A 144,179-nucleotide genomic window follows, 5' to 3' on the forward strand; every position below is an offset into this window, starting at 1 on the left:
TTATAATTTATAGACTAAAGAGATCCATTCATTTAATTAACATACTATAAAACCTGACCAAATGGGTTAAATTACTGTGAATACTAGTAATTAGGTGCCTGTGCACATTTTAAATGGTTACAAAAAGTGTTTCATTAAGAGTTTTTCCACGTGCTAATCGTATGTGGTCACAATACCGTAAAGTGGTCTAGTTACGGTCCATCAACATACTAGTCCTATATGGTAACAAAACCGTAAAATGTTACGTTGTGGTATCTTTACGGTTTTTTTGACGTACTAGTGGAATATGGTTACAAATCCGTAAAATGTTGTATTTACGGTTTTTCTCCGTATTTTTTGAATATGGTTACAAAACCGTAAATTGTGGTTTTTACGGTTTTTCACCGTACTAGCTGTATACGGTAGAAACCGTAAAATTACATGTTTACGGTTTTTTAACCATTTTAGTTGAAAATGGTTTTGAACCCGTAAATGTGAAGTATCAACCCTAACCGTAAACTTTACGGTTAATCAGACGGACACACTGCTGCCGGTTATTTCACCGTAATTTTACGATGAAATTTCTAACAGTGTATTTCACTTTGCGGTAGTTTTGCATTAACGCTTTACGATTGGTAATAGCTTGTCACATGAATTATTGCCATTGAAAAGGAACAAATAGTTTCCGGAAATTAAATCCTTGGAAGAAAAATAAAATCCACATATTAGTAATAAAGATTATTTACTACCGCAAGTTAAATTGTTCTCTTTTAGAAGTTATTTCGTTTTTCTATTCTAAAATTTTAATGGGATTGGACAGTCCTTGAATTGGTAATTTAAATTGAAACTCTGAGATACGTTAATTGCGAAATATTCTTTGAATCCTTTCTAACTACCGAACTTCTTATAAGAAAGACATTGAAAGTAATTTATTTAGAATGGCTTTTCATCTCAATTTTGTCTAATTTAAAATCAAGTTTTAAGAATTAAAAATTTTGTATCCATCTTTCTTGTCTTACATTGAGGGCATTTCTCTCTGCGTTCACGTTTTTTTTATTACAGCATGTGTTATGGGCTTTTAAGATATTAAGATTTGTTCTGCAGTGGGCGCCAAAACAGCAGTAACTGCAAGTTTTTAATTTGTTATTTTTTACATTTTTTCATGTATTGCACTTGAGTTTGATGTACTAGCATGCTCATTTGGTTGCCTCTATAGAAAAAAAAATCCAAAACTGTCATTTCCATATTGTTAGCACTAAATCTGAAACGCGTTTCTTCAAATGTCTTGAAATCTGAACAGATACTGCCGTTTATCCACCCACGACAGTATTATCAGCTAGCAAGCAAGAGGCAAATTACTCTCTTTTTTTCTCTTTTTGCGTTTTTGTCATTTGAGACAGTGAGAAGCAAAGGGATGTAAGTGGCAGAATTAAAAATTTGGATATAACCAGTACACATCTTACATCCCTTTTCTTCTGCTTCATTGGTTTGTAGAAGTGTAAAATTTTTGAGCAACGGGAATAACCCCAGTAATTTTGAGGAATCAACCCAGAACTTAGGGCAATTTTGGGTGTAACTAAATTTTTTGTATTTCACGTTGATTCAAGGCTTAAAACACGATTATTTAAGATTTTTTCGATGATATCATTGTTAAAGAATATGTTCTAAGTATTGGACATGCTATTTAAAATTGAAATCCAATTGAAACTAAGGATGCGGTTTTCGAACAAGTTTTTTTAAAGAAAATAAAATTTTTGGCTTATGTCCAAAATGACGACAGCGCAATTCCATGAAAAAATGGACATGAGTGTTGAAATTGAAAATTTGTTTTATTGTTACAAGTAATACATCGAATTAAAGCTATTAACACGAGGTTTATGAAATTATAAAGGGAATTTTCATAAAAGTAAACTTACTATTAATTTTTTGAGCAAACTTGTAGTTTGGAAAAACATAGTACTTTCATTTGCCCAAAATTACTATTTAAAGCAGGAGAATTTCGTTTGGGTGTGTATATGTTACAGTAAATGTGATAATTTGGTGATTGTATATAAGTTACCGGTGATTATTTACAATCACCAATAAACTTGGTAAGTGTGATCAATTATTCAATATTTATTATATTTACCGGTTTATTTATACAATTCCCGACTCGTGATGGGAATGTAATTTGAATAACTAGGGGGCTATCGCCCCCTGCTCGCCAACCCCCGGAACTGCTTACGCAGTTCCTTCGAATCGCTTCGCGATCCGAGCTCGTTACGCTCGCTCACCGGTCACTAAATATTAGTCTAGCTTTGTCTGTATTAAAAAACGGGTAATGTTTTTTTTAATATGAATATCATAACACTTATGATTTTCATACATTTAAAAGGGACAATTACTTTGACATGCAACTCGTGCATTGGATTATTATAAAGCAAAAGTTTGCAATTCCATTATCTTTTGAGAAAAGTATGCAAAGGAACATTTTTGTACTAAAATTACAAACATAATATAATCTTTGTTTCCTACATTTACTTAATGCAAAAGAAATTGCAGTGAAAAAAACCTACAATGTTAACACACTTAAAAACATTTCATGGTCATTAACTATACTATGTTCAGTGTCAAAATATGTGTGTATATATGTTTTAAAATGCCTAACAGTTACAAAGAGCAAGCAACTTCTGACATTCTCTGAAAGCAGCAATTTAGTAAAAAAAATGTTAAAATGAGTGTTTTAAGAGTCAAGAAACCAAATCCAGTGGCACGACAGCTTATGAGGGCAAAGGCCTTCTGTTCCTATCTCACTCCTGACCAAGGGCTCTGGGGTGCTAGGCAGATGTTCCAGTTAAGAGGTCAGCCTAACACAGAATCCCCAGGGTTTAGTTCCCAAGCATACTTGGTACTTATTTTATCGACCCACAGAAGGAATGAACAGCAGAATCAATCATGCCCAACCCGGAGATCGAACACGGACCTGCAGCGTGGAAGGGCTACCACTGAGCCTCTGGGCCTCAGAGCACTTGAATATAATTTACGAAGAAGAGAGCAGTGGGCTACGGAGTCTTTAGATGAAAGATCTGAACGTAGATTGGTCAGAAATGCTGCCGATACGCTAAGGTGCACAAATGCACACCGTCTTTAAATCAAGAAAATTCTGCAAATGTTTCCGAACACATTTACGGATTAATCATGCACCTTACTGGAGAAAAAGGGTTGACCTAAGACTGATAATTATAAAACTGGAGAAAAATATTATTGTAGCAAAAAAAAAACTATTGATTACTATATAACTGTGATATTTGTCATACCTCGGATACCATTTATTTCATCCGATAGCAACGTGCCTTTTAAATTAAAACGTAAACAATTTCCTGTTAGATTAGCCTTCCTAATGACTATAAATAAAACAGAGGATCAAAATGATTTTGTGAAAACATATTAGCAGTAAAATCAGGTTTCACGATTCAATTTGTTGCTTTACTTTGTCACTGTGGTTCAGTTCTTAACATCAATGCCATTGTAAAAGTATGTGAAATGTTTCGCTCTTCAGGTTTTCATGATTCAATTTGTTGCTTTACTTTGTCATTGTTGTTCAGTTCTTAACTTCAATGCATTGCAAAACTAAGTGACATGTTTTGCAATGCGAATTGTCCAATAAATTCATTTAGTCTATGCGGAATAACATAATACAGTGATGCATGGTTTATACGTTTCTCTTCTATTTGTTTTTATCAATTATACGTTTTTTAAATTGTCACTGGTGGGTCTAATATACATTAATCTTTACCAATTATACATTTTTTCATTTGTACGCTTGTTTCATTGTCCCTTCAAAAACGTATAAGCGGCGCTTCAACTGTTGATACAAAAATGTGGTTGGAAAAAAAAAACTTCAGTATTTACAGGTTGCAGTTAGTAAAGCTTGACCACGAAAAGAAGGCCGATGACCTCGAAGGGAAACATCAATTGCATCATTTGTAATAGGTAGAATCTTCCAGAAAGCACCAATTGGTAAGAGGCATGGTCTCGCTAATCCTATCTATTCCAAAATAATAACAAACAACCTATTACAAATGATTTTTTTGCATTAAGGTCATCCACCTTCTTTTGGTGGTGAGCTATAGCAGGGCTGTGGAGTCGGACTGGATTTATGGTAAAGGAGTCGTAGGTTTAAAATTTCAAGAGACGGAGTCGGTAATTTTCTCTCAAAATTCGCAGCTCTGCCAATATTTGCGGAGTCAGACTAATTTTGGGTAAAGGAGTCGGAGTCTCTAAAAAACCTGTAGTCAGAGCAAGACATTGTTCCTCCGACTCTGCAGCCCTGGTAAATAGGGAACTTTGTTTTTTGTAAGCACTATGGTTAAGGGAAAAACTTTTCGACATCAACATTAACTTTGCAAAGGATTAAAAAAAGAAGAAAATCATAATACTTCTCTGCATACACGATAGAAAATTGTATCAGAGACATAATCAAATGATATGACTCTTGAATGCCTTACATATGACATGTCTATGACTGAAAAGTGGTTTTGTCAAATCTAAACAAATTTTATCAAAAGTTTGACCCTGTGCGTTATTTATAGTCATTAGGGAATCTAACAGGAAATTGTTCGCGTTTGAATTTAAAAGGCACGTTATTATGGGATAAAATAAGTGGTATTCGAGGATAAGTATCAGTGTGATTATTAGCATTTTTTTAAATATAAAATAAAAATTTTCTCCAGTTTTATTACTATCACTGTTAGTTCAACTCTTTTCTCCAGTAAAGTGCATGATTATACCGGAAATAAGTTTGAAAACACTTACAGAACTCACTCGATTTGCAATTCGCGGTTCACGGCGTGCGTTTGCCTGCCTAATCCTATCGGCAGCATTTCTTACCGATCAGCGTTTAAATCTTTCATCTAAAGACTCCCTAGCACACTGCTCTTTTCTTTGTAAATTATATTCAAATGATCGAAAACACTCATTCAAAAATCAAAATTCTAACGCTAGACATCTAACGCTAGAAGCGAGTAGGCAGCACTTGTAAACAACCTATCGTACGTAAACAAAGCGGATCGTTGCCAACGGAGGGAAAGAAATAAAGGCTCGTTTTGCGTCACGCATAAGCGTTTTATATATATATATATATATATATATATATATATATATATATATATATATATATATATATATATATATATATATATATATATATATATATATATATATATATATATATATATATATATATAGATTCTGTAGAGTAACGAAAGTTTAATTCCAAAAAATATTTTGAACACTAAAAAATTGCTTTTGCAATTGAAACAAGGTTTGATATCAATCAAAGCTCACAAAAATCTTTAAATAAAATTAATAAAACTGGTTTTGCTTTATTTTAAATATCTTTGAACAGACAGATTATATATCATAAATAATGTAATCGGAAGCATCACTACGGGAGGGGAAGGAGGGAGCGGTCAACTCCAGATTGCACCTTTCTGGGGGGGGGGGAGGTGAAACTCTAGTCAGTTTATAAGAAAATGCAAATATTGCAATTCTGATAAATTTCCCCCAAAAATCTTATATTGCTTAATTTATCGAATTTTAAAGAAAATTGATTATAATATTGCGTGGGGCAATTTTATAAAACGCGCTCATAATTCAAAGTATGATCATTGATAACGTATGTTGCGCGCGCGGAGGGGGAGCACAAGATTGAGAATTCCCCTGCTGTATTGAACAGGTTGGTAGAATCTTTCTACTTCGCTAAGTTTGCCTGCTGATACCAGTCTTTCCACAGATTATTAGTTGCTCTCTTATACGTCTAGAATTTTATCAAATGATTTTTATACCAAGAATTTTCTTTCCAGAAATTGAGTTAGTAAGTGAATTGATATAGTCAATCAATCCTCGGATCTGTAGAACATCACTCTACGGCAGCGGTTCCCAAACTTTTCTGCCTTGCGAACCCCTTCCAAAATCTGCACGAGTTTGGCAAACCCCATGGGCAAGATGTAATAAATGCCAAGCAACCCCCCCCTCTCTCTCTCTCTTTCTTACACACATATACACAGTAAAATTTGGAAGACTTTTTTTTTAGTTTGAGAATCAAAAACTAATAATTGCAAAATATAGAAGTGAATTGCTACTGTTCGTCTCTGAGAAGTTGAGCTATGGCCTTGATCAGGTCCATTTCTTTCAAGGGAGAGCAATAAGTAAGAAGAGGAGCCTTTTGAACTTCAGCTGTTTTTTCTCATCCCTATTTCAACAAATGAAATCGTTTAATCGGCCGGCCACCGGAGCTCACCTTGGCAGAGGTGGACAGTACAAGCTAAACTGAGAGCTAAAAAACTACTACAAAACAAATTCCACTGAGCACACCTTGTGATAATTCTCTGAATTTTAGCCCACAGTGAAAAAAATCTTAATGGAGTGATGCAGAACAAAGAATTTCAAAGGTTGGCTCGAATGTCTTGTCTTACAGTTTAATTTTACATTAAGTTCAGCATCGAATTTCCTTCTCCATTTATCTCTATGTGCTGAAATTCCTTTTTCTACGGAAACTTCGTCCAGAATGGGTAATAAAATTTAAAATATATCTTTCTGCCACAACACTACATTCATTAGTGTTGTGTGGAACGCTAAATCAGTCAATTAAAACATGATTTTTGATGAACCTTTTGCTTCCAGTAAAGTTAGAAAGGTCTCAAAATTTACATCTTCTTGCAAAGGGACTGCAAATCCATTTCTTTGATGAGGATATACGGGTCATTCTCTATAAAGTGTAACTTTTTGAGCGAAAATATTTTTCAATTTCGAAACCTTTTGTTTTCTTTCTTTTTTCTTATTTACATGAAAGTGTTACCTACTAGAAGTAGCCATAAACAATGGCATAAATAAGTTCCAATTATCTTACCCATAAGTAAAAAAAATAAATAAAAATAAACGAGCTGATGTGTGCATCACATGACTTCCTTTTACTCCAATTTAATGTCATTTCCCCATTATTGGCAATTTTAATGGGATTCAATTGTTTACTCTCTAAATATCACCAACAGTGGCTAAATTGAAACCAAATTTAAAAAAAACGCCAAAGTTGTCGCCAAGTTGGCGACAAAACTTGACGACCAAAATACCGGCGATGAATCGCCAAGCGTCCGACAAATCATAACATCACTTGAGTTTACATCGAAATTAACAATGATTTCCCCCAAAAAGGCGCAAAAGACCCCCTTAAGAACATCCGAATGCAACCAAAAGGGAAGGTGCTTATCTAGGCCCCACTAGGAGTCTACGTACTAAATTTCAGCTTTCTAGGACATGCCGTTTTTGAGTTATGCGAGATACATACACACATACGCACATACATACGGACGTCACGAGAAAATTCGTTGTAATTAACTCGGGGACTGTCAAAATTTATATTTCGGGTGTCTGTTGTTTCCTAGGCATATATCAACGTGTGGTCAGGTCGAGAAAAAATTTAACATTCATTCGGGGGTGAGAAAAGGGAAATTAAGGCCAATTTTTTGACTTAAAATTTTTTCGCGAATACAATACTTCCTTTTTTGTAAAAGGAAGTAAAAATGCCTTGTTCAGGAAAAGAAAAAACTTTTAGTGTTTAAAAATCGAGTAAAATTTAATATCAAAGTAGTCATTTAGTGAATTGTGCAAAAAATGAGCTATTTTAATTATTAGTGGGAATCTAATTTTAATCTCTCTTAATTAAATACGGTATAATTAATAACTATGATTTTAGTTCAAAAATGTGTAAAAAAATAGTATTTAATGAATTTGAAAACATACTGGCAATTTAAAATTTTCGGTAGAATGCCAAATATTGATGTATATCATTTATTTTCACCTCAGAAATAATAACATTGATAAGGGGTCTGTCACGGAGGTGAGGAATTTTCCATTAATATAGGCCTTACTAATGGATACTTTTTCAGGGAAATATTTTTTTTTTCGTTGCTACAATCTGCACATGTTAAGCACACAAAAACATTCACTTCTTTTTTTACATTAATTTACATCCCTTAAGTTTAAGTTCACGGGCGGGAGAAGTTTTTTCTCTAATTTTAATGACATATTAGATTTTGAATGCTATAAACAAGAACGTTCCTTACTTTTACTCCAAATTTTACAATCCACAAAGCTTTCAGGGAGAACGTAAAGAGTAACACAAGGTGTATGACATGCCACGGAGGTGAGAATTCATATTTTGTGAACCAAAAATATACGAAAATAAAAATTATTAAAAAATTGTTGGCAGGTTTAAATAGATATAGTTTTGATGAAATTAAAAAGCATTGTTAAATGTATTGTTCCTTAAAGTTTTCACTGTAAAAGGCGTGTGACAGAAAAGTTACATTTTTTGAAGAGTGACCCATACCAGTGTTGTTGCTACGGGGGGGGGGGGGGGGTGGCGGAGATCCGCTCCGGGTTTCACCCGTCTAGGGGTTGCCATCTAAAGTGGAATTTAAGGTTTTGTAAAAATATAAAGTTAAAATGCATTTTTAATATTACAAGTTTTAAAATGTGGGGGAGGGGGGGGTCTAGCCCTTAGACCTTCTCACCACTTTCCCACGTTATGTGGTGAATATTATACAGTAGACTCTCGTTTGACGCGGGGGTTACGTTCCACGGACATGCCGCGTAAATTGAGACCTAATACCAGTGTTAAAATAGGGGTTTGGTTCCGTAGATAACAAAATACTTCATTCTACTGATGACTAATTGTATAAGTTTAATGTGCATACTTATATCGATTTTTATGCACAAAAAACACAAGGGAAACAAATTAATTTCGTGTTCAGTTTATAAAGAGGAGCTTTTGGTAGTCATTAGGAATTTTTCTCTGTCATTCTTCGCAGAGCAATAACGCATCCATGAACACTTGCGTCATTTAATTGATAGAATCTTCCTTCACCAACAAATCAGAAAATTCTTTTTCTACTGTCTTGTAATGGACCAAAATTTTCAATGTGAACGTTTACGGTTGTGCGTCGCGGACGTCGGTATCCTTGTTGGTTTTAGCACCCTTTGTCACTTCTAAAAGCTCTTCTTCCAGTGAATTCTGAACTGCGTGAGTATAATTACTTTACTTCTGGAAAGAGCTCTGGAACCAATCGCATAAAATGTCTCCAGTGGCCTTAGTTCAATTACACTGTGCGGCAAAAGAAACCTCTTCAATATGCTTCTCACATTTCGTCGGCTGATTCTTATGTAAAATGATCCCTTGAATCCGAATATGACCTCAATTTTCCCCCTATACGTAGTAATTTTTTTAAAGCCCCCCCCCACCCCAGGTTTTTCAATTTTCTTAAGTTTCAGAGCTTTTTTTTTGGGAGGTGAAAGGAGCTTTATATTAACTGCTGTTCAAAGTCCAAGATCATGGACATCGATCGCAAAAAGGAGGACTTGAGTTGGGTAAACCTCCCAAAATATCTGAAAAATCACGAAAAACGATCTTTTTATTCTGCTTTAAAAAAAAATGTTAAAAAAAATTTTCGGTGCAGAATGGGAGTTTAAGACTCGCTTTTATAACTCCTATGTTCAAAAAAATTTTCGCGATGCAAAAAAAAAACTATCATGTGAATGTCACACGTTGCATACGAGTTGAATCGCAGGTCTTCATTTAAAAAGACATTCTTCTGGCTGATTCTTATGTAAAATTGACCCCTTGTTTCCAAATATGACCACCTATCCCTCCATTACACCCCTTTTTAGAACCTCCCCCCATTTCTCTGATTCAGAGCCATTTTTAGAGGGCTTTTAGGGAAAAGAGCAATTTAATAACCTTAAACATTATTCTGAATGACTAGAGATGTGCAAAACTCAATCTTGTGCATATGTAGCAAAAAGGAAAACATAGGGGGTACACCCCAAACACACTGGGCAGCAAAAAGAACTCTCAAATCTTCTGAGGCTAATCTGATTGCTTCTTCTGCAAATTGACCGCCTGAATCCGAATATGATTTCCGTTTTTCTTCTATACGTACCGATTTTTGTAGACGAACACCCCTCCCCCCATTTTAAATTTGGGGGGGGGAGTTTTATTTTTTGCTAAATATGCACAAGATTTGAGCTTTGCACATCTCTAGTCATTCAGAATAATGTTTACGGTTATTGTAATGCTCTTTTCCCCCTCCAAATTAAAAAAAAAATGACTCTGAATCAGAGGAGGGGGGGGGGATAAGTTCTAAAAAGGGGGCATAATGGGGGGAAAAGGTGATCGTATTTGGAAACAAGGGGTCTTTTTATAAAAGAATCAGTCAGAAGAATGTCTTTTTGAAAGAAGACCTGCGATTCAACTCGTAGGCAACGTGCGACAATATGCTGTTCTAATATTTGAATTCTTTCGATAGAGGATAAAATTAAAATCTAAACATTGTTAAATAAAACGACAGTCAAATATAATTTTAGATTTAAAAAGTCTAAGTTATCGGTGTACTAAAATTAGCAAAACGTGGCGATTTGCTTTGGCAAATCACAATAGGTGAACCATGAGACAGCGAAATGGTCAACAATATATGGATGAATTTACGGTAAATGACTCTTATGTTCCCAAAGAAGCAATGGGCTATAGGTCGGTAACTTACTGAAAATACCATTCCTGCCTTGAATCTTCGAGTTGAACCGAACCATTGCTTCGGTCACTCGTCTGATCAGTGCTATTTGTATAGCTACCGGTGTGTTTGCCACTTTTGGCTTTTTTAAGAGGTTTTCCTATTCCAGCTCAGCCAATTCCTATTCCGGACTGATGAGTGCTAATAAGCACGAAACTGAAGTCCTCGAGTGAAATGACTGAGTTGACGGTTTATTTTATGTATTTTCTCTTTACTTTAGAATTAATTATTTTACTAGTTGTCGTTATTTCTGTATTTGCGAAGATGAAGGCCAGATGTTTGAAATCTGAGTTCTCTAGGTAGCAGGGAAAAGTACGCATTTAGGGGGTTACACTATTGGTTTTAAAACTGTCAGAGAAGTGACAAATTCGTACATAACCTATTAAAAAACATCAGGCGTTCTTTTTACCAGAACAATCCGTGATGACTACACACAATAAACATTGCATTGTGCAAACATACATTTAGCTAACGTAAAAATTGCAAGATATGCACTTACCAGGGGAAATACTGAAGCGACTGGCACAAGCACGCTTTTTAGTAAGTCAAAGAGAATTGTTGCAATATTTGAATTTTGCACAACTCTCACCTTGTTTTTAACTATAGTCCGAATTACGCTGGTTATTCGTGGTTGAGGACATCTTTTAGTCTTTTAATTTCGCCAGGTGAGGGTAACATTCTTATTGTGCCAAATCAAAATGAATCATTTTTTGTATGTAAATGTTTTTTACTATGTTTTTGGATAAAATGTTTTGATGTTTATTTAGGCGTATGGTTATGGTAAAAAACATCGTGCCAGGTTATCTAAAAATAGTTATCCTGTTTGTATGGAAAGTAGAAAAAGAACAAACCAGAGGGAACATAGAGTCATAACTATTTTCAGCTATTAATGCTAAAATGAAAGTTACCGAGAAATGTCTGTGGGCCGAATAAGACAATATTCTTCATTAATTAAGCATACGATGCAATTGTTTTACCTAAACATTTTCTACGCACCATCCGAAGTCAAATAACGTATATTCACCTATATAAATGAACTTTTCAACCGTATGACTTTGCTTCATTTGCTTATTTTTATAACAGTCAACTTCTTTTGATAGTCTGCACTGCATTTTTGGATTGAACTTCTGCAGTTTTCGCGCGACTCTGTGTTCTTTAAAGAATTCAGCATTATGCCGACTCTTGTCCGAAAATTGTCTGAGACGTTTTTTGTGATTATTTTCGTATTTCCCTTAACGTTTTGTACTTGAGTTACAAATTATACAAATTGAATGGCATTTTTTTTTTACATGTAGAGGAAGGTATGTTTATTCTGCCCAGGGGAAATCTTACCTACCCAAATACCTGCAATCGGTACCCCCCAATAGCTAACAATCTTGTAATAAGAGTCCAGTAAGGATTTAGCCATTGTCAAAAGTAAAATGGTTTGTGAATACACATTAGTTTTCCATTGTCTATTCTAGGGGTTTCCATAACTTTTCTCATCTTTCGGCAGAATCTTTAAAGCCGTTTTGTTTTATAACTGCATTTGATTTGTTTATCATTTTAGATTCTTTCGAAGCATTAAAAATCGGGGAGCATGTTTACAAATGTTTTTATAAATAATGTGTGGAAACCCTTTTTACTCGTGTTTAAGGCGGGAAAAGGGGTATAATATAGCCAGTGCAACCAATACCAAAAACGGTCGAATTTAAAAGATAAGTTAAGCCTTATGTCATTACTATTAGATAAATCAGAAATCATATGCCTATATTCATGGCCAGATTTACAAATTTTAGAACTGTAAGCAAAATAAACTTGTGGGCCCCCTTGTGTTGCTCAACCGAATAACGGGCTCAACCGCGCACCTTTTTTTGTTATTGCAGAGGTTCCCCCCCCCCCTCAAGAGCAATGGCGTACCCTCCAAAAAAAAAAAAAAACGATACCCCCGTGACACCCTTCGCATTTTCAACTCTATAGACTGCCATGCATAGTTATTCAGTATTAAAAGGAAGGTCAAAAGTTACTTGATTTCTGTATCAATGTATTTGTAATTTAAGTAAACAGTTACAAAAAAGTCAAACATCTTGAAACATTGTGAATTAAGAGAAACAGAATAGAGGTCATTAGCACTAATAGTGATAGCTAGGTACTAATATGGAGTGACATGTTAGCTACGTTACACTAGGTGTCACTCCTGATAATTGTCTCACTCCATGGGAGAACTAGTTTTCCACTCAACTTTGTTGAAACACAGTCGGCACACAATGTCAAAAGTTTTTAAACTTCCACTTCAATAAACGATTTTCAGAAAAACGTGACAGTTCAAAACAATTGAGCATTTGTACATATAAAAAATAAGTTTGTAATTTTTGGGTCCCCACAAGCTAAAGGGCACCTAAGCCGGTTTCAAGGACTTTTACAGGCAGAGCCTGTAAATATTTTTAATTATATATTTTTAATTAAAAATATTTAACTAAAAAAATATTTTTAATTAAATATTTTTTGTGAGTGTTGTAGGAGAAAAACTGATAACCATTTTTTTTTGTTTCATAATCTGTTTTCTCATTTTCCGTTTCCTGTGATGTATTGTTTAACTGTTTCATACTTTTTACCCTTTCTTTAATTTTCAAGTTTTCCCATATGATATCAATATTATAATCACCTTTGTTTTTATACCACGTTTATAATGAATATTTTCTTTGACTGCAAATCTTGATTAAGAATACATTGTTAGTTACATACGAGCAAGCTTGATGCTGCTACTAAAAGACACCTGCATTTCAGAAGTTGACGATAATGTTTATGGGAAAATATTGAAACTGCGTAACTTCAATTCAGGGTTGGCAAGGTTTTGGACACTACGGTAAAAATCGCGGTAAAAACCCTGGTTTTTAATCTCCTGTCCAAATCCCATGTGTGTCAAACTGTCCGAAAGTGTCCGAAACTATAATTTTAGAGAAATTGTATTTTGTGAAAAAACATCAAAAACAGAAAATGTATCAAAGTAATCTTTTACATTGAACATTTATTCAATGGGAACCATCAACTTATTTATGCAACTGATTTTAATCTAGCTACATAAAAGTTGAAATTCTTGACTAAAATTTCAATTTGTATGCATAAGTTTTTATGTTTTATTTGATAATAGTAACCAAATTTCCCCATGTTTATGCATGTGTGCAAATGAAAACAGGGTTGGTAAGGTTTTTACAACTCCCTATGGATTTTTAAGGCGTTTGTCATAAACTGTCCTAAGGTTTTAAAGCTTTTTTGAAAAACCATATTTTGTGGAAAAAATATCAAAAACAGAACAAAATGTGTCAGTCTTTTTTTTTTTTTTTCTTTTTTGACTGTTTAACCCATTTTCGGCCAAAGGTGCGTATAGGCACCATTTCAGTAAAGAATTTTTAATTAACGCTGTTTCGTATATTTTTTACAAATTTAATTTTATGCTATTTTAAAAGGTTTTGAAGGCATCTATAAAATAATAGTAATTCATTCGGAGCAAGCACTTTCTTTAGAGAAAATTTCAAAATATGCTTGCTACCTTGAAACATCGACTGTAAAATTCGACATTTTGAAATTGTATAAATAATCCACTTGAGATTACTCACACGTTCTTATAATGGGTTAAAGTTGTATATTCTATAGATAAAATAAAAATAAAAATAATGTCATAAAAAATCTTACAAATCATTTTTCAAATTTAATGGTGCGTAAACGCACCATTGGCCGAATGCATAAACAATAAGCAAAATTTGAAAACCTCGATATTATGCAAGGAATTATACGGTTTTTTTTCTTTTTTCTTTTTTTGCAAATTGTTGTTATTTCATTTAAATTTGTCTAATATATGTGTCTAATAGATCTGTCCTAATAGATTTCTCTATTTTTTTTTTCCAAAAAATATACTAATGACAATAATAGTCACGATTTCCAATTTTCCGCAACCGACTTGAAAATATTTTTAGGCATACTAATTCTTTCTGGATACCATTCTCTTCCCCAAGTAGATATGTACTGGTCTTTAGATGAAGATAAAGGACTGTCAGTAATTCGGAAAAGCACGAGTCGAATCAGATTTAAAAACATAAAACAAAATATCAATTTATCCGATAACTGTTGCCTGGATAAAACAGACAAGCTTACTAAATTACGTCCATTTTTCCTGCATATAAAAAAAGTATCTACAATTTGTAATCTTTTCTCAAAATTTGTCAATTGACAAAGAGATGGTGCCTTATTTTAGAAGGTATTCATCAAAAATGTTCATAAAGGGACAGCCAGTGAGGTTTGGATTCAAACTTTGGTGTTTGTGCTCATCAGACGATACCTTTTCCAATTCATTCCGTATATAGGTGCTGAGACTAGCAGTAATCAACAAAAAAATGCCATTAGGAACAAGTGTTATGAAATTACTTAACGTTGTTCCAAAACCTGAAATACACAAAATATATTTTGATAACTTTTTTCTTCCTACAGTTTATTCGAAATTTTGAAAGAAAAGGTTTTTTTTGCACCTGGAACAGTCGGCGAAAATCGCATTGCTGAATGTGTATTGGATGACTACAAAAATATTTAAAAAAACCTCCGGGTTCCTATGATTTTGCATTCAACAAGGATGCGAAGACATTGGCTATCAAATAGAACGACAATGCTGTAGCAACGATTGTTACCAATAATGGGATCGTTTTGCCAATTATAAATGCCAAACGTATAGCCGCAGTGAACGAAAGGAAATTTCTATTTCACAACCGAACTTTATTTTGGACTACAGTAAGTATATGGGAGGCGTTGACCTGCATGACAATGCTACAGCAAATTACCAGATCAGAATTCAAAGCAAAAAATGGTGGTGGCCATTATTTACAAATATTATTGATAGTGTGATAGTTAATTCATGGAAGCTACATAGAATTGCTAATAACACAAAAATGCCACTTACAGACTTTAGATCATACATAGCGATGTCTTATTAAAAGCTGAATTGAAGGACACTCTATTTGGTGAAAATACGGTAGAAATAACACATCCAAACAAGGGTCGTCCATCATCCACAACTCTACCGAAAGAAATATGGACTTATAGAATCGTATATACCATAAATGAACACGAAAAAAAGCCCGCAGACGATGTAAAGTGCGCAAAAACCACACGATTTATTTGTGCCCCAAATGCACAGTCCATTTACATCCAAAATGCTTCGAAAATTTTCATTTAAAAATGTAAAAATTCAACTAAGAATAGTATTGTTAAACTGAAGTATTTGTTCATTGATTTGGCCAATGCACATGGGAGTATTTGGCCAGTAAAACCGGACGAAAACCAAAATCCAAAAGTTTGACGAAAGTTGTTTTAAACCTGCTTTACTACAAGTCAGATTTCCGTTGGTGTACGCTAAGCGGAACTTGGACATTGTTGGAACCTCTCGCTTTTGCTTTCGACGCTTTTCGTGCTGTCTCCGTTTTATTGTAACTGTATTTGAATGCGATGGAATTTAGTAAAACAAACTTTTGAGTATGTAAAAGGGAGGTATATAGCTCCATCTAAAATCCTGCTTCGTTGAATTATTTTATCATTTGTCAATTTCTTACTCTGTGAAATTAAATCAAAATTGGGTGTTTATTTTTCACTAAAATTTTTAGAAATTAAAGTTTTTGTTTACTTTCCGGGCCGAGTCGGGCTGTACTTTTGTTATGGACATAAAATATAGATTGCCTGCTATGATATTCTGTAAAAACATCTTCCGCCCATTTCCGCCATTTTGTTTTTTAGGAGTTCAAAGTTGGTGAGTAAAAAAAGCTTAACTGTTTCACGTTCGGAAATTTTTCTTATTTCTTTATAAATTCTTCTGAAACTGTTAAATCTTTTAACAGAATAGGATTACATGATATCATGAAAGAATTCAAAGCCATGATACTGGGTAAAAAGTTTACATTGTTGGAAGGAAAACTTGAGGAATTAGGGAAATAGGCAGATCATATTGAGTCGTGTTTTGAAGTACTTTTTAAACCGAGTTCAATTGTAAAGAGGCTTCTGAATGCTATATTGATGATCGTTTCCTGAAAAATAAAGAACAATGACTAAGATATTTCATTACTGGTATACAAAATCTGCGCAATTAGCAGAAACCATCAAAGTCATTTCAAGAACTAAATTGTAAAACCAAAGAACTACAAAATCAGGTACCCGTTGAAGAGATGACAAATGTAGTTGGTATAAGTCAGTGCGCTATAAAAACAGTGATAAATCCAAAATCATAAAATAACTAAATTCTTTACAAACCGGATCAACCAAATTTCGAAAAAAACTATTAATTCCTCTATAATAGTCTAACTGTTATTATGAAACAGACACCTCAAGAGGCTCTCGCAATGTTTGCAGACAGACTTCCCTAGAAGGCAGTGGGAAGAAATTAAAATGATAACAAAAGCAATTACCCCTAGAATGTTCCATTGCAGAAAGTGTTTAGAAAGAATGTTACCCGGGTGAGGCCCCAGTACGAGTTACAGATACCGTCTCTGAAATTCAACTTCACGTACTGCTTGACCACGATAGGTTACGACTGTATAAATATAATAGTACAGGGGGGGGGAGAAAGGTCTTCAGAAGGAAAAAAGCAAAATATGGTGCTGATACAAAAATAGGGCTATGATGAAAACCAGCACACAGTATAAATAAAAATTTTAAAACATTACGAAAACGATGCAAATATTAAACAGAGTTCACACTACTAGTTGTAATTATTGATGGTGAAGGAAACAAAATTTCAAAATATTATTCCTTCTTCCGTTAGATTTTGTCGACCTATGCGAGTAAGGTGCCTAAAATTATATATAAATAATCCTATATGTAAGTTTATATAGGATATATAATTTTATATATTATCCTATATATTAATAATCCTATGGCTACAATTATATATAAATTTTGATAGGTGCTGAAGTTTACCTCTCCAAGCAATCCAACCAATTGCTTAGTTTTCAGAGAAGACAGCTGTAACCCGAAATAAGCGCATCACCGAGTACATTTTTCACGAGTGGATTGTAACAGATGCAGACTAAACAGACACTTAGGAAATTCTAACCCCTACTAAAGAAGTGGTAATAGACATAGGCAGCTCTAAAGAACAAAGTCGTTTTCCATAGGAGAAGTAAATATGATGATCGCAAGACGAAGCACGCTGTAGTAATTGCTAGATGAGTAACCGTTTAATTGCAGTAAGTGTATAGAAGAGGAAGAAAAGTTAATAATTTTCTAAGAAATATCTTTTTTTCCTTTAAATAAACACCTTATTTTGATCGAGTAGCAAGTTTCAAAGCATTATGACAAAAAATCGCATCAAATAATTTTGTCCGGTTTTTGATACAAATACTCCTATGTGCAATGGTGCGTTTACGCACCATTTTATTTTTTAAATTAAATATTATTTTTTATGCAAGAAACTTTTTTTGTGTCTTAATGAATGCATTTTCAACCCAATTTTAAGAAAATATTACCACATTTTATCAAATTTCCATGCTCGGCCTGAAATAGGTTAATATATTGATTCAATGAGAACATTCAAGTATAAATATATATGTAACTTATTCATACAGGTAATTTTAATCTAATTACGTAGAAATTAAATTCGTTATTAAAGACCTCAATATGTATCCATGAGTTTTTCCCCATAAACCAAATTTTTCGACATTTATGCATGTGTGCATAAGAAAGTGTTCAAAATATAATGCAATAAATTGCAATTTTTTGCAGTTACATAAATGTATTACATTCAAAGTATGAACAAAAACGAATAGCACAAGTTTTAAAATAAGTGTTAAATCATCAATTTCTTAAAAAAATAATTTTCGTTGACACATCATGCAAAACTTATTTGCACAAATCATTGAAAAAAATGGCCTTTTTTTGCAACTAAATACTGCACATTTAATAACATTTCTTTGGGTTATAAATTGAACTGAAATTAGTGGTCTTGGTAGTTTTGTGAATTTCCTTTCATTTTCTTTATGTAGTAGTTATTAGCAGTTTTTAACGATATTTTTCATGGACATTTTACAGAAAAATATAATCAAATACTCGTTAATTAAACATCATCAATATCATAATTTATGCATTATGAATGCTGCAGTAAAAACGAATTGATTAGATTACACCCATTTAGCTTTAGCATACTTTTGGACAGTTTAAGACACTTCCGGACACTATTGAACGGTAAAAACCACCTGTCCTAAACCAGTTCAGGTCAGTCCAAAACTCAACCCTGCTTCAATTCCTTTCTCGAGATTCACATATTAGTCGTTATTCGTTAAATAATTTATTTTGTCATGGCAGAATGGAGTTTATAGTGCTTTTATTTCGAAAAATAATCGGTTCTCTAAAAGCTTCTAAAGATGGCCTGCAAACACAGAATAAGACTTCAATTTCGAAAATTTCCGGAAGTGATCCCCGAACGCCTTCGACACCACATTTTTTAGACCAAATGTGGTCAAGAACTCGTTTTTTAGACTATTAATTCGCAAAATTCTGGGGATGAGCCCCGAAGCCTCTTTTTCCCAGTAACATTGCGAAAGTTTGTTTAAAACTGTCTAAAACTACAAGTTTGAAACATCGTTTGAAACTTCCATCGATCCTCCCCTTGTTCCTCCCCTTCGACGTCCCTGACCATAAATGGCACAGCTATGCAGTATTTTTCTGAGTAATTAGTGTTTTCTGCGGTAACGTAGTTGCTTTGTGTGAGAAAAGTTATGTATCAAGTTTTGCTGCCAGACTGATTTTTTATCAAATATTAAGCTTGTTAAGTTTGACCATTTAATTTTCATATCTTGAAATTTAAAATAGTCATGCAATGAAATCGTTTAGTTAGTTTATACATATTTTTAATGACTCCCCCTCCACCCCAAGTCATCCCCTTTTCCTAACTGAAAGCGTAAATAATTTACACTACCTATGCATTCTTTTGCTGTCAAAAAAAATCGATCATTTTTTCAATTTTCCAGTTTTTAATACGGAGGTAAAATGTGCTTTTTTCGAAATTTGAGAACCGCTTAACTGGTTTTTGAAATATACAGTTCAATTGTTTGTTGAAATTTTCGCTTTTACCGTTACGTTGCTAGTGTTCTAAACTTTCATCCACACGATGTCATTAAACAGTTTCTTTTTTTAATCACAAGTGTAGTCTTAAAAACATTTACATTTGTTTTTAAGATGTTTATTCAAATGATCTCTATTTTAATAAGTCCTTTCCCCCCCCTTTCTCTAGACGACTATGTAAAAAAGGAATTTCTTAAAGAGTGCCTTGAAATTGTAGAAAAAGAGTTCAAAGGCGATGTTAAGAAGCTTGGTGAGTCATTTTATAAATATTAATACATTAGCAAACAGACCCTGCGTTGCCTGGGTCAGTAATATTATTGAGAAACAATTCTTAATTTCATTATTTCCTTTTAGCTGTGTCCTGCGGTTTCACCGGCGTTAATAAGATAACAATATTTTTAAAAAAACTATGTTAAGTACATCACGCTTAGATGTATGTATAGTAAAAAATTACGCACACTTATCCACATCCATGTTTTCCGATAAATAAAAATAATCGAAAAAAACAAAGTAATTGAATTCCATCGATTTATAAATTGATAATTTTTTAAATTAGTCCGGTAAAAAATGCAGCAAATCCTTCCTCTCGCAGCTGGGTTCGAACCCAAGACTCTATTGTTGCTGGCCCAGCGATTTACAGACTGAACAATTCGAAAAACGCATCATGATTACTATCGATTTAATTTGAATTTATTGCTGCTCCACTCCTATTAGTTATACATCGTGATGTTATACAGGGTGCATCAGTACACAGCGTTTAGACTTTCAAGGCAGATAGAGTACATCTATACGATGGGAAATCACACAGCAGTGCATGGTCGGAAACGCTTTCCTGGCGTGATAGTGACGACACAGAGCACGAGAAAGACAGGACACGTATAAGAGGAGAAAATATGTTTATTACCTTTAGTACAACAAAAAACTAAGAAAAAAGAACATGAAGGAGCCAACGATCGTCATCAATGTGAGTGCTCGAAATGACGACTAAAAACGAAAATTTTTTTTAGTTACCCGGTCTGGCATTACCGTGTAGACTAGACTCTATAGCATTTTATCTTGTGGAGATGTTGCAGCCAATTTTCGATTTTGCTGTCTTTTTTTTACGTTTTACTTTTTTTTAAGTTATAATCAACGCCTCTTTTTAAAGCTGAAACATATTTTACTTTTAGGGTACTGTGAGAATTTGTCCTGTTATCCATCCAAAACTCCCCAGTTCCACTAATTTAATGCAAATATATTTTAGAATAGTGGTGACCAACCTGCGGGGCGCACCCGGCTCGCAAAGCTGTTTTGCCCAACGTTACAAATCGAAAAACACGATTAGTGACTATATCACTAATTCGGAGCCAAGTATTCTATTACTGGTGTCTGCGAAACATGCATTGAATACAACTAGGGTTCGCCCATCTGTTAAAATTCCGCCATATTCATTACTGAATATTTGAGAAAACGTATATGAATTTCCCTGCTTCTAACATTTTATGTTTTATTCTTATGCATTGGTTTAGTGTACATCTGGGAACATATTTTTACATGTACTCACAATACCAAACAGTAATGATTAAAGTGAAAAACCGACGTTAATAAAGCACAAATTTTGAAGAAAATTTTTTCTTCAAAAAGTGCTTCATTTACATTGGTTTTTCTCTTTCGTCATATTGTAGCACAAAGTTTGATTTTTTTATTCATCAAACAGTAATAAGTTATTCCAATTTTGTTTTCTATATGTTGCGTAACATAGTCTTATTGTGTGTTTATCTGAAGATAAATGAATGAAAGAGGATATTTCGATTGTTGGAAAACTGGCGGCTATTGTGCCTCGCCTTCCTCTTTGCCATTTAAAACTTGCAGTAAATATTATACATCTATAGGATGCACTGAAAAACATGCATCTAATACAAAAAGAGCCTATGTTTTCCTACCAGATACAATTTGTATCTGGTAGGTGAGAAAAAACTGTTATTCGTGCATTTCAGAAATCAGCAATTTTTCTCGCTTCATACTTTTTAATAAATTATGAAAGGATAATGATTGGATGCAGTCTGTCACGTGAATATGAATGCATGCCGACGGAGATACTTACGTCGAATAAATCTCAAACGTTAATGTAGATTCGCTTCAAACACACTTTGTTGGAAAAAGCTCTTGATGGAGAAACAGTATCGAAAAGTTTATACTTTCGGTATTTTTTTGAATAGTTCAAAAATTTTTTAACATGAAAGACAACACTAAAAACTAATGTTCGGCACTAAAAATTTGAAACAGTTGTGCAGATTATGAATACATTCTCAATTTTTGATTTCACGAAATAGAAAAAAAATATATATTGGTAAAAATTGAAGAACCATACAGCCATAGTCGGATAAATGGCAGTATCTGTAGTGATGAGTTTTAATTTCAATACTATTAATAAAGAAATGTTAAATGTTTCTTTTCACTCTTTAATTTTCAGCAGAGTCCAAATAAGCAGTTTTTACAAATAAAGCTGACGTACAATAGATGATAAAAGAAAGATAAATGAAAATATTTGCAGTTACTGCAGCCCTTTTCCTGCCCACAGAACCCCATCAAGAAAAGTGACAATACGCAATTTGGGGGAACGTGTTAGCCATTGATTTGAAGTGTAAATTTAACGCTCTTGCCTCAAAACTCCCACTAAGTTATCTTAAATAACTGGTGAGTAGTGGCGTAAAAAGAATATAGCCAAGAGTGACATATTATAAAAAATTCATAATTTAAAAGAATCTTAGAGCTTTAAAGCGTGCATTAGTAATTTAGACAACAAAAACTCGCAAGTAAACATCCCATCAGTTTTCTGCTCGCACTGTAATATTTCAGACTAAATCCCTTACAATTAATGTTGCTTAAAATCTAGATTTTCTCCAACGCCTTTTTTTTTTTTCTTTTTTTTGAGCTGTGTCACTTTCCTTGCCGCGGTGCGAAATTGTCGTTGACTTATGACGCAAGAAAGAGAAATATGACTGAATCAAAATAAAACGAATTCAAAGCTAAAATGTTTTAACAAAGCTGCGGAGTCACAAGGAAAAACTAAGAATTTTGAAGTCTCCGATTCCCCGCTCCTTTGGCCCAAATCAGTCAAATTCCGTTGGAACAGTCCGGGTTTTTCAGGGCCGAGGGGGGGGGGGGGGTGTCAAAATCTTACGTGCTCAAACTCGCATAAATTCCAAAACGAATAAACTGCCATATGAAATTGAAACTCGCAAAATTTTGTGCTTCCAGTGTAATAAAATTTTCTGAAACCTTGATCACAACATGGCAGTTCTTCTCACAAAGATGATCCGCCATTTTGGAGATTCTCAGGATTCTGATCTCGGAGGCTGAAAATTTGCATAAGTTAGTGTCAAAGGTATCTCTGCAATTCTATAAAATTTCATCCCATTCGGGAATAATCGAACAGGGACGGATTTAAAAATTTAGGTCAGTTGAGGTGGAGTCACTCTGATGTAACATTGTGACAATTCACATGCATCTTTCGGTATTTTTGACTTTATAATGATCATAAATCAATGCTATATTTAAGGAAGAGGATTACAATTGGATAAGAGATTGAGTTTATAATTACAGTAGAATTTGCATATACACTACTTGGTAATAAACTTTTATAAATAAACAAATTTTTTAAATTTAGCTCAAAAGGAAAAAATACGAAGTCAAAGAAAAAAAAAACGCAGGCTTGTAAGACAATAACAAAAGATGTGGGTGAAATGTGCATAATATTTATATCTGGGTGATTTCAAGTCAATTGACCTGATTTTTCAAACTGGCCAAGCTCGATCATGCTCGAATAGGAAGAAATTTTATAGAGGCGTAGAGATCTCTTTGAAACAAGCCTGATGCTTATTTTATGCTTCCGAATCCTGAGGATCTAGGATCTCCAAAATATAGTGCTCCAAAATGGCGGATAAGCTATGTGAAAAAAATTGCCATGTTGTGGTCAAGGTTACAGAAAATTTTATTACACTGGAAGCATAAAATTTTGGGAGTTTCAAGTACATTTGGCAGTTGATTCGTTCTAGTATTTATGTGAGGTTGAGTTCGTAAGATTTTGAGTAGCACGAATATAAACTCGTGAAAAACACTGTTTTATACTGAAATCATCATTTTTGAGACCATTTAAGTAATATTAGATCTCATGGTTTTTTGACATGAGTCTAAAACTACAACACGTGACTCAATCGTTATGGAGTAATTGACCTAAAACTTTGATTCTTGTTGTTTCAAATTATCAACTTTGAGACCGCGTAATTAAAGTTGATTAGCTGCCATGGGTTTCTAACCTGGACCTTAAACCACACAACTCGGACTATAACTACAGCTGTGTCCCAAAGTTGTTGACCCGTCGCGATCAAAATTATTGACCTAAACTTGGCCATTAAAAAAAAAAATCTGACTTTGAGACCATTTAACTACTAAAGCCAAGGGAAACGAAAGCTATTTTATGTTTTTCTAAGTACTATATTGTGTAGAGTAGTTAATCATATACTCATTTCCGAGGGTTACTCAAGGCTTTAGCAGGTATCCGGGTCAAAACAAGGCAAAAAAGTTTAAAAAATTGCATTTTCAATTGACCTGTACCCTCAAAGACATGAGTGAGCCAACAAAATATTTATACTAGAATGTACCTAGTATCAAGTAGTGTCCTTATTTAAAAGGATTTGCTGGGTTACTCATTGCTTTTAAAGCAAACATTTAGCTCTTTTTTTTCTCACGACCCTAAACTTTGACCTCCACTCGAGGGCCAACAAGTAAATTAGAGCGGAAAGAAAATTCACTTTTTCTTATCACATCACTTTTTCTTTGAATTTTCTTGTCATTCTTATAGTAAAATATCCGGAATGTTTCAGAAAATTGAAGGTGTCAACTATCAGGCCCCCATTCACTTTGTCCAACTTTAAAAAGAATGACTCTTAATATTTTGCGAAGCTGAATTTTATCTTTATTTTTTACTTGTTTGAAAGGGAGTCAATGTTTTTAATGGGAAAAATATATATTTGCTGCGTTGTTTAAAAATGCCAGTACAGTACTTGTTCGTTTATTCATTTTTTAGGTATGTATATCATGGGAGAGGCATATTTTGGGCTTAGAAATTAACTTAAGATGTTAACAAGGTGTGTTTTTTATAATTGGCAGTGTTAGCTGTTCAGAAAATACTGACATTCTAGAATATTTTCTAAAATGTCGATGTTGGGATGCACACTTCACAGATAAAGCAGAAAATAAAAAGAAAGGGAAAAATGCTTTATTGATCATACTTTCAATTATTTATAATATATTACACTAGCAAAAATACCCGGCGTTGCCTGGGTCAGTAATAATTATGAGAAACAATCGTTACTTGCCCTTGTTTTCTGTTTTAAGCGAAAGAATTTATAACAAACCTTTTTGACGTGATTAAAAATCGAGCTTCTTCCTTACTCATTAAACTAACAAGAAGTTCTGTCTAGAACTAGACGAGCCTACTTTACCGTATACCCATACTACTTTCTAGTACCTGAACAATATTCTCAAAAATAGCTAAAGTCGCAAATTTTTTCAAACATATTTTTAAAATACTTTAAGCTGATTTCTAGGAATAAAATATTCCTCACTCATCTAAAAAAATTAGATGCGTAAAAAAAAAAACAAACAAATAAAATAGCAGCCACTTTTAAACAAAGCAGCTAATACACTTTTTTCCATTAAAAAAAATCTTTAACAGCTTTCAAAACGAAAAAATAATAATTAAAATTAATAAGCTCATTAAAATAAATACATCATATTAAAAAAAATCGTCTTTTCCCCCTGTTGCCAAAAACATTTTTTTTTAATGAATTAATGCACTTACCAAAACAAAACAAAAACAATAAAATGTCAACTTAAAGAATTAATTTTCATTGTCAAAAAAAAAAAATCGTCTGCGCATATCTTTATGTAGAAACATAAATGACTTCGAGTTTATTCGCCAAAAACTGAGTACCTAAATTGAAACTTTAGCGTAAAAATAAAAGCAAGTCATATCAACAATAATTATTTCACAGTTAAAACCATAGCTGCGGAGTTGGAGTCGAAGTCAATCTCATTTTGAGATAAAGGAGTCGGAGTCGAATATTTAAGAATCGGAGTCAGTCATTTGTCCTCCGTGTATAAATTTTTGCCAAAGCTACGAAGTCAGACTCGAAGTCGGGGAGTCGGACTCCGATTAACTGTCGGGCACAGGAGTCGGAGTCGGAGTCAAGTGCCCCTAAATTCTCGGAGTCGAACTCTGGAGTTTGGCGTCAAGAGTTATTTCCAACAAAATTTGTTTGAAGTAAATCCGCCTTCAAGTACAGAATCTACATTGACTTTCAGTTTCCCCGTAGGCGCTATTGTTAAGGGATTTGAACTGTTCAAAATTGAACGGAAAATTGTTCAAATCAAAAAGATATTTTACATATAAGTTTTTCATCAAAAGCTTTTTCCTACAAAGTTTGTTTGAAGCAAATTCGCCTCACAGTTCGGAATTGCCTTGAATTTCCCCGTAGACGCTAATGTTAAGTTTTTTTGAACTGTTCAAAATTGAACAAAAAATAGTTCAAATCAAAAAGTAAAATATGGGAATGAGCTGTCCTCGCCGAGATCTTTCGAACAAAAAAAAGTTTTTTCGAATTGGACTATTCATTAAAAAGTTATTAGGGGGGGGGGGGACAGACAGACAGACCGACGGACCGACAGACAGACCGACAGACATTTTTCCCCATCTCAATACCCTACTTTCCAATTTTTAATTTTTCGATATTTATTTAATTATTTTAATTATTTTTGACATTTTTTTGTTTTTCGCGATATTTTTAAGGTGCATTCAGCCTTCTTTCATGCTTTTTTCTTCTTTTTCTGACTTTTACTGGGAAAGTAGGCTAAAAAGCAATAAGTATAAAGAACAAAATAGTACTCAATTAGAAACGAAACACGACATTTAAGCATATACAAATTTGAAGAATTTCCGAAATATGAAATTAAACTTTACATGTTTAAAAAGATTTATCTGTTAGTACTTTTTTTTTAATCAAAAACCTTCTCTGTATGTCTCTTGATGTACGAACTGTTTTAAAAAATGTAGCCGCCCGTGTTCCCCTTACACTTGCTTTAGTTATTTTGGGAAATTTCAATTTTTGTGAACACTTGGTGCGGTTTAAAATCTTACCAAATTCGCGAGAATCATTTTGGGACACTTTCGATAATACTCCCCCTCCTTACTAATTTTTATTATAGAAATATTGTTGCCAGATGCTGAGATACTTTTGGTCAAAATAAAATGGCGCTAAACGGTTTCATCCGAAATGTTTCCAAAATAAGTAGTAAAATTTGGCGATTGTTTGGAATCGTGCAAAAAGAAAAATTAATGGAAGTTTTTGTGCGGTTTATGGATTTGCCTAATTTACTTGTTGAATTATTTTACACAGTATTTTTTTTTTTTTTTTTAAGTATCTTTGATTGGCGATATTTTGTTTATATGGTGAAAGCTGAGAAACATTATTACGTAGTCTTTGGGCTCAAAAACAGCGACAGTGGAAAAAACTGCCAAATGCATCAGCAACTGAAATCTTTCTGAAAAAATTCTGGCGATATTTCTGCTGGTTGGTTGGATATAGTGAGCAAGTGTCAAATCAGCATAAACAATAATAATAAACCATTAATTACATAAGTTCCGTTTGAAAGTAAAATGATCAGCCAAATCCATTTATTTTTAGCCAATCTTGTGAAAAACGTTACTTTAAGATTTGACTTGAGAAAAGCCTCGAACAATCACACGAATCGCAAAAATATTGAACAGTACAACAATTCTAGCTATCAACTGAGAGTTGAGATGATACACTAAATAATGAATTGGGTTGAGGAGAGCCTTCGAACATGGAACAAAAAAAGCTCATATCTCGTTTTTCATACAACTTAGAACTTTCTAACAGATGCCATCTTCAGCAGAAAAATAAGCGCTTTCGATGGACACATAATTTTAATATGTGCATGTATTTTTTCACCGTCATATTGGGATATTTATGCGAAAATTTGGACATATTAGAATAAAAAAGGAACTAACAATCGGATTTTTTTCGAACTGGTCTACAAACCTCCCCAGTACCAAAAAGAACAAACCGTGAAAGTTTCAGCCAAATCTGCCGGGTAGTTTCTGAGATCTTAGGAAACAAATTTACTAAACTCCATTTTTATATATATAGATCAGCGGTTATTTTACTTTAAGTAGTATATTAAAAATAAAAAAAACCTTTCCTGAACTTTATTTTTTTTTTTAAATCAGGAGCGAGAATCGTCGCTCTTGAGAAAGACAAAGAGGAGAAGGATGGCCGGTTAAAAACCCTTGAGGGTGAAAACCAAGAGATGAAAAAAGACATAAAGAAACTGAAGAGGAAAAATATTGTTTTGGAGAAAAAATCCAAACAGTCGGAAAAAGGTACTAGCTAAAAGCTTTTTCCTAATATTTTGTACTGTATTTCATTGTATACTATATTTTATGGTATAGTTAAAATATTATGGTATCTAACTGGTATCTATATCTAGTATCTAAGGAAGAGATACACTTTTGAAAATTATGAAAAAATAAGGGCACTTTAGGTGTTAAGGAAATGGTAGTTTTTACTTCCTTTTACAAAAAAGGAAATACTGTATTCGCGAAAAAAAATTTCACTCAAAAATCGGCCTTCATTTCTATTTTGCTCACCCCCGAATAAATGTTGGTTTTTCTTTCGACTAGACCACACTTGGATATATGCCTAGGAACGTACAGATACCCGAAATATCCATTTTGACGATCCCCGAGTTAATTACAACGAGTTTTCTCGTGACGTCTGTATGTACGTATGTATGCATATGTATCTCGCATAACTCAAAAAACAGTGTCGTAGAAAGTTTAAATTTGGTACGTGGACTCCTAGTGGGGTCTAGTTGTGCACCTTCGCTTTTGGTTGCATTCGGATGTTCCTAAAGGTGTCTTTTGCCCCTTTTTGGAGGGAAATCATTTTTGATTTCGATGTAAACTCAGGTGGTGTCATAATTTGGCGGCCACTTGGCGTTATATCGCCAGTCTTCTGGTCGCGACGTTTTGTCGCCACCTTGAAAAGAACAGGCGACAAATTTGGCTTGTTTCTTTTTTTATATTTGGTTTCAATTTGGCCACTGTTGGTGATATTTAGAGAGTAAACTAGTGAATCCCATTAAAATTGCCAATAATGGGGAAATGACATAAAGGAGTAAAAGGCAGTCATGTGATGCACACATCAGCTCGAGAAAAGAAAATGAAAATTTAAATAGAATTAGGGATTGCAATACCGGTATTCCGAATACCGGTAATTCGAGCGTTTTTGCAAATCCAAAGTACCGGTATTTGCTGAAGTAAAATACCGGTATTTTCGATATTAACTAAAAATAATAAATAGATTCAATTAGAGTCATTCCATGGCAAGTGACCCAGGGGTCCCCACTCGACAATCTCCGATTTGGATTAAATTTTATAGAGGTATAGGCCTTTGACACTAACCTATGCAAATTTTCAGTATCCTAGATCCTAATCATGAGGATCTAGGATCTCCGAAAAATGTGATCCAAGATGGTAGATTAGCTTTTTGTGCCAAATTGCCAAGTTAACACCAAGTTTACAGAAAATTTTATCACACTGAAAGCCTGAAAATTTAGCCACTTAAAGTATGTTTGACCGTTAGTATATTCAGGTATTTTTGTGAGTTTCAGCTCGTTAGATTTTGTGTAGCATGCGCGTAAACTTGTGAAAAAGCGCGGTGGGAAAATTTTTTCCTGGATTGTATTTTGTCATACTGTTGGGCCGAAACACCATAGTGGAGTTGGGTACAATGCGTTGTGTTGTGATTTGGTGGACTATTGGACCGTAGAATATAGAAGAAATAATAGTTGGATTCATTATAGCACATTGAATATTTATTAAATAAAATAGTACATATACAATTCTAATCTAACCTTAGATATTTAGTCAAGAGTTAAACATTAATACTCAAAACAATAAGAATTTCAATAATTAACACATCATAATTCTGCTCTCCAAAGAAATTACACTTTAATCTACTGGTTTAAATTAAGTAGTGGGAAGTGGGAGCTAGTATGGTACGTACCAAGATTTCAGTCCCATATCAATGAAGTAATCCAAAGGCACTCGCGGGAGCGCGTTTCTATCATGACTCCGGACAAAACGTCTCGGAGAAACACAGAGCTCCAGAAAGCTCTTCTACCCTCAAAACTCTATCTTCTCTTTTTGAAAAATCCTAACTCCCCGTTTTATACTGCGGGATGCTGTTCCCTGATCGGGACACATTCTCTGAGGATCATAGTTCAAACATCTGGAGATTCAGCTTCCAGGAAAATCCTATGTTTTATGGAGTACGGAGTGTCGCAAAGTGTCAGAAGGGAATTTTGTTATTCCCAAGTCTTCTATTTCATGGACTCGAAAATGTCAGAACTTCAGAAGTTATATCCTGCAGCTGTGACTCGGGGACGGGAAAATGTTTGAAATCTCCGAAAGAAGCTAACCCCTGTTGACCCAATGCGGGTGTCGCAGAGAGAGAGGAAAATGCCCTTCTGAATTCTAAGTGTCGTTTACTCATAACAAGCGATGTGAAAACTTTCCCGCCAAAGTGTGTTTACTTCTAACTCTCTATTTTATGATATGCAACTGTTAGCAGAATGGATGTCCTTTTCCAGGCATGTGGGGCAGAAGATCAAAATCCGGCCCCACACTCCTGCCCCTCCTCCGGGGCCAGGATCTCGCCAGTCTTTTTGTTGCCAAGTTTTGTCGCCAACTTGGCGACAAATTTCTCGGATTTTTTTTAAATCTGGTTTTCATTTGGCTACTGTTGGTGATATTTAGAGAGTAAACTATTGAATCACATTAAAATTGCCAATAATGGGAAAATGACACTAAATTGGAGTAAAAGGAAGTCATGTAATGCACACAACAGCTCGTTTATTAAAAAAGTGGCTTTTTTTTCGAAAACCTATAGAAATTTTTTTTTCAACAAATAAGTAGTCAAAATGTATTATGTCATCCTTAGTGTCATTCCACGGAAAATGGTTATTTTGTTCCGCACGTGACGCTTCATATATTTCATAAAAAATAATTTAAAAGGATGATTAACAAAATTTTGTTGATTAAGAAATCACAAACGCATTTGTGAGTTAACCATGAATATTCTTCAAAAATTATTTCCTTTCTCCATACCTGCCAACTCTACTGGTTTTTCCGGGAGATTCCTGGATTTTGATCTTTTCTCTTGATTGTGTTTAAGATGTAAGGAGCATTTGGTTGTACTAAGAAGGAAAATAAAAAATTCTTTTTATTTCCTAACTAAGAACGAAAAATCCGTAGTAAACATTACTGTATTTTTTAATGATATACTGGATGTTTTTCCCAGTAGATATTGGCAAGTATGTTTTTATAAAATAGAGGAACCGTCACGTGCGGGACAAAATGATCATTTTCAATGGAATGGGCATATACATATTTTTTTCAATGATTTAAATTATTTCTAAACTAATACGATGTCTCCTTTACGTTGGAACCATAGCTTTCAAAATTTGTAATTTGTTTCGTCATTGCTGTATTAAGAGCAAAAATATTAGCTTATTCATAAGCAAGTTACCAGAGGTTGATATTGGATGTCCCGTACGTGACGCATGTAAATAAATTGTATTTTAAATAACAAAATTGTTTAATAAAAATATAATTGTGTCAGAAGCATCTCTTTGCATCAAATGTAACGATTTAAAAAAAATGCTTACCCCTGTTTAATTAAAATATTAAGAGGCATGACAAAATGTTAATGAAATTTAAGAGTATTTTTCTCCAGCACGTGACGGTGGAATGGGACCTTTTTATATTATAAAGGCGAAAGTGACTGTAATTCTTTCACGCTTTAACTGCTCAACCGATCGTCATGAAATTATTTATAGACAATGTCAGGGATGCAGAATAGATCGTAGGGCAGAGATGGGCAGATTTGTATTCGTTAATCCCAATTTGATTCACAGCACCTTAACGTGACAATACGAATACATTCGTATTCACAAGTGTGAATTTGAATATTCATATTTGCAAGTGTAAAGAATACGAAAGTCGGATTCATACCAGAGTCATTCCATTTCAAATCAGGCAGGCAGGTATGAAAAGTGTCATATGACCATCACCGATTGTTTTGAAAAAAATACAGTCGTTACGACTAAGGGACATATGAAATATCCCAAAGGGATTTTGCAAGAAAATTTTTTTTCATCAGTTACAGCCTATTAAAATTCTGCACAAAGTCCGCCATTTTGGAAAAAAAACGGCAAAAGCACTCCATTTGAAATGGACACTTTTTCAAAAGTATTTAACCTATTTGAATAATTATTTTTTCTAAAAATAAATAAGGACCCATATATCCTCTAGACATCGTTTTGAAAGTTTAGTTAGGTTTTTTGATTAAGAAAAAAAAATCATTTTTGCGGCGAAAAAACTGCATTTTTACCGATTGTATGATTTTTTTCTCCATGAAAAAAATTTTTTTTTTACTAAGCGGAGATGGCAGTCTAAAGGTCTTATATGATAGTTTCATAACATATTTTATTATAATCCTTGGATGCATAGTCTCGGAAATAAAATGTGAAATTTTGGAAATTTTTAAAAATTAGCGATTTTTGAAGTGATTTTACTCAAAAAACCCATTTTTTTTAAATTTAAATTGGCTCATTTGAACCCCATATAATGCTTAACAAGTGGATCGACACCGCATCCCGTATTTTTTTCCCGTAGAATGTTTTATGATTTTTTGAAAGTGACATGATCCCCCATTGCATGCATGTAAAATAAAAATGTCTAATTTCAGTAACTGAAATTCTGATTATATTAATGCCTAATAGCTACAATAACGGTGCACTTTATCAGGAACAACTAAAATCTTACTGACTTTTAATAATTTATCAGTAACAAACCGCTTTTGATGACCCAGTCAATTCGTCTTTTTGTAAGACTGTGTGTAGTCTTTAGATAGAAGAGCCTTTGGTGATTATATTAATGACTAATAGCTACGATAATGATGTACTTTATCAGTAACAGTTAAAATCTTTCTCTTTTTTATAAGTATTAGTTTATTTTGTCTCTAAAGCTATGCATTCACCGTTACTTTCATATGCAGCAACGAATCATATTTTTTCTCTTGCAATTCTCTTTCTCTTCAACTCAATGACACGACAGAGGAAACCATCAAAGGGAAGAACAATACAATGCATTTAAAACGATTAATTTTAATTTCGTGCTTTGGTTGTCATTGGCGAATGTTGTCACATAATTTTCGGATCCTACCTCGTATGATTACTTTTATACGTAAGAATATGTATACTACTAAACTCAAACCGTAAAACTCACTTGTAGTTTAAGAATTTAAAAAGCCCACATGTTTTATGAGAGAAATAATCAGTTGAACATGGTTGTAAGTTGTGGTAACCAAACAGATCACCAAAGGTAGCTATTATAGCCAGGGATCCAATTTCTAACAAAAGAAGTTCAGGATACCTATAGTCTTCAGAACTTATTTTAATGCTTAAGTGACTTGAATTCGGTTAAAAATACAAAAGTTTGATTGAAACAAATAAGGAAGTATGGGAGCGCAGCTCCCATAACAATTGGGCGCTCATCAGCAGAAAAATATATTTATACGAATATATTATTATACAAAAAGACGAATTGACCTGGTCATCAGAAGCGGTTTGATACTGCTATATTAAGTCAGTAAAATTTTATTTGTTGCTGATAAAGTGCATCATTATTGTAGCTATTAGGCATGAATGTAATCAGATTTTCAGTGACTGAAATTATAAATTTTTATTTTACATGAATGCGATGGGCGATAAGGTCACTTTCAAAAGATCATAAAACATTCTACGGGAAAAAAAAATACGGCATGCGGTGTCGATCCACTTGTTAAGCATTATATGGGGTTCATATGAGCCAATTTTTAGATTTTTAAAAAATGGGCTTTTTGAGTACAATCACTTCAAAAATCGCTAATTTTTGAATATTTTCAAAATTTTAAATTTTATTTCAGAGGCTGTATGCATCCAAGGATTATAATAAAATATGTTAAGAAACTATCATATAAGGGCTTTAGACTGCCATCTCTGTTTAGTAAAAAAACTTTTTTTTCATGGAGAAAAAAAATCATGAAATCGGTAAAAATGCATTTTTTTTCGCCGCAAAAATGAATTTTTTTCCCTATCAAAATTCCTAACTAAACTTTCAAAAACGATGTCTAGAGGATATATGGGTCATTTTTTATTTTTAGAAAAAAGAATAATTCAAGTAGGTTAAATACTTTTGAAATACAGTGTCCATTTCAAATGGAGTGTTTTGCCGGTTTTTCCAAAATGGTGGATATTGTTCAGAATTTTAATAGGCTGTAACTGAAGAAAAAAATTTTTTCTTGCAAAATCTTCTCGGGATATTTCATATGTCCCTTAGTTATAACTACTGTAATTTTTTCAAAAAAATCATCGGTGATGGTCATGTGACAGACACAGCCTGATCTGAAATGGAATGGCTCACCTATGAGTCCAAATCTATTCGGATTCAGACCTGTGAATCAGAATGATTTGGATTCATATCTATGAATACGATCTGTTTGGATTCTCACTTGGATTCACTGAAAAATTCAATTTAAAAGGCCAATATAAATAAATGTTTGTCTGTACCTCGCTGCAGTTCGAGTTTTGGGTGTTAGCGAGTTTTTGGACGTATATTGGCGTTAAACCCGAAAATGAACTTCCTACTATTTGGAGCCCCAAGTCGAATACGACTATAGCCAGGTTTTAGAAGTCCATAAATAGTTAAAAATCATGATTTCATGGTCATAAACGCTAGAAATTTCCGCTAATTTTTCGTCTAGTCGAGTGCTCATACTTGGGACAGTTTTGAACTTTTATCTCTAGTAGCATATTAATCATACGTTTTCCATTCGAACGAAGTATTTCTATTGTCAGGATGTGCCTTACTACTTCCCTTCAAGACAAGGTATAATTGTGTAGATTTGTCCCTTTAAAAATAAAGCAAATGCATTGTCCCAAGTTACGGACCTCCTTCACTAACTTGGGACACTTATTTTGATCTTTCCTTCGTGTATTCAGCAAAAGATAATAGTTTGGGACACCAACTATCATTTTAAAGAAGTTTATTTTACAACTCAATAAAGAAAAAAAATAATTTGATAAAAATAATATGATCTTGTGATTTTCAATGATTTCAGAATGTACACTTGCCTCTGAAAACATCGAAGGTCTCCCCTCCCTTCTTAATTCTTTTGAATCTAATATTTCTGCTTTCCCCTCTTGGAAACATAGAAGCAATGGATGAACCCGAATAATTATTAGCACAGCTTATTTTTAGCTTTTAATGTTCCTTATTTCACATAATTTCACATTCCTTTTCATTCCTTTATAGTAACGCTAAATTCACTTCAAATAAATTTGCCTGATGTATACTTCGACTCATTTTCATTAGTAGAAGTAACAAATGTATTTTTTTTTTTTTTTTGACGAAACGTCTTTTGTTCATGAATAGTTCAATTTTTTTTAAACAATCACAACTGTTCTGTCCTGTTATGGTATGGCACATTTATTGTCGTCAAAATATCACTGAATATATAATATTTTGTATCCAGACATATTTATTAATACAATTATAGTTTTTTCCTCAATATTCTATCTATACTCTTTATGGTTTAATGCCTTAACTTGGAACAGTGTCCCAAGTGTGGAACATATTTGCAATTTCTCAAACTTATGAATAAATAAGTTCAACTTAATTAGTTGGATGCAAATGAATTTGCCTAAATCAGACACAGGTATATAGTCGAGATGAATTGTGAAACGAATTAAAACTAATTCTGCTCAGTTAGCGTAGGTAAACAAAGTTATTTCCATACTTAAAAAGTGCATATTTTTTTGAAATTTTCAAACTCGTAAAAATAACCCATAAAACTAATACATCAAAGTTCAACTCGCACAGCCTCATAATAAAACTATTTATTCTGTAACACCATTTATTCCTTACTGGTGCAGTACCAACAGGTGTACCAGCCCTCAAAACTAAGGGTAGCTCAGTCCGTTATCTATCGAAAATAGGAAATTATCATTAAGAAAAAATGGCCTTTGTTATCTTTGCTTATCTCGTGGTCATATATTTCGAACTTGTAAAGCAAAAAAGGTTTGTAGTAGGTGTAAAAAACGCCATTCGGAATTAATTTGTGAAGGGAATAAAGTAGTTTGGCCCTCCCCGGGCACTGGCGCCTCTGGCTCGGCGGCAGTCAAAACAAGCGAATCTGAAATTCCTTCTAATAAGATCATTTCCTGCTCGAATGTAAACACTTCTAGCTGTGATGAAGTATTATTGGAAACTTGCAATGTCCTTTTAGAGCATGAATCATATAAGAGGGAAATAAATTTATTGCTTGACAACGCTTCACAAAAGTGTTTTTTGAAAAGGGATTTAGCAATTGAATTAAAATTGCCAGTAATAAGACAGGAAGATTTATTGGTGTATACATTTGGTTCGAGAGAACCGATGTGTAAGAAATATGATGTTGTGCAATTAACTATTAGCAATGCTCGTGACCCTTAAAAGAAAATATGCATAGAAGCTTTGCTCAGCGATATCATTTCTGGTACGCTATTTAGAACTTCGACCAATAAATTAAAACAGGCGCTTATTGCTAAAGGCATTGAAATGTCTAGCATAAATGAATCAAATGAAAGTGAAATTTCCCTTTTGATAGGCGCGCAATATTTTTGGCAAATTCATTTAGGAAAAAAGGAGAAGATAACAAAAACTTTGTTTGCAATTGATACCATTTTTGGTACAGTAATTCAAGGTAGAATATCTCCGGTAGAAGCAAGTTATAAACAAACCACCTCAATTTTTAAAGTTGAATGTTGGTCCGATTTGAATAAAAATTTGACCCAATTTTGGAATTTAGAATCCATGGGAATTCATGATATCGAAAAGGGTTTGTCGGATTGCGATAAAGATTTCATTTCGGATTTTGAGAAAAACTTAAAGTTTAAAAACGGGATGTATGAAACAAAATTATTTTGGGGAGAAAAGCCAAGTGAATTGCATAATAATTGGGAGATAGCGAAACGAAGATTTGATACTTTAAAGGTTAAAATGAAAGAAAATGATTGGCTGTATAATGAGTATATCAATATTGTTGAGGACCAGCTAAAAGGGAATATTGTCGAAGAATGTCCTTCAGATTTTGAAATGAATTCTTATTACATGCCCCATTCTGCGGTAGTGCAAACCGATAAAGAAACCACGAAAGTGCGTATGGTTTTTGACGCATCGTCAAAGGGTGCAAATCAAAAATCTTTGAATGACTGTCTGTACTCTGGGCCTGCTTTGAATCCTCGGATTCTTGATGTGATTTTGAGGTTTCGCTAATACGAACATGCTTTTTGTAGTGATATTCAGGGTGCATTTTTAACCATCGGTATAGCTGAGGAAGATAGAGATTATTTAAGATTTTTTTGGTTTCCGAAAGAAGGGGACTCTTAAGTCTTACAGAATATTACGTATGGCTCGTGTGTCCTTCGGCGTTATGAGCAGTTCATTTATATTGGCTGCTACGATTAAGTACCATATACGAAAGTACAAAGAGGTAGAGAAGGAAGCTTACGAATTGCTAAATTCTTCCCTTTATGTAGATGACCTGTTCGCAGGTTCATCAGAGTCCGTTGGTAAGGCATTCGATCTATCTAAAGGCGCGGTAGAGATTCTTAAAGACGCAAATATGAAATTACATAAGTTTAAAACTAATTCGGCGGACTTAAGAAAATTATGGAACGACAATGGTATTGAGATAGAGGAAACCGATAAATTAGGGGAGCGTCCTTTAAAAGTTCTAGGCCTAATCTGGAATTTAGAAAGTGATACATTCAAATTAGATGTGCAACCATTACTTGACATAATAAAAAATTTAAAGAATTCAAAGCGATGTGTTCTGCAAACGGCCGCGAAAATCTTTGACCCCGTAGGTTTTGTATCCCCGTTTGTTTTAATTATAAAATGTTTGTTGCAAGAAATTTGGGAAAGTGGCTTAGGATGGGATGAGGAATTACCTAGTGAGTTAACGAAAAAATGGAAAGCTTGGTGTGCTCAAGTTTATCTTTTAAAAGATTTCACCATCGACAGAAAGTACTTTTCGTATCCCGTGGATGAAGCGAAAGACTTGCAGATCCATATCTTTTGTGATGCAAGCCCCAAAGCATTTGGGGCAGTTGCGTATTTTCGTTATTTGAGTAAGGATGGAAACTTATCCACAAGCTTCATAACTGCTAAAAGTCGAGCTGCTCCCCTCAAGAAGTTAACCCTACCTCGACTGGAACTTTTGGGTGCAGTTTTAGGCTCAAGAATTTTGAATTATTTAAAAAATAGTTTCAATTCCCCAGTTTCGAAAGTTTACCTTTGGAGCGATTCTTTAATTACCCTGCATTGGATAAAGGGAAAAGCTTCAAAGTACAAGCAATTCGTATCGAATAGAATAATTGAAATCCAATCAAACACTGATCCAAGAGACTGGCATCACTGTAGCAGCAGAGATAACGTCGCAGATTACGTTTCGCGTGGAGTTTCAGTCGAGAAGATCATAAGTGATGAAACTTGGATCCATGGCCCTGAGTGGCTTCGCATGGCGGAAAGTAATTGGCCAAAAACTACGAACTGCAATTTTTCTCCAGACAAAAGTTGTGATGACGGCGACGTAGTGAACAAGTAATTGCTTTTGCTTGTGAAATTGAAGCAAATACAACCGCAATAATCGACTTGACAAAATATTGCAGCTTAAGAAAACTACTACGTGTTACCGGTTGGGTACTTCGTTTTGTCTACAACATCCGAAAGGGTTCAAACAAGCGAAGCGGCGAATTAACTGCAGAAGAATTAAATGGTGCCGAAAAATATTGGATTAAAGCTGCGCAGAGAGATGTTTTTGCTGAAGAAGTCGCTTGTTTGAAACAAAATAAACCCTTATGTAAGACGTCATCAATTTTAGAATTCATCCCGTTCCTCGATGAAGATGAGCAATTACGGGTTGGGGGACGACTACAAAATTCTAAGTTTATATATGTACAAAAGCATCCTGTTCTGTTACCGGCCAAGCATCACTTTGTGAAATTATTAGTTCGAGATTCGCATAATAAAGTGTCTCACGGTGGAGTTAATGAAACTCTCTTAGAAATCCGAGAGCAATTCTGGCTCATTAAAGGGAGGCAGACTGAAAAATATCTTGAAAAAGTGTGTGATGTAAAAGATTCAATTCGTCATCTGGTGTTCAAATTACTGCACCATTACCGACTGTTCGCGTTGAGCAATCAGATGTGTTTGCCACTGTAGGGATCGACTTCGGAGGACCTCTCTACATAAAGAACAGCGACGAAAAGCACTGCATAGTTTTGTTTACGTGTGGTGTGACTCGAGCTCTGCATTTGGAACTCGTCAACAGCTTGACTACCGAAACTTTTCTTTTGGCGCTTCGGCGTTTCATTAGCCGTCGTGGATTGTGTTCTACAATTGTGACTGACAATGCAAAAACCTTCAAGCGAAGTGAACTTGAGCTCAAAAATCTGTGGAATGTCATTAGCCATCCTATGGTTAAAGCTTTCTACGCTAAACATAAAATCCACTGGCAGTTTATAGTCGAGCGAGCAGCTTGGTGGGGCGGCTTCTACGAAAGACTTATTCGGTTAGTCAAACTTGCTGTAAGAAAGACTGTTGGTAGGACAACACTATCTCGTGAAGAACTGGAGACACTTTTGATTGAAAGAGAAGGAGTGCTTAATTCTCGGCCTCTTACCTATGTATTTTCTAGTGTAAACGAACCTGAACCCTTAACTCCATCCCACATGATTTTAGGGCGTAGAGTGAGTAGTTTACCACCTGCCAGGCTTGATTTTGATTCTAACTTGTCGAACAGGAAAATTTTGATTAGAAAATTTAACTTTCGGGAAAGAATACTAAATGTGTTTTGGTATAAATGGGCTAAAGAATATATTTTACTGTTAAAATATGCTCATTGTGTTTCACCAACAGGTAAAATTAAAGAATTTAAAGCTGAGGATGTGGTTTTAGTTCATGATGAAAAACTTCCCAGGCATTTTTAGAAATTGGGAAAAATTGTGGAGGTATTTCCTGGCAGGGATGGTAAAGTACGTTCTTGTAAAATAAAAACTCAAAATTCAGTAATTAAAACCTGTTCAATTGTTATATAACTTAGAACTTGATGAGTGATTATTTGCTAAAGAATGTTATTGATGTTTGAATTTATCATTTCTTTTATTAATATTTTGTTCTTGGATGTTATTTTGAATTACATAACTGATGGTAATTTGTGATTTGTTGTTGTAAGTTAGGAATGAACCCCCGGGTCATTCGGGAGGGGGAGTTTGTTGAGACTAACTGTAACTGTGCCTGAACCGCGAAAAAAAGGATACGATTGCAGCTCTGACGAGCGAGCAGATGCGTTCCGATTCTTCTTTTGTGTATGTAGTTGTTCTGTGTCATCTGTGTAATAAAGTGTTGTGATCCTCAATTATGCAGTTTGGAGTTCTTGACCCTTCCCTTCTGACAGGTAGGTGCATTTTCTACTTTTGAACTTGATCTTTATCTTGATATTTAATACTCGCCAAGTATTCGTATATAAGACACTTCAAATTTAGCAACTCTTCAAATCGATCATTGACACAAGGCTACCATACTTTTTTAAAATTTTGGATAAGAAAGAGCTGGAATAGTTGCAATTTTCCCTTCCACTGTGTTCAATTCGAAGAACATGGCGAAGCGGCGGTTCACACTGTTCAGGTAAGCTGTTGCAATCGGGCCGCAATATTGCAGATCAGACGTACACTCTAAGAAATTTCACCGTTAGAATACGGTCAGTGACCGGCAGAAAATGGTCCGGTCACTGCCCGTAAAAATAATATTCTGCCCGTAATCTTTCATGACCGTAAAAATAATAGGTTTGCCCGTAATTTCCTCCCCGTAAAATAAAAGGGGAGTGACCGTAAATTGACAATGTGCCCGTGAAAATTATATTCCTTTTTCTACGGCCACTGCCCGTACATTGACTATGTGCCCGTAAAAGCTAGAATTTGTTTTCTACGCCCATTGACCGTAAATTGATATTATTCCCGTAAAAGCTAAAATTTATTTTCTAGTCCTATTGCCCGTAAATTGACATTGCTCCCGTAAAAGCTAGAATTTATTCTCTACGCCTATTGCCCGTAAATTGATATTACTTCCGTAAAAGCTATAATTCGTTTTCTAGGATCACTGCCCGTAAATTGGCGTTATGCTCATAAAACTTTTCTATGGTCACTGCCTCCTGTAAATTAACATGATGTTCATAAAAAAATGTCATTCTTTATCGTCACTGCTCACAAATTATTAGGTGCTTTAAAACTTAGTTTATTGTCATATAAGAACCAAGTTATAAATAAAAGTTTTAAGAACACAATAAAATGCAAGTCATTTTTACAATTCAATTAATGCGTAAAATAGGCTAACACTGTTAGTAATGCAGTTTGAGGACCCCAGTTGCCAGAATTATAAATATTCTATTAAATGATCTCTAAAAATGAGAATGCATGTTTAAGAGAGAGAAGTATAAAAAGAAATATAGAAAAAATCCCGTGAAATAAAGGAAACTTAACTGAAAAAAAAAAAAAAAAACCAGTAAAGCTTTTTTACTGTATGGATTATAGTAAAATACAACACTTAATATTTTATGTAAAATGCTTACATACACAATAATTTGTTTCATCGCTAAAACACATGTTACCAATATTGGCAACTAGTGTTTTTTTAATGGTTCGTCCATTGCCTTTACTTGTTTGCTAACCTCGTTCATTCAAAGAACATAGAACATTCAAAAAAGTTATATAAATTATTAAAAAACATATTTATACTTCATATTTAAAAAGTTATAAATTAATTAAATTATACATAAATTAAAAACTTGTGCAGTCGACTTCAAAAATAGACTGCATTTTTTACTAGCTAGCATAAACTTGTGGATAAATTAATTTTTAAACACCATAAGTATCCATTAAAGGTAAGCATCTCGAAAACAATTTTATCGAGAGAAAGAATTTTAGCTCAAAAATTATTACCAAAACAATATGTGAGCATGTCTACATAAGAAATAAGAAGAGACAATATCCAGAAGTGTCAACAATGAAAACAAAGAAGTTAAAACATCAAAAAGGTTTATTTTACACTAATTACAAGTTAAATAACAACATAATTACAAATAAACTTTTTCAGAAGAGAAATTATGGTCAAATTTTTCAAAACTTGGTTGAATCACTTTTTCCAAATCTTTATTCCTTTTGGATCCTTTAGTTCAGTAACTTATCCAAAATATTGCCCTAAAAAGAAATCACCATAAGGAAAATTAAGAATGATTTATTTTTCACACATTTAAAGCAGAGCAGCATTCTCACTAAATAGTAGAGACGTACCGAGTAGCACTTTGGCCGAGTAGCCGAGTACCGAGTACTCGGCCTTTTATTACTCGGCCGAGTACCGAGTACTCGGCAGAGTTTCAAGTACCAATTATGTTTTAAGAAGAACCACTGACACACATGTGATGAATTTTGAACTTATTGGAATAGTAGTATAAACCTCCTTGTCCATATAATAGTTTTTAAAACTAAATTCCTGCTGAAATTTAATTACGCATTATATATATATACAATTTTGTTTGTGTCAAAAATTTTACAAAAAAATAATTTTTTAAATTAAAAATAAATAAATAAAAGGTATGATTAATCAAGTTGGAATTAAAACAAATTACAATAAAATCCCTCTAATGCGGACACTAACAGGACAATTTTTTTTTCTGCAATATAGAGGTGTCCGCAGGACAGGGGTTTAATAATGTTATTTGCATTGGAACTGGGGAATTAAAAATTGTCCGCATAAGAGGGGTGACCGTTAGGAAGGGTTTCACTGTATACCAATCAATTATAGTTCTAATCTGCCAAACATAAATAATTTTTAAAAGCAGATAAAACAAATGTGCAGGAACACTCCAGACCGTGTGTTTCTGCCCCCCCCCCCCCCGTTACAAGGAACGTCTTTTTCAGTGCATAACATGTGAGCTAAAGAATGTAAAGACATTCAACAAAAAAATACGACTTTTGTTGGATGCCTTTAAATCTACGAGCCCCCATTTTGTGCATTGAAAAAGGAATTCCTTGTAATGCCAAAACACGTGTCTGCAGAGTTCCTGCACTGTACTTTTAAGGTTGTTTTATTTTTTAAGCAAAGGTATTTTTACATTTTTTATAACTAATTTTTGTTTGTAGCAAAAATCCATTTTTGATATAAAAATTCCATACTTTCTATACTTACATTTCTTGCGTAATTTTTAATAAATAAGTTTTATTAACTTTGGGGACATTAAAATAAAGATTTATTCCATTGAAGCATTACAAACTTCATTATTCTCAAAATTTAAATTTGACTTATAAATTTTAATTGTAAATGATTGCAGAATATAATGCTTGCTCTTTTTTTATAAATTTTAGTATCTGTCTTGGACAATATTCAATTTTTTGCAACTACTCGGTATTGGCCGAGTATCTAATCAGAATTTGGCCGAGTACCGAGTACTCGGCAAATTGGCCGAGTACGGAGTAGTTACCGAGTACTCGGTACGTCTCTACTAAATAGTGAAAATCAAAATAAAGCATTTTAAAGCACCCTATTTTTTTTCACCCCTTTCCCTGGTTTCATAAGGTTTTCCTCCCTAATATGATGTTCAAAGGATTTTTACATAATTTCCAGGAATCCTAGGAAAAAGCACATGCATACATAGAAATATAAGCTATAATAAAATTAAACAAAAAATTAAGGCCAGATCAAAAGACATCGTAACTGCTAAAATGTATAAATCTTAAGCTTAATGCATAAAAGCTGGTAAACATGTAAATATCGAAAAATTTGTTTCATCAAATCAAACGAATGACAAAGAAAAGCATTTTTCCGACATCAATTCAAAATATGTGGTCTGTTTTGAAAAGAAAACAAAATGAGGTTATGAATATTTAGTGAACATCAATTTCAAAAAAAGAAAGAAAATCAATTGAAAACATAAACAATAATGATGATCATTAAGAGATATAATTAAACATAAAGCACTTTGGAGTCTTGCAAAGATCTCGGGGGAAACCTGCAACTGTAGTACAAGTATAAGGGGAAATTTCAGGGAAAAAACATTTTGGCATTTTTAGTGCCAATACTGGGCTATTTCCTGACGGACATCTACAGTATGATAAACAGATATTGAAAACACCTTTTATCAGAGCATAAGCATCTAAGCTTTTGGACCCCATACATAAGCATGGTAGCAGATTTTCTAATAGAGGGGCTAAGGGGGGCCACAAGGGATAAATAAAAATAAACTATTTTATTAGATAAATTTTCATTCATTTTCCCATACATAAATAAAACTTTTAAACAAATTTTATAAATAAAAACATAAAACATATTTGAATAAAACCACTTTTGTTCGCTATGGGAATAATATCGGAGTCCGAGTCCAGTCCTAAAGGATGCATTTGTACTGGTTTAATATTTGTATTTTTTTTCCAAGTTCGAAAAGAAAAGTAAAGACAGAAAACATGTTGCATTGTTGGAAGGAAAAAGAAACTCCGGGAATCTTCAACTCCTTTACCCCAAAAATAAGAGACAGCAAATTTATTGGTCAAAAATTTTTTAAGTACAAAGAAGCTAACCAATGTATGACTAACCAATTTTTAATGCTTGAAAGAACTGTCATGGAAAAATTAAGTTTTTTAAATCAATTTCAATTTTTTCCTCCATACATTCAGAAAAAACTAGTTTTAAATTTTAAACTTTAAATCTTTTTGGATTTCCTTTTTAACTGAAAACTTATTTCATGCTCAAGATCCATAAAGATGTTCCAATAAGTGAAAATTTTCCCTTGTGTATGTCAGTTGATCGTTAAAAAAGGATCTATATTCGGTACTTGACCCAGTAGCATGAACTTGGGTCGAGTACTCAGTAATCATCCTAAGTACTACTCAACTACACTAAATTACTGCAATCAATAGTAGGACAATGTTTTCAACCACACATGCACACTGGGTTTTAACATGCATACCCACCAACTTTGAAAAAGCTCATCGTTTAAATTAGGGATACATTGAGTATGCAGTTGATTTTTGGTATACTGATGGCTATTTGGCACACAAAACCGAATACTTGGTTTGGCTTAATATTACCTTAATATTTAGTCATCAATTGAATAGTAAATAACATAAATAGTTGACAATTAGTAGGCAAACAATTTTTTATACAATGAATGTATAGTACTCTAGTACAAACTTCCAACCTGTTATTTACTAATATTATCACATTTGGGTAATTCTTCAGAAAACGTAACTTTTGAATGCAAATATTTTTCAATCTTGAAACCTTTTGTTTCCTTTTTTTTCCCGTTCTTACATGAAAGTGTTACCTACTAGAAGTAACCATAAACAATGGCCCAGCTAAGTTTTAATTATTTTACGCATAAATAAAAAATAAAATAATCCCTTGTTCGTAGAAATTTTTTTTTAAAAAAGAAAAAAAAACTTTTAGTATTTAAAAATTGAGGCCAATTTAATATCAAAGTAGTAGTTTTGTTAATTGTGCAATCAATCAGCTATTTTAATGATTAGTGGGAATATAATATTAAGTTCTCTTAATTAAAGTATGGTTTAATTAGTAGTTTCAAATACATGTAAAATACTACTAAAATGAACTAAACCACAATATTAAAAAGTTAAATATACTTAAACAATTATCATTTGAGGCACTTGTGAAAGGAATAATTAATAAATAAGTATATACTTTTAATTAAGTTATTAAGCAACATAAACAGCCACACAAGGTGTGTGACATGCCACGGAAATGAAATTCACACGTTGTGAACCAAAAATAAACTAAAATAAAACTTATTATTCAAAAATTGGTGGCAGGTTTAAATCGATATATTTTTGATGAAATTAAAAATCATTGTTAAATGAATTGTTCCTAAAATTTTTTACTGTAAAAGGCATGTGACAGAAAAGTTACTTTTTGAAGAATGACTCATTTAAGGTGATTTTAGTGCAAGAGAAAACATTCAGATGTTACATTTAAGTTTCGTAGCTTTTCACTTTCTTTTATATCTTACGCCACATAAACATTTTTTTTTTTACCGCTTATAAGTCATAAGTATGAAATTAAACTCAGTGGCGCAAAATTAGAGGCAATCCCACCGTGCCCATATCAATCTTCATGACAGAGGGCTGTGGAGTGCAAAGGCAGGTGTTCTAGTAAGGTGGTCAGCCGAACGTGGAACCTCCAGTGTTTAGTTTCCAAGCATGCTTGGTACTCATTTTATTGACCCACTTATGGGATGAAAGGTCGAATCAACTGTGCCCAACGGGGAATTAAACTCAAATCTGCAATGAGGAGGCACAAAGTGCCACTGGACTTCTTAGGTATGAAACACTAAGCAGAAAAAATCAATTTGTGAAATGTTTCTCGTCTCACAAATGTTTAAAAAAGGCAATTTATAACGTGCAAAGAAAACACTCAGAAATTAAATTTTGCAGCATTTTGATTTCGGAAGTTTTACCATTCAAAATATTATGTAATGCTTAAAACAAAATAATTAATCTACAGAAAATAGATAAGCATCCTCAATTCTGAATTGCCATAAAATAAAAATACAAAAATTACATTTTTTAGCCAAATATTCAGTCTTCAGTCAAATATTTGACTAGAATTCTAATAAAATATTCGCTCAAAAACATAATTGAACTATCAAATCATCCAAAAGAAATCAATAACCAAACTCTCGACAACAAACATTCTTTTATAACACTATTTAATTAAAACACTAAAGAAACAATCATTTAAAAAACACAAAGGTATCTGTTCCACAATAGTGGAGGCTCATCCCCTAAAAGACGGTGCCTCAAAGAAGGACATTCCTAAAAAAGACACCCTTACAGTAAATTTTATTAGCAGTCTACTTTTGGTTCTTTTCAATAGTAAATGAGTGTTACTGATATGATTAATATAATTCTTAGATTGCAAACATCACAATTGGAAAACAAAATATCAAACATATCATACTATTTTGAACACGCTTAAAATGAATTTCTGCTAAGATAAACTACATTTGTGATCCCTGTCCTTTTGATTGTTAATGATTGATATTTGGATAAGATAAACTAAGGTGAAGGCCAATAGATTATAAAGGTCCCTTGGAGTTAGTTTTAATAAGGTTTGACTGTATTTTCAAAATAAATATGGAAATCTGTGCATCTTACATGCAACGATGGATACAAGGTGAGGGTCATAATTCTCTGCCGACATTATTATCCAATCACTTTGTGCTCAAATATACTTAATGAATAACCTGCAAACAATTGGAGTATTTTTTTTTTAAAATTCACTTAATATTTTTTAAAGTAAAAATCTGGAATACAACTTCCTTTCATTGCTTTTAAAATTAATTAGTATTGTTTATGTCCCACAAGGTGCTTTATTTCTGGATAAGTTATTGCTTTAATTGACACCCAAGTATTTTCAGAATTTTTTATGCACCTTAAAAATATTCTTCAGCATGACCAGCCCTAAAATAGCAGTATCTAACCCCCTGATATCAACATTTTCATCATTTTCAAGTTGTACCACAAAAGATGGCTAATGCACTTCTTTTGTCGTAAGTAGGATCAGGCCCGGCATTTTAACTACTGTGAATGCGTTAGGCATTAGGATCGGCAATGGGGTTAAAACCAAGGATTCTGGGAGGAATTGAGCCCCTAAAACCTCCTAACTGGCAGCGCCCGTGCATACCCTAGTCATGCTCATCTTTTTTTCTTGGAAGAAAGGGAGGGGGGGAATCCCCCCCCCTCCAATGACGAGCATGGATGGGTATGCAGTGGGACAGCCAGGGTTGAGATTTTAACTGTTGAAAGCTGCCCAAGTATCCTTGGTTGTAGCACATGTTGCCAATCCGAAATACAGTAGTTTATATACGTATAAGGCAAGGGGGCCCATATAGGGGTGCAAGGGGGGCTAGAGCCCCCCCTTGAAATTAGAATTTCCTTGCTTTTAGTACTTTTTTCCTTGCAAAAATGTAAAAAGTTATTAAAAATGTCAAATTTTAATGACTCTAATCTGTCCTGAAATCAGTTTCCATGGGGAAAATATATAGCTAAACCAAAGGGAAAATATTTGAGCCCCCCCCCCTTGCAACTTTGCATATGGGCGCCCTGCCTATACAATACAATACAAATAGGACGTGTTCTCATACCTATACAATACAAATAGACTACCTAAGATTACAAAATGAAGAGTTCTGTTTTCGTGTCCAGTTCATCTGACATCACTCTGTGGCACAATTATACTTAACATTTTATATTCTTTTAAATTTATTATAAAATTTTATTTTTCCATATCTATAACATTTAAATACAACAGCGACCAGAAATAAAAGCACTGAATACAAGTAGAAAAATTACAATTGTTAGTTTCTGAGCAAAGAAACTGATCGTCGCTCAATAGAGTTTAGAAAAGCATTTCTTAAAATAAAATATTAATACATACCTCTAAATAAATTTTGATGAAACACTTTTTGATCCAAAAGTTATTTTTCACCCAATTGTGCAAACTGGATCAAACTTTAAAGCAAGGATTGTCTGGGTGAAAGAAAATTCAACTAAGTATATGGAACAAAATAAAAAATGATGGGTATGATTATGCATCATGTATATAAAAAAACCCTAGATTAAATAAAAAATTATTAAATAAAAACAAAAAACCCAACTGCGTAAAAACCAAAAAAAAAAAAAAAACTAAAAAGAAAAATGTATAAGCCCAGTAGTTTAGAATGTATTAAGTACCTACTACCAAATAACTACACCATTGAAATAGTTTTATAACTGTACACACATAGGACAAAGCAGAATAGAAGGATCAACAGTCGGGGCCCATTCCTTTCTGATTCAAGAACCCCGTAAAATCTGAATGAACGACATTTTCGAAAACGTTTTCGATTCTGAGTATTTTTTTGAAATTGAAGCTCCAAAAATTCAAAATTTTTGACGATCTTTGATGACATGGAGAGAGGGGGTTGAGGGACTCTCCCCTGAAAAAATTTTGGAACTCAAGTCGTAAAAATACAGTTGTAGGCGATTTTTTGTGATGAGTTTGGGGGGAGGGGGAGAGTTTGAGGACCTTTTTTTCCGGAATTTTTTCGAATTTACAAATTTAAATTTACAAAGGTAAATTTAGGTTTGTGAATTCGGGGGGGGGGGATCACCCCAATTGCTCCCTCTGTGGATACACCACTGCCCCTCCCCCACTTCAAGGACCTGCAACCATGACTCCTATAAACCTGCCAATATGATTAAAACACATTCCAGTCAAAAACATTCATACCAGAACCAAATCATTCGAAAGAATGACCTGAAACGTGCCTTTGACAACAAACATTCGATTATAACACTATTTGAATGAAACACTTCAAAAAACAGTAGTACAACCAGGGGGAGGGTTCATAGATCTAGACCCTAATTGAAATGACCAAAAAAATTCAAAAATGAAAATATTTGTGTTTCACACATAATTTCTCATTAGTCGTATATAAGAAAACTTCAAGTAAGCACCGTTAATACGTTTTTGAAAGTACTGCATGAAACAAGCGTATAAATGAAAAAAAGTATAATAGGTTTTCGTTATTATGTATTGGACTCAGCAGTGACTAATTTTGAAAACGTATAAATGATAAAAACGTATAAAAGAGAAACGTATAAACTGTGCTTCACTGTATAATACACAGAGTGGTCCGAAAGCGGGAGTAACCCTCGTTTAATTTTACTATGGTTGAATGTTTGCTGTACAGTTCAGGCTCCGATCTGAGTACCTGCAGTTCGGGGGGGGGGAGGGGGGCACATCCTTAAGAGATCCACGATCCAAGAAATTGAGGGAAAAAAAAAAGAAAAAAAAACTAGTACTGAGACTTATTTACGTAAACAATATACACTGCTGGTCTAGGAGAGGACCCACTGAGTTTTTGCAAGGGGGCAAAAATTTATAGAGCCGGGCTTAACAGTTACTTTGAAGTCTTAAGAACTTCAGTTGAACAAGATCCATGTTGCAACACAGCTGAATTCTGCACCATATTCCACTCAATTTTGGCGTTTAGAACATTGCGTTTAAAATTCTGCTCCGAACCCAGCAAAACATCTGCAATAACATGGAGCAGAATTCCGCTGTGTTACGACATAGATGGTGCTCTGCCGATTTTTACTACTTTCAAGACTGTAAAGTGACTGCGTAACGAACATAACACTAAATATACGATGGGGGAGGGGGGTCACCCCGTTTGAACCACTCTGTATTCTGCATATTAGACCCTTAAAGAAATGAAATCCTGGCTATGCAACCCCCAATAAAAAGTTATTTGATATTATAAGTCACATGAACGACTATTCTGTATATTAGACCCTTAAAGAAATGAAATCCTGGCTATGCAACCCCCAATAAAAAGTTATTTGATATTATAAGTCACATGAACGACTCTCTAAAAAAGGCATACCCACAGTAAATTTCAATAGCACAATTTCACTACTTTAATCACTTCCTCCCCCCCCCCAAAAAAAAAACCTATACTTAACTTCTATGATGAAAACACAGCCTACTAGAAAGACATGGCTTCTCGTCCGCTCAGATTGAGCAAATTGAAAACTGCTTCAATTTCATAGAGAGCTGCGATTCAGACAATACAGCAGTTAATGATGTGAACATTCTTCTTACAGTAATTATTATACAAAATATTATATTTTAAGTTATGAATAGTTGTAAGTTACAGTAAAACATAGTATTATTATGGAAATTTACATTTAATTTATAAGTTTAGGCACATTGAACCAGAAACAATTCAGTAATTAAGTGTTGAAATTTGATAAGAAATACATGTTTCATCACATTATTTTTGGTTTATAATAATTGTATGAATAACTGTTTAAAGATTTAGCTATTAAAAAAAATGTATGAAACATGTTTTAAACATTTCTAGCTGTGAAACTAATGAAAACAATGATGTCATTATTTATATTTTCTACTAAAAACGAATCTGTCGTTAATAGGTAGCCTAAAGCAATTTATTTTCAACTACGTACCTATGTTTTATTTCATTGGTTTAAATGTAACATTTGAGTTCATTAAAAACAATCTAAAAAATGTAACCAATTCCTATTAGTCATTGATCAATGATCATGGTTATTTAAAACCAGGAATATAAAGCATGCAGAGAATTAGTAAATAATTCATTTTGTCCTCATGCACAACATCTTTAATTAATTACATTAATTTAAAAAAACACTGCAGAAATTTTTGAATGAAACTATGGAAATTAAAACACATGGAGCATAATATGATATTCATTTGTGCGTTTATATTGCATCACGTTTGCATGCATTGTATTATGTAAGTACGTCTTGATACAATCAATATCAATTCTAAATTTCAACGTTACAGCGAAGCTTCGGTACTCGCCATCAATCAATGCTCACAAATTACTGTTATCAAAATAGCTAATAAAAAAAGAACAGCAGATTAAAATTACACTTAAACAATAGTATAGAAAAAAAAACACTTACTTAATATTTTTGACTCCAGACATTGGAATCACATGGCGAGGGAAGACAACATTCTTTCTTTTTTTTCGACGCCTAGGAGCAATACTTAGATGAGAGCCTGGATGACAGAGTCTCTACTCTCCAATACGTATATTTGGTCCAGATATTGTAAGACGTATATCATGTATTACATATTAAAAAGGTTATCTAAAGACAACATTCGTTCAACACAAGGCATATATCTTGACTTTTCTCCTTCCCGCTTCTTTGCGTAGAAACACGTGACAACGACACGTGATCTTTATCAGCTAGCAAATTACGGGGAATGACCGTATTCTGCACAGATTAAGGGACTTGACGACTGCCCCGTAATTTTACGGTCAACGCAACTTAAATTTACTGTAGTTTTTCTACAATTACGGTCACTGCGCTGTTTTCTTGAAGAAGGGCACTTACCGTATAATTTTATGGCCAATGCCCCTAAATTTACGGAAATTTTTTACAGTGTAGCCAATTTCTGCAGTTTCAACCTCACAGCTAAAATAGTCGACAATTATGACCCACAATACGCTTCTCTATCCCCTTGTAATATATCATTTGCCTCGGCTACTGGCTTTGAACATTTTACTAATTCTTAGAGATAGGGGAATTCCTCATCGCTAAAGAAACACGTCATATGCAACTTTAGATTAATTTCCTCGATGTAGAATTTTACAGCCACAATCACCTTCAACGAATCATAAAGGTTATTCCACCGGGTTTCGGTGGATCTGGGGAGGGATCGACCAATAATCTGTTCAAGCACTTCTGCGGTTTTTGGCCTGTTTGAAATACGCCACAGGAGATTGCATGAGTCGGCAATGAAAAAGTGCAAAGAAAACAAGCCTGAGTTTGACTTGATTGCTTTCTGAATGTCGGTGATTGCACACAATGCCAAGGTGTGGGCACAACACCTTAGGTGAAAATGTAATGCCGCAACAAGTCGTCGACCGACACGCACAGTTCTTCATCAACGTCACCACCATTATCCAGTTCTTCGTCATAATTGTCTTCTACGTTCGTGGACCACAGATGAACTTCAAAAACTGTGAAAGCTTTTAGGAAGTTGCTCCCATTGTCGGTTACCGTAGCAACGATCTTATCCAGTGACAATCCATATTTACAATTAATCCCATGCAAAAAGGTGTAAAAGACCCCTTTGAAACATCCAAATGCAACCCAAAGGGGAGGTGTACAACTAGATCCCACTAGGAGTCTACGTACCAAATTTAAACATTCTACGACATACCGTTTTTGAGTTATGTAAAATACATACGCACATGCATACGGGCGTCACGAGAAAACTCGTTGTAATTAACTCGGGAATCGTCAACATTGATATTTCGGGCGTGTATACGTTTTTAGGCATATATGCTCGACTGGGCGGGTCGAAAAAAACTCAACATTCATGCGGGGGAAAGTAAAATGGAAATTAAGGCCAATTTTTGAGTGAAAACTTTTTTCGCGAATACAATACTTCTTTTTTTTGTAAAAGATCGCTGCGGTTAAATGCTTCAGTAGATTGCGAGATGCAAAAACATGTTCCGTGAGATTTCATATAAGTATGTATTCATATGAATGTTAAAATCTGGGTTTTGCTTTAGAATGTTCTGGAACGGATTTTGGCATAACAAGTTTTGAAAAATTCCACTTCTAAAATTTTTGGACTCATCGCAATATTGTCATTTTTCTTTAGAAATTCGCTAACACCCAAAACTCGACCTGCTGCAAGGTACAGACATTTATATTGGCCTTGTGAATTTTTTGGTGAATCCAAATGAACTCGTATTCATAGATGTGAATCCGAAGTGATTTGGATTCATAGGTGTGAATCCAAATTTCGTATTCAGATTCACACTTGTAAATACGAATGTATTCGGATTGACACGCTAAGGTGCTGTGAATCAGATTCGAATTTACGAGTACGAATCTGCCCATCTCTGGTGGTGGTACATGAAAGACAGGATGCCGTAACAGGGAATCACACTAGGTCTGCTAAAGGCTAAACAGCGTAAAACGCAGCCCCCATTAGACGAAAAAAAAAATTCCCAAATGAAATAAAAGTAAGGAAAATATGCTAAGTTTTCCAGATTGCTTTCATTTTGAAATATCGATTCATAAAAATATGAGCTTATTTTAAATGAAATAACAATAAGATTAAAATAAGTATAAAATATTAATAAGGACATGTTGTTGGGGAAATTCGACTAATAGCGGCCATAAAGAAACGTCTTTAAAGAAAAAGTAGTTTTTTTATTATTTATATTCGTAATGAGCCCTTATTGAGGCTTTTGCAAAATGCTTCATATGTGATCTCGGATCTGTAAAACTAGGTCTATGGAGCAGAAACACTAATGATTGTAATGATTGCCCATAACTGAATTTGTCTTCGTATTCATACACTTTACGCAACGCATTTATTTAAGATATAATTTGCTCATTTGAAGGGCACAAATCATCATTACGCTATCACGTTGTTACATCATGTGCTTTCTCTGAATATCTATTATGGCTTAAAATATAGGAACAGAATAGCACGATATAATATTTTTACATATTACGAGCTTATTTTTAACACAGAGGTATCCCTTATATTTGAACTCGTTTCTGAAATAAGTACTTAAAAAAAAAACACAATCTACACAGTTGTAGTCATTTAAAAATTCTTTATTGTGTGTAAAACAATCTCTTCTTGATTTCTCTCTTCGTAGCCACTTCGTGAATTGAAGCGCCAAAGCATGAAACAAAGAATTGATCGGGCTTCGACCTGTAAGTGCAGCCGCCCAGGCCAGTAAGTTTTGGCCAGTTCGGGCTTTATCCGTAACATATACATCAGTTTTCTTCACCTTAGTTCACCAAAACCTACTGTTCGGCTAATTTTCTGCTGCGTCAAAACAACACGGTGATTAGAATGACTTTTGACTGGAGCAGCAGTTAAAATGCAATTTTCAAACGATTCCACTCTGTAACACAACTGGAGAAAACCACACAAGTTTTGAATTTCTGTCTGTGCGCAAGGATAATTTTCTGATACATTTCATTTCTCAATTAGTAGGCCAAAAGCTGATTACTTACAAAAGCGATTATAAGGTATGAGGGTCACTCAATAACGAGCCTTAGGCTACAAAACAGACATTATTCGACATTCTTCAAAAATACTGACCGAATTTGTTTAAACACTTATTCCACTGGGAAATTAGTCACGTAATTCCATGATCATTGAAGTCATTTGGCTGCTGCTGGAATTAATTACGCACGCAATCCTTTACTTTACCCTCCGAATGAAATCGTTGTCCCCAAAGAGCCTTTTTGAGTTCCCCAAAGATCTGGGATCTTGTGGAGATACATCTGGACTATAAGGGGCGTTGTTCACGACTGCCCATTTAAATATCTGCAAAAGTTTCTTCTTTTCATTGGCTGTCTGTGGTCCAGCGTTATTGTGCATCAGGATGACAGCACGTGGAAGTTTACCGGAACCACACACAGTCAATGCAAAAAAGGATTTTTTTTTTTTGTGGAAATTTATGTGGGAAGTTTTGAACCACCCCTCTTATAGTCCAGACCTGTCCCCATATGAGGTAGTGAGGAGCAAAGGGATGCACGTGGCAAAATTAAAAATTCGGAGATTAACAGTATAAATGGTAGGTGAACCCCTCCTTTGTCTTGGGGCAAGAGATAGTACCAGTAGCCCTGGTAGTTGTTGCTGTACAGCATGATTTAGAAAAAAGAATTGAGGAAAGCCTACATAGGACGTAATCTTTGTACCCTTTTTACACAACTTGAAAATGTCACCTTGCATCACTTTGCTTCTCTCTACCTCATATGATTACATATTTTTGAGGAACTCTAGAAGTCGCTTCGGGGACAACGATTTCATTCGGACGATGAACTAAAGGAGTGTTAGGGTAATTGGTTCCATCAGCAGCAAAATAACTTTTATGAGGAAGGAAATGTGCGACTAATTTCTTAATGGAATAAGTATAAAAACAATTTCGGTCAGTATTTTTGAAGAATGTCGAATAAGATCTGTTTTATAGCCTCCGCATCGTTATTTATTGACTGACCCTAATACATTAAAAATTATTGCATAAGAACAGAGTATTTTTTATTTAAGTATATCTGCTTTGTTACACCTCCCGTGTATAAAATGGGTTGCCGTTTAGTTTTTTCAAACGTCGTAGGTGCAGCAATAGGAATAGGTTTAGCTTCTGGCCTAAAAGCGAGTAATTAGATCTAGGTACGAGCATTGATCTTAGCACTACTAATCGCACCACAACTAAAACATGTGCAAACGGAAACAATTTTAATTAGAGCTGGTACACAACGGCATCTTGAGTTTTTTTATATTTCAGTATATTTTTATTGCAAATATTGCGGTCCTGAAAGCATTCTTAACTGCAAAATTTGGAGCAAGTAAGTAACGTCCTTGTTTATAGCATTAGTTATCTAACTTGTCAATAAAATTACAGAATAGTAGAGGTTTTTTATCGTAACTTTAACTTTGCTAAAGACTAAATGGCAGAAAAAAAGTTCCCAGTTCTTACCTCCGTGGCATGTCCACACACCAGGTGTGCCTATTTTTGTTTCTTTAACTTGTTTAATTAAAAGTATATATTTATTTATTATTTCTTTCAAAAGTATCTCAAATTAATTGTTTGAATTTTATGTTTATTGTTTATTTATTTTTTAAATATTTTAGTTCATTTTAGTAGGATTAGGAATTATGTCGCACAATGAATTCTTACTTCTTTTACCCAGGCACAAAATGCCGTTTCCCATTAAACAGATGGCAGTAATAACATCACATTTTATTTCCCATTATAAAAGGGAGCCCCCTTGTTTATTTTCAGCCACAAATAAGTTGTGCGATTTCTGTTAAAGAAGATAGATTTTGTTTTAAAAACGAAATGTGGTTATTGGGAATTCTCATCTTTTCATATGCTTAACATGTGCAGATTGTAGCAACAATGAAAGAAAAAAATTCCTTAAAATGTATCTATTAGGTCTATATTAATGGGAAATTCCTAATCTCCGTGAATCTCATCTCCGTGATAAACTTGAGCAGTGTCATTATTTATGAAGTGAGAATAAATAATGCAGGGAAAATACATCAATTTTAAACAGTTTAAAAAAATTATAAGTTACCATTATATTATCAAATTTATTAACTTATTAATACTATATTTTTTACACAAATTTGAACTGAAAGAAACTAAAATTTAAGCCATATTTTAACTAAGAGCTATTAGATTCACACTAATAATTAAAATAGCTCATTAACAAAATTACTGCTTCGATATCAAAGTGGCCTGTACTTTTATAAACACGTTTTTTTTTTTTTTTCATTTCCATGAACAAGGTTTTTTCACTTTTATTTATGAACAAATTAATTGGAATTCAGGTGATCCATTGTTTATGGGAACTTCTAGTAGGTAACATAGAATGTAAGAATGAAAAGAAAACAAAAGGTTTTGAAATTGACGAGTATTTTTATTCAAAAGTTACACATTCTGGAAAATGACCCATAAACAGACAGTGCCTGGGTTTTTGATTGTTTGATCGTGTAGTATGTTTCCATCATTTTGCAATAAGTTGGGTGGATCTTTTAAGAGCGTTTCTTAGTCAGATGGTCGAATTTGCTAGTGAACAATTTTCGTCACAATCGTTCCAAAGTTATTTGTGATTTTTCCAGTAAGCTAATCAATTTGCGCAAGGAAAATCTGAGTTGCTATTTGAAAACGTCAAAATTAGTTTACTGTAATCGTAACTGTGAGCACTGCCTTATTTATAATCATCATAATCTCGAGCGTACATACCTTCAAATAACTAGACTACTATCGATAACTCGAAGTCTAAAATCTCTTATCTCCCTTTATCCCGAAGTTTTTATTCGGTTCCGAAATAATTTCGTGTTTTCAATTCAAAGTTGTCCCTATATCGCGAACGTACTCCTTTTAAGTCGATAGTTTTCATTGGAGTTCGGTTTCCATTTTATGTTTAAAAATGTAACCAAAATACGTTTTTCCCTTTGACACAGTACGTTGCTTATCAGCTTCGTAAATGGGTAAATTTATTTACAGTAGTGCTCTTTAATATACATAGTGTTGCAAAATTACGTGAGAAGTAGCGGATTCGGTTGCTTTTTGCCATGGCTTACAACCTAAAATTTTATTGGAGTCATCTTTGACAGACCTTAAATTTTAGCAAAAAATAGAAAAAAAAATATTTTCTGGATGACTCGAATAATCCGCGTTTGGGACAAAAGACGTTTGAAAGCAATACGAACTGAAATCAAGAGCAAAGAAATTGGAACTGACACAAACTTAATGAAATTTTAAGATGCGATGAAAAATGTGCGCATCAAAAACATTTCTTTTTCGAAGTGTTCTAATAAAATTTATTCTCTAAAGATATTTTTAGTAGTACTATTGGCTAACTTTATCCAAAAATAAGTGTTAGTTTATCGATTATTCTTGAAAATGAAAATAAAAATTGTTCTTCAGAAGATTGGTAAAAGAGTTTCCGAAAACTCGAAGGTTTTAGCCAGTAACATGGGATTTCGAGTTATCGAGGTGGACTGTTTATTGAAAATTTTGTTTAGATTGGTTCAGTGAATAGACTGCTAGGGGGGATGGGGCTTGACAAATATGTTAAATTACTTTTGGACCACTCTGTTGCATTAGAGCTGTTTTCGAGCTTAGGCTAAAGTAAAACTAGTTTATTTTACAAAAATTTGAGTAAAGCCATTGTTGGTTGAGAAAAATCATTCAGAAGGTTGAAACTTTTTTTCTCGACTATGACAAAATAAAATTTTGTTTTTGTTTTGAGGGGTAAAACTGTCCCCTTTTATTATTTGGGGGGGGGGGCAATTATTTTTTTTACTGCCAGCAGAAGATAATCAAGGATTTTAATTGTAATTATGGAGTGCTTCGTTTAGTTTATTGAGGAATTTTTGATTTGCCGTTTTCTTTAAGAATGATTATTTTGACGGGAAATATGACAGATTTTTCTCTCTAATTGAAGCCTGATTGTTAATGCGTGTCAATTGACTAAATTTTATTTTCGAGGTACACCGTGCAAAGACGGACAATGCAGCTAATACAACCATAAAAGTGCTTATGCCATATCTACTGAAATGATAGTTTATCAGGATTTTAAATATTTAGTCGATTTTAATGTGACTGTTGGGGGCGCGGCATCCAAACAAATGGCAATCAAACCCTTCCATGCCTTGCCCAGTATTCCTGAAATGGTGTTCGTCACGCAAATAATTGTAGTTTTCCTTAGAATAGATGGTTTACACCCTGAGCCTAATTGTAAAATTTATTCGCCACGCGAACCAAGGAAACAAGTCTCATGGAGCGGAAAAAAAATGCTCCTTGAGTGCTAAGTAATGAGCCGTGACTCTAATCCAATTACTGCCGAATTGTGTCTTCAGTGCTTGAAATCTCTACCAAATGTTTAGCTAAGTGGAGATGTGAACTACTACCGTTTCTCTACTAAGTGTTTAAAAAAGGAACTAAAATTGGTTTGCATAAAACTTCATGAACTGCTGAATTATTTACAATTTAGTAATCTGATTTACTTCGTACAGGTACCTTAACTTCGATACGATTTTTCAAAGCTCAGTAATTATTTTGTGGGCAGACACCCTGTATTTATTTGGAAGATTATTTTGTAGTTTAATGAATCTTTTAATTTACTTTAATTTAATTGATGTATTTTTTTCATATTTTAATGGACTTCCAAATCTGGTACGACAGCATTTTTAAAAACTTAGCTGTGTATTGGGTGGACTTTCAAGGGGGTCTGTGTTTCGGGAAAACATTAAAAGGTTTCAAGGGGGTCTGTGTTTCGGGAAAACATTAAAAGGTGAAAGTCAAGATCCTTGCTGCCCTATTACGCATTTTTTTTTTTTTTTCATTTTTCAATCCATGAGGTTTTTCGTTGATAGACTTAGTTTAACAATCCAAACAAATGAGTAAGGGGCGGGCTCCACATAGGCAGAAAATCAACAGAAACCGAAGGCAGAAACGTAAAATCTTACCTACATCCGGGTCTTTCTATTTTCGTTCAGCGTAAACGCGGCGTAATAGAGCTAAAAAATATTGAACTAATTATGTTTCTGATAGATTTTTAAGTTATAAACAACCAATGGAAGTTCACCGTCAAATGTAAACATATTTAACGATGGCGTCCTCCATGGTTATGTTGCATGAACGAATGGTGCATTTGGTAAATGTCCATTAGAGAAGATAGGCAATACCGATTAATTAATAACAATCAATTGAAAGTAGTTGAAGGAACAGCGATAAGCTAAATCTAAGCTTTATTTGAGGCTTCCAAGGTCCATTTGTCCGAAATCTGTAATCAGATCAAAATTACTCGATTGTAGTAATTTCATTGAAAATTCGCCAGGGTTACAGAAATATGGTTTCTTGACGCGATCCGAAAAAATAATGGATTTTTTGAACTGACATGTTTTGAGTTATTGATAGCTTGGCAAGATTGGAAATATATGCTTAATTTAGTTCGTGACAAGTTTTACATTTTTTAATGCAGCCTTTAATAATTTTTGACGTATTTTGGTTGGGTTATGCATCGCTTGGCGAGATTGAAAGTTGTTTGTAGTTTTGATGGAATGTTTTAATAGAACTTTTAATGCCACATTTCTGGCTGGATTATCATAACGTGTTCACTTGGCGAAGGTAAAGATAAATAATGGAATGTGTGAACTATTCAATAATTGGAATTTTCAATGTCATTTAATGTTTTGTGTAATTTTATTTTAATGCTGCATATTTCAAATTTTACCTAAACACTTTGTGGCTTTTGATTTTTTTTTTAGAATTAGTATACATCAATGGAATTTTTAAAGTGGTCGAGGAACCTTTCTTTTTAAACTCGCTTCTATCACGTTATAAAAGATTTGTCATAAACTCATCGTAAAACATAAAAAGCATATTTGAGAATGTTATGGCAACTCTGTCTCGCCATGTATCCAAAACTATTGCAGCCAGAGTCATTACAAAATGTCATTAAAATGTCCAAATTCTTTCATAAAAGAGTTCAATCATAAAAAAAGTAATTTTCGGCGGAATGATCAGAATTTGGTATGTTTTTTGAGAAACGCCCACCAAACGCCCAGGCAATTTTGTTTTGCACTCTCGATCCAAACAAAACGTTTTTTCACTAAAAAAGGATTTTTTTTTTTTTTTTTTTTTTTTTTTTTGAGCAATTAAGAATTGACCAAAGTTGATATTGTTCTGCTTTTTTAGATCACCATGGCGACGGTCGTTTTTAATATTTATTTAGTTGGAATTTAAATTTTCGTTGTAGCAGTTGCAAATTCGCAACTCCAAAGATCGAGTACGCTATCTTGTGGTGATTAACAATACTACAGAAAAAGGTTAAACATTCAATTCTAAGTGTTTTCTTTGGGGTAAATTACAGGCTTCAGTCAGCTGTGTAGTGTAATTTGCGAAGAAAAGACAGCTTCCCACAAACAAGATGACAAATTTGTCATTCACAAAGCGTCAAAAGCGCAAGTTATAAGTTACGGCATTTGTTTGTTTTTCCTTTTTTATCCGCTATTAGACAGTGGCTACAGTGCACCCTATAGTTTATTGGAGTTGCGAATTGCCTGTGGTTTGATTTTATTCATTTCTTTCAGGGCTTGATTCGAGCTGACTTTACATTAAAAACGAGCTGATGTGTGCATCACATAACTTCCTTTTACTCCAATTTAACGTCATTTTCCCATTATTGGCACTTTTAATGTGATTCAATAGTTTGCTCTCTAAATGTCATCAACAGTGGCCAAATCAAAACCAAATTAAAAAAAAAGGTTGCCAAATTTGTCGCCAAGTTGGCGACCAAAAGACTGGCGATATATCGCCAAGTGTTCGCCAAAGTAAGACCACTTGAGTTTACATCGAAATTAACAATGGTTTCCCCCCCAAAAATTGCCAAAAGACCTCCTTAGGAACATCCGAATGCAACCAAAAGGGAAGGTGCACAACTAGACCCCACTAAGAGTCCACGTACCAAATTTAAACTTTCTAGGAGATACCGTTTTTGAGTTATGCGAGATACATACACACATACGCACATACATACGTACATACAGACGTCACGAGAAAAATCGTTTTAATTAACTCGGGGATCGTCAAAATGGATATTTCAGGTGTCAGAACGTACCTAGGCATATATCCACGTGTGGTCGAGTCGAAAAAAAAAAAAAAAACAACATTCATTCGGGTTTGAGCAAAATAGAAATTAAGGCCGATTTTTGAGTGAAATTTTTTTCGCGAATACAATACTTCCTTTATTTATAAAAGGAAGTAAAAAAGGTTCTTGTTTAAAAATTACGTTTTCTCAGGCAAAAGCACCTACATAGAGGAATTTGAGCAACAAAACTTCATCTAAATCCAAAATTTCCAGATTGCAAGTTCCCTTACACGCCGCGGACCTGAGTTCGATTCCCGTGTTGGGCACGGTCAATTCAGCCTTTCATCCATTCAGTGGGCCTACAAAATGAGTAGCAAGCGTGCTTAAGAAATAAACGCTGGGGGTTTCGCATTCAGTTGACTACCTGACCGGAAAATCTGCCGGTGAACCCCACAATCCTTGGTCTCATTAAGATGAGCATAGTAGGTCTTGCTTCCCCATGGGTTGTTGCTCCGCTGTGTTCAGTTTAATTCCCATCATTTAAGATTGATTAGAAGAACAGTACCTTACCGTACCTTATGATTACCGCACCTTAATTACCAGTCATAATATGACGGGTGCAAATTGCTTGGCCATTTGCATTCATTCCAAAGCCAACGAGTAGGGTCCCATGGCAATTCGTGATTTGCGAAAAACGATTTGAATTAAAGAACACGACATTCAAATTATTTTTATTGTATTTTTTTCACTTAAACTAAACAATACCCAAAGCGGTGTTTTTTTTCAATACGAAGCCAAATCTCATGTAAATAACTGAATGGGAAATGTTTCAATTTTTGGCAAGCTTCTGCGAATAATTCGTTACAATTTAAATTAAAAACCGCCAAGTAGATAAAACAAGCATTTGACTTACATTGAAAATTTTACCATAACCTAAAATAACACACCATTAAACAACGATGAGAGCTCCATTATTTATTGCAAATCTCGCCAGGTGACCACTTCCACTTTATATCGTATAACGCAATCGCATTATTTCTAGTAATGATTTATTATGTGATTTTGCCAACGCACGCTCATTTATCTTGTTTATGAGTTAAATATACGCCGAAGTAATAATAAATCCCATAATACTTTGTGTTACGGGATGTTGATTATATATCAAAGATCCAATCAGTTTGTAAAGATTTTCTGTTCAGAAAGCGCTGTTCTTTTCGACGTAAAATATTCTAGCCAAGTGGAGTCCACGCTTTCCTGAAACTGAACCGAAAACGAGCCATTTTACGTTTCTGCCTTACGTTTGTGTTTTACGGCGATGTGCAGCCTTGCCCTAAAGAAGTAAAAAATTGAAGGACGTCAGTATAAAAATATTTATTTTGGGTAAGATTTTTCTTTCTTTTTATGAACTACTTCATGCGAAGAGATGGTGAATCACACTGAATACCCAAAGAAACTCTAATTTTGATAGACTTGCGGCATATTTCTTGTGGAAATAAACGTTTTATGAAAAAATTAGTTGTGTTTGTTCGCTTCAAAAATAATTTGCTTAAAACATTTATTTTCACCAGTTTGTAGCCAAATGTTCCAGAGAAAGAGGTTTACAGGGGAAAGCAAAATAATTGTAGGTGGAAACTGAACAGATAATCAACCTTACACTTTTTTTTTGGAAATATAACTTTAAAGCTTTAGGAAAGTTCGCAATTGAATAATTTGCGTAAAAGATTGAGGATTTTTTACAAATTAATTATGCCACGCACTGAGTGGCAATCTTCGACATTATAGGTAAATTGCGCTTAAAGTTTTGACCCAACATTTAATTACGACAAAAGTCATAATCTAATTTCTACTTATTTTTTCAGTTCCTGATGCTGATGGCAGCGACCGGCAATCTCCAGTGCAATCTACCGTGCAATCTACCGTGCAATCTACCGTGCAATCTACCGTGCAATCTACCGTGCAATCTCCCGTGCAATCTCCCGTGCAATCTCCCGTGCAATCTCCAGCACAATCGCCAGCCCAAATCCATCCTGTGGCTTCTGTGGTGTCTCCTGCCAACCCACAGGGCCCAGCACAAGGTCAAGGGCAGTCACCGAGACGTTCCCCCCGATCGCCCCAAATGCCATCCCGTTTAAGTTACGATTCCTCCCATTCTAGCGGGCAAAGAAAGAAAAAGAAAAGTCCTAGCAAGAAGTTTTGGAATGACTACAAGAAGTTAATCGCAAAAGGAGAAAAAATATCGGCTAACTGCATCAAAACCGGGAAAAAACTGAGAGACGAAACCGCAAAAGCAAAGCGTTATTACAACGCAAAAGTAAGACGAGCTCTATCAAGTTCCTCTTCAACCGGTAGCTCATCATCTCGTTCATCTACGTCTGGAGGTCAATCTCCTGCCAGACGCACCCCACCTAAAGATCCTGCCCGCCGAAAAAAACTCCCCTCCACAAATTCTTTTCAAAACTTTTCATTTCGAGCTTCACCCCCTGCTCAGGAGTCTAGTCCACAACTCTCCATCACCTCATCTTTTCAAAATTTCTCTCTAAATGGAAATTCTCCGATTTGTGATGCTGCCTCTGCTCAGAATTCTCCTGCAGAAGTCTCCATCGCCTCTCCTGTTAGACGAACCTTTTTGATGCTCGGTGCTGCAAGTGCTGTGCCTGTTACAGCTCCAAGGTTGTCCTCTATTCGAAGGAGGCTATCTTTCAACACTTCTAACACGGATGCTGCCGTTGCCTGTAAGTCGGTTCACTTTTCTTAGTTTTATCATTTTCAACAAAAGTAGAGCGTAAGAATGTTTGAAAAATTTTTAGCACAATTTTGGGAACATATTTAAGAAACTTATTGTGAGATTGTCGGTCAGTTTTTAATACCATAATACTTGATCCGATTCAATTCATTATTTCAATCAGGGTAACATTTAAAAAAAATGCATTTCATAGATAAAATAACAGGAAAGAAGTTACAAACAGAAGTGTATTTCACCCTGTCTATTAGAAAATTCCTGATTGAGTAGGTGGGAGTAAAGGCTATAACGATAGCCTGACTAGCTCCCACAGTTCAGAAAAGAACTTAATAAAATATCGATTTGATTAAAATACAAACACATAGATGTCTTAAATTAGGAAAAAAAATCAATAGGGAAACGAGCATGCAATGCTTTTTCTCCCGAAAGACAATGCTTATCTTCCGTAATGAACTCTTTAATCGGTCTGGACGCTGTAAGCAGATGAGCACTTTCGGCTGCTTCCCTGAAGGTGCGTAACGAAGTAAGAGTTGATTACGACTTTTGCCACCAACGGAGTTTTCAGCTGCTGGTAGCCTTTCTCGATTGCTTGTAGAACAGCCATATCAGAACACCACACGATAGTGTAATAAAGTTAAAAAAAATAAGTAGCAAGTGGAAGCACTTCGTGGGCATCGGAACCAGTCGGGATAAATAAGTGCGGTGGGCGTTGTCATGAATGTAGGGATGAGTTCAGGCTCATTTTGGAAGCCCGAACCCAAAAACTTGTAAACAAAGTCCCCCCCCCCCCAGTTCGTGTGATATTTCTTATGCCAAAATTCGAAGCGAAGGAACGTTTCTCTTATCCGAAACTGAACCAAATCGAGTCCGACAAAATTGAATGAAATTATTAACCAACTTCAAAAAAAGGTTGCTTCTGTATTGCGGCTTTTTATGCATGTTTTCGATTTATTCCAAAACTACTGGACCGATTAAAAAAAAAAATTGTTGCGAAAGATATACTTCCCAAATGGTTCCATGGTAATTTGGTCTGGATCTGATAAGGGGTCTCCGGAGAAATAAAAAAAACTTTAAATTTCACACGTTGTGTCTACGTACTACAGTTTACATTAACGGCCGGAATACGTCACAAGTCACGCGGTTTTGCTGTGATTGGTGTGTTTTCACACCTTAGGTTTTGGCTTCCTCTTGAACGATATTCAATTCTCGCGGCACATGGATGATTCATTATCGCAACGCTGCGCCGCCTGTTAATTTTTTATTATATGTGCTACAAATGTATTTATTACTACGTAGCAAAGCAGTAAATTAAATATTTTGCTGCTTTTATAGTTGAATCAATTACCTTAATATTTTATTTACTAATAAATAACTTTATTTAGGCACTAAAATATAAATTTCTTTATTTAATATTCCAGTTTTAAATATATTGAGTGTTCAATTCATAAAGAATTGAATACAGAAAGCCTTTCCCCCACGATTTTATTTATGTTCTTTAATAATATAAGTTATAACTGGTGTCTGATTTCTGACGTTTACCAATATTACTATTTCACGATGTCACCAGTTCAAATTGTAAATAGGGTTATACTAATTAGCAGGCTTCAAAAAAAAGGAGGTTCTGAACTCGTCGGATTTGTTTTTTCTGTGTACAATGTTCCATAAATACTGGAAGATACCTGTACCCAGGGGCGTGCACAGGAAGGGGAAAGGGACGCCTGTTGACCCGAGCCTGAAGGGAGCACGATATTAAATCGATTTGTTCTTTTAACTTTGTATATTGTCTCACTTAGTGAACTGGTATTTATAATTTTTTTAGTGGTAGTTTTACTTAGGGATGGTCTAACTTTGGTTCCAAATCTTAATTTACCCTAAAGTTCTTTAGGGAAAAGTTATGGGTAAAAAACAATTAATTTCGTGTAATTTCCCTCACAAACGATTAAATATAAAACCCCTTGATTAAAAAAGGCCATAAAACAAAGGTATATACTTTTTTTACCTATAGTTAAAGAAATCACTAAAAATTATTATTAAGAGTAATCATAGTGAAAATTTTGAATCAAGGATTCTCTGAAGCAAACATAAAATTCATTCCAGTGGAATTTTTTATCTTCATCTATAGTGGGGCCATGTGAAGAAACATGCGACTTTTATCACGAGTTACATGATACGTATTGCGAAAGATGAATTACAATTTACAATATTACAATTTTACAAATTTAAACTTAAAGCGATTTCTGTTTTTTAGTGACTCGTGCATTTGCTTTCAGAAAGCAAACTTTGAAAAAGTTTAAATAATGAGGAAGACAATTTTTTTTTGTACAAAGTTACGCATTTGAAAAAGCCTTTCTACCCAGTCGTCGGAAGTGTCCCAGACGCTGTGCTATTTAAACCACTAAAAAGCAAAAATAAATTACTTTTAAAGAAAAAAAAAACCGCCTTCAAAAAAAAAACCCCGGAACTAAAAAGCAAAAAATAACTGATTACACTTATATTCTATTTCCTACCCAAACATAGAAATGAAATTTATTTTACAATTCCAGTACAAAAATCAACTAAACTAAATACCGAAGTATAAAATAAACACTGATTTAAATTACTATACGATGAATTATTTTAAAAACCTAACTAATTATATACGATCTCTTAATTTTTAATAACCTTTTGAAGTCGGGGCCTCCTGTAAACAACTACATTACGTAACTGAGTAGGTTTAGTTTTAAAGAATTTCGCGTTTTGTTAAATTAGTGTTTTAACTCAGGATTCGGTGGGTTGTCAGTTACGTTATGCAATAGTTTATAGGAGGCCACGATTTCAAAAGTTTATTAAAAATTAAGAGATCGTTTAAATTAGGTAATTAAAGTAAAACATGGTATAGTAATTAAAATCAGTGTTTATTTTATAATTCGATGTTTAGTGTAGTTGGTTTTTGTACTGGAATAGTGAAATTTCATTTCTAGGTTTGGGTAGAAAATTAGTATGTAAGTGTAAGCAGTTATTTTTTGCTTTTTAGTTCATAGGTGTTTTTTTATTTAAGTAAATTATTTTTGTGCATCAGCAAAGTATGGGTACTTTTATTGCAAATTCCGATTGGTTCATTTTTTAAAATTATTTCTAATAAATATAAAGATTTTTTTAAAATGCACTACTTTAAATGCAATGTTATGCGGTATAATGTAATAGTAATCGGATGAAGATTATTATAAATAACTGTTGATTGATCTTCTGTTTTTATTTTTCACGTGAGGCAGTGGCACCGCAAAGGAAGGGGGGTGGATTCGGGGTGAAAACTACCTTCAGCGGTCATGGGTGAAGAATTTTTCGATCAAAAAAAAAAGGCGTTTCTGATTGCGCTAGAGATGTGATGTAAGTATCAAATGTAACATTTTGTTTTTAAAGTCATTTAAAGAGGCTATTTTCACATCCTTTATGTGGCAGCTGATTTAAAATTTTTTTCCAAAACATGTCACTTTATTTAGTATTTGCATGCAGATTAACGATTGAATATTTTACTAAGAGTCCTACCCTCAATCCTATGTTAAGCTCAACAACTCGTGTTCTCTCTGAGTAGCCATAAGTGATTCTTATGGAAACGAGTTGGCGCTTAAATTGATTGCCTACTAAGCAGTTATCGCATGCTCTATGTTATCAAACACAATGAGGTTAGGTCAGTAATTGATTAATCAAGTTCCTTGTGCTTTGAGTGGAGTCGACTTCGTTTTTAGAGCAGGTCTTTGAAATGATCTGCGACGAGCCTCTATTTTGGTCATTTAAAAATAAAAATCTGGCTATTATTAAGGATGTTATTTTAATGCAGATGAATATGGTCTCATTATTAAAATATAGGCATTGATCATCGTTTGAAATTCTTATCTGAGGTAAATTGGATTTGAAATTACGTGTTTATGTCTTAAGATAACGAGTCATTCCATTTCAAATCAGGCAGGCAGGTATGAAAAGTGTCATATGACCATCACCGATTTTTTTGAAAAAATACAGTAGTTACAACTAAGGGACATATGAAATATCCCAAAAGGATTTTGCAAGAAAATTTTTTTTTCTTCAGTTACAGCCTATTAAAATTCTGCACAAAATCCGCCATTTTGGAAAAAACCGGCAAAACACTCCATTTCAAATGGACATTATTTCAAAAGTATTTAACCTATTTGAATAATTCTTTTTTCTAAAAATAAATAAGGACCCATATATCCTCTAGACATCGTTTTTGAAAGTTTAGTTAGGTTTTTTAATAAAGAAAAAAAAATCATTTTTGTCGCGAAAAAAATGCATTTTTTACCGATTTTATGATTTTTTTCTCCATGAAAAAAAAAGTTTTTTTTTTTTACTAAACAGAGATGGCAGTCTAAAGCCCTTATATGATAGTTTCATAACATATTTTATTATAATCCTTGGATGCATACAGCCTCGGAAATAAAATTTTAAATTTTCAAAAATTTGCGATTTTTGAAGTGATTTTACTCAAAAAACCCATCTTTTAAAATCTAAAAATTGGCTCATTTGAACCCCATATAAGGCTTAACTAGTGGATAGACACCGCATCCGGTATTTTTTTCCCATAAAATGTTTTATGATTTTTTGAAAGTGACCTTATCGCCCATGGCATGCATGTAAAATAAAAATGTTTAATAATTTCAGTCACTGAAAATCTGATTATATTAATGCCTAATTCACCGTTACTTTCATATGCAGCAACGAATCATATTTTTTCTCTTTCAATAGTCATTCTCTTCAACTCAATTACACGACAGGGAAAATCATCAAAGGGGAAGAACAATACAATGCATTTAAAACTATTAATTTTAATTTCGTGCTTTGGTTGTCATTGGCGAATGTTGTCACATAATTTTTGGATCCTACCTTGTATGATTACTTTTATACGTAAGAATATTTATACTAAATTCAAACCGTAAAACTCACTTGTAGTTTAAGAATTTAAAAAGCCCACCTGTTTTATGAGAGAAGTAATCAATTGAACATGGTTGTAAGTTGAGGTAACCAAACGGATCTCACTAAAAGTGACTATTATAGCAAGGGATCCAATTTCTAACAAAAGAAGTGCAGGATCCCTATAGTCTTCAGAACTTGTTTTAATGCTTAAGTGGCCTGAATTCGGTCAAAAATACAAAAATTTGAGTAAAACAAATAAGGAAGTATGGGAGCTCAGCTCCCATAACAATTAGGCGCTGATCAACAGAAAAATATATTTATATAACGAAATACAAAAAGGCGAATCGACTGAGTCATCGGATATTTTGAAAAAAAAAACAAAAAACTGCTGGGTTTTATTCAGAATGGCATAGGAATGATGTGAAAAAAAATTGGACTTCATATTCGAATTCAGTTTTGCGTTATTTTGGTTTTACTACAAAATTTCAAGGTGTACGAATGCTTTTGGGAGCCACTGAATTAGTCATTAATATAATCACCAAAGGCTCTTCTATCTAAAGGCTACACACAGAGTCTTACAAAAAGACTAATTGACTGGTTCATCAAAAGCGGTTTGATATTGCTATATTATTAAAAGTCAGTAAAATTTTATTTGTTGCTGATAAAGTGCACCATCATTGTAGCTATTAGGCATTAATCCATTAATATGATCAGATTTTCAGTGACTGAAATTATTAGAAATTTTTATTTTACATGCATACCATGGGCGATAAGGTCACTTTCAAAAAATCATAAAACATTTTATGGGAAAAAAATACTGGATGCGGTGTCCATCCACTTGTTAAGCATTATATGGGGTTCAAATGAGCCAATTTTTAGATTTTTAAAAAATGGGTTTTTTGAGTAAAATCACTTCAAAAATCGCTAATTTTTGAAAATTTTCAAAATTTCAAATTTTATTTCCGAGGCTGTATGCATCCAAGGATTCTAATGAAATATGTTATGAAACTATCATATAAGGGCTTTAGACTGCCATCTCCGTTTAGTAAAAAAAAACTTTTTTTTCATGGAGAAAAAAAATCATGAAATCGGTAAAAATGCAGTTTTTTCGCGGCAAAAATGATTTTTTTTCTTTATCAAAAAATCTAACTAAACTTTCAAAAATGATGTCTAGAGGATATATGGGTCCTTATTTATTTTTAGAAAAAGGAATTATTCGAATAGGTTAAATACTTTTGAAATAGTGTCCATTTCAAATGAAGTGTTTTGCCGGTTTTTTCCAAAATGGCGGATTTTGTGCAGAATTTTAATAGGCTGTAACTGAAGAAAAAATATTTTTCTTGCAAAATCCTTTTGGGATATTTCATATGTCCCTTAGTTGTAACTACTGTAATTTTTTCAAAAAAAATCGGTGATGGTCATGTGACAGACCCTGCCTTATCTGAAATGGAATGGCTCTGGGTGAAACAATCGGTGGGGAAGTTCTGTGACCATTGATGAATGATGTGCCTCTAAAACTCTATTTCGTTCGTTTCTTCCAGGATATTCAGTTTAAAAACTAAAGCTATGGGCAGTGAGCATGAGGAAAAGTTTCACCAAGATATCTTTGCAATGGAACGCAGGTATCAAGATCATTGGGCTCACCAAATGCTGCTGAACTATTACAAGAGGTCCTTCTTGGACGTACAAAAAGCAATCAGCGAAATGTAACTACTGCTTTCCACAAAAATCAGCATTGGTTAATAAAACAGGACCTATTTCATAACATTTGTTGTGCAGGATTTTTTTTTTCATTTTTAATATTACCTTTAAATCAATGTGTGTTTGCTGTGCATCTTTCTCCAGTGGGCTTTTATGTATTTGGAAAACAAGAGCTAGTAAAAAAAAATCCACTACCATATTTGTTTTTCTCGACCAAAATTCATAGGAATTAACTATTTAAAACCGGGATGCAGACAAAAAGTTCATTTTTGTTAGTGTGTTTTGATTATGAATTTGTTTTTCTATTGTTAATTACTGTTAAATACTTTCAGCTGCTTTCTTTTTTGTGTGTGGGTACTGGTATATACCAATTCCAGCTCTTTTAAACTGAACGTTGCATCACAGACATTGGGAGATTCCGTTTCGATGCAAGTGATTTTCAAACTTGTGAAACATTATTTTGTAATAGCACTCTAGAATTTCAAAAAAAAAAAAAAAAAAAAATTGGAATCTAAGAGTACATGTTGAGCACAACCCATGTATAAACACCTTTTACACGGGGGTACTTAAAAATGCAGGCTACGAAAGTCTTATTTATATGCTTTTATGAAAACCTGCCACTGAGAATGTAAATTTTGAGGCATTGAAAGATACATACCCTTGACAATCATGAGATTGTTAAGAAAAATACATAATCTTGTAATTATTCTCTAAAGACAATGCTTAACAAAAGTAATGTGACACACTTTTTCTGAATATGTACTGTGGATTATAAAACTGCTCTGGTAAATGGAATTTGACGGTTTGCGTGCTCAACTGAACAAAAGAAGCGTACAGTGTAAACCTCTGTTTTGGTCTCAACTTAGACAGGTGGTCAACTTATACAGGTCACTGTATATGATAGAGAAGTATTTCTGTACCTGACAACTTCGACAGGTGGTGTGTACTTACAAAGCTGAAAAACTTAACAACTTTTACTGTACAACGTATTTGTAGTGATTTGATTATGTTATATACTTTAACTTACCTAGAACCTGCATTTGCGCTACATTTCACGTGAAAGGATAGTCTTCAAATTATTTTGCCATGTCAGGTCTTGTGAATACAAACTGAAAAATGCGTGAAACATTGTGCACCAAAAAGAAACCACATGCTTGTTGTGAATATTGTAAAAAGACGTTTTCTAAAAATTCTGAACTAATAACTCACTTGAGGATACACACCAATGAAAAACCATACACTTGCAGTATTTGTGAAAGGTCATTCTCTCAGCACGCACACATGAAAAGGCATTTGAGGGTGCACACAAAAGAAAAACCGTACTCTTGTGAGTACTGTAACAAAGCTTTTGCTCATAGTAATACTTTGAATTCGCATCTGAAAACGCACACCAAAGTTAAACCCTAATCTTGCGACTCTTGCTCCTTCATCATCATTGAAAGTACATTTGAGGCAACACACTAAAGTGACCAGTGTGAGGTGTTGTAAGAAAAAAAAAAAAACCTTCTGGGATATCATCGCGTTTCAGAATACACGGTGAATTCAAAGCACCATAGTCGAAGTCGTGATTTTTGTGAAATGACAATTGTTCTGGAATTCACATTGACTAACACATTTAAGGATACCTGGCAGGGCCGGATTTGGAAGTGTGGAGACCCCGGGGCAACGAAGGAGTGGAGGCCCCTAATAAGGATTCAAAAAGATCATATTTTCGAAAATGTCCGATACTTTGATATATATCCGAATATTTTGATATGTATGTATGTATCCGATATTTTCAACGCGTGAAAGTTGGGATATTTTGTAAAGATTTTATTGGTGGGGCGCCCCTTTGTTGTGGAGGCCCCGAGGCAGTAGCCCTGCCTGCCCTCCCCTAAATCCGGGCCCTGATACCTGGAGAATGTGGAGCATAGTGAAATGGTGAAACATTTACACTGAATTATAAACACCATAGTCGAAGTCGTGATTTTTGTGAAACGACATTGTTCTGGAGTTCACATTGACTAACACGTTTAAGGATACCTGGGGAATGTGGGGAAAAGTGAAAAGGTGAAACATTTACACGGTGAATTCAAAACACCATAGTCGAAGTCGTGATTTTTGTGAAACGACATTGTTCTGGAGTTCACATTGACTAACACGTTTAAGGATACCTGGAGAATGTGGGGCAAAGTGGAATGGTGAAACATTTACACGGTGAATTCAAAACACCATAGTCGAAGTCGTGATTTTTGTGAAACGACATTGTTCTGGAATACACATTGACTAACACATTTAAGGATACCTGGGAAATGTGGGGCAAAATGGAATGGTGAAACATTTACACGGTGAATTCAAAACACCATAGTCGAAGTCGTGATTTTTGTGAAACGACATTGTTCTGGAGTTCACATTGACTAACACGTTTAAGGATACCTGGGAAATGTGGGGCAAAATGGAATGGTGAAACATTTACACGGTGAATTCAAAACACCATAGTCGAAGTCGTGATTTTTGTGAAACGACATTGTTCTGGAGTTCACATTGACTAACACATTTAAGGATACCTGGGGAATGTGGGGCAAAGTGAAACATTTACTCTGCTTTTAGCGCCAACCTTTAAAGTACCATTTTAACTATGAACAGGGTGTCAAGCGAAGGGCTCCCTAATTTCAAAATCACATGTCTTGAAAACAAAGAAAGATATTGGAATAAAACAAAACAGTGTGTCTACTGGGAAACCCATAAAAATCATGTGCAGAAACTTGTAAATTAGTGATAAAAATTACCAACACGTGGCGCTGCACGCTGTAATTGCAATAAAAATCCCCATAAATAGAGCTGCGAAGGGGTTGCAGACTGCGCCATTACAATTTTAAGGGAGGGGGCTGTTTTGAGGGGTATTTTTCACTTATTTGGGGAGGGGGAGGGGGTGGGCATCCCTGCTAAGTCACTTATATTTTCATTAATTAATTTACATTTCTTTGTTTAGTAATTCTACTCATTCATTCACTCTTTTCTTCACATACTGCAGTGAAATCTCGTTACAACGAATAACAATACAACAAAATTTTCGTTTCAACAAAATACATTTTCAGTCCCAATGTAATTGCAATTACATTGTTCGAGTTCCTTTACAACGAAATTCCCGTTACAGCGAACAAAATTTGTGGTCCCTTGAAGTTCGTTGTAACGGAATTTCACTATAATTATATACTTCTTCACACATAAGTCGTCATGTTGCCTCTTACCTTTGTTAGGAGCTCTGAATTCACTGTTATTTTCAAAATAAATTTTCAATTTGTTCATTTAAAAAATTGTTAGCCATCTCACATTCCCAATGAAGAATTCTCTTGTGTTTAATTATTTTTAAAAGATAAAGTTATCTGTCAGTGAAAGCAGTTTATAAAGTTTCTATTGCATTCAATGCTTTGTTAAACAATCTAATTGTACCTGATTAACGACTCAGTTCAGAGTCTTTACCATTTTGTTATGTTGTGTGATTAATAAATAAATGTTGCTTGTTGAAATTCTGAGTTCTGATTCATTTGTCTTGATGCAGACATGTATGTCGACGTAGTAGCTATTCAAAAGAAGCAATAAATGTACTGGTAAAAAAGTTACGTTTGAGTTAAGTTCACTCAACAGCAAAGTAATGTAACGAGAAAATATTTCCATTATAGTTTAAGTACATACGAAAATTTCAAAAATGTTAGTAATTCAGAGCTGAAATCATGAAATCTTTGCTTTGGCACCACTATCTCACGTTACTTTATAAAAAAGTTCGCTATAGTGTGCTCAAATCTTCTTAAAAATGCACTAAAATATTGTTATATAACCTTTAAAAATAAAATATTTTCAAAGTAGGTAACTAGAACTAAATAAAATGTAATCCATTGGCTGTGTATAGAGTGTACGTGAAATACTTTGCTAGCGATTCGAAGTCAAGTGTCTTCCATGACGTCACGTACTTTGGCTCTATATTACTAGAACCCCTATAACTGGAGAGGCCGACGCATCCGCCATTTTGGAGCAAGCGTACAACAGGGAAAGCTACCTTCATTGGCAATCATTCGCCATACAGGGAACGAGAGAGTCGGAGAGAGCAGGTGAACATTGGCGAAATTTTTGGAAACAGTCGGCGTCGTTTGCAGGCTGCCAGTCCCTTCGCGGGCTATTATTAATCCATTTCTTTTTTTTTTCTTTTTGCATCTGCTGGAAAGCTGAAGAGCTGAAATCTTTTTCTGGAGCTGTTTACACAATTAACAGCCGAGCAACCACCCATTTGACTCCATTTAACACATTCTAAATAAATGTAAACCTCAGCAGCAATGCTATCGCTACGAAGTACTGGATCAAGTTTGCTCCAAAATGGCGGATGCGTCGGCTCCTTCACTATAGGGGCCTTATGTATTACGCCGATTGAAGAGGAGGAAGGAGTTGACAGTATGTGAGGGGCAAAAGAAAACTCGAATAGGGAAGTTTTCGATTTTTGAATTTTATTTTTATATGATAGAGTAACATGCATGAACATCATAGGTGAAAAAAATTTTGCGATACGATAAGCGGTTTTTTTTTAAATTAATTTTTAAAGTTCAAGCGCTTGTGACGTCAAATGGCATAGGAAGTGACGTCATGCGCTCTTCCGATAAGGGAGAAACCGAAGGACGTGCATTCGACTTCGAAGACGAAATGTAAAAGGCTTATCTCCTCGCGTTTCTGGAACATTAAACCTCTCATCCTCTCGGAAATATTCGAATATCATCATTGATGTTACTCGAGGAAGATTATTTGGATTGTGCTTTAACGAATCCGGTCTCCATAGTGCGTTCAAAAGGATTATTGAATTTCTAAAAAATAAAAATATCAGCGCGCTCAAAATGTCCCTAGCAAAAACAAGGGATCTTCGGCGGAAGGCTGCCCATGAGGCCCTGTGACGTAAGCTCGTGACGTTTCAGAAAAGTGCACTTTTGCGCGTGGATTTTTAAAAACTCATTAAAAATCAATCACGGTGTTTTAAAATTCGGAGATGAAGAACTTTTTAGTTTTCAGGGTCAATTAACAATATCCAATAGGTTGCAACTTCCTTATTGAAAAAATTCGTATTGTGATTAGTCGAAGACCAGCTTGTTTTTTTGATTGTCAATAATATTACGTTATTCTGACACCAACCACCTACAAACTACGAGAGTCCTTTCGTTTGTTATCTTCTTTTAGTTTAAGGTTATAATTATTGAAATAAAAAACGTGCCTAGGGGCAAAGCGGGTTTAGGATTTAAGCTTATATTCATTTATAATTTCTTGACTCAACGTTCTATCAACATTCTTATGGAAACGTTATAAAAGAACTAGTTGAGCGACTGTATTGTGTATTTAAAATTATATAAGAATAACGGTTAGATCATGCAGCATAAATGGTCATCGTCTGCGCTTTTTTATGTTACAAATATCATCTACTGTACAGTATATGGTCTTCGGTACAACTATAGTGCATTTGTTTTTCTTACTACGTAATGTACGTACCGTAGTGGTTTATTTTAAGTCTTCCTTTCCCATTGATCATTGATTTTGTGCATTGTAGCAGTTTTTTTTTTTTTTTTTTGTTAAATAAAACGATTTTTTTAAAAAATACAAATAAAAATTCAATTTTTTATGTAAGAAACAATAGAGTATAGTTAAGAAATGGTTTTTTAACAGTTTGAGGTGTTGTTTACAAGTGTCTTTAATTATATGGGTATGTTTATAAAAGTTTTTACACATACTCTTTTCCACAACGCGAAATTTCGACTTACGCGAGGTGTCTTGGAACGCATCCCTCGCGTAAGTCGGGACTCGACTGTACTGTGGAAGTCGGACTTCACACCAAGTGACGGTTAAAGTTAGAAAAGTGAAGCAGCGCTCCCCGAATTGCCAGCCTGGCTGGCACGAAACGACAACAACAAAAGCTGTAAATAAAGCACTAAAATAAGGTTGTGGTCTCAATCTTTTTCCGGTTCCGGCAACCCTAAGCAGGGTTGCCAGATGCTAAAAAGCGCCCAGAAATGAATAATTTATCCTCATCGACTAGACAAAGATTATTATCTTTACTACTAATAAAGCTGAAAGTCTCTCTGTCCGGAGGATGTCTGTAGGATGTCTGGATCTCTGTGACGCGCATAGCGTTCGGCCGATTTTCATGAAATTTGGCATAAAGTTAGTTTGTAGCATGGGGGTGTGCACCTCAAAGCGATGTTTCGAAAATTCGATGTGGTTCTTTTTCTATTCCAATTTTAAGAACAAAAATATCATAAGATGGATGAGTAAATTACGAAATTATCATAACGTGGAACCGTAACATGGGCACAAGCCAATAGGCGAGATACGAAATTATCATAACGTGGAACCGTAACATGGGTACAAGCCAGTTGGCGAGAAAATTCACCATACATTATTTGTAAATATACAGGCGAACCAAAAGATCTTTTAATTTTCTATTCCGGGCAAAGCCGTGCGGGTACCACTAGTTATCATACATAAAGAGTATAAGTTGTTAACGAAACGCTTAAGTGAAGGTTGCTTACTAATTACGCGTAAACTAATCAGGGTTGCGAGTACATAAATGGTGCCAAAAAATGAGTAATTTACCCTCATCGAGTTTCAAAAAATTTTGTCGTAAATGAAGAGTAAAATCTGAAGAAAACGATTAAATAAGGTTGCCTACCTATTGCGCTTGAAGTAATCAGGGTAGCCAGGGGCGAAAAGTTGCCCAAAAATGATTAATTTACCTTCATCGAGTTTCCACATAAGTAATATAAAAAAAAAATGTAGGCCAAAATATTACAAAGTCGATTGTATAGGGTTGCCCAAGCAACAGTGGTCCAATCATTGTTGTTGCCTATTCCTCTGTGGTTCCTTCCGACGCCCGCGCCAAACGAGGCGCCAGGACCCGGGGCGTCGCCAAACCGCTAATTATTTTTTTTATAATTCTATAATTAATAATAATATTAGATTAATATTAAAATTATTGGTATTTATAGATAATATTAGATTAATATGCAAATTATTGATATTTACAGATAATATTAGAATTATTAAAAAAAGATAGTATTAGATAAATAAAATAATTATATCATCAGTAATAATTATTTTAATTTTTTTAAATTAATTAAGATTCATTAAACTGTTCAATTTTAACTATAAAAATAACTCATTTAAGTCCACTTTAAATAATAATCTCCATCTCTTGTACGTAATATTTTTTTTTTCTTTTTGATTGAAATAGTAAACCTTTTTCCCCTCCCCCTGAGGGGGCAAAATGTGCCGTGACCAGGATTCGAACCTGGGTTATTGCGGCCACAACGCAATGTACTAACCACTATACGATCACGGCGACGAGAGTCGGTAGCTTACTTGTGAACAGAACAGAAATCAAATGTTGTTCTAATTTTGTTAGCAGGAAGGGTGTGTCAATGAACCGTAAAAGACGCATGCTATTTTATAGCTTCTTACACTCATTAATAGATGGCAGCACTAATAATTATTCATACTGAGTAGACAGTTTAGGAATACAGGCGTCCAAGGGGCCATTCATTAATAACGTAAAAATGATTTTGGTAATTTTTTGACCCCCTCCCCCATGTAAGGGTAAGTAAGATTTTTTAGCCCCCCCCTTATCTTACGTAAGATTCCATTTCGTTTTTCAGAAGAATAAAATAACCATTCTTTTACATCACTGGAATTGTTTTGAAATTCACGACAGTTAATTTTTTTTAAAAAACGTGTTTGTGTAAGGAAATATTTACTAAAAGGAATCTAGACTGAATGTTTTTTCGACATTTTTTGTATATGATGCGATACTAATTAAAAATAAAACATGCCATACAATAGTACGATTCTTTTATTATATTTTACACTATTCCTTCTTTGTAAAAAAAAATTAAAAAGCGGTTCATCCTAATACATTTTTTACCTTCCAGAAGCAAATGAAATATGATTAATGCCAAACCAAAATCAACTCCAACCCTTCTAATATCCAAGGGTGCCCCCCCCCCAAATTCAATTGCGCAAATCCCCCCCCCCCCCCCGCAATCCCAAAAGTTTTCTCAACCCTCTTCCCCTTTTTTATTTATTATTTTCAGTCATTTTTTTTTAATTTTATCTATTTTTTTAAAAATTTGTTAATTTATTTTTTAAACTTGGTTATTTACTTTTATTTATATTATTTTAAAAGAAAAAGTGTGTGCTACACCAAAAACATATACACAGTACACAGACAAACTAAATACATGAATGAATTAAAATATAAACAGAATGAAATAAAAAAAAATAGGTTAAATAAAAAATTAATCAAAAATAAATTTAGTACATCAATATAAAAAATTAAATAAATAACTTTTACAATCCCCCCCAAAAATTTTGATGCCGCAACTTGCGCCATAATTCCCCTCTTGTGGGCACCGCTGCTAATATCAAATATCGACTTGGAAAATATTATGTAGGAATGGGTCTGATACCCCCCCCCCCCCCAAGTAAAGGTATGTAGAGATTTTTCCAACACCTCCCCCCGCGACCCTTACGTAATTAATGAATGACCCCTAACACTTAATTTGTTCCGTGTAGTGTGGAAATCGTGTTATAGGAGACGTTTTTAAAAACAACTTTTTAACTTATTTTTCACACTGATTAATCATGTACATGGTAAAAATCATGTCAAATCGTGTTATATGGAAACCGTGTTTCGTGTTATATCGAAACCGTGTTATACTAGACTTAGAAATAATGTGAATCAAGGGCCGAATTAACATCTATATTTACACCCTCAGCAAAACTTAGAAATTACGCCCCACCTCACATAACCCGAAATGGTGATCGAGGTGGTATCTCCCCTCTCCCCCTCCCCCCGCCATTACCAGAGGAGTACTGGCGTCCAGTGACAGTTGAAGATTTCTTGCTTCCCCCTGTTTGACAAAATGAGGGAAGGGTCTTTCTTTGTTTTCCTTTGATGATGTTAAAAAAGAGGGGGGGGGGCTCTCCCCGGGGAATTTTTAGAAATGGAAGCTTTAGAAATGCAATATTAGGCCACCTAAGGCTATTTAACAGGAAGTAATGGCATTTGGAACTCACCCAGGAAAGTTTTCGTAACTGAAGTCCTACAAACGTAATTGTATGTTATCTTTGATGATGTTAAAGAAAGAGATGAGTTCGGGAACTATCCCTCCCATCCCTCGTAGAAATTAGTTTTTAAAACAAAATTTTCGACGATTTCTTTTTTTGATTCAGGGCGATTGGTGACTCTAGCGTGAAACTGAAAACCAAAAAATTGCAGGACATCTTTTACGACGTCCGGACATAGATGGGGTTTAACCGTTCTTCTTCAGAAAGGTTTTGAAATTGAAAACTTAAATATGCAATTGGAAACCATCTTTGATGATGTTACGAGAAGAAATAGGGTTCGGTAACTCTCTTCCGTAGTTGTTTCGAAATTGAAGTCGTAAAAACAAAACAATTTTAATAATGTTGGAGACGGGCTGCAATTAAGGGTGGTTCAGGAAAGAATTTGAAAATTGAGGTGCTAAAAACAAAATCTCAGACGATTTTGAATAAGTTAGGAGGAAGGCTGAAATCACTGGGTTACTCTCCAGGAAAATTTTCGAATTTAAGGCCCTATTTTTTTTTTTTTTTTAGACTATCTGATACGATGTGAAGGTAGGGCGTTTTAGAGATTTTTCCCCTAAAAAAAATCGAAATGAAAAGTTTACATAAGCATTTGTAGGACCTACAATGCTGAGTGACTGGATAGGTTTTGGGGAATCTCTTCCGGAAAATGCGTGAAATTTTAGACCATCTTCAAAATGTTGGGAACGGAACGAGGGGCGGGGGTTCGAGGGCGCTCCTGCGCAAATGTTTAGGGTTGAGGTCCTACAAACGAAATTGTTTGCTTTCTTCAATGGTGTTAGGGAGATAATTAGTGTTTAGGACCCCCCCCCCCCCCCACATAAATTTTTGATATGTCTTAACTGCACAATTGTCTCTGATGACGCTGTGGGAAGCAATGTGGTTCATTGAGTCTCACTCGGAAACGTTTTGAAATTGATCTTTACTAATAATAAAGCTCAAAGTCTCTCTGTCTGGATGTCTGTAGGATGTCTGGATCTCTGTGACGCGCATAGCGCATAGACCGTTCGGCCGATTTTCATGAAATTTGGCACAAAGTTAGTTTGTAGCATGGGGTTTGCACCTCCAAGCGATTTTTCGAAAATTCGATTTTGTTCTTTTTCTATTTCAATTTTAAGAACTTTTTCCGGAGCAGAATTATCATAAGATGGACGAGTAAATTACGAAATTATCATGACGTGGAATGGGAGAGCAAATGAACATAGCTAATTGGCGAGAAATTCGTCATCCATTATTTGTAAATATACAGGCGAACCGAATGGCCTTTTAATTTTCAACTACGGGCAAAGCCGTGAAGGTATCACTAGTATTTCATAAAAAAACAAGTTTAGATAATCTTTGAAGATGATAGTGGAAGCGGGTTCATGGAATCTCCTCTGAAGTTTCTCTGTTAATGTTATAAAAATGCAATTTTAGGCTACCTTTTTTAGTGACGTAAAAAGATTGGGATAGACAGAAAATTCCTCTCTCGAAGTATCCATTTTGACATTCCCCGAGTTAATTACAGCGACTTTTCTCGTGACGTTCGTATGTACGTCTGTATGTATGTGTGTATGTATCTCGCATCACTCAATATCGGTATGTCGTAGAAAGTTGAAATTTGGTACGTAAACTCCTAGTGAGGTCTAATTGTCCCCCCCCCCCCTCTTTTGGTTGCATTCAATTGTTTCTAAAAGGGTCTTTTGCCCCTTTTTGGGGGGAAATCATTGTTAATTTCGACGTAAACTCAAGTGGTGTTATCGGGTGAGTGCAAAAGTTCGTGCGGAGTTTGTGAAAGAAAGTCATACAGTGATTAGGCAAGCAAAACTCTTCATTCAACCAATGATATATTCTCCATCGTTGTTTATAATCTTCTTCCAACGTTCTGGCAGCACACGGATGCCCCGATCATAAAAACTGCGTGGTTTAGATTCGAAGAACGAAGACACGACGTTTTGTTAGGCATTCAAATAGTCAAGTTTTTTTCCATTTAAATGATTTTGCAATGACCGGAATAAGTGATAATCCGATGGTGCGATATCAGGAGAATACGGTGGATGAGTTAGGACATCCCATTTCAGGCTGTTCAGTTTGCGTATAGTCTGTCTTTAAACGTGTGGTCTAGCGTTATCTTGATGAAAGACTACGCCTTTGCGATTTCACAAACTCGGACGTTTCTGTTTGATCTCTCGGTTCAGATTAGTTAATTGACGACAGTACTTGTCCGAATCAATCGTTTGGCCGGCGGGGAGAAACTCAAAATAAATTATACCCTTGCAATCCCACCAAACACAGAGCATCACCTTCATCGGGTGCAAACTGGCCTTTGCCATTGCGTCACCATGTTCACCTGCCTGTTTCCATGTGCGTTTGCGCTGAACGTTGTTGTATAGGACCCATTTTTCATCGCCCGTCACTAATCGATCCAAAAACGGCTCGTTTTGAGCCGCCCGAGTGAAGATATGGCAGCAGAAATTCGCTGGATTTTGTTGCTCTCGGTCAACAAATGGGGCACCCATATATCGAGCTTTAAATCAAATCCTATTTTTTTTTAAACGCCGAAAAGCGGTTGATCGGTCAACGTTAAGTGCTGCAGCAACTTCCTCTGTTAAAATTCGTGGAGCATTCTAAACTAAAGAACGCAAAACGTCGTCATCAATGTCGGAAGGTCGACCTGAGCGTGGCTCGTCTTCCAGCTTAAAATCTCCGCAACGAAATTTTGCAAACCATTTTTCCACAGTTCGTTTAGCTGGTGCTTGATCTTGATAAACGTCTTGAATGTTTTTTACGGCTGCTGCAACGTTTATTCCCTTCCGAAACTCGTAAAGCATAACATGCCGTAAATCGCAGCCAGAAAAATTTTCTGGGAGGGATTTTCAAAATCGAAAATTGTTGCTTTCTTTCCCATTCATTTACAATGCGTAATTATTCAATATCAAAGAATTTATACAGATGAGTAATTATTCATTCAAAGTAATTGCTTAAAAACAATTAATAATTCGTATAGATATCACTATGAAACGAAGAAAGTGAGAAAAAGCACAGAATATTTATTATTAGTTTTACTTTAATCTTATATTCATTTTTGTATGTTTTTCACGAGATCATTTAAAACCTCCTCCTCAAATACATTCATGTCTTTATGAATGTCAAATGCTAGCTAATAACGGTTTCGATCTTTCGATGAGAATTGGTTAAGAGCCTCAGAAAATCCGGTGCGGTAGGCTTCCTCTCCCTAGATGTCCCTAAAAAGGATTTGTGCTGTGACGGAAGTGCTGAGGGACCATGATACCCTGTAGAGCTTTATCGACACCATTTTAGCTCTCTTATACCAGTGGGGACGTGGGGTGCTCATCATGAAATACAATGTTTATATTCAAGAACTGAAAACTAATTTCTGACTGCTTTTCGATCATTAAAAGCAGTAAGATATTTTGTTGAAACCTATTCCGCTTGGAAAAGCACAAATACTCTGCTTTTCTCCCTTGATTTTAACGGAGGAAATGAATGTGCTTATGTTCTGGGAGGGGTTTTAACCCCAAAACCCCTCCCGTGGCTGCGCCACTGCCATAAATGCACTTTATCAACACTCATTTTAAAAGTAATCTTTCTCGAAGCAGTTTGTATCTGCACACATTATTTTGATTGGAATGAGAACTGCACACGTCACCTTTCCAACGATCTGACTTACGTAGATAGTGGTATTAATGACAACACGTTACGCCCGTTCTAACGCCATCTATTGCAACTCCGCACGAACTTTTGCCTTTTGCACTCACCCAATACAATTTGGCGGACACTTGGCGATATATCGGCAATCTTTTGGTCGCCAAGTTTTTTCGCCAACTTGGCGACAAATTTGTCGTGGTTTTTTTTTTTTTTTTTTTAATTTGATTTTAATTTGGCCACTTTTGGTGATTTTTGGAGAGTAAAGAATTGAATCACATTAAAATTGCCAGTAATGCGGAAATGACATTAAATTAAAGTGAAAGGAAGTCATGTGATGCACACATCAGCTAGTTTAGATTCAAACTGCGCTATATACTGATAATTTCTAGTTCTAGCAGTGAAAAAATTAGAAAAAAAAAAATTAAAAACCCTTGGAGCATTCAATTTTTAACATATTTTATCAAACTTTCAGCCTCATGCGCGAATTGAAGATGTTAACTCAGAATCAAACCAAATCTCCCCCCCCCCCATTGAGGATATCAAACTACCATCTTTTTGAGAGGAACGCGATTCCGAAATAAAAAATCGATTTTTTTTCGAACCACCCTAATAGATACACACAGCATAAGGTATACTGTATTCAACCAATTATTCCCTCTGATGTCATTTTCATTCATCGCCATTATTTCCCAACAGACACCAATCATCCTCCTCCTTCGCACCCGCTTTTCAAAACAGATAAAACAATTTTCTTTTCACATACTTTCACCCACCGTCACTTATTAAATCCATCAATGGATTAGTGTTCTCCTTAACAACGGAACACAAAGCGCATTTCGATTGCCAAAGTAGAAGAAAATTGGTAACAAAGCTTCAAATATGTATCTGCCATATGCAGGGTGTTCCGTTTTAACCCGCAAAACCTCTATTTATCTACCTGCCAGATCTCGTGGTAGCTGTTCGTAACCTTCCACCACTGCCTTGCAGATACAAACTGGCTCATCTCGTGGTGGCTGTTCGTAACCTTCCACCACTGCCTTGTAGATACAAACTGGCTCATCTCGTGGTAGCTGTTCGTAACCTTCCACCACGGCCTTGTAGATACCAACTGACTTAAAAAATTCACTAAATAACACTTGATGGTTGCACCATTTTCCTGGGCCACAGCAACATCGCTTTTACCCGCCGAAAAGGCTTATTATTTAAATCCAAACTTATGGCTGTCGCTCACGTCTTACTGAATCCTTGTCTGTTACTGGTGACCTTACCCTACTGCTAGACGCGTGAAATATTTCTTGGATGCCTCGTTCGGTGATAATCACGTCCTGAGCAGCCACTTCCGTCATGCTTGGTCTCCCTGGTCTCCTGTGGTTGACACTGGGGATACCTGAATTCAACTATCTACCACGACATCAGTAGGGATGCTAAAAGATATCTTCCAACGCCGATGTCTCAACCTTATGTTCCGTCTTAAACCTGCGAAACTTTTATTTCCTTTACCGTTTGTCCTAGACTTCCAATTGCAAAAATGTTCAAAACCGGAAGCAGGGTTTAAATATTGAAAGTTTGAAGCAAAAATACAAATTAGTGAAAAAATACTGAATTTAACTTTTTGTACGGGCCCTAGACCCTCTTACTCATATTTAGGAAACTAATCTCCATTGAAAAATAATTCCGAAACAAAAAGTTTGACAGTATTACGACCAATATTCACCGAGATATTTAATGCAGCGTTTTGTGACTTACATACCATTTTACACTAGCCGTCAATAACACCTTTTGGCGGAGAATATAGCAGTCAACAAGGGTTCAAAATTTGTGTGCATAGAGTTTGGTTTTTTAAATTGATTGAGGTTTTGTAGTGTGTTTTTGGGTATCATGGCATAAGATTTGCATTTATTTTTGAACAGCAATGAAAAATATAAAGACTTTGTTTTTTTACTTCGACAACCTGTCATTTTTTCTGAAAGGGCGATAAGTTCCAATCTCATCTTCTATATTGTCCCTTAAAACTTTGAACTCGAATATCTCCTTGACTTTTGGTAGCACAAATGTCAAGTTTTTAGTGATAGTAATATTTTCCAATGGAGATTATTTCCCTGAATATAAGTTAGTGCCTACCTAAGGCCCGTACAAAAAGTTAAATTTTGCATTTTTTACTCATTTTTATTTTTGCTTCAAACTTTCAATATCTTAACTCTGCATCTGATTTTGAACATTTTTGAAATTTCAAGTATGCATCTAGGCTAACGGTTGTGAAAATAGAGGTTTTTGCAGGCTAAAACGGAACACCCCGAATATATTTTTTTTTCGTGGTTACAATTCAAGCATGTGTGTTAACTTTTACATGCATTACTCCGCACGTTGTTGATTTTTCAAATGGATACTCATTTTCTAATTACCCGGTACAGTAGAACCGTATTAATTCGGACAATTAGGGAATCTAGATCGTTCGTCTTTGTGAAAGTACGGAACAAGCAAAATAACCTATCAATTGAATCAAAGTACATAAACAAGCTACTGCATACTAAAAATTGTATTCATTGCCGTAACTCGCCTTTTCTTTGCCGGATTAAAGGAAATCTAGTTTAATAGGAGCTGGATTAATGAGAATTAACTGTATTAGCAGGGGTTTACCTGTAGATTTGAGGTTACTGTGACCTTCCGAAAAATTCCGTATTCCGGAAAATCATCATCCTTCGGGAAATTTGGAGTTCTACTCGGCAAAATTACAATCATTCGGCGGAATTTGGAGTTCTATTCGGCAAAGTTATCATTGGGCGAAGCTTGGAGTTCTATTCAACAAAATTACTATCATTCGGCGAAACTTGGAGTTCAGTTCGAAAAAATTTGGAGTTCCATTCGGCAAAGTTATCATCATTCGGTGAAACGCAGAAGTCCATTTCACAAAATTAGTATCATTCGACGAAACTTGGAGTCCAATTCGGCAAATTGAGGATTTCAGTTTCCCAAAAATTTAAGTTCATGTCGCCCCCTTTGTACTTGAAACATTGGCGAGATCAATAATTCTCTTGGAACCAAAATGTCCGCAATGGCCGGCTTGTCCTTTAAAGAGATTCGGGGGGGGGGGGGACCAAATATTCTCTCCTTCATTTTCATTTCCTACTTCTATTATTTTCAACAGACAAACTTACTGCTTATTATCCTTCCAGATCTTCAGAGACGTCGGAATTCCGGACATCAAAAATCCGAAACGTCAACAATCCGGAACGTTTAAAACCCGAACGTTAAAAATCCGAAACGTCGAAAATGGTTGCTTCAAAGAACCGAACGTCAAAATTCCCGACATCAAAAAACCAGTACTTCAAAAATCCGTTGCTTCAAAGAACCGGACGTTAAAAATCCGAAACGTCAAAGTCCGAAACGCTGGATTATGTGAAGTCCGGTCTAATAGGATCCGGAGCAATGAGAATTTATTGTTTTTGAAACGAGGCTAGATCCAATATTCTTTCGGGACAAAAATGCCAGAATGATCGTTGGTCAGGTATATGGACTCAAGACTTAAAAAACCATTATTCGTTTCCTGCAGCAAAAAAGAAAATTACCGAACTTATTTCTTTTATAATTGACCACAAACATTTTCTTTTTGAATATTTTTTTTAATTTTAATACTGTTAACTGTACTTTTTTTTGGACACTAAGCATTTTACAAGCAGTTGAAAGACAGAAATTGATATTGTTTTTCTTTTATTATTTCCTTTTTCTTTTATTTATATTTTTAGCTTTCTCATCACATTTATGCAAATATTTTCTTTTCTATATATATATATATATATATATAGATATATACATATCTATATATATATACATATATATATATATCAAAACTGAATGTAACCCATGCGGGTTGTTTGTAAATTTTCACATACGTCCTTCCATAATTTGTTAAATTTAACAGTGTTGAATATGTACAAAGGGATGACGTACTAAATAAAAAGAAAGTCATCTAAAGGTGTTGTAATCGCACTCAACCAATCTCTCTCTTTCTCTCATTCTCATTCACCACTATTCTTTCCAACAGACACTAATCAACCACTTCCTCCACACGCGCTTTCCAAAAGCAGTCAAACCAATATTCCCTCCACACACTTTCACCTCTCACACTCACTTAATTCCGCAACGGATTAGTGTTCCACTAATCAACGGACCACAAAGCGGATTTCGATATGGGAGGGGGGAAAGGCCCCCCCCCCCCCATATCATATCCCTGTCAAACTGCGCTTTTCCTTTGCGGCTGCGTCCGAAAATAGTCGCCTGGCCGGAAAACCCCGACTGAAAAAAAAAAGACAAAGCGAGAGGGACTCCCCGACAAAAGCAACCTGTTGGAAGTGAGAGGGAAGAGAAAGGGGGTCGCAGAAGTATCTGGATCACCTATATTGAGCAGGTGGCAATGGCCGGCGCGAACTCGTTAGAAGAGCTCATTCATTCAGTCACTCGTCTGCCTGGCACATCTTCGGGTGAGTACCGTTTTCGGTTTCTTCTGTCTTCTGGCGGAATTTGATTTTGAGACACGCTCCAGTAGATGGTTCTGTGGATCTCTCGAGTAGCCAGAAATTCCTTCTGGAGGGGTTTTTTGATGAAAAATGACTACTTTAGGGGGTTCTTTGATGAAAAATACCTTCTGGAGGGCTTTTTTTTAAAATCAAAAACACCTTTTGGAGGGTTTTTTTTGATCAAAAATACCTTCTGAAGGGTTTTTTTTTTTTGATCAAAACAGCCCTTTCATATGCATCATTAGAATTTACATTTAGAATTTGCATTTATGTTTAAACCAATGGCTCTAGGGGGTGTTTTCACCCCCAACTCTCCCCCTTCTCTGGGGGTACATGCAGTGCTCCGGGGCGCACCGATGGGAGATGACTGGTTTTCAAAAATTTCTTTATCCGCCATATTTTGTCCGCCGATTCTGCAAAATTATCATAATTCGGCAAGATTTGGAATTTTATTCAGCAAAATTATCGTAATTCGGCGAGATTTGGAGTTTTATTCGCCAAAATAATCATCATTCGGCAAAACTTGGAGTTCAATTTGGCAAAAATTATCATAATTCGACGAGATTTGGAGTTTTATTCAGCTATATTTGAGTTTAATTCGGCAAAATTATCATCATTCGGCGAAATTTGCAGTTCTGTTCGGAAAAATTTGTAGTTCTATTCGGCAAAATTATCATCATTCGGCAAAACTGGGATTTCAATTTGGCGTAAATTATCACCATTCGGCGAGGTTTGGAGTTCTATTCAGCTATATTTAAGTTTAATTCGGCAAAATTATCATTATTCGGCGAAATTTGCAGTTCCATTCGGCAAAATTTGGAGTTCTATTCGGCAAAATTATCATCATTTGGCAAAACTTGGAGTGCAATTTGGCAAAAATTATCATAATTCGGCGAAAATTGGAGTTCCATTCAGCTATATTTGAGTTTAATGCGGCAAAACTATCATTATTCGGCAAAATTTGCAGTACCATTCTGCGAAATTTGGAGTTCAATTCGGCAAAATTATCATCATTCGGCGAAATTTGGAGCTCTATTTGGCAAAATTATCACCACCGAGTCATGGACAGAATTCCCCTTTTCTCTTCAAAATGTGCGAAATTTCTTAATTTTTTGAACTAAACCTCGTTAAATTCAAATGAGCATGAAACACCTAGTTGCACTCAAGGAGAAAACGTCCTCTGAGTTCTGACGTAACCTTGACGTCATCGTTTCCGGTACTGCTCTCATATCTTTTACAACTCGTCTCCCGTTCCATTATTCGCCTCGACTGTGTTTTAGTCGGGTTGAACCTGTCTTCGTTTTTAATGCACTGATGATGGCACTTGTATTTTAGATTGCCGAAAAAGCTGTTTGCTGGTTTTTTTAACCTTTTTCCATTCTCAATTTGTACTTTATATACGTTGTCATATTTTATTAACTATGCAGTAAAGTTTTCGACTACTTTTTATGTAATAATAATAGTATTGGCAATAGTTTATAATAATAATAATGGTAATGCTGATAATAATAATAATAATAACAATAATGATGATGATAATAATAATATGATAATTATAGTAATAATTAAATGATAATAACAGTAGTGATATTAAATAAATATAATAATAATAAATATGGTAATAATAGCAATTATAATACATTTGATAATAATAATAGCAATAATAATAAATAAATTTAATGATAATAATGGTAATAATATAATAGAAATGATGATTAAAAAAATAATAATGATTAAAAATACAAGTAATAATCGTAATTATTAATATTATTACTAGATTTGAATTATTATTTCCGTTATTATTATTATTATTGTTTATCATCATTCTTATTAAATAAATAATAATGAAGTCGTTCAAGTCTCATTGACAGCTACTTTTACTTTCCGAAAGTTTTTTATTTATTGTTATTTATCTGCAACGGTATTGTTTTGTTGCCCTCGATTGAGAACTAACTAAGCGAAGTGTTGTTTGGTAAATTGAAAAAATAACCTAAGGTTGAATTGTTTGGAAAAGTATTAAAGGAAAAACATATTTGTTTTACTGAAACAAAGTCAATAATTAAATGGTTAGCTTTTGAATGTAACTTGTTGGATGCTAAATAAGAAAGGTCAATGTAAATCACTTTCAATGCTGGAGTTCTTCGTGTTTGAAAGAATGAAAATTGGAGATCTCCATTTTCAATTTCAATAACCTTCCTTATATCTTAAAAGATGTTATGTAACTGAAACTAGTAGGAAGAATTGTGCGAAAATGACGTGGGGAGAAGTGCGAATTGTGACATTTGTTTTGTAAACGTGTTTAAATTTTGAAATCCTTTTTCTTAGGATTTTTTAATTTTATTTTCCAATAATAATAATAGTAATAACAGTAATAATAATAATAATAATAATAATAGTAATAATAATAATAATAATAATAGTAATAATAATAATAATAACACAATAGAAATGATGATTAAAAAGAATAACAATAATAGTAATAATAATACGTAAGTAAAATTTCACAATTAAAATAATAGTCAAAAAATAATAATAATAGAAATAATGTTAAAAAAATAACAATAATAGCAATAATAATAAATAAGTAAAATAACACAATAGAAATAATGATTAAAACCAATAATAATAATAATAGAAATGATTATAAAAATACTAATAAAAATTGTAATTATTAACTAGATTTGAATTATTATTTCCATTTTCATTATTATTATTTATCACTATTCTTATTAAAAATAATAATGAAGTTTTGCTTCGGTCACTCGTCTGGTCTGTCTAATTCTATATTAGCTACCAGTTTGTTTGGCACTCTTGACTTCCGTAAGAGGTTTTCCTCTCCAGCTCAGTCACTTTCCTATGCCGGGCTGGTGAGTGCTAATAAGCACGAAACTGCAGTCCTCGACTGGAGATGACTGAGCTGGCGGTGTATTTCATGTAATAATGAAGTTGTTCAAATCTCATTGACGGCTGTTTTTTCTTTCGGAAAGTTTTTATTTACTTGTTATTTTATTGCTACGGTTTTGTTTTGTTGCCCTATATAGAGAACTAACTACACGAAGTGCTTTCTCGGAGATTCAATGAGATGACATCTGCTTTCAGCTAGGTGATTGACTATTCTAGACTGATGAACAAAAAATAAGTTGTTCAACTGTTTTATAATTAATCATATCATAACTCTTAATTTGTCACCAGCAAATTTTGGAATTTTGTTTGTCAGATACTTTTTGACATAGAACTCTGTCTACCGAATAAAAAATAAGTTGTTCAACTATTTCATGATTCCAACTGAAGGCGTAAAGGTTTATATCATACTCTTTTAATTTGTCACCAGCAAGCTTAGAATCTTATATAATTAAAAACTGAGCTTTTGTACGTATGTTCAAGTTTACTTCTCCCGAACGCCAATAAACTGACCATCAAACCAGGTATCGATAGATTTGTCATTTTCCCCGTCTTTATGTTTGGCTATTTAACATATTCCTCCGATAATAATGGACGAAGATATCCATTAAAAGCTATTCATTAGGACACTTAGATTTCGACATAAAATCCCCATTTTTCGAAGGCTTTCCTCCATTCAAAGGATTATTCAGTGCTTCATCTCCACTTTCAGTGACAATGCTTATATTAAAATGTGTATCGTAAAGAAAATCATTAAGAAGAAAGAGCTGTTGCCATTTTTCTTCTCGAATATGAACAAAAAAAAAAAAAAAATTCTGGTTTCTGTTTTGAGATTTTTCCTGCAGTCGGGAGATTTAAAATGTTTCTTTCTTGGTTATTTTTCTGCAATCTGCAGCAAAAATTTTTCTGTGGTTTTTTTATTTGTTTTTTATTTTTTTTAGCAACTAGTTTTGTTGATGAAAGACTCTTTGCCATAGCATTCTGTCTACCGAATAAAAAATAAATTGTTCAACCATTTCATAATTCCGAAAGAAGGGGTTAAGTTCAACGTTCTTCGGCTATAGAGATGGAATGGACGAAAAGCTTTTTTTCAGCTAGAGTCTAGGGCACCCTCTATTTTTTTAAAGATTTACTAATAGTATTATGCTGTAAAAGTTTTTGCTTCTTACTCACATTTTAAGAGGGTGCTCCATGACCCCTTCATTTAACATAAGCCGTAGCATAGAAAATGCCACAAATTTTGAAACATTTCATTTCCCCAACTGTTTTTTCGTAAATAATTATTTTATTGCAATGTATATTCATATTACTCGTGTTTATTATAATATGCATTTTTGTTTTTTCAGTTCAATGTATTTTTTAACCCCCCTCCCCATACTGATGAAGTTTGGGGGTGGAGGGTTGAGCACCCTCTTTCCGTTGAAATAGTAAGCTAACATTCTTCCAGTACATTACTATCCATAAGTCAAAAAATATGGAGGGGTGTCCTGTTATCTAGGAGAAACTTTTTTTTTTACATGTATTTTTGAACCACCTAATGAAGATAACGAATAAATACCTTTGTGCTGAAAATTAGGACAGTTAGTAATCCAACGTTGCGAAGCACAAAAATTGCAAAATTATTGCAGACACGTGTTTCGGTGTTACAAGTAACACCTTTTTCAATGCTAAGAAGTGTGAGCTTCTGGATGAAAAGTCATCCGAGAAAATTATGCCTCCAGGTGTCATTTTATCTTTTTTTTGTTGTTGTTTAATTTCTATTTTTTGATATTTATACTATCTCCTGTTCCAACATGTTGCTTTTCTCGGATGACTTTTCATCCAGAAGCTCACACTTCTTAGCATTGAAAAAGGTGTTACTTGTAATACCGAAACACGTGTCTGCAATAATTTTGCAATTTTTGTGCTTAACAACGTTGGATTACTAACTGTTCTCACCTAATGAAGAGTTTAAATAGGTCTGTGCTGGACGAGTGGGTGATTGGAACTGCTTCGGCAAGAGAAAGTTGTTTTGAAAGGAAGAGGATTTCGCTCTTTGCGGTCGATTGCCGATTGAACGTTTTGAACACAAGTTGTTTACTTTGTTTACTGAAGTTCAGGGATCTTGCATTTTCCTCTAAAGCAATGATAGGGTTGGCGCGGTTTGAAGTTTGAATAAGGCAGCAATTATTAGGGATGGGAATAATCGAGTTCTCATAATCGAATCACTCAATTGTTCAAGATCATTCGAGAACTCGATTATCACGAGTTCTCGATTATCACATCTCGAGTTCTCGATTATAACATCTCAAGAACTCGATTATCACTTTCCGAGTTCTCGAGCGATGAACTGCTCGCGTTCACGATTTCAAAAGATCTCGATTATCAATCGCTTCAGTTCTCGATTTCAAAAAATCTCGATTATTAATCACTCGATTATCAGAAGTACTCGAGTCCCGAGATCTCGATTATCAAAAGATCTCGATTATGCCCATCGCTAGCAATTATGCCGATTTTCTGTTGGTATCTTCAAATTAAAGAAGACATTTCGCAGAAATCCATGACGCATACACAATAGGGAAGTTGCAACCTATTAAATGTTCATATTTTGACTATTGATATTGTTAATAGACCCTTAAAAAATTCAACATCGTCAAATTTTAAAACACCGAGATTGATTTTTAATGAATTTTTAAAAATCCACGCTCAAAAGTGCGCTTTTCTGAAACGTCACGAGCTTACGTCACAGGGCACTCATGGGCAGCCTTCCGCCGAAGATCCCTTGTTTTCGCTAGGGACATTTTGAGCGCGCTGATATTTTTATTTTTTAGAAATTCAATAATCCTTTTGAACACACTATGGGGGCCGGATTCGTTAAAGCACAATGTAATAATCTTCCTCAAGTAACATCAATCATGGTATTCGAATATTTCCGAGAGGATGAGAGGTTTAATATTCCAGAAACGCGCACGTCCTTCGACTTCTCCCGCGGCGGAAGAGCGCACGACGTCTTTTCCTGTGCCATTTGAAGTCATAATCGCTTGAACTTTAAAAATTAATTTAAAAAAAAACTACTTATCGTATCGCAAAATTTTTTTCATCTATGATGTTCATACATGTTAATCTATCATATAAAAATAAAATTGAAAAATCGAAAACTTCCCTATTGTTTGGAACTTTGAACATGTTTTTACCCGACTACGCGTGCTGACGCAAAGGAGGGTCTATGTGTCTATATATGTATGATTTGTTCCTAGGTGGCGTTGTAGAAGATAAGCGACTTGGCCGATTTTGATGATTCTTACGTCAATCGATTTGTTTTAACCTTGGGAGTGTCACTAAACACAAGACAGTAATCAAAATTTACCATATCAACAGCCAGTCGCCATTCTGTCAGTTCGGAATCGTTTCGCACGCTACCTGCGTGCGACACAGCGTGCGGCAAATGCAGGTAGCTTTTTCACTGCCCGAATTTTTTATTCACCAAGTCTACTAATTCGATTTTCAACTCTAACATGTTGCATTTGTTTTTATCGTAATTTAAATGGAGTTTCATGACGGGCATTTTTTAGCTTTGCGAGAAAGATTTGACAGACGATGTTTTCGAGCTCGCGTCATCATGAGTTAGTTTACACAAGCTGTTTATATAGCTGTGGTTGACTTCAATTCGCGCATTTTTGCTAAAGGTCAATTTAAGCCGAGCTAGGTTCCTAGAGAAACTAATAATCAGTAGTTTTAGACCACCGCAGGATACTTAATAATCCTCACGATATAAACTCAATGAAATGACAAGATTGCGAAATTTACCGTCTTATAATCATAATAACTAAGTCAATGACGATTAACTAAAAAGTGTAAAATAAAAAATAATTATTAAATCAAAACAAAAAAACCGACTGCGTAAAAAAAAACCCTAAAGAGAGAGAGAGAGAAAAAAACCCAAGTAGTTTAGAATGTTTTTAAGTACTACTGAATTGAAATTGTTTTATAATTGATACACACTTTTAACAAATCATAAATTCAAAAACAGAATAGACGGATCAACAGTCATTCAAATTTTACGGGCTTCCTTGATTGGTCAATAAAGGAATGAACCCTGACTGTTGATCCTTCTTTTCTGCTTTTGAATTAATGATTTGTCTTATGTGTGTATCGATTATAAAACTATTTCAATGGTGTAATTATTCAGTAGTACTTAATAAGATTCTAAATTACTAGGCTTATGCTTTTTTTTTTTTAGGTTTTTTTTTTTTTGTTTTTACGCAGTCGGTTTTTTTTTAATAATTATTTTCTATTAATTTTTTATTTATACCAGAAGCTAAGCAGCTTGACATCCGTAGAGACCAACGACTTTGCCTCCGGTTAAACATAGAAAGATTTTTTACACAAAGAAGGAGAAATAACACCCAGGGCACCTCGCATTTTTTAACAAAACCGTTTTCTTTAACTAAAAAATTGCAATATTTTCATTCTGAACCAAGCCAAATTAACAACTCCTTGACAGTTATAGGAATTTTTCTACATAGTGCTAACTGATTTATTCTCATAATCATGAAATATTGAATTCTATGTCATATTTTTCAGTTTTCTCGACAGAAAGTTCGATAATTCAGTATTTGCTGGAAGAGAAATTTCTATTCTATTCTATTCAAGAGTCACAACTGACTACAACTGTATTTATGTCGAGGACTGCATACAAAGTGCCTTGCCTCCTTTATTTTATATACCGATAGATGGCAGCACCATCACCGGATCGAACAGTTAATGAGAATTTAGAACTGGTCCAAGAGCTAATAGCTACCTGGTACTAGCACCCCCAGAGGTATCGTTTCACTTGGAGGACATTGAGACCACGAGCATATTTAACGTCGCCCAGTCCCCTTTAATGACGACGGTGGGTCTTCGACCAGCGGGGATCGAACCCGAGCCCCTCCGGCCCCGAGTCCAATGCCCTACCGATCAGGCTACCACGGCCCTAAAGAGAAATTTGCAGTGATATGTTGGTTCAAATTGGGAACCCTCATAAGGCGATATTCATAGATTGTTTCTCTGAATGTATTTTCCATGTTTCCTGGGTCATGTTCGAATAGGCCTACCGGTTAACTAAATCTTTCTTCACGGGACGGTAGATGACGTCAGTGGTTTGTCTCTGTAGAAAGTTTTCATATGTGATTGGTTTACATATGACTCTATTAGAAAGCTTCCGGTTAGTGCCTGGTCAGTCCGACCAAACTAACCGGCGAACTTATTCAAACATGACCAGGTGAACCAGTAAGACTATGACCCTAATCTTCACTCCTCAATAATTTGATTTAAAAAACAACCGCAGTTTTTTAATGTCGTTTCCATTTACTTTTGTAAACTGTTTGCTCAAAATACTTACTATTTCTATTCCTACTCGGCACTCTAGAAACAACAATTTCAAAAATGACGAAAAGGTACGCAAATTTGAACATATCGCAAATCAAAATAGTTCCGACTACGTAGTTTTCTAATTTGAAACATTCAAATACTCATCAAATACTCAAATCAACATTTGTGCTCATTTTTGAGGTACTTGTGCTCATCTTTGAATACGTAATAGTTTCAAAATTGAGTATTATGTACTCATTTTTGAGTATGAAATAATCCAGCTAACTATTTGAAAACATGGGTACTCATATTTGAAACAAAAGGTTTCAAGATAATTTGAAAGCATGAATGTACTCATTTTTGAAAACTTCATTTTTCTCAGTGTGTTCATTTGTCTGTTTTACAGGGTTCTTGTGCAAATATCGACTAACTGTTCCTGTTTTGGAACGGAAAAAAAGCATCCGCCCCATAACTTGACGAGTGCTTTACAAAGCCTTCGGAAACTTCTTGACAAGTCAAAAAGGATTGAAAATGAAGTCCTCACACCTGTTGGTGGTTTACCTGCTTTCCTTCTTCGTCCTGCTGGCCCACTGTGACAAGTACCACGGAGAATATGAGGAGTACGAACCCAAGTAAGTTGATTTTTATTTGCTCGGATGTTTTTCATTCTGAAGTTTACGATACATGGATTGAGAAATTTCTTTTTTTAACTCTCCGAAACACACAAGTACGCAGCTTGGATTACGAGTTTGATCGACTAAATGTAACTGGTATTCGTTGTATCCGGTATGAAACCAACAGCAAGAGCATCACTAAAGCCCTGGTTTCCTAGAAACGAATCGCCGATCTTCGACGTCGCTCTCACCGTGACGCTGAAATCAAAGTCGAGTGGATTCCGGCGTGGCCATTCACGACGCCGATTTAGCTCGGGCGCGCATGCGCAGAAGAATCAAGTTTTCGCCTCGGCGAGGAGTGACGCCGACGATCGACGTGTTAGCTCCTAGGAAACCAAGGCTTAACGTCTAAACCGATTTTACGTCGGTTACGGCATTGAAAAAATTTGCTGCGAACTGCGCGTCACTGGTTCTTCGCGATTAAATCAAAAAGCCTTCGAAACGCTCGCTGCTCTCTCTCTACTCTATTCAGTTTCAAATTCTATACACAAAATTTGAAAGTAAAATAAATAAATAAATATGAACATTTTGAATGATGAAAATTCTTTTTGATATATTGCACAATATATTGTAAAAACTGCGACTTTGAGTTACCACTGAAATCGATGCAGTTGGTATTTATAAGCAACTAGCTGCATTGCCTGGCTTTGCCCGGTCTACCTTGAAAATAAAAATTGCGTCAAGTGCCGTATATTCAACAACCAGGCTTAAATAAATAAATAAAAAAAAGCATAATGCAAAATTTCCCTTCCAAACAATAACGACTGATATGAAAATACTTTTAAGACATTAAATCGAGAAGGTGGATTTAAAAAGCGTAACCATGGAAACACAAAATAAAATAAGTTTAAGGAACTAAAATGCGAAAGAAAATGGTCAACAATTTGAATGGAAATGTGATTTTTCGAATTTGATGAAAAATGCTTGTAACTTTTTTTCCTTTGGAGATAGGAGCTTTAATTTTTTTCGACCCAAATCGAGATGGATCTGGAGTAAAAAATGTTGCGCTTTCCAATGATGTCAAAATAAAAACTGTGGGACCATTCTTTCACTTTTTATTCAAGAAAGTAGTGCCTAAATTTCAACTAAGCCTAAAAAAATTCGAGCTAAAAACGCCAATAACTCCCGCCGTAATAAAGTTAGAGCATTAAAACAAATTGCGTAGAACGCGGAAAATTCTACCCTTTCTAACGATATGCAATATTAATATGTGCAAGCAATTTTTCACCCCCATATTCGAGAATTTACGTGAAATTTGGGCCTAAATTGGAATAAAATAAGAACTATTCATCGAATTGTTTTCAAATTGGTCTGCAAACCTTCTCAGAAATTAAAGGAACAAAGTGTGAAAATTTCAGCAAAATCGGCCGGCTAGTTCTCGAGTTTTGCGAGTTCAAATACACAGACGCTTTTTGGAGACTTCATTTTATGCTGTGTAGAGATGAATATATTTGGGACATTGATATAAAATATCTGGGGCAACGATACAACGTATCTGGGGCAAAGCACTCTTTTAAGCCATAATTGACGAATGTTTGCTAGATTATAAAAAGACGAGTGCAGATTTCCTTCGCCAGCTTTGCTTAAAAGAACAGATATGAATTTTGATAACCTTTGGCTCAAATTTCTGAAAGCGGGCATTATTTTTACAATAGGGAAGTTGCAACCTATTAAATGTTCATATTTTGACTATTGGATATTGTTAATTGACCCTCAAAACTAAAAAAGTCACCATCGCCGAATTTTAAAACATCGTGATTGATTTTTAATGAATTTTTAAAAATCCACCCCCAAAAGTGCGCTTTTCTGAAACGTCACGAGCTTACGTCACAGGGCACTCATGGGCAGCCTTCCACCGAAGATCCCTTGTTTTCGTTATGGACATTTTGAGCGCGCTGATATTTATATTTTTTAGAAATTCAATAATCCTTTTGAACACACATTGGAGGCCGGATTCGTTAAAGCACAATGTAATAATCTTCCTCAAGAATCATCAATGATGGTATTCGAATATCTCCGAGAGGATGAGAGGTTTAATATTCCAGAAACGCGAGGAGTTAAATGCGAGGAGGTAAGCCTTACGTTTCGTCTTCGAAGCCAACTGCACGTCCTTCGGCTTCTCTCGCGGCGGAAGAGCGCATGACGTCACTTCCTGTGCCATTTGACGTCAGAAACGCTTGAACTTTAAAAATTAATTTAAAAAAAAAACTACTTATCTTATCGCAAAATTTTTTTCACCTATGATGTTCATACATGTTACACTATCATATAAAAATAAAATTGAAAAACCAAAAACTTCCCTATTGCTAGACCAAATATTTCGGGGGACGGCTTTCCCCCACTTTATTTCTTAATATTCTTTAAGTGGTTCTTTATTGTTCTCAGTTGCTTACTTAATATTACCAAAACTAGAAAATCGCCCTTCAAGGTATGACAGGTGAAAATTTCTTCTACATTTAAACGAAGCCATTGCCTGTTTGGTGATAGTTTGACAGTTGAAATTGTAAACCTAACTCCAGTGAATGAATTCTGAATTCCAGTAGTTATCGTTCATTGTTTTCGTTTCTTCATTCCCCTGAAATGGCAGTCTTACCCATAGACTAATAGTAAGAGTAGACCGAGCTATGACAACCCTTTTGCTGCTCATAAACCAAACCATGTGACTGGTGGCACAGCGGGCGTTGAGCGTAGCAGACGATCAACGCCAGCGAGAAATAAAATAATTAAAATTGATGGAACACGGGAAAATGATCTTTTATGGAGTCCGATTTGTAAATTTCTTATTCTGAGTTGTGAATATTTTGTTAATATAGTGAGTTTTTCGTTTAGATAGTATTGTGCATTTTCATTATTCAATTTCAATAACTCTCTAAGCAATTAAAGATGCAAGCGCCCAAAAAGAATCGGCAAACGGTAAGATTTCTACCTACAATTTCAATTTAAGATACCGATTAGTACATTTTAGCGTTAACGCAAGACGTTTACGCCATTACGTTCACGCCGACGCTGACGTAGCAGTTCCAAATGAAAAAAAAGTGACTGAAAACTGTGATCAAAAACTAATTACTAATGTCAAAATAATGCATAACTAAAAGAAAAACTGTTCAATCATCTCTGCACCTGGAAAAAAAAATTATAATAAAAACACATTACGTCTTAAAATACATGTCGAGTGCCAAACTATAGATAATCATGCCATCTAGCAACCATGCTGCCAAAGTTTTCGCCAAGCCTTCCACCAGTCACATGATGCATCCATGAACCAATTTTTTCATCAGCAAGTCTGGGAAAGCTCAGTCTACTCTTATTATTAATCTATGGTCTTACCAGTAAAACAGTTAAGTGACCAGATCGAGTTCAGCCTTGTCACAATAGCCGCGTTCACAACAAACTTTTCGATCCGGTAAATCCCCACTCTGCCTCTACAAAATACCGATTGAGAAATTCTCTGTTTCCATGTAAAAAGTGGTTCTCCGATTATACCAGAGAAAGCGGTTTTTACACAGCATCCTCAGCGGCTAGTAGACGAACTTGTTTCGCGTAATGCATTCTGGGTAAAAACACCGCTATCACGCCAGAAGCTAGCAGGAGTAGAAAGATTCCACATAAACCCCGCAAATTATCGGAATGTGGTGAAAAGCAGGTTTTTTCTGGGGTCGAAAGCGTCCATGGAAACGGCCCTAATGAAGCCTTTCCCTGCATGTTAAACATCGCCTAAACACATTATCGAATGATCATGCCGTGGCACGAGTTTTATTGTTGAAACTCGCATTTTACTTAATCAATGGTTTATATATACTAGCAAAGCCCGGCGTTGCCTGGGTCAGTAATAATTGTGAGAAACAATCGCTACTTTCTTTTGTTTTCTGTTTTAACTGAAAGAACTCAAAACACACCGCTTTGACGTCATTAAAAATTGAGCTTCATCCTTACCCATAAAAGTAAAAAAGCAATAAGTATAAAGAACGAAAGGGTATTCATTTAGAAACGAAAGCGCAAAGTGAAGCATATAAAAATTTGAAGCATTTCCAAAATATATCTAACAAAAACAAAGATGACTAAAAAAACTGTGCGCTTTATTTACTTAAATAGTACACACACACACAAAAAAAAAAAAAAAAGAGAAAAAATGCTCTCTACTATGTTTACCTAAGTGTGCAAAAAGTGAGTTTCCAAATGTTTAAATGACTTTAGACTCATGTTTGCTCCGGAGAAGCCTTGATTCAAAATTTACATTATGATTACTTTTAATGTTCCTGTTGTTAGGCAACGAATTTTCGAAACAATGAGTTTAATCTTTAATCATTTGATGTGGAAATTACATGACATTTACTGTTTTCGATCACGACGTTCTTAAACTAAGTTTTTTAGCAATTAATTATAGCCTAAGTTGTTCCCCGATTATGTAGCTATCTATGGTGAAAAAATGGTTAAAATCCCTCCAGTAGTTTTGAAGTTTACCCCGGACAGAGGTTAGCCCTTTATGTATAAAGATGAGGATTTTTAAATCCTAATGCCATCACATTAAGTATTGTATGTTAATCATATAGGAGACGTCGCACTAAGCTTCTCACAGAGTGAACATTCCGAAACTTCAAATAACATGATTTTTTTCCGTATTTTCTAGTTAATATTTTCTACTTAATATATTAATACTTCCAAGAAACGAAAAGCTAAACTAATTTTATTCATATTTTTCCCAGGCACCACGATTACCATCACCACCATCACGACTACCACCCACCGCCGAAGAAGGCCGCCAACGTGGACATCACCATCCCCTTCGACTTTGGAACCATCGCCAAGCTTGGCGTGATTGGTCTGACTCAGCTGAAGCTCCTGAGGGCCCTGGGCAAAGTGGCTGGGGCGGGGCTTGGCGTGTCCGCCCTGGGCTTGGGGCAGTTGGGCAAGATCGGCCTCAAGGTGGCGCCCGTGCACAAGGGCTCAGGAATCGCCATCGATATTGGCGCAGGACACAGCGCCAAGCACTACGAGGAAAAGCACTACAGATAGAGATAGTTTGTCTTCTGTTTTCATGCTCAAGTTTAGGCCGAATTTTAATTTGGTGACATTCGAAATCTCGCCAAGTTTCAGTCGTTGAATTTGTTGTTTTAAGCAGAAATAATTGCCAAACGAAACTTGTTTCAACACTATGAACTCTGACCACCCATGGAAAGGTGAACATCCGATTTATAGGCGGAAGTGGATGCATCTATTAGTTAGCAAGGGCGCATTGAAATGAACGAAGCACACGCATCTAGTTATTCCTCTTCCCGCTCATTCAAACAGAATCGTCCGCAGCTAATTCCACGGCAGACGTGGTAAGACAGTACCAAGTTGTCTTGCACATCAGATTTAAAGATTTATAGCCAACAAATTTGGCTGGATTTTGAATGTCGTCAAAGGAAGAAAATAAGAGAAAAATCTCTAAGTTGAGAGTCATGATCATGAACGTGACGTTTCCAAATTGATGAAACACGTTTAAGATTCTGAACGTGAAGCACAAAATAAACGTTGCCTGAAGGTCGTTTGAATTTGAGATCGAAAAATGTGACGCCACATGCATGATTCTTTTTTAATCCACGTTTGCTGTCTCTGAATTAGAGATAGAAAATTGTGACGTCATTTTCAAACTTGTACTGTCTGAGCATCGTTTACATGGAAAGGCTATAATCCGGTTTATAGGCGGAAATGGGCGTATCTAATACTTTATACGGATGTTAGTTGGTTTGTTTCAGATGTACACTTTTGCCTCTCTATTATTTAGCCTTAGTTTTGTAAAAATGAAAATTGGCTCACAGCAACATTTTTTTAATCTAAAGTACATTCGATCTATATTCTCACGGCAAAAATGAATTGGTTTATTTATTCACAACAAAGTTTTGAGCTTACCATTTTGCTTTTACGTTCCTGAACGAAATGAAAATATTTTCTTTTCTTTTGTCGTTTCCATGGATACTATTTTTGTTTTCCCTTATTTTATTTTAGAGAATGCAATAAATGAATAAGGCACTAGTGACATTATAAAACGCGTGCATCAAAATCCCATCGTTATTTTCCCTTCTCCCCTGCTAGATTCATTCAGATGGAATCGTCTTTACTTGGAAGATTGCCAAATTACGCACAATCCATGGTCAAACAGTAAATTCATTTATTAAAATGAATGTCTCTACTGCACTGCTACCGCAAATTAGTAATTATGTTATAAATAACTTTCTATTTTTTCTACGAGGGGAAATAAGTTTCTGAAATTATAAAAAAGAGGCATATGACTTCTAATATTTTTACCATTGTGAACAGCAAAAATTGAAATTAGGCAAATAAAGATCTTGCTTCGGTTTCTTACCTTTAAATAAACGATACTTTTGAAAGTTACTTTCACTTTTTGTATTCCAAACGGTAAAAATTCTTCTTTTCGCCAAAAACTTTGAAACTTTAGCATGAAAACAACCCCGACAATTCAGCGTTTGTGTACATAGAAACAATACGAGATTTCAATATGAATTTTATTTATTTGCCCAGAAATTGACTTCTTACACAGGTACTGATTTCTTTTTAATTACATATTTATGAGGTTTTCTTAAGTACACATATTTAAGTTATTTATACATTGGTTACAATTCCTATTGTATATTGCTTTTCTTTGAAGCATGACAGAAAAATTCTTTCCATTGATCAATGTTGCTTGCTTGTTTAGCTATGTAAGATTTTACTTGGATAAAAAAAGTTAAAGGGTAAATGATGAGCACCTTTGTTATGACTAGAATTGAACTTTAGAACAGCTAAAAGAATAGCAAATGCTGCAATTTTTGAGGAAACTTTAATTTATTACACAGTACTTGACAGCAACTAAACTTCTTTCTTTCGCTTGTTGATATTCGCGCAAAAAGGTTGGGGAACTACAGCTATAAGGTTATGGTTCCGTTATTATTAGATTTGGGGAGACTATTGAGCTGATGTAATTAATGCTTGGCTTTTTAGCGATTTAATAAAACAGGTTGACTTTAACGTAAGGACTCAACGTTATAACTCTCGCAAACTGCGAAATAAATTTCCTACAAGTGTTTCGAAAAACTCATCACAGTAGTACATTAAATATGACCTTAAAAAAAGAATAAAATCATTCACCACTAGCTCCTTGAAATCGCTCTCTCTAATATTCTTAAAAATAATAACTGTAGCTAGTTGCCAAAACACGTTTATAGAATATCATAAAAATAAATATAAGCAGACGTTAAATTAAAAAAATATAGCAATTGAAAAACATTTAGTTTTCTTATTACTAGGTTTTATTTATTTTATTTTTTAACAATATTGCATTTTGAACGCAGAAGATATTTTTCACCACTTGTATTCCAAGGTTAAAAATTCTCTGTAATGATAAAGAATTTTTTTGTAGCATTGAATAACGTGTATCAAACTTATTTTGTTAGATATTAAATATGACTTTAAAAAATAATAAAACCCTTCACCACTAGCTCTTTGAAATCACTCTCTCTCTCTCTTATATTCTAAAAAATAATAACAACTCTAGCTAATTACCAAAAGATTTTTTATAAAATATTATAAAAATAAATATAAGCAGACGATAAATTAAAAAAAATATGGCAATTGAATAATATTTCGTTCTTTTATTACTGGGTTTTATTTCTTTCTTTTTTAACAATATTGCAGTTTGAACGCATACGATATTTTTCACAACTTGTATTCCAAAGTTAAACATTCTCTGTAATGACAAAGAAGTTTCTTTTGTAGCGTAGAATAACGTGTATGAAACTTATTTTGCTATATTTGTGTGCTATAACGTTGTTGACTCACATTTGTTTTCCGCACAATGGTTACTAATCAGTCGATATAACCGGCCATTTTAGTTTCCAAAAAGTATACAATGCGCACGGTTTTGAGAGTTCAGCACCTCAGTTGGCCACTGGTAAAATATTACTTTCTGAAAGCAGACGATATTTTTCACTACTTGTGTATTAAAAAGTTAAAAATTCTCTGTAATGATAAAGAAGTTTCATGTGGCGTTGAATAACGTGTATGAAACTTATTTTGTCTATTTGTGCGTTATAGCGCTGTTCCCTCACATTTATTTTCCGCACAATGGTTACTTATCGGTCGATCTAACCGGCCGTTTTAGTTTCCAAAAAGTATACAACGCGCACGGTTTTGAGAGTGCAGCACCATTTCAGTTGGCGCTAGAGTATTCCAATAGTTACGATAAATACTCCTTAAAAGACCTAAATAAATATTATCTACTAAATAAAAACTTTTAAAACCATTTATTAATCTTTATCTTTACTAATAATAAAGCTGAAAGTATGTATGTCTGGATCTGTGTCTGCTACGCGCATAGCGCCTTAGACTGTTGGCCGGTTTTCATAAAACCTGGCACAAAATTAGTTCGTAGTATAGGGGTGAGCGTCTTGAAGCGATTTTTCAAAAATTCGATTTTGTTCTTTTTTTTGCTCCAATTTTAAGAATATTTTACCGAGAGAATTATCATAACATGGACGAGCAAATTAACATAGCATAGTGGCGAGAAATTCACCATCCATTATTTGTAAATATACAGGCGAACCAAATGACCTTTTTAAATTTCTACTACAGGCAAAGCCGTGCGGGTACCGCTAGTTTCAACTAAGAATGTTAATATGAGCATGTTTAAAAGAAAAGAGATTGTGCGTTGTAATATTTGTAGTAACCCCACAAAGGTATATTGAGCGACACTATTTATAATGACGCTAAAAAGATCCACCCCTTTAAGCTATAAAATTAATGAATACTATAGATACATTGATACTTCAATAACTTAGCACATAAATTAGATAATATATAATTAACGCTTCAAAATTTATAGCAACCTTAAATAGAGACATTGATCTAAAATACTATTAGAGGCTATATCTACGACACATAATTGACGTTGCAATATTTATAGTCACACCAAGAAGACACTTCGAGGTTCAAAAAGTACGTAGCTATAGAAAGAGATATTGAATTAAAATAAAAAAAAAGATGCAATAGCTGCAGTGTAAACCTGATGATGCAATATTTATAGTAACTTTAAGGAGACATTTGTGAGGTGCAAAATGTATGTAACCTTAATAAGAGACATCGAATTATAATATACTAGTGGTACCCGCACGGCTTTGCCCGTAATAGAAAAATTAAAAGGTCTTTTGGTTCGCCTGTATATTTACGAATAATGGTGAATTTTCTCGCCAATTGGCTTGTACCCACGTTACGGTTCTACGTTATGATAATTTCGTACCTCGCCAATTGGCTTGTGCCCATGTTACGATTCCTCGCTATGATAATTTCGTAATTTACTCGTCCATCTTATGATAGTTTTGTTCTTAAAATTGGAATAGAAAAAGAACCACATCAAATTTTCGAAAAATCGCTTCGAGGTGCACACCTCCATGCTACAAACTAACTTTGTGCCAAATTTCATGAAAACCGGCCGAACGGTCTAGGCGCAATGCGCGTCACAAAGATCCTGACAGACAGAGGGACATTCAGCTTTATTATTAGTAAAGATAAACGCAATTGCTACATTGAGACTTCAATATTTATAGTTGCCACGAAGTTAAACAATATATAATTAACACTAAAAAATTTATAGTAACCTTAAATAGAGACATTGAACTAAAGTACTATCAAGGTTATTTCTACGACATATAATTGACGCTGTAATATTTATAGTAACCCTAAGAAGAGACTTGGAAGTACAAAATGTATGTAACCTCAAAAAATATCTACAATGTATAACTAATGAAACAATTTATAATAAACGTAAAATAAACCTTCAGCCCGAATCTAGTACACCTTGAATTAACTTCGCTGACGTTTTCGACTCAATCACGTGATGAATTTGATATCTGATTGGTGAATCGGATGCGATTTTATCCACGTGACTGGTCGAAAACGACAGGGGAAGAAGCGCGATCTTAAAAATCGTAGAAACATTTAAATAAGATGTGGGGACAGCAATATTAAGAGACGCTACAGCTACAAATTTACTTAGCGCTACAGTATAGTGATCAACGCAATTACTGACCATTAAAGCAAAGTATGAAACAAAATGGCCGAAGGATCGGCTTGGATTATGGTACTCCATTCTGAATTTGTCATTCGTACGAATGCAGTTTGTGTGAGATGTAAATATCCATTTTTTTGAAGCAGTGTTATTTCTTCGCTTTGTAAATATTTGTATAAATATTTTCCATTAAATATTTTTTTTCGATGTCTTTTGTTTTCTTACAAGATTACAAATGCATGAGAGTAGATAAATAAAGAGTTTTATGCTCTCTTTTGAATTACTCTGTGTACATAAACTATTTATCTGATAAGCAAACTCAAAATAGCTCTTTACGGCATCCAGAGATTACAGTTTCATCCTTATCTGCGATTAACAGTTTGAAATAGACATAAGATAGCTGGAAGTAGTAAACCTCTTATAGTAGCTATGATTACATTTACACTGGTAGCTGAATTTAATTTTCTGTATGCTGTAACGTACTTTTTTTTTACATTTTTTTTGTAGTTCGGACTTGTTTAGGTGATTAGACATAACTCTCAGTTTACATTGCGTAGTGTTATAAAATGATACTAAAAAAATTTCAAGATTTTTCCACCATCAATACTTTGTACTTTTCATGAGAACAACATAATAGTAACGTACGTTCAATTAAAAAACTTAGTCGAATGACAACGTTAACTTTAACTAGAAAGCCATACGACAGCGTTATTAAGATTTAAAAAAAAAACGAAGTAAATTGCAATTGAAAGAGCGTAATAAAACATGTTTCTGGACGCATGAATTATTTGCCCTCGTGTCCCCGTTATTGAAGTAGAAAGTCTTAAAGTCTTCCGGTATTTTTAGAAAAGTCGCCAAATGAAGCGAGTTTCCATGAAAAATGGAATATCTCTTTCCCGTCCTGTGCAGATGGCATGCAGCCGGTAAAGTCTCGTGGTACTTTCACTTTTTTAAACTTTTCAGATTTTTTAAACTTTCGACACACTATTAGGCCTTTTATCTCAATAACGGAGAGGCGAGGGCAATTAATTTAAGCATCCAAAAAATTGTTTACTATGCTCTTCCGATTAATACTTACTTAGTTTTTCATTGTTTGTTATGCTACAATTAAAACTATTCATCTGCTAAAAACAATGACATGTTTGTTGCACAACAATGAAATCATTCATTGTTGAGCAACAAACATTTCATTGTTTTTACCAAAGAATCACACGCATTGCGTGTCAATGAACATGTTACAAAACAAGGGATTGCTCGGTAACAAAGATTTCACTGTTTTTACCCGGGAATCTCACGAATTGTGAAACAATGAAAATGTTACACAACAATGAAATCATTCATCGTTGTGTAACAAAAATTTCAGTGGTGTTTTTAGCAGGGCTGTGGAGTCGGAGTCGGAGTCGGACTGATTTTGGAATAAAGGAGTCGGAGTCGTTGGAAAACATGCCGACTCCGACTCCGGGCTTCTTTTTTTCTTTCCTTTTCACTGACTCTCCTTGCATTTTTTAAAAATTGATTACCAATTGGTTCGATTACATGTATAAAAAGATACTAATGAGAAAATAACTGCCATTATGGCAATCAGCTAGCTTGAATGCTTACCGAACTTTCTGTAGCCGTCCCCTAGTTTGCTTGCTTTTTAACTTAACTAATAGCAACTGTCAGCAAACGGTTTTGTTGAATAACATTTTCAAGTAATCACTTTCAAATAAAAATAGAAATATAGTGTTTTGTTCTATCTCAGTTTAAAATAGTAAAAGAAACGTAACAAATTAGTAAGTCGACGCCTGTAGCTAAGGTTGAAACGTTTAAGTGTGATCGGCAAATTCAAAGACGTTCTGGCTCGAAAGCACGAATCCAAAAGATTCGATGAAATAATCTAATGTTTTTTTCTTTATTAAGACTATTTTTGTAAGCTTGGTTCTCACTAAAAAGTATGTAACAAAATAAGCGTAAAAAATTTCTTGATTACAACACTCAAGAATTGCAGTTAATCTTAAAATCTTCATATTTAGGTAAATTCTAAAGCAGCCAATAAAATTTAAATTAAAAATTTAGCGAAGAAGAAATATAGGTATAGTAAAAGCTATTCGTACAAATTTGTATACCGCCGCGTTTTGTGTAAAATTAGCTCCTGACGCATATGTGCCCTATTTTCGTTGAAATTTTATTGATGAAATATAATTTAAAATATATTCGTGAAAATTTTCAGAATTAAAGTATTTATATTTTTTATAAACTCTGAAATTAACTTTGGGTGTCATCTACTAGATGGATGTCACCAGGGGCAAACCACTCCCTCTCAAGAACTTGGATTTAGAAAAAAAGTTTTTTTTCTCTCAAGTTACAGCTTTCAAAAATTGAAAGCACACGATTTGTTCAATATATATTTGTTAAACATTAAAGGGGGGGGCAAATTACAGATAATCATTTTCAAAATTTTTAAAAGGGATTTTTAAGTCATCTCACTTTTTAACTCGTAACTATTGGAAAGTTTGATTTTTAAATTGAATTTCTAACGTTGCATGACGTCTTGGGTTTACAATAAAAAACAAAATGCTAAATTTTCATAAAAAGGAATTAATATTTCAATCTCTGTTAAGAGGTTTTCCCCCTTCCCTTGAATGGAGAGAGGGAGTTTAAAAATTACAATTAAAAAAATTAAAACAAAAATCCGGAGTCGGAGTCGGAGTTGGAGTCGGGCGTTTCAAAAACCAGGAGTCGGGGTCGGAGTCGGCCATTTTAATTCCGACTCCGCAGCCCTGGTTTTTAGTGGTGTTCACACAAATTGTGTAACAATGAAAATGTTGCACAGCAGTGAAATCATTCATTGTTGTGCAATATTTTCATTGTTACACAATGCGTGTGATTCCCTGGTAAGAACAATGGTATAAAATGAAAACCAAGAGATTACGGGTTACCAGAGAGAGACTGAATGACGCACAGATGGATGGATTTTATTCAACAGCGTTCAATACAAAAACAAAGAAACACGACACTTACAAAAACAATTTTACACAGAAATAAATAAAACACTATGACCTGGACTTTGAAAGCAACTACGTTTTATAGTCACTTCGAAGAGACCACAAACTCAGAGATCTAATAGCAATTCGATCTGGACTTCAAATAATACAGAAAGGATAAAATGTTTTTTTTTATATTTTTAGTCGTCGTTGCACTTTTTAAACCAACTGTGAACAGCAAACTCCTTGTCCCCCTTTGGACTGATTCAAGAATATTTTTACACTTCAAATTGCTCACGGAAATCTGCTATCAGCAAATTGATTCTTCTGCCAAAAAATTCAAAATCTTTTAAGCAATTACAAAAAAAAAAAAAAAAAAACAAGTGTTTACTTTTTACTTTGGCGACAGTAGAAAAATTGCGTAAAGTGGTTGGCGATACCCACAAGTGAATGGCAACCCTAGAATTTACAAATTGAAGTTGTTGAATGTACGAAATGTTTAGATTGCAAATGGCGATAATTAAATTAAAGTCGCCAAGAATAAGAAGTGCACCAATGACGCACGGAAAAGTACCGAACTCGCTATGGGAAAAAATAATATTAGGTGAAAAAATTAGAAAAATAATTTTAAAGTTAATTCATTGCATTAAATTGGAATTAAAGAAAATTATTCCGTTATTCATCTTACTGAAAAATTTGTACAAATGCACATAGAGGGCTTTGGAGGCGCCAATACGGTACGCTACAAGATGCCGAATGTGCCAACTGAGCGAAACAATGCCAATTTCATTCCTACACAGATTGCAGGCATTTGCAATAGGTATTTTTTGATTTCATGAACTCAACTTGCGTATGCTCAGAGTCCTACAAATTACGGGCGCCAGGTCGTCCGTGCGACTAAAAAAACTACCTTGGCGACAAGGTCGGAACAAGAATCTTTGAGAAGCCAAGTTCAATTTTCCAATAAACTCTGAGAAATAATTTAGCGCGATAAATGTTTTCCTAGCACTGAAGGTTTTATGACTTTGCCAAGTTTAAATGCAGATTTATAAATCCCTGATATTTTTCTCTTTAAAATGAAGAAGTTTACCGCTGTACAAGAGCAATAAAAACCAAAATCAACATTATTAAAGCATACTTTTTAAAAATGTCCTACATACGTGTTTCAAGGTTACAAGAAACCACTTTTTAATTCATAAAAGGTTTTGGCTTTCCAGAAACTAATCAAAATTCATTGAAAAGGTTGCTTAATAAGAAAAAACAAAATATTTTCTAAGTTGAAAATAAGGCTTCGTGCAAATTTAATCAAGTTCATTTTATTATTCATTTATATGTGGTTTCATAGCAAATGCAATTAATTGGACAGATATTAAGAATTTTAAAAGTCGTAACTTTCCTGAAACTAGTTTTTTCCTTAGTTTTTACTACGACTGGACACAGTGAGATTGGAATGAATTAAAACGCAGAAAATCCAGAAAACACGTTCTTTTGGTATTCTATCAATAGTGTACAAGTTTCATAAATTTGTATTTTAAAGATAGATCAAGCTGTTTCACAAAAGAGATAAGCTGATGATATAATGCTTATGATGCAATTATCTCTCACTTTACGCGTATTAACCATGGGTCTCTGGGATATAATAGGCCTGAACTACGGATGAACCGTGACACAGTTTAGACAGATTTGTTTAAACTGTGAAATCTTAACATTGATCTGAAGCTACACCTTTTGAGGTTTAGGACTTTGAAATCTCGACAGGACTCAGAGTTGGCAATGTTCTGAAAAACCCGAGACTTTGAAATCTCAACAGTATTCTCTAATGTAACACTGTTTTGAGATTTGGGTACATTTAAATCTCAACCGGACTCTAAAATAACAATGCTTTGAGATTTGGGTACATTTAAATCTCAACCGGACTCTAAAATAACAATATTTTGAGATTTAGGACTTTGAAATCTCAACAGGACTGTGAGGTAACAATGTTTAGACAAAGAAATTCTGAAGTTCCAACAGTTAGTACCAGTAGACATTGACTTTGAAGTCTCAAAAGGACTCCTCTGGAGGCAATACTGTTTTCAGACTTGGAATTAGAAATTCTGATGAGTATTACAAGGTTACGGCAATGCATTTTTAGATCAATCAGTTTTGACCGAAGAGATTTTCATGGCCTTCACAGGGCTTTTACTACGTCTCAGAGACCCATGGGTGTTTTAAAACACGCTGATGATCAGCCAGGAAATGCTTCCAATATCGCATCTCAGAATTGGGCTTGAAGGAAAATGAAAATGGCGAATGCACAGAAGAATTAGATTATCTTTTTCGGGCTACCTGAAGACACAAGCACGTCCTGCGTGTCGAAGTTTTTTTGCGTCAACATATCCATCTTGATCTCGGATGACGTAATGATGACGTCACAAGTAGCCTGATGGGAAGATGTGCAAGTCTTTTCGAACCAGCAACACGGGGATGTAGTATGTCCCGAGAAATGGCATTCGATTGGGTGGAATCATGACGAAAGATGATTAAGATCGGAACTACATCAGTTGATCATGAGGAACAGGGCACAGGACAGCATCATACCGACGATCTGGAACAGAGAATCACATTTTCACAAAGCAGAAGCTTTTTGTGTGTTGCATCAGGAAATGAATTTCGCAAGTTGTTGAGTAAAAAAGCGAAACATTTATAAATGATCAAAATAATAGTTCTATTTGTGATGATTGGACAGCTTAATTCTTCAGCTTTTCCCTTGCTCGTTTTGAGAGTGTGAAATCAATAAATTGAATTGTATGTAGACAAATGAAATGTACTTGTATACGATCTGTTAGCTTAAATGAATTATCAAATGGTACACAGACATAGTGTGCTAATTGGCCATACCCTGTTGGTCTAATTCTACAGCCAAAGTGGATGCAGATAAAAGTATTAACTGGTTTTATTTGTTAGACTTAGACAAAATGAACTACACTGGTGTGCAAAAATTAAGGACGAAGTCGAAAAATTAGCAAATCAGCTGAACGAAGAGGCAGAGCGGACAGAAAGACCAATCAGGAGATTAAGTAAGGTGATGTACGGTAGCACACGCGCAGATATGCAGGCAGACGTAATGGGGGAGTGTCTGAGTAGTATAAAGCATGTTGTCGGTGTAAGATCAGTATTTCTGGCAAAGAGATTGCACGCCGTATAGCAGTTAAAATCACACCGAGTTGCTGCCTCAGCGAGAAATGGCGAATAATCAATCTATTAGACGACATCTGGATGCTTTTACCCGAGGGCGAATCATTGGGAAGTTGGAGGAAGGCCGCAGTGTGACAAGTGTGGCTGCAGAGTTCGGAATTGCTCACAGCATCGTTTCACGACTTTGGAGACAATTTCAAACTACAGGAACAGCTATCCGGGGGTTCAGTAGTGGTCGTCCACGAGGAACCACACCCGCAGATGACCGGTATATTGTCTTACAGGCCAGAAGAAACAGGCGGCAGACAGCGGGAGAAATCGCTAGACACAGGCGACTGGACGACCGATATCGCGTTTTACCGTGGCCAGAAGACTGCACGGTGGTGGTGGTCTGTTTGCACGACGCCCTATACGGTATGTACCTCTAACGTCTGCCCATCGGAGAGGGCGTTCTCTGTGGTGCCGGGAACACCGGAATAGGAGAGACAACGAATGGGGACGAGTACTCTTTACAGATGAGAGCAGATTCAGTCTGAGTAGCGATTCTCATCGCATACTCATCTGGAGAGAGCGGGGAAGCCGCAATCATCCCTCGAACATCATTGAAAGGGACAGGTATGGAGGTCGCGGTGTTCTCGTTTGGGGAGGCATCATGCTTGGTAGTCGTACACACCTTCACATCTTCGACGCAGGTTCAGTCAACGGGACTCGTTATTGTAACGAGATTCTTCTTCCATATGTGCGTCTTTTTAGAGGCGCTATGGGTCCGCAGTTCCTTTTCATGGACGACAATGCACGATGTCATCGCACAATAGCTGCCGAACAGCTCTTAGAGAGTGAGGATATTGAACGTATGGATTGGCCGGCACGATCTCCGGATCTCAATCCCATCCAGCATGTATGGGATTTTCTAGGCAGACGTTTGGCAGCTCGTACCTTACCAGTAACGATTCGGGAGCTTCGATTGGCGCTGCAAGACGAATGGGCAGCAATGCCTCAACAACTCATTGACACCCTCATTCTCAGCATGGGCAGACGCTGTGAAACCTGCCTAGCAGTCGGGGGAGATCATATCCCCTACTAAAGACCGGATGTTTCTTGCTGGACACCCATCACAGGGATGTTTCGGCCTTCAGTCGCATTGCGCTCCATGCTACTTTTTCAATAAAGCTTCTTTTCATCTCTCTGATTTCTCTTTCAGTAAGTGTTGCTTACATTGCACATGTCCTTACGTATTGGGGATCTTACGGTATTAAATGTGTTGATATGGAAACCTTTTGTACAAAGTTATATTGAAAAAACCGTCTCGTCCTTAATTTTTGCACACCAGTGTCGTATTATGTATATAGTAAATGTAGCATTTAGAATAGTAAAGTCTAGTATTATAATGCCTGAATGATTAATAACCCATTACATGTTCCAGCGAGTATAGGTTCCCTAAAAGGAACCATAACAGTGGCGACGAGTGTATGTTACGAAACCACTAACGTAGGGCTATAAAAGTTCTCGTTTCAAAAAGGATAGGGTAATTACCCGAAGACGGCTCAAGGTAGGAAATTTATATATTTTTGCATTTTGGATTGAAAATAATGGAGGCCCTGGTTCAGGAACTCATGAAACATAATGAAGCCCTTGTACAAGCTTTCAAGCTTAAAGCGGATGCCCCAAATGAGTCAAAAGTGACAGGGGTCAATTTTGAAAAATATGATGAAATGTCCGAAAATTTTAATTCTTTTATAGAACGTTTCGAAGCATTCTTGGATATTCAAAATGTCCCGAAAGAAAAAAGGGCGGAAACGCTTATATCAAGTTTGTCAGCAAAATTATACAATTTAACTGAAGAATCTTTTGTCACCCGACAATCCTGGGGAAAAAGATTTCGCAACGCTCAAGGAGATACTAAGAGATCATCTCAATCCGAAGCCATTAATTATTCCTAGCTGTCACATATTTTTAAACCGCAAGCAGAACGAGAATGAGCCGATCAACGCCTACATCGCAGAACTTCGCTTATTAGCAATTCCCTGTATGTATAAACCAGATGTCTTAAATATGATGCTTCGAGATGCTTTTGTTAGCGGATTAAGAGATCGGGCAATACTTGATAGATTGTTTGAGGAAAATGACCTTGAATTAAATCAAACCTTACAGATTGCTTTAGCGATGGATAAATTTCATAAATCCACGGCAGAATTAATTGGTAGGCAAACGGGAATTCATAACTATAATGCTGAAAGGGGAAAGAGCCAATATCGGAAGAGAAAGTGCTCTCAAGATAAAAAATAATAGAAAATGCTCTTGATGTAATGGAAAAAATCATTCTACAGATGAATGTAGGTTCAAGATTTACAAATGCAAATTATGCGGCAAAATTGGTCATTTAGGAAAAGCATGTTTTTCTGCCAAAGCAAATAAAGTTAATAAACCTGTTAAGCAAAAACAGGTGAAAGTAGAAGCTTTTTCTGAAAATGAAGGTACTGATTCCGTGCCTATTCACACAATTCAGTCTGAAGAGTGTACACTGCCTGAGTAAGAACCAAGGAAACCTATAATGGTAAAAGTTCAAATAGAAGGCCATAGGGTAAACTTTGAAGCCGATACAGGTGGAGCCGTTTCAATAATGTCGCTGAAGAATTTCCGAAAAATTTCAAATAAGAAAATTCAGCCTACAAAATTAATTTTTAAAACCTACAAAGGGGATAGAATTGTTCCAATGGGTTATGTAACGGTAAATGTTACCTATAATGAGGATACGTACGCATTAAACTTGTATATCGTTAAGGAAAATTTAAATACAATTTTTGGTCGCGAATGGTTGTATAAAATTAAACTAGATTGGAATTCAATAAAAAATTGCAAAGCTGAAACAAATATTAGTCTTTCTAAATTGTTAGGCGAATACAAAGAGTTATTCAGTGATGATTTGGGAGAAATTAAAAATTTCGAGTGCAAATTAGAGCTAAAACCTGACGCTAGTCCGGTATTCTGCAGACCTAGACCCATGCCTTTTGCACTGAAAAATAGGGTTCGCGAGGAAATAGATCACTTAGAACGCGAAAATATTATTGAAAAGGTACATATTTCGGATTGGGCAACAACGATCGTACCGGTGATTAAATCAAATGGTAAAGTTAGGCTGTGTGCAGATTACTTCGTAACATTAAATAAGAATTTAAAAGTGCAACAACACCCACTTCCTAGAATGGAAGATATTTTTGCATCACTGAGTGATGGCAAGGTGTTTTCCAAGGTTAATTTTTCTCAGGCACATTTGCAAATGAAAATGCACCCCGAAAGTCAAAAATTGTTGACAATAAATACACATAAGGGACTCTATCTGTGTAAAAGATTAATGTATGGGGTAAATGCCGCTACGGCGATCTGGCAAAAATATATTGAAGTGTTTTTCAGGATTTAAAGGGAGTTGAAGTATTTTTTGACGATGCTAGAATTGCAGCTCCAGACGCTGAAACTCATTTAGTAAGATTAAAAGAATTTTTGGAAAGATGCCGCGCTCATGGATTAAATATTAACAAAGAGAAAAGTAAATTCTTTCAAAAAAAGATAGAATTTTTAGGGTATAAGATAAACTCTCAAGTACTATCCCAAACATCTGAAAAAGTTAAAGCAATTAAAAATGCCTTGGAACCCAAAAATGTTCATGAAGTTAAACCATTTATGGGATTGGTAAATTTTTATTCGCGCTTTTCAAAAAAGTTAGCTACACTGGCTTATCCTTTGCATGAGTTAACGAAGAAAGATGTTCCTTGGAAATGGGATAAAAAATGTAAGGAAGCTTTTCAAAGGGAAGGGTCAAAGACGAAATTTGTTCGGAAAGAATTTTGGCACATTACGACCCAGAACTTCCACTTTTGTTGGCAACTGATGCGTCACCAGTTGGACTAGGAGCAATATTGTCACATAAATTTCCAGATGGTTCAGAACGTCCGCTTGCTTTTACATCTAAAACTCTTTCTTCGACCGAACAACGGTATTCGCAAATCAACAAAGAAGCCTTAGCTATAGTATGGGCTGTAAAGAAATTTTTTCTCTATGTGAAAAATACCAAGTTTACTCTAATTACAGATCATAAGCCACTACTGGCAATTTTTGGCTCAAAGAAAGGGTTGCCAGTTTTAGCTGCTACACGTCTATTGCATTATGCGTTGACTCTGCAATCATTTCAATTTGACATTATTTATCGTCAAATTAAGGAACACAGCGATGCAGACTTTCTTTCGCGTTTACCTACGGATTTGGAAAAATTGGCTATACATGATGATATTGATATCTTCCAGTTACATCAAATTGAAACGCTGCCGGTGACAGCGAAAGATTTAGCCAAAGAAACTGAAAGGGATGAAGAACTCACTCCGTTATTACGAGTCCTGGAAAGGGGAGGTGAACTGAAGGGAGGGGAGATGGAATACAGCCTGCGAGATGGTTGCATAATGTATGGGCAGCGTGTATGCATTCCGAAGCTGTATAGAGAAAGAATTTTAAATGAACTGCATCACGGATACTTAGGTGTAGTCAAATTGAAAATAATCACGAGATCACACGTATTCTGGCAGGGAATCGACAAGGACATTTGAAAGGGTTGCAAAAAACTGTGTAGATTGTGCAGTTAACAAAACTGATCCTCCTAAAATAAAAGTACACCATTGGGAGTACCCTAGCGCTCTAATGGATAGAATTCATGTTGATTTCGCAGACCCTATATTTGAACATATGTTTTTAATAATAGTTGATGCACACTCAAAATGGCTAGAAGTATACCCCATGAAAACTAGCACAACGTTTAAAACTGTCAAATGTTTAAGAGATTTCTTTGCTCGCTTTGGACTGCCGATCATGTTGGTAAGTGACAATGGTCCACAATTTACGTCACAAGAATTTCAGGCATTTCTGAAAGTTAATGGCATAAACACAAACCCACAGCGCCGTTCAAACCATCAAGTAACGGTCAGGCCGAAAGGTATGTGTTTACTGTAAAGCAGTCTTTGAGAACTATGAAAAATTATCCTGGAACTCTTAGACAAAAGCTGAATACCTTTCTTATGCAATATAGGAAGGCCCCCAACATGACGACATTACAAAGCCCAGCTATGCTTATGATGAAAAGAGAAATTAGCACAAGGATCGACCTGGTTAGACCAGATCTAAAGAGCAGAGTCGAGGAAAGAGTTCGCAAAGGAACTTATGAATTTTCGGATAGAGGATTCAATGTAGGAGATAAGGTTGCAGTTAGAAACTATTGTCAAGGCGATAGAAAATGGCGATTTGGAACTGTAAAAAGCAAAGACGGCCAACTACACTACACAGTAGATGTGAATGGTCAACTCTCGACGTCACATCGAACAGATGCGTGACGTGGGAGAAATTGAAGACTTCGACTGGGTGCGCCGACCATCCTTTCGGAAAAGATCCAGTGACGTACGTCCTGAAAGCGGTCCAGCCGACAACGACAACAGCAATCTCCAGGGAGACCGGTCCATGCCTTCAGAGATGACTGATGTCCGGCCAGGATCTCCAGCCGCCATACCTATGGCAGTTACCAAGATACCAGGAGAGCCATCAGCTGCACCTGTTCCACTTAGGCGTTCCGCCCGCGCAAAAAAAGCACCAGATAGACTGGGCTACTAAAGATTAAAACTAATTGAACTCCGCTATCGTAATCGTAGTGACGTCTTAAGCCACTGACGTCACTGGGGAAAAACATCCTCTCGGGACAGAGCAGATAGGAACGAACTCCGGAGATGTGCGCATTGGCGACACACTCTGTCTTGTATATAGTATTATGTATATAGTAAATGTAGCATTTAGAATAGTAAAGTCTAGTATTATAATGCGTGAATGATTAATAACCCATTATATGTCACAGTGAGCATAGGTTCCCTAAAAGGAACCATAACAAAATGATTCTTTAAATTTCCCCTGCAGTAAAATGACCTTTTACAAATTTCACAAAAGTATAGTTTTTCTTTAGTATGTGTCCTCAAATGCCTCTTTAAATTTCCACTGCCAAAAAATGACTTTTTACAAATTTCACAAGAGTATGGTTTCTCTTTAGTACATGCCCTCAAATGCCTCTTTAAATTTCCACTGCCAGAAAATGACTTTACACAAATTTCACAAGATTATGGTTTTTCTTTCGTATGTGTCCTCAAATGCCTCTTTAAATTTGCACTGCCACAAAATGACTTTTTACAAATTTCACAAGAGTATGGTTTCTCTTTAGTATGTGTCCTCAAATGCCTCTTTAAATTTCCACTGCCAGAAAAGGACTTTTTACAAATTTCACAAGAATATGGTTTCTCTTTAGTATGTGTCCTCAAATGGATCTTTAAATTTCCATTGTGAGAAAATGACTTTTCACAAATTTCACAAGAATGTGGTTTTTCTTTAGTATGTATTTTTAAATGACTCTTTAAATTACACCTGCAGTAAAACGACTTTTTACAAATTTCACAAGAGTATAGTTTTTCTTTAGTATGTATCCTCAAATGTCTCTTTAAATTTCCACTCTGAGAAAATGACTTTCTACAAATTTCACAAGTATGTGGTTTTTCTTTAGTATGTGTCACCAAATGTTTCTTTAAACTTCCACTGAGAGAAAATGACTTTTTACAAATTTCACAAGAGTATGGTTTTTCTTTAGTATGTGTCCTCAAATGCTTCCTGAGACTTTCACTTCGAAAATATGACTTCTTACAAATTTCACAAGAATATGGCTTTTCGTTAGAATGTATCCTCAAATGAATCTTCAAACTTCCCCTGAGAGAAAATGACTTATTACAAATGTCACAAGAGTATGGTTTTTCTTTAGTATGTGTCCTCAAATGCTTCCTGAGACTTTCACTTCGAAAATATGACTTCTTACAAATTTCACAAGAATATGGCTTTTCGTTAGAATGTATCCTCAAATGAATCTTCAAACTTCCACTCTGAGAAAATGATTTCTTACAAAGTTCACAAGAGTATGGTTTTTCTTCAGAATTTGTTCTCAAATGCTTCCTTAAACTTCCACTCTGAGAAAATGACTTTTTACAAATTTTACAAGAGTATGGTTTTTCTTTAGTATGTGTCCTCAAATGGTTCTGTAAACCTCCACTGTGAGAAAATGACTTCTTACAAATTTCACAAGAATACGGTTTTTCTTTAGTATGTGTCCTCAAATGTATCCTTAAACTTCCACTATGAGAAAATGATTGCTTGCAAATTTCACAAGAGTATGGTTTTTCTTCAGTATGTGTCCTTAAATGGCTTCTTAAACTTCCATTCAGAGAAAATGATTGCTTGCAAATTTCACAAGAATACGGTTTTTCTTCAGTATGTATCCGCAAATGCGTTCTTAGATTCCCCCTCCGAGAAAATGACTTTTTACAAATTTCACAAGAATATGGTTTTTCTTTAGTATGTACCCTCAAATGGGCTTTTAAGTTTTCACTCACAGAAAATGTCTTTTCACAAAGATCACAAGAATACGGTTTATCTCCAGTATGTATTCTCAAATGCACTTTCAATTGTGAAGTGCAACTACATGTCTTTCCACAATATTTACATAAATATGATTTATCTTCGATGTTCATATGCATTTTTAGCTTTAAATTTGGATTCACAAGATTAGACTACTTAACTGTGGTCTCATACGAGTCCCCTTGACTGAACTCCAATCTAAAAATAAAAATAGAAAACTATTTTATTCTAATGGGAAAACAAAACAAAATGCATACAGTTATCAAAACAAAACTGTCTTAAAGTTTCGCAAATTTAATTTTTAAAGTGCCATGAGTAAACAATATTTTAGATATTTAAATACACTAGAAAGAAAAAAATCCCAACACCAAGAAAAAATTATTGAAATGATATTTTGACCATGCATTTGTCTAGTTAACATTTTTAATTGATTACATTTTCACGATCACAGGTCAATTTAAGCTCAAGAAACTACAGTTCAAAAGTGAAATCTGCCATCGGCAGGTCAACGGCAGTATCTGCAGAAATGGGTTTTTGAGATATTTGATGAAATATGTGTTGGATATGGGAAGATGTTGGAATTATTATTATTATTATTATTATTATTTTTTTTTTGCTCCCTTTTTTCAGCGAAAACCAAATAAGCAAGCTTGTGCAATAAAGCTAACGTACAATAGGTGACAAATATGCAAAAGAAATGAAAAATTTGCAGTTAGTGCCATTTAGCTGCCCACGGCAGAAATGCTGTTTCAATGTTAGTGAAACCTCTACAATTTTGAATGCAAAACTGCATGCATTTTGTCATAAAGGTGCTGTGATATGGAGCTCTATAGTTACTGAACTTGTTATGTCAATTCTAGGACAGTCCGTGCTGGAGGTAAATAATGCTGGAGTTGTCGTTCAATGATATCCCACACGTGTTCAATCGGAGACAGATCTGGTGATATCGCAGACCAAAGTAACATTTCAACACACTATAGAGCACATTATTTTGCAACAGCGGTGTGAGAGCGAGCATTATTCTGTTGGAAAACTCTCACTTGAGTGCGATTCATGAATGGCAATACTACAGGTTGAAAAACCAGACTGACGTACAACTATGAAGCCAGCGTGTTAGGAATAACCACAAGAGTGATCTCCTAGTCCCAGGACATTGCTCTTCGGGCCATGACTAAAGGTGTAGGTCTAGTTAGTCTAGGCAGCAGACAATCAGTCTAGTTGCAGGCGTTCCCCTGGCCTCCTTCTGACCAACACAGGTTATTTTACTGCTACCAAGGCAGAATCGGACTTCATCAGAAAACCTAACGGATCTCTACTCTGTCTTCCAATGAGCTCTGGCTTGACACAACTCACGTCTCAAATGGCAATGTTTTGTCGTCAGTGGCATACATGTTACAGCAAGCTTGGTTCAGAACTGTACGTGAAGCTGAAGTGTCCGATTTCTCACAATTTGTGGTGTCACTGTGGTGCCAACTGCAGCTCAAATTTCTCCTGTAGACCCAGTAGGATGCGACACATTCGTGAACCGGGGCACTACTGGGGGAGTCTCACAAATGCACCCCCCCCTCACAAATGCCACATTGCCGCCCGGAACCTTATCTTCTTGAGGTAGTACATCCCTGGGCCACTGCTCTCAACAAGCATGTGCAGTGGATACATTCCAGCAAAGTCTTTATGCAACATCGCGGAAAGAAAATCCAGCGTCTTGAAGCCCCAATACACGACATTAATCAAACTCTGTGAGCTGCTGATAATAGCTTCTTCGTCTTTTTTAAGGCATTCTTAGCTAACATCAACTCAATAAGTTGAACTCCACAGAAAAAGAACGTTCACGAACTATACAGCTCGCATCTAAAGCAACTTGTTTGCAAGTGCTATGTGTGGCACTAGAGCCACAATTATGTGCCAAGTGTGAAATTTGAATAAATGTCATTTTTCAGATGTATAAACAGGCCTACGTTATTTCGTTTATCTAGTACAAATCTTTCTTGCTGTTGGGATCATTGTTTTCCACCAGTGCAGGATAAATGCATCAGAAGGATTTTTTTTCTGCAAACGATTTATTTATTTTGTTTAAAATTATAAATCCGGAAATCAAAGTACGGCATGTATACTTGCAGAAAAAGAAGAGTAAGGACAAAGACAATAAATTTAATCTGTGATTGCGTAAAAGAAAAAACTGAACCAAGTACAGGAGTTTTCAGAGGGCTAATTTGGGACATAATTCAGAGCCAGAGTGTCACTTTTTGACTAATTATGGGAAGAAAACAATTGGAGAACCTGAAGCAGAAATTCCTTTTAAAAAATATGGAAGCCATCTGTAAACAGAGTCTCAATTCATTTCTTAAAATCAAAATTAGATTTTTAAAGACGTTTTTAAAGAGTCGAAAAAATGTTTAACTTTTCAAAAACTGATTTAGTAAATTTTTCAGATTGCAAACTTACATACAACAGTAAATCGTGTTAACTGAATTTTTTACAGATATGAATGACGACTGTGTCATAAAAGAAGACTCCCATTTCTGATTTCACCCTGATGTCATTTCCAATTTTAATAATTACTTCTATGAAAGAGGTCAAATTTGCTGATTTCTCTATGACCTCAAATGGAATAGATGTTGCTGGGGTAGTTATCGCAGCAATTTATTGCTGCAGAAACGTATTTGTTGCCGTTGGTGTATTGGTGTGAAACCAACAGGAGAATATCCAGAAAACTTTTTTGGTGCTTGAGTTTTTAATTAAATTACAAACCATACAACATATTTTATGAAACATAGATAACTCTGAAAAGTTCAAATAAATTAGAAAATAAACAAACAGCTTTTTTGATTATGCTTTTTTAAAAATGTCTTGTAGTAGTACTTAAAACAAAACTGATCATCGTTACATCAATGATATAATGGTAATTTTCATATCATAAACATGTTCACTAAATAAAAAAAAACACCAATACTGGGAATATAACTACATTAAACTTTTTACACAAATCAAATACAAGGGTAAAAGCAAAACGAATTAAAAAACCAAAGTTTTAGCTCTCTAGCTAATTTGAGTTCAGCAGCGATGAAGTCGGAAACATCTGTGTGCTTCTTGAAAAGTCGTCACTTTCCACTTCTGTTTGGTATTTCATTTTTTTAACGTGTGATAAATATTTTGAAGCACTTTTTTACAATGGTAAAAATATTCTCTTGAGTCGGGTGTTAGTCTGACTTAATTATGTACGAGGATTGTCAATAAAATAACTGTAACTTAACCTACAGTTGGAGCAAACAAAACCTGGTAAGGCCGTAAAATATGCCAAGTTTTTGCAACCCTGTCTTTTCATTAGGTTTACCATACCACAACTAAATAGATCTTCATAGATGAGTGGGATATACTTAGGGGACCCAGGGCCCGTATAAAAAGTTAAATTTTGTATTTTTTGGCTCAATTTTATTTTTGCTTCTAATTTTTAATATCTTAACCCTACATCTGATTTAGGACATTTTTGTAATCGGAAGTATACAACTAGGACTAACGGTTGTGCAAATAGAGGCCTTGCAGGTTAAAATGGAACAACCTGTAGACAACTTTGAATTAAAAACACGAAATTAGTTTTGAACAGACTGAAAAGTTCGAGATAGAGGTATGTTTGGGTAATAAGACTTTGAGTTATTGAGAGTAGACTGTATTCACCTTATACAAGGCACTCGCCAAGAGAATGGAGGAATGTGAAACAAACTCCCCTTATTTTCCAGAAAAGGAGCCGCCAATCTCATTTTAATGATGAAGAAAAACTTTGACAGCGTTTAGAGCAAAAAAAGACTCAATGGATAAAGAAAAAGAAAGTAATTTTTTGTGTAAAATTTAAAGAGAAAGTTGAATCTTTGTCCAACAGTTCGGTTTGTTTTTATTTACATTTCTTTCTTTAAAAAAAAAAATCAGTACACCAGGCCTGTCATTTCAAAGTTTCCCAGGGGGACGGAAGGGAGTAAAGCGCTGCATAGGAGGAAAAAACCAGCATGAACACATGCTAAAATCCAGGCCCAATCATCCAAATGAAGGGCCTGATTACTGAATTCATTAGTCTCAGTTTAAAAAAATGAAAACATAAACAAACATTATAGCTTCACATAGGCCACCGATATATGTTTCTGATATTCTCTATCAGAATATCGTCACGAAAATCGCAGCTAAGCTCAGAAAAAAAGAATGGACTGCCAAAATGTGTTTCAATTAGAAGACAAATTATTATAGAGATATAAAAAAAAATTTCAAAGATTGAGATAAAAATCCAAGGTGGAAAGCAATACTGTATATTTAAAGGATATTTGTTAAAAATGGGAAAAGCATCGCTGGGAAGAACCACCTAAGTCTTAAATGTTTCAGCTTTTCTTGGGAATTACATGTTTGCATTTAAACAAATAATTATATTAGGATGAAAGTTTAAATTAGCTTACATAGTTGCAGGTTTAGAATGAAAATTCCTTTCACCTTGATGACTTGAAAATAATTTTTCTCTAGTGTGTATCCACAAATGGATTTTTGAATGGCTCTTATGTGTGTCCTCAGGACACTGTCCTGGAATGTCTTTTTAAGTCTGAACTATAGAAAACGTCTTTTCAGAATACGCAGAAGTATACACTTTTTTTTTGTACTTTTTTGTTTAAATCATAAACTTGAGAAACTATTTTTCTTCAAAAATCACAAGAATATGCTTTTTCTTCAGCTCATGTGTCCTCAAATAAACTTTCAGATCTACACTATGTGAATATGACTTTTTACAAATTGTCCAGGGATATACTTTTTCTTTACTATGCACCCTGAAATGCTTTTTAAACCTCCACTCTGAGGAAATTTTTACGAAATTTAAAAAGAATATGGTTTTTCTTTTGTAGTGTCCTCAAATGGACTTTCAAACCTTTATGCCTAGAAAATGATTTTCTTACAAATCTCACAAGATTATAGTTTTCCTGTGGTATGTGTCTTCAAATGCCTCATTAGATTTCCACTTTCAGAATATGACTTTTGACAAAATTCACAGGAATACGGTTTTTCTTTAGTATGTGTCCTTAAATGCTTCTTTAAAGAAACACTCACAGAAAATGACTTTTTACAAATTTCACAAGAATAAGGTTTTTCTTTAGTGTGTGTCCTCAAATGCTTCCTTAGACTTGCATTCTGAGAAAATGACTTTTTACAAATTTCACAAAAATATGGCTTTTCTTTAGTATGTGTCCCCAAATGCCTTTTTAGTTTTCCACTCTCAGAAAATGACATTTTACAAATTTCACAACAATATGGTTTTTCTTTCGTATGTATCCTTAAATGGCTATTTAAGTTTCCACTATCAGAGAATGACTTTTTACAAATATCACAAGAATGTGGCTTTTCTGTAGTATGTGTCTCCAAATGCTTCCTCAAACTTCCGCTCTGAGTAAATGACTTGTTACAAATTTCACAAGAATACGGTTTTTCTTTTGTATGTGTCCTTAAATGGCTCTTTAAATGTCCAATCTGAACAAATGACTTTTTACAAATTTCACAAGAATATGGTTTTTCTTTAGTATGTGTCCTCAAATGCCTATTTAAATTTCCATTCTGAACAAATGACTTGTTACAAATTTCACAAGAATATGGTTTTTCTTTTGTATGTGTCCTCAAATGGCTCTCTAAATTTCCATTCTGAACAAATGACTTGTTACAAATTTCACAAGAATACGGATTTTCTTTAGTATGTGTCCTCAAATGCCTCTTTAAATTTCCATTCTGAACAAATGACTTTTTACAAATTTCACACGAATATGGTTTTTCTTTAGTATGTATTCTTAAATGGCTCATCAAATTTCCACTAAGAAAAAACGACGTTTTACAAATTTCACAAGAATACAGTTTTATTTTCAGTGTGTATTTTTAAATGAACTTTTAAGTGCGAAATGTCACTAAATGTCGTTCCACAATATTCGCATGAATATGATTTGTCTTTAAACTTCATATGCATTTTAAGCTTCAAATTTGGAAGATTGATAGTCACAAGATCAGACTACTAAATTGTGGTCTCATACTCGTCCCCTTGAATTAACTCCAATCTAAAAACAGAAAAGTATTTCATTCTACTGGGGGGAAAAGCATTATGTATACAGTTTTCAAAATAAAAGAAAGTCTTATATTTTTGCACAGCTAATTTTTAAAATGCCATAAGAAAATAATATTTTAGATATTTAAACATTTGTTATTTGCAATAGAATTTACTTGAGAAATTTTTTTCAAATTTTTTTTAGAGTAGACCGAGGCACGTTTACGCAGTGCCCTTTTTTTCAAAACGAGTTATAACTGGAGAGCCAACAGTCATAACATATTGATGTAGCTCCCAAGCAAATATCCTCACAAGTTTTTGAGCATCAGAGGAGCGTTAGTCTAGCATGCAGAAGTATGAAGTGAAAAGGGGGGCGCTTGAAACCAGCGCAAGCACTGAGACCACAGGTCTATTGTACTATCATTGCTTAGACTACTAAAGGAGCCCAGTAACAGAAATAAATCTCAGCAGTTGCCTAACCGAAATTTTAGGCAGTTTTCCGGGATCTACATAGTGGTATCCCAAGTGCTCAAATCTTTGTGCAGAGTATAAGTCACATTCACATAGCACATGAATTGAGCTTTCATCAGCCATATGACATCCTCTACAGGAAGGATTGTCAGTAACACCCATCAGATTAAGATGCCTATTAAGAGAGCAGTGTCCAGTTAGTAACCCAACAGACTTATTGATCTCATCTCCACTCAAGGTAAGCAGTTCCTTGGACCTGAGCCAGGGAGGCTGCTATTTCCGAGTCTTGGCCTGTCTTTGAGACTCAGACTGAAGCCACAGGCCATACGATTCATCCATAAGAAGGTTCTTTGCAGTAGTCCTCACTGCATTGTAGGGCAGGCAGAAGGCAGGCTCGGGTCCCATAAACAGTACATTGGAGCCCTGCTCAGCTAACTGATCTGCCAATTCGTTACCCAGAATGTCACGGTGACCAGAAACCCAGTAAAGGGAAACCCTATTACTGCCAGCTAGTCTTACCAGTGCATTATGGCACTCCCAAACTGTTTTGGTAGTGAAACAGTTACGATTGAGAGCTTTCAACAAAGCTTGGCTATCAGAGACGATTCTGATAACCTTCCCGCTTATGCCTCGATCTAGGCAGTTATTTACACAAGCCAATGTGGCTAAAGCTTCAGACAGTAGCAAGCTTTCCTAATGAGAAGCACAGATTTGTGTTATTGCTGCTGCAGTATGCAACAGAACCAGTTCCGGACGCAGTCTTGGAAACATCTGTAAACCAGATTTCGTGTGCATTGCCAATGATATCCTGTACATCCTTCCATTGCTCTCTGGACAGAAACACAATGTTATAATTGGCATTAAGGCTGAATTGTTTTAACATCCAGTCAGAAGGCATCATAAAGTAAGGATGCTTACTAGTCTTTGCACACAGTTTATCGTACAGAGACAGGTGACCAGGGGACTTCCAGAGACCCATGAGCTTGAGGCGGTACGCACACAGAATCGCCTCCATTTCCACTTGCTTATGCAACGGAAGGCGGCTAAGAAGGAGCTCAAGGTTATGGGAAGGAGTAGCTCCCATGGCACTAGTGATTGCAATAGTAGCATGCAGAAAGAATAATCTGTTTTCTAACAAGTCGAGTAAATTTTGATTTGAACGTTTTGAAGCTTGTTGTGAATAAATATAATACTTAGTTATTAAGAAAGAACAAATATATAAAAATTGGCAGAATTTTATCCTTTCTTGAGAATTGTTTTTGTATATATTGAAATGTTAATAAATATTTTTGCAGGCTAAAAATAAACCCAAACTTGGCGACGGGGATAGTTTGCGCATTGACGTTTGAGCACCTTTACGCATGTTCTTACTGTGGCTTACTTCTGAATGTGCCCTGACGGTTTTTCGCTCCGAAGTGTCTCAAAACTTTCTAGTATTTTCAGGCTAATTAGTTTTGAAAATCACCTTAACTTTCTAATTGAGTTACAAATTTGTATCTTATAGTTTACAATCATGTAGTGCTGTCTTCATGCCTGTTCCGCTCTTATTTTATGCACAATACAATCTGTAATAAATTTGCTTTATTTTAACGACGGTAAGACATTACGTTCAAAACACAAGCAGAACCACGTTAGGTGTCAAAATAAATATGCGTAAACGTGCCCCAGGTCCTGGGCAAGTTTATGCAACCGACTTGGACTCAAAAATAGTGTTTTTAACGGTTGAAAACGCAAACTGAGCAACAACCGAATATTCCAGTTTTGACTCCAGTAACTACTTCATAAAACCAAAATGTCAAAAATTTCCTCCGTTAAAACATAAAATTTAGAAAACTCATTGAAAAAATTCCGCAAAAACGTGCTCTGGTATACCGTATTTATTATTCTCAAATGATTTATTTATTTTGCTTGAAATTATGTATCCTGAAATTAAAATACTGAATGTTATACTTGCAGAATAAGAAGAGTAAAGACACAGACAGTCAATTAAATCTGATTGAATTAAAAGAAAAAACTGGACCAAGTGCGAGTACTGGAATTTCTTGTTTTTCAAAGCAGAAATTTCATTAAAAAATGTATAAATTATCTTTAGACAAGCTGTCTAATCATTTCTTAACACCAGAATTAAGGAGTTTTTAAAAAGCATAAAACATTTTTTAAGACACAACCTAAAACTTTTCAGTAGTTAGTTTAATGAATTTTCTAGATTGTTAACTTACATTCAACACTAAATCATGTAAACTGAATAATAAACCAACGTTTTTAAATTGTGTATCATATTAATAGAAAAAAAAACAATTAAGAATTCAATGCATAAAAATTCACTTATAACATCACTTAATTGCTACTATGGGATAAGAAGATATTTTTTTTTTATTTATTCATTAATACAGTGAAACCTGTGTAAGTTGACCACTTGTGGTGCAGTACTGTGGTGGTCAACTTATAAAGGGTGGAAGTGATTTTTTTTTTTTTTTTTTGGCATTTCTTGCATCATGTTTTTATTTTTGACTAATTGACACTTACTCTTTCTGTTTAACTCACTCTTATTGGTTAACATTACTTTGAAACAATAATTAAAAATGTTGTTCAAATATTTTTGTTTTTCCCCCCTTGCATTTACTATATTAGACACTAGTTTTAGAAATTCCATATGTGTCAGCTAATTTTCTCTATATTTCTCCCTTTTCAATTAATTTAAATATTTAATACTTTTTAACAATCTCAAGTTCAACTAATTTTCTTTTTGAAGCCATTTTATGTAAAACTTATAACACAAATAGTAACAAGCTGGACTCTCCTAGTTCATAAAGGCAGCTGAAAATGACATATCTCTTAATGCCTTGCACCAGAAATCTTTACTCTTTAGCACAGTTCCAGTGCTGCCACATAACTTTCCAACTGGAAGATAAGACTAAAAAAGCACTTTTTTACTGACACTTGTTTTCATTGAACAGTAAACAGTATCTCGAATAAAACAACAAAATAAAACCAAGTTTGGAGAATAAGTAGCATATGCTGCTGTTTTATTTAGTAGGTAAAATGCTAGTCTGGCATCAAAGCATTAAAATTATTCTTGGAAAGCTATAAAATAATAATAATAATTTGCTTAATTAAGTTTAAAAAAATTAACCAAGTGGTCAACTTACAAAGGTTTTTTTACAATACTCCAAACCAAATTTGGTGTACATTAGTGGTCAAGTTACAGAGGTTTTCCGTTATTATACAAGATAGGACTAATTCCGTTCCCGACAAAAGTGGTCAACACAGGCAGGTGATCAACTTTACAGATTTTACTGTATATTTATTTCTGTATGAAGTAAATTTACTGCATTTCTGTGATAAGGTTTTTAGATAACAAAAGGTGTGTGGTTGTTGTTTATATTGATTTTCAAAAAGCTTTTGATCAAAGAGTCTTTGAGCTTGTAGCCCTTCATAAAATTCCCGGAACAATTCCTTCTCTGAACATCAAAAGAGATCGCCAAAAAAGCATCTTTAGGGGAACTACAATTTTGAAAAGTTCCAGGCTTCAAAATTTTCCATATTGTTGATTATCTTTTTCCGACTATACAACTTAATTCTCTGGATCAGGTGCAGGGCCCAATACAGGCTGATTTTACTGCCGTTTTTCTGCACCTTCAAAAAAATCTTATTTTAAAATCAGTACTTTCACAAAAATTAAGTAATAAAATCAACAGCGCCACAAAACTAATTTTGAAAATCGGCAGTCACAAAAACAATAAATTAAATATTCAGAAGTTTTACAAAAATCAGCATTGTTGTGAAATTTGCAAAATTGTTTAATTTGTTTCTCTGTTTAAAACAAAATTTACGTATAAAATAAAATGCTAAGCTAATCTATCTGGACAATCGCTTGAATAATGATCATTTCATAGTGTTTCTACTCATTTTAAGTCGTTTCTCGCCAAAACACATTTAGGCAATTTTATCACAATCTTTTAGCATCTGTTTTTGGGGGCCAGTTTTCTGACAGTTTCCCGAGTTGTACAAAGTACAGAGCCTATTGGGTACAATGGTATTTTTCGTACCTCTGAGGTTTTTAGTGTCCCCCCACCCCACCCCCTCCATAAAAAAAAACCTGTTAGAAATAATAGTAGATGACTTTTACACTTTTTGAACTATAATTTTAGGTGTTTTAATTTTCTTTTTCAAAAATTAGAATGTTTCTTTAAATGTTGAAAAGAGAAAAGAAAGACTTTCACAAAAATAGAATGTTGATGCCGTACTTTCGAAAAAATAGGTATGGGGGGGGGGGAGGGGAATCCTGGATTGGCCCCTGAGATGTTAGTAATGCAGGGCTTAATTTGCATGGGAGTTAAGCCTTTTTTTCAGTTTAATGTGGATTTCTAAGTTTTAGGCTATTTATGCATTTTAATAAGCTCTAAAAACTAGGTATACACAGCTAACCGTTTCTCAAGTTGCAAACTAAGTCCTAATGATCCATCCTCCAAATTGAAAGGTGCACTCTCTTTATCTCGATATATGTTTTTTAAAAAGTCTAATAGCAGTCTTTCCCACCACCACTCAGTTTTTTGACCACGAGGCGGTCTTGTAAACTTGATTCGCTTCAATGCTTCACTAAGACAATACAAAATATTTATGATAACAGGTCCTCGTAAAACAAATCCTGGATTCGCCACTGTTATAGAATAATTGTATACCTCCTAACTGGGTATTTGTTGAAAAATCATTACATGAGTTCTTTGACTATGAAAAATCATGACCAGGGAAATACAAGCGCCTGACGGTGAGAAAAGAAATAGCCAAAAATTTTTTTTCTACTCGCATTTATTACTCTGCTTCTGTATGTACATTTAAACTATGATTTTTGTATATATTTATCCAGTTCATTATCACACTTATTTTTACCCGTTTAACGTATCAACTGGTTATTCACGCAAAACATTAATGCGAATTCCATAACATAATATTCCACATAATGTGAAATGCGAATTCCATAAAGTTGAGCAAAGCTAAAGCAACGCTGTTTCATACAAACAATGTAACTACTACTTCTTGACGAGAATCCAAGTACGAAAAAATTCTTTTTTCCTCCGAGGTTTTTTTTCCCCAAGAAAGAAAATTTTCCCCACAGAATTCCCCTCAAAACCCATTTTCCCAAAATTTCCCCAGAGAGCACCAGATTTCCCCAAAATGGGGAAATTTCCCCCAATCTGGCAACACTGCGCTAATGAGACGATATCTTTTCAAGCATGGCATCCCTGGTGAAACTAACCTGTGTTTTGCAACCCAAAGGCAGTCTTAGATTTGTTCAAACTTGTTTACATGGATTGTTTACTTGGTTTAATGCAGGAGAGATACGAGTTGTTTCGTGCAATATACCTTACAGGAAAACTTATTTTGTGTTAGTCATTTGTCCTTCGTGTATAAATTTTTGCCAAAGTTACGAAGTCAGAGTCGAAGTTGGGGAGTCAGAGTCCGATTAATTGTCGGGCACAGGAGTCGGAGCCAGGTGCTCCTAAATTCTTGGAGTCGGAGTCTGGAGTTTGGCGTCAAGAGCTGTTTCCAATAAAATTTGTTTGAAGTAAATCCACCTTCAAGTACGGAATCTACATTGACTTTCAGTTTCTCCATAGGCGCTAATGTTAAGGGATTTGAACTGTTCAAAATTGAACGGAAAATTGTTCAAATCAAAAAGATATTTTGTATACAAGTTTTTCATCAAAAGCTTTTTCCTACAAAGTTTGTTTGAAGCAAATTCGCCTCACAGTTCGGAATTGCCTTGAATTTCCCCGAAGGCACTAATGTTAACCTTTTTTGAACTGCTCAAAATTGAACAAAAAATAGTTCAAATCAAAAAGTGAAATATGGGAATGAGGTGTCCTTGTCGAGATCTTTCGAACAAAAAAAAGTTCGTTTGAATCGGACTATTCATTCAAAAGTTATTGGGGGGGACAGACAGACAGACCGACAGACATTTTCCCCCATCTCAATACCGTACTTTCCAATTTTTAATTTTTCAATATTTATTTAATTATTTTATTTATTTTTGACTTTTTTTTTTGTTTTTCGCGATATTTTTAAGATGCATTAAGCCTTCTTTCATGGTTTTTTCTTCTTTTTCTGACTTTTAATGGGAAAGTAGGCTAAAAACAGCATAATTCTAAAGTATACTTATGATTGAAGCATATTTCCGTTTTCAAATGATATTATAAGGAATAAAATTATTTTAAAAATATCTTTAGCTTGGTGTCGGACGTAAATTGTTCATATTGGATGTAAACTATTGCTCTTAAATGTAAATACATAACAATGATTACAGTTATAAATATGTAAATTATAGGTTACATATACTGGAGCAAAATTTACGAAGTAAATTCAAAAGTAGGGTTGATTGGGGACACTGGGATAAGTGGGTCACCCCCAAAAACTGAAATATCCATGTCATGGTTCATCACAGTGATTAGTTTTGCGTATACAGTAGAATACCTTTATAATGCTGACCTATATAACGCAATTCTCTTTAAACCACACAACTTTTCAGAAGTGAACAAAGGTTTTGTAGTTTAAAAAATCCCTCTGTTTTTCTTTGCAAACATAAAAATCGTTAGGCAAATTGAATTCTGTGACAGTTTTTCATCTTTCCATCTGAATTCAAAGCTTTTAAATGAAAATTAGTACTCAAAGTAAACAGAATATACCAAATGGCTCTGACTGAAAAACTGAAATATCCTTATGATTTTTTACATTGGTCATGTCATGGTTCATCACAGTGATAAGTTTTGTATATATTTGGGACACGTGGAATTTTTTTTATAGGTCAGAGAACTTAGTCAAAAAAAAAAAAAAATCTGAAAATAGTTTTTGGCGAGTCTAAGAAGCATTTTTCAAAAAGTGTTTCCCGGTTAGCATTTATATTTTTTTATGATCATTAAACATACCTGTACAGTTTAACTAAAAGTGCATATTGCAATCAGAATTTTTGAGTAAAATATTATTAAAAACTTTCAGAGGAGAGGCCTTATTACCCGGTATAACTTTGCTATAAGAGGTCCCCACACTATGGGGTAAGTGGTTCCCCCCATAACAGTAAGGATTTGAAAATCAAAAGCAACTCTGATGAAATATTTGTATTAGTGAAATACAAGACAGCTTTGATGATTTAGTAGATAGCTGATAGTTCAGCTACAAAAGATGGTGATTAGTTATTTGTGAAACTTACCTGAAAGAAAACCATCAAGATTTATATGGGTTGAATGTTGGTAATGGTTCTTCCTTAGCCAACATTACACAGACGCAGTCACTTAGTGTTTCCAGTTTTTTTTTTCCACTCATGCTTTTGGCAAATTTATCCAAAATTGATCTTAATCAACTGTATTACGTTCATTCAACACACTTTTTCTCAAAAGGGGTCCTACTTACCCCTATCAGCCCTAAATGTATATACAATAAATTCACTTAGTTGTTTTTTATGCATTTTTCACTTTAATTTCGAAATTAAAGGCCAAAAAAGATGAAACACAGTTGAAAAACATATGTTCTCAAAAGGAATGTAACAGTGTCGGACGTAAAAAATTTTTTTACGTCCGACACCTCGATTTTAGTAAATAATATTCATTTGTTACAAAATGAAAATAGGTTAAATCAAAGAGATTGAAATTCTTACTTTGTACCCAAAAATACATGAATGTAGCTTTAAAATTATTGGCTCAGCATAATTAACTGTGCATTTTGGTGTCGGAAGTAAAACTCTTAATGAACCCCAGAGGAATTCTTTTACAAATCAAAATGAATTATATTTTGACACATCTTTGCAACATCACCAGCAACACATTGTATCTTTAAATGGTTATTCATCTCAATTCATAATATTAGTATGTATTTTTTGGAAAAAATAGAGTTCCTTCGGGAGTCACCAAATATGGTTTGAAAATATACTCAAGATGTTGACCTTAGTTTAACCTCCTGTAACTTATTTATAACTAAACTGATCAAATTTTAGACAGGCATTCCAAAATATACAACTCTTTACCTTTAAAATGACACCTCATCTGTTTAGAAATTTTAATTTTGAAACTTTGATCATCTGGTTGACCTTATCATGGATAAATAATATCCTACATTTACCCTTAATATCCTACATTTACACTCATACATACACGCACGTACACACACATACATACACACACTCAAACACATACACACACCTGCACATACACACCTACACACAAGTGCCCGCACACAGACACAAACACACATACCCCCCCCCCCCCCCACACACACATACAACTCGTGATTGCGAAAAACATAATTTGAATTCAAGATGTCAAAATTCAAATTAATTTTTCTTTTCTTTTTTAAATCTATTTTTATTCGAAAAATTAGGTTGCATACCTGCTGAGTTAAAGAAACCAGGATCGCTTCTCTGTTCCGATCAAACTACTCAGTTGGATGCTCGGTGGGGTGATCGATGCTGCACTTTCTTAAAGAATGTGGGACACTTCAAAGAGCCGGCGATCAGTTGCTTAAAAAATTGCAAAACAGAACGACTTCTCAGATTTAGTAAAGATGATTCGAAAAATGAAAGAGAAATATGTAAAAAAACACATGTGATAAGCACGAAAAACCTCAGTTCCCAAAGGCGACCGCGTAAACAATGGCACGTGGTTGCAGTTACGATCTCTGGAACTTCTTCTGGATGCGTTCGCCAATCTCGATCGGTATCTACCAGCCGGTTTATCACATGACAGCTAAAGACGTCAAACGAATAACATGCAAGGAAAAAATACTCATTAATGGTCAATCAAAAATGTCACGTGCTTCAATCAAACAATCAGAAGCTGAAATTACGGTTGTCGGTTGATCATGGAACGCTGCCGTTAGTCATCGGTTGACCAGTCGGGCTCTGCGAACGCAACTATTAACTGTTGTATTTGTTTGGTCGTGTTTGAACAAGCTTACACAGAGCTCCATGCATGTGACATCACAGCGGTAGTAAAAATACACTCAGGAACATTGAAAATAGCACCCCAAGAAAGAAGAAAGGTACAACCGCGCAATTTTGCATATATGAAGAATGTCATCTGATATGCAAATGTCCAAGTTTGGTGTCAATGCGCATAACCGTTTACTCTACAGCACCGGTGAAATCGGGGAAAAGGTGCTAGATAAACCAGTGCATAATATAAGATTTATAAATGTAACGATTACATCCGGATAGTCGGAGAACCTTAATGACTGAAGGATGCCAAGTAGACGAGTTAGAAAGCGTTTCTCACAGTTAAGCGAGTTGAGTTCATCTGCCAGAAAATTATAGGCTGTTTGTCGAGCCGTGTTGCTGCCCAGGTGAATCGTTCGGAGTGATCCGTTAAAAACTGTTGGAGGCAATGGACACGTGCAAAAAACCGGGTTTGGAGTGACCAGCATAGGCGGATTTAGGACTGAGTTCCTGGGGGGGCAGGATTTTTTTTTTTTTTTTTGGAGCAACATTTTTAATTGCCCTCCTCCCCCCTCCCATGTTTTTGTCTGTTTTCTGTGATGCGTAAAGCCATTCTTTCCTTTTTTTGTGTCGTTTTTCATTACTGTGTGTAATCATGCTGTCGTTTTTAAATTGACCTTAAATGAGAGGGGGCTGGTATTAAGAGAGTAACGCAGTGCTCCCTTTTAAGTGGGATATAGAATATCTCCAGTTTTAGGGGGTCCGGGGGTTCCTCCCCCGGAGGAAATTATCTAAAATGGATATAAAATTCTGCATTTTGAAGTCTTATAAGGGTTAATTGGAAATAATAGGCAAGTATTTTTTTTTTTAGTTTTACACTTTAAAAGTGCTTTGTGATGCAAGTTTATACTTTAAAAGAAATGGTGCACAGATTTAGAGAATAGGTATCAAGAGAGTAACATACTATCCATTTGAACAGTTCTTAATTTATACACTTGATAAGAATACAATTGAAGCACACTTTGCTTAGGAGATTCAAAAACTTGTCCAATTATTTTCAAGGTTTGGTTGGTTAGATTGGGTTTTTGGTTCAAGAGCCCTTTTAGGCTATACTGCGCCAACTCTTTTCAAGGATTTCAGAACCTATTAATAATTTGCACTTTCCAGCCTCTGAAATTGAGTAGTAGATTATACACTTGTACAGTATTGTTCAAACTTTGTAAGAAACGGCTATTTTAAGTTTAAAAGAAAAAATAAACTTTAATTTCCTATTCAAAAAAGAAAAAATCATGATTTTTTTGTTATAAGATTTTGGAAGATAAGTTGTTACTCCTCCCAAAACTGGGGAGCATTGTCCCCTTTGCCCCCCCCCCCCCATATAAATCCACCCATGCTCTTCTAAACTATTCAAAAACGAAAAAATAATGATTTTTTTTTAAATTTTTGGAAGATGTGTTGTTACTACATAAAGTCCTCCCAAAACTGGGGGGGGCATTGCCCCCCTCTGACCCCCCATAAATCCGCCCATGGTGACCAGGAAGACGACGAGGAGAGAGGATGGAAGGATCGTGCGGCAAGTGCTCGTGAATCCCACAGTGACTCGTTTCTCCATAAAAGCAGATGTAAGCGTAGTAGTTGTTCCTCGAACCATTTGTAAACGTCTTGCGGTAATAAATCTGCAGTCCAAGTGCCCTTTTCAAGTACTCCCTCTAACACCAAAACATGGCAACTCTGTCTGCAATGGTGCGAAGCCAGAGCTGTGTGGGATGTCACTGTTAGACCCCTTTTACACGATTCCCGCTTTCGGACATCGGACGGCAGACATGTGACGTCACAAGTCAGAGGAAAATCGTTGCTCATTTACACGAAGGCGGAAAGCGGGAAGCGTATGCAAATTTCGTAACCGGTACGGTGTTTTGACAGGGCGTCTGCTCCTGTTTGTTTATATTCGTTTCCGTTGAATCTTCTGTTATTTCCTACTATTTTTTTTTTAATTGTTAAAGAATTGAAGTGTTTTCCGTAAATGTTGAAGGTTTATTTTTTAGAAAACATGTCTTGGATAGCGCTGATTTATTTTTTAATCTTTTTTTGAGCCACGCTAAAAAATAGAAGTAAAAAATTCTAAATTTGCCAAACAGTGCTTTCCCGTGTTTCGCGGTAATGGTTTACCGCTGTTTTTTTTTTTAAATCTGTGTGCATATTCAATACATAACATGTGCACAGTTAAGCCAGGCTAAAAAAATAATAGAAGATAATTCTGGGTTCATCGAACAAGCATTCCCTCCCCCCCCCCCCCGCCTGAAATTCAAAGATTAAATTAAAAAATAGAATGGTGTATGTTCTAGGATCTTATCACATCATGCTGCTGTTGCATGCATGAAAAAATAAAATTGCACAAGGATTTCATAAATAAAACAATTTTTAGAATACTGAAACATTTATTTATTTGCTTATTTAATCAATTTCAAAAATGAGGTTTTTGGCTTGTGCAAATTATTCTCATACAGTGATGTTCCCATCTATTTTTCTGAGGGTATACTCCCAGTATTCCATTACGCACAATATTTGTATGCGATCAAATCGTTGCCTCAGAGCAACAGTAGGATATCTTAGTGTTATTTCGGGGATTAGATGTCTTAGTGTTGCTCTGATGCAACGATATACATAATATGTCTTTATATGGAAATTTTTGAAACTTGAAGGTATATGCTATATGTCTAAAAAATATTTGAGAATATACGGCATACATGGAATATACCCTATGGGAACACCACTGTTCTCAGTGTGCAAAAGTTTTTCTTTCTGATAGCCGCTCGGAAAACAACAGTTGATAATTTTTGCTGTGTTATTGCTATTACATTTTCAGAACTCGATGAGGAGCATTTTTTCATTTAGTGATACAGTGAAACCTGTGTATGTTGACCCCTTTATTTTCTTGAAACATCATTAAAAAATGTTGAATTATATAATTCATAGTACAGCTCGAGTTCAATAATGAAAACTCTTAAGTATGGCCACCCCTTCTGTGTCCACATTTTCACTGAAAGAAGGGGTGGCTTCTCGGAGAGGTTTCACTGTATAGTAAAATGCTTGTAGTGATGTATCAAAATGTATATTTTTTTAGAACTGCTTTGCATGTTATTGTGGAATAATACTAAAAGTGGTGTTGAAATATTTTTTCGGGGGGGGGGGGGGAGGCTACGTTTAACACATGTGCAAATCTACGTGTATGCAGGCCCGCACCAAGCCTGATCGGCGCCATCGTGCAAATGTCTTTTGAGCGCCTTTATGCATTAACGTTCGAGAGAATTCTAGTAAACTCCTAGGGTGAGGTTTTATAGACAAATGCAGTATTGAAAAAATGCGTTTGGCATTTATTTGATGTATCAAAAGGAAAGCAATGTATATATATTTCATTTTGGAACACAGTGTACGTTTTTACCTTTGAGCAGGAGTTAGTTATCTCTTCATCTCGAAGTTGTTTCGAGTAAGGGTGATGTAAGGGAGGGGTGATCGGAATTGACTTTTTAATTATGGCTTTTTCTCTTGGAAACCTTGCATTGAGCTGTTGATAAAAAAAAAAGATGGCCATTTTCAGTTAATCAAAGCATTTCCCCCCAACAATTAAAAAAAAAAACATCTTGGAATTTGATTGAAATAATTATTGCTTACTTTAGTCTGATAAGTACTTTTTTGAAAAATGGGAAATGGCTAATATGCAGCCGTTACAAAAATACGGAACCGTTACAAGAGGCATTGAATTTAATATCTAAAACAAATATGTAGTCCTTCCAAAGTTTTTTTTTAATACACAACTAGCAAAAGAAATAAAGGGAGGGGAGGGGAATTGAATAATTATGGTCAAGTCATTACTTTTCGAAACTAAAAAGTTAACCTAAATTATTTTCCGAAGTACATACTGTCCAACCATGGATTGCATGGAATTTTATACGTCTAGATAAGACGAACCTATGTGAATAAGGGGGAAAAGTAAAAATTTGATGGCCGTATTCCACTCATTTGAATGAGAATCTGCTTCTGCAAAAGCTGGCATCGATAAAAAAAATAATAGATTCGTCCATTTCTGGCTGTAAAACGGATGTTTGTCTTTCACAGTAAATGTTACGCACATCTAAATAATATACAAATGAGCAAACTATTTCTTATGTATGATAACATGAAGCAGAGGAATTACCACAAATTAAAAATCGCAAAAAGACGCCAAATTTTGCAAAGATCTGTTGTAAGTTATGGAGCTGTATAAGGAAAACTCCTTATGGGGCTTTCTCCCCCATAGGTAGACGAATACCCTCCTATGTGTATTCCTAAGCATTGCACGAGCTATGCACAGTGGCGTAACTAAGGTAGGGCGGAGGGGTTGGTCCGCCCCGGGCAGCATTTTGTTGGGGGGGGGGGGTTGCAATTTCATGCTCTTGATGTGAAAAAAGTTCAACATTTGCCAATAGGGAAATCATGCTTCTGATCAATTACTGGAGGCAAAAAAAAATTTTTTTTCGTTATAATATGAAACTAGCACTTGATTTTAAGAAAGTTACTCGAAAACTACCTTATTAAAAAAAAAACTATTTTTTGAGGAAAGTTACAACAAGAGTAAGAAAAGAGAGGTCTGAAATGGTGGGCAATTAATTGCTCATGTTTGGGGTAGCATTATCTGTTTCAGAAATTGTTTTAATTTGTCACTTATTACAAAACTTTTATTCAGACCAGAATTAGTTTTATGTTTATCTTATAAAAGTACTTACTCACAACTCAAATAATAACTGCGACAAATCTTACTGCTTTATATCAGTAAAATTCCTATAAACAGCGAGTTTCAAACTGAGACATTCATTAAAGCAGAAGGTTTTTAATTAGTGAATTGATTTCTAAGTAAACCTTTCACATTCAAATGGAAAGTAATGATTTTCGATGCACAACTTTTCCTTCTCATGAATCAGTATGGTTAATCGAACTTATAGGGCTCATTAATCTCATCACCCTGTATCAGTGAAAAAGAAAACCACTCAAATTCTGTAATATAGCAGTATTGGATCTAGGAAAGCGGCAATTTCCGAGTTTTTCAACATTAAGGCAGGCACCCCAGCACGGATCCAAAAGGATGTCATTACCCCCTTTGAAAGGACCAAAGAAACCATAAAATTGCATACCTAGATCTTTAAATTAGGAAAATTTCCTGTGCAGAGCGTCGGCCTCTAAGTTCCTGCCTGGTGTCACCAAAAGGTTAAAATGCATTCTTAGGGCTAATTTAGAAATTTTTCCTGAATAGAGCATATTCTTTATTTTTCTTTGTAATTAAGTTCTTATTTTTCCTTTAAATACTTTTGACTGTTTCTCAACCAAAGGGCGGCAAATTGAGGAATTGCCCCGGGCGGCAGAAAATGTAGCTACGCCACTGCCTCTGCACAAGATTTGATAAACTGTATTTGTGTAAGGAACCCCCCCTCCCATGGTTGTTCACCGTGGGGTGAAACCCCTCATGTAAATTCTCAGGACCTTTGTGACAAATTTGGCAAAAATCTGGCCCTAATTGTGGATTTGTATAAGGACATAGCACACACAATCACTAACATACATCATATTTTGTTTAGATATATAGATTTTACTTTTTTTGTTTATTTAACTTTTTCCATGATTTAATTGAAAAATAATCAGTTTAAATTTTGAAAGAAACCAAAATTTAAAAGTTACCTGAAAAAATACAGGTGCTCCTTTAAAAATCCAGTTGGGGTTTTTACAAATGCTAGTTTTACCGACCGCCTTGTCTGGTGGTCAAAGAAGTGACTATGGATGGGAAGTTACTGGGGGGTCATGACGCAGTCTGCACCATAGAAATGTTCAGAAGTGTATCTTTACGGTTTTTTTTGAGCAATCATGATTGCTTATTGCTTTCATTTGACTGTTTTGATGTCCTATGATTTTATTTTCCCACCAGCACCCTCTGCAGCATCACCGTCGACCGGCTCTTCACGATGCTGCTCCCCTAGCGAAAACCATCTCCAAGTTGCATCCATGTCATACATACACAACTACACGCACACATAAATACCCACACACTCATGCCTGCACACAGACACCACGCACACACAGACAGACTATACACACACCCATACACTCATGCCTGCACACAGACATATACACATATACATACCCACACTCATGCCTGGACACAAACACACACCCCTACATACACACTCGTGATCGCGAAAAACATAATTTGAATTCAAAATGTCAAAATTCAAATTATTAATTTTTTTTTTCGACTCTCGCTACTTGCAAGCACCAAAGGAATTGAATATAGAAACAACAAACACGTAGATAAATATTTTACCCTCAGCTAAAGTTGATTAGCAAAACCAGAGGTTTAATTGTGAAGGATGTGAGAGGAAACTATTTTAAACATTGAAATTTTAGTCAGATGAAAGATGTTTATGGTTAGTTTTTATTCAATGATGGCAAGGGAAAAAACCAGTTGAAGATACCCCCTCCTGTATATAAACAGTAAAATATCAGATAAATATAGCTTAAAATGAACGTGCGTAACATGCATTGAGATTGTTTTCCTTTCTTCCACCCACCTTTCACTCTAGTTTGGCGCTCGCAAGTAACGCCTATCCTTTTCCAATGTTGATGTAGCTTTGGAAAGAAAGATATCGAACAAAATTTTTTGCATTTAATAGTCTTATTATGTAGCCAAATAATGAATAATAACTTTCTTTTCAACTCCTGTTGAATGCTCATGAAAAACATTTATCTGGAAATTAAATAAAAAAGTTGTAGTTAACTTGTACACATTGTATTTAGTTTTATCATTATCATTAAATGTAAAATTTATACCTGTCTTTTTTTTCCGTAAACTCCGATTTTTAATAGAAGACCGCATAAACTGAAAACTATGGATGCACTGAATACCGAACATTCAGTTAAAATTCTATTCTCATCTTCAGCTGAATAATAAATATTTTGCCAAAATTTGTTGTTGTTTCAACATTAAGTACAATTCAGCAATGATTAAAAATAGGAGTGGAACAGAGCTTCAGCCCAGCCAAATCATGAACTGTTTCAGCACATAACAATTTCTCGTGAATATTTTTTTTACAATAACTAGCACATAATATTATGTTCCATAATAAGTTACGCACAATTATGCCCAAGAATAAAACACAGTAAATTTATAAGAATACGTTGAACTATAAGCAGTCCCATAATTGAGAATACGTACCTATACTTGGAAGTTGCTACGAAACAAGTGACTTTACAACATTTTTTGTTGATTATTATTTAAAGATTTCATTTGTTATGAAATGAAGCTATTACAATATTGCATAAAACATTGTTTAAACACTTTTAGCTACTAATGAAAACAATAATGTCTTAATTTTTATTACATACTAGGTGTAAGTAATATCACAAAGTATTTGTATGATAAACAATCACAATGATACTTACTTGAAAAGGTTTTAGGTGTAACATTGAAAATCTAGTAAATCTTCTCATTGCCTCCATAAGCAAGAATAAAATTATAATATCTTCTTTTTGCCAGCAAGATAATTTTTATGACAGAATATACAGAAATGATCCTGCCGATAAGAATTACCCAGCTAATTCGTATAGATGCTGCGCTGCAGTTCCTAGCATGTGTAAAATCGCTTTTTTTTCCAGTGCATGATGGTCCTTCATAAAAAAAGAGGCTCATTTGTTTCGAACGATTATCAACGATTTACGTAGTTGTTCAATTTCGAAGTTGCACTTTGAAATTTACTTCATCGAAATCAGTGCCGTAACAAGACACAAAGATGGCTACCTTTCCCCTGATTTTGGAAGGTTTATTGTTACCATAGAAACGAAAGCATGTGACATCAATAGCCAATCACTGCATTTCGGAC

General features: G+C 34.8%; 3 protein-coding genes, 1 long non-coding RNA gene and 1 other non-coding gene across 5 annotated transcripts in view; 1 reads left to right on the plus strand and 4 right to left on the minus strand.

Moving 5' to 3' along the window:
* Positions 1 to 19,832: 19,832 nt before the first annotated feature.
* On the plus strand, positions 19,833 to 64,371 carry LOC129232546 (nucleolar protein dao-5-like). The gene is made up of 3 exons (XM_054866681.1): positions 19,833 to 19,908; positions 27,952 to 28,104; positions 63,476 to 64,371. Exons 2-3 carry the CDS (start codon positions 28,032 to 28,034, stop codon positions 64,369 to 64,371), a joined length of 969 nt encoding a protein of 322 aa, XP_054722656.1. The 5' UTR covers positions 19,833 to 19,908; positions 27,952 to 28,031.
* On the minus strand, positions 41,448 to 51,493 carry LOC129232545 (uncharacterized). Its single transcript, XR_008581364.1, has 3 exons — positions 51,429 to 51,493; positions 48,373 to 48,464; positions 41,448 to 42,125 (listed from the first exon to the last, which is right to left on the minus strand). It is a non-coding gene; the product is annotated as an uncharacterized LOC129232545 (long non-coding RNA).
* Positions 64,372 to 78,241: 13,870 nt separating the features above from the next.
* Positions 78,242 to 78,313, minus strand: Trnah-gug (transfer RNA histidin (anticodon GUG)). The gene has a single exon. It is a non-coding gene; the product is annotated as a tRNA-His (tRNA).
* A 34,394-nt stretch (positions 78,314 to 112,707) lies between these two features.
* Positions 112,708 to 120,948, minus strand: LOC129232547 (zinc finger protein 239-like). The gene is made up of 6 exons (XM_054866682.1): positions 120,650 to 120,948; positions 120,066 to 120,463; positions 119,955 to 119,959; positions 119,646 to 119,721; positions 117,215 to 117,382; positions 112,708 to 112,760 (listed from the first exon to the last, which is right to left on the minus strand). Exons 1-6 carry the CDS (start codon positions 120,946 to 120,948, stop codon positions 112,708 to 112,710), a joined length of 999 nt encoding a protein of 332 aa, XP_054722657.1.
* Positions 120,949 to 125,770: 4,822 nt separating this feature from the next.
* Positions 125,771 to 144,179, minus strand: part of LOC129232548 (zinc finger protein 583-like) — a 37,820-nt gene continuing 19,411 nt past the window's right edge. The window contains exons 4-7 of the mRNA XM_054866683.1: positions 126,548 to 126,659; positions 126,057 to 126,367; positions 125,983 to 125,989; positions 125,771 to 125,944 (exon numbers count right to left, since the gene is read on the minus strand). Of these exons, the coding sequence (XP_054722658.1) occupies positions 125,771 to 125,944; positions 125,983 to 125,989; positions 126,057 to 126,367; positions 126,548 to 126,659 (604 nt within the window). The remainder of the gene's footprint in view (positions 125,945 to 125,982; positions 125,990 to 126,056; positions 126,368 to 126,547; positions 126,660 to 144,179) is intronic.

Source organism: Uloborus diversus, unplaced genomic scaffold, assembly GCF_026930045.1.
Source record: "Uloborus diversus isolate 005 unplaced genomic scaffold, Udiv.v.3.1 scaffold_126, whole genome shotgun sequence".
Lineage (NCBI taxonomy): Eukaryota > Metazoa > Arthropoda > Arachnida > Araneae > Uloboridae > Uloborus > Uloborus diversus.

Coding starts and splice junctions, on each gene's coding strand:
- LOC129232546 (XM_054866681.1), top strand. CDS start 28,032: ATGAAAAAAGACATAAAGAAACTGAAGAGGAAAAATATTGTTTTGGAG. Junction 28,105..63,475: donor ATCCAAACAGTCGGAAAAAG/GTACTAGCTAAA, acceptor TTATTTTTTCAG/TTCCTGATGCTGATGGCAGC.
- LOC129232547 (XM_054866682.1), bottom strand. CDS start 120,948: ATGCATATGAACATCGAAGATAAATCATATTTATGTAAATATTGTGGA. Junction 120,464..120,649: donor TATTCTTGTGAAATTTGCAA/GCAATCATTTTC, acceptor ATTTTCTCACAG/TGGAGGTTTACAGAACCATT. Junction 112,761..117,214: donor AGTTGCCAACAAAAGTGGAA/GTTCTGGGTCGT, acceptor TCTCTGTTCCAG/ATCGTCGGTATGATGCTGTC.